The 144,179-nt window shown below is 43.7% G+C and overlaps 4 protein-coding genes across 4 annotated transcripts; 2 read left to right on the top strand and 2 right to left on the bottom strand.

The window, feature by feature from the left end:
• Positions 1 to 226: 226 nt before the first annotated feature.
• On the bottom strand, positions 227 to 32,757 carry LOC115144274 (serine/threonine-protein phosphatase 4 regulatory subunit 1-like). The gene is given in 21 exon segments (XM_029685181.2): positions 227 to 2,453; positions 3,904 to 4,045; positions 4,366 to 4,500; positions 6,497 to 6,617; positions 7,426 to 7,526; positions 7,871 to 8,032; positions 8,575 to 8,760; positions 9,614 to 9,694; positions 10,209 to 10,543; positions 11,203 to 11,410; positions 11,413 to 11,614; positions 14,505 to 14,629; positions 14,857 to 15,015; positions 16,677 to 16,742; positions 17,211 to 17,315; positions 25,307 to 25,453; positions 25,761 to 25,903; positions 26,176 to 26,282; positions 26,908 to 27,037; positions 29,038 to 29,082; positions 32,698 to 32,757. Coding segments are annotated over 21 exon segments (2,853 nt in total). The 5' UTR covers positions 32,705 to 32,757; the 3' UTR covers positions 227 to 2,307.
• A 1,531-nt stretch (positions 32,758 to 34,288) lies between these two features.
• Positions 34,289 to 49,892, top strand: rab22a (RAB22A, member RAS oncogene family). Its single transcript, XM_029685166.2, has 7 exons — positions 34,289 to 34,597; positions 35,106 to 35,185; positions 37,531 to 37,612; positions 44,024 to 44,095; positions 44,595 to 44,701; positions 46,670 to 46,779; positions 47,042 to 49,892. Exons 1-7 carry the CDS (start codon positions 34,562 to 34,564, stop codon positions 47,140 to 47,142), a joined length of 588 nt encoding a protein of 195 aa, XP_029541026.1. The 5' UTR covers positions 34,289 to 34,561; the 3' UTR covers positions 47,143 to 49,892.
• A 5,996-nt stretch (positions 49,893 to 55,888) lies between these two features.
• LOC115144256 (vesicle-associated membrane protein-associated protein B-like) lies at positions 55,889 to 92,501 on the top strand. Its single transcript, XM_029685154.2, has 6 exons — positions 55,889 to 56,183; positions 69,805 to 69,957; positions 82,743 to 82,846; positions 88,062 to 88,142; positions 90,555 to 90,737; positions 92,031 to 92,501. Exons 1-6 carry the CDS (start codon positions 56,126 to 56,128, stop codon positions 92,187 to 92,189), a joined length of 738 nt encoding a protein of 245 aa, XP_029541014.1. The 5' UTR covers positions 55,889 to 56,125; the 3' UTR covers positions 92,190 to 92,501.
• Positions 92,502 to 104,648: 12,147 nt separating this feature from the next.
• LOC115144247 (protein APCDD1-like) lies at positions 104,649 to 135,926 on the bottom strand. The gene is made up of 4 exons (XM_029685142.2): positions 135,447 to 135,926; positions 113,133 to 113,310; positions 108,151 to 108,670; positions 104,649 to 106,137 (listed from the first exon to the last, which is right to left on the bottom strand). The coding sequence occupies exons 1-4, from the start codon at positions 135,490 to 135,492 to the stop codon at positions 105,355 to 105,357; spliced, it is 1,527 nt and encodes a 508-aa protein (XP_029541002.1). The 5' UTR covers positions 135,493 to 135,926; the 3' UTR covers positions 104,649 to 105,354.
• Between the last annotated feature and the right edge of the window lie 8,253 nt (positions 135,927 to 144,179).

Below are 144,179 nucleotides of genomic sequence, written 5' to 3'. Positions count from 1 at the left end.
GCCAAATTCTCCAAAATGACGTTATGGTAGAGAAAATAACATTGAATTATCAGCTCTGGTGGACATTCCTGCATGGCAATCGCACACTCCCTCAAAACTTGAGACATCTGTGGCATTCTGTTGTGTGACTAAACTGGATTAATTATCTTGACAAAGGATAAAATGCTGAAACAGGGATGTAAACAAATGTGGACAAAATTTGAGAGAAATAAGCTTTTGGTGCGTATGACACATTTCTTGAATCTTTTATTTCAGCTCATAAATCATGAGACCAGCACTTTAAATGTTGCGTTTATATTTTTGTTCAGTGTAGTAGTCTGTCGGTAGTAATCGGAACATAGATTTTACTGATTATATTTCACCGCTTCACTTTACGTGTCAAACTTCAAGTATCGCAAAAAATACTTTTAAAGAAGCAACAATTCTTCTTCATGGAAAACTCACCTAGCTGAGTTTTATATTTATCAAACATTTGTGCTGCAGGTGTTTTGAACCTTTGTGACAATGATATGACACTCATTTGCACAATTCATTTGTTGGTTATACAAGGTAGTTTGGAGACAGGCTACACATGTCTTGATTTTTCTGATTTATATTATAAATTTAATTACAGAATACTAAAAATAACATTACATAAAAAATATTTTAAAGAAATTATTGAATGTTACAAAGGTTGTGAAATGCAAAGTTCGGATATAAAATCTTTGAAAAGAAAAAAAATACATTTCATAAAATGCATATATATTAACAGTTCTACCATAAAGAAAAACAAGATGGGGAAAATTGCTGACAGATGTGATGCGTTAGGTAGTCTACAGCAGTGAACATTTCCATAAGATGGAAGACAGACTTGAGATGCACGCCCCACCGCAATCAGTTTAGGATCTCAATGGTGGTCTAAAATGGGTTGCCCATGTGAACAGGTGAGGAAAAAAAAAGAGAGAAAAAAGACTACAAAAGTGACAGCTCTCATTATATCCACATTCATGTCTCTACAGAAAACCCTAAAACTGGCCTTGGATCCCCTGGCTATACAGGTTAAGCTATACAATGGAAGTTATTTATTCTCCAACATACTTATTTCACTACTAATGAGATTTACTAGTCAGAGCGTTTTGGAACACGAACCCAGGCCACACAACCATTCCTATACTGTACAATTGATTGTGGTCAGTGCAGTGGTCTGACTGAAAAGCCAAAATGGGATTAGAATCCACAATGTTGAAGTGGATTTACATTTTTAAAATTAATTTAACCTTTATTTAACTAGGCAAGTCAGTTAAGAACAAATTCTTATTTACAATGACGGACTACACGGTGGATAAGGGGGGAGTGCTTCACAGGTCTTTACCAAACTATCACTCTTTTTCTGCTTCTTTCTACAGGTTTTACAACAAACTCTGTCACTTTATCATAAGCCCTTGAGTCGTGAACACCCCAAATAACCCCAAAACACAATTGAAGGGCTGCATCCGATATGGCACCCTGTTCCCTATACAGTGCACTTTTTTGACCATAGCCCTATGGTCCCTGATCAAAAGTAGTGCACTATAAAGGGAATAGGCTGCCATTTGGGATGCAAAATTGACTGTCACCAGAGGTCCCGCTGACACCCAAGGTTTATTCAGGGGAGAGCAGCGTTACAGAATGTACAGATGCATTGTATATAGAAGAATCACAATTCTAGTGCGTCTATCTATACATTCCATTTCTATCTGTGACGTTCTAAAGCGCTGCAACTCATTCTATAAGCTAAACGCCCCTGTGGCGAAACTGGCCTGAGTTATGTCCAATCAGAGGTATTTCATTGGTCTCTGGGAGACTTGGATCACATTATTGACATAGTAAACAGACAGAGGGAAGATGCCATGAGTTCATTAACATATTTTGTTTCGTGCCAAGTGGTGCAGTTGTTCCTTCTCCTAAGCAGTAGTGGTTACGGAGGTCATTGAAGACAAGATGAAAAGAGAGAGAGAAACCGTGATGAAACCAGAGGACCTGAGAGAACCAGCTGGATACAGATGGGTTGAGGTGACTCGACGACGGGACGCGAGCCAAGCCATATGGTGGGTTGTTTTCCACCTGGAATCCGATGCCATTTTGCGGTGGCTGTTTTAGCTTAGCGAGGTGCGGTTTTCAGATCGTGTGTGTGTGTGTGTGTGTGTGTGTGTGAGACAGAGAAAGAGCACATGACTGATTCTATGCATGTTTATGTATCAGTGCCTTTATTTCCTGCAGGCGAGTGTTCTGGTCAGGTCTGATGCTGGTGATAGTTATTGGCTGTGTGTTGGAGCAGGCCGGAAGGTTCTAGATTAAAGCAGAAGTGTCCATAAGCACCATGTCGGGGTCCAGGCTGGCAAAGAAGCGTACGTCTCTGTCCTTGTCCGCCTGCAGGGTCATCACAGTCTCCTCCAGCTCTTCTAAGTAGGCACTGCCCGGCTCTTTGAAGTACGCTGCAAGTACAAGTCAAGTCACTATTTATTTAAAGTGCATTTTACATGGGTCACAACTATAGAAATATAATTACTAGAATGGGTGTCCCAATTCAAGTCAATGAGGCCCTAATGGGTGGACCGGTGGGCAGTACTTAACATAATTAAATATAAGAATGTAGGAAACTGGGGAAATATGGAGAACGATAGGGAACAATGAGGAATAGAGGGCAAAACATGAACAACAAAATGAAGGGAGAAAATAGTCCACAGAAGAGAGAGGGAAAACAATATTCTAAGTGGTATGCTCGTGTGGATATCAGAAACATACGGCACAACACATTTTGGGAGGATCAAACACAACAACATGCAACGAGAGAGAAAATCTGTTGGAACTGGGAAAGACTCACTAACAGGAAGTCACTCTGGGTAAGAGCTAAATGATTAACATGTAAATGTACCTGCAAGACCAGTCACCATTTATTATCATGTACTGTGCTTGACTTGCCTATTGCTATTGCTCTATTCAATATAATTAGTAGTTATGCTCTTCTTCTGCTATTTATTCATTTCATGTGTATTGCATCATACGTCTATTTCTGTTTCTATTTAAGCAATAAGGCACGAGGAGGTGTGGTATATGGCCAATATACCACGGCTAAGGACTGTTCTTAAGCATAACGCAACGCGGACTGACTGGACACAGACCTTAGCCGTGGTATATTGGCCATATACCACCACCCCCAGAGCTGCCTTATTGCTATTATAAACTGGTTACCATTGTAATTAGAACAATACAAATACATGTTTTGTCATATCCGTGGTATATGGTCTGATTACAGTACCACAGTTCAGCCAATCAGTATTCAGGGTTCGAACCACCCAGGTTATAATCTGTTTAAGAACATTCCCATACACATTATGTCAATCAAGCCCTCTGTTTGAACCACTTTGGAGGTTGCCTCATATCACTAACAGGAGATAGCTCACACCCCATTTTAACATGCTCCATGGCTTAGGACAAAAGGATGTTTTGGCTCAGCTCATTTGCTAAGAGGAAGAACTTTGCAGCTGTTTCTGATTAATAAACAATGTCATGCTGGTGGGTGGTAACATTTAAATAAAACCCAGCCCTGAAAATAAGAATTTGCACGTTATCTCATAGGAAAAGACATGGCATTGACACAGATTTCCGCAAATGTCCCACCTTGGATTTCCCACTTCAAGGACAAATAATTGACACTTTCACTAAAATGATGACCTATTGAGGTAAATCATTTACAATGAGTAAGCTCTGACCATCATCTTTCATCTCGAAAAAGTGGATTTCTGGTGTGGGCTTTTAAATGTGTGAGACATATTCCCTCTCTAAGACAAATTATGTTCTATTCCATTCTTGACTTTCTCAATAGCATAAAGCATCTCATGCATGAACCATATTCTTGGGTCGATAAGAGGGCCCAGTCTTTACCTTTCTCCATGACACTCTGCCGCAGTGCTTTGGCCACCAGCACGCGGACGTTGGCCACGGGGTCCAACGACAGGCTGAGGAGACTGGGGAGGAGGTGCTGGGCAAACTGGTCCATGGGCATACAGTCCTCCTCCACGATGGCCTGGGGAACACAGTGGAGAGTGAGTTAATAGAAAAACAGATTTAGATAGAAAGATAGATGACAGATGGTAAGCAGAGCCGTTAGTGTTCATTAGGGAATGCAACAGAAAATGTTTCAAAAATCAGTTTCCCTTCTGTTTGGTGCCTAATGAACATGACCAAGCAGTCAGGCATACAATTCTCACTTCCGCCTTCTTTCAGAATAGTTCTATGGCAAGCATGGCTGATGCAATTTCACACTAAACATTATTTTGAAGGCAGCAGCTATTGGGATTAGTGTTTGTAAGGATTTATTTTCAGAAATACTATGTGTGTCCTGACCTGGCAGATGAAGGCAAAGGCCTGGCGGCCCACCCATTTTGGACAGTGGCAGAAGAGGACGATGAGCTCATTGCTGAAGTTCAGGCCCAGCTCGTGGGCTCCACACGCATACATCTTCTGTAAGATCTCCACCACCTGGGACAGACAAGATGATATTTGATGACATTTCCACAATACGAGGTCGAAATAACAGTATGAAATTGTGTATGAGCCGTTTGAAGAAAATGCCTGGAATTTCAGCCTGTTAGGAAGGATGGATCTTTTGGCCCACATCATGACGTCACAATGTGATCTGATCATAATAAACCAATGACTGTTCATCTGGGTAATGGGGTTGGCTGGAGACCATCCTATCAGGGCTGTGTATGTAAATACAATACATGACCAAAAGTATGTGGACATCTGCTCGTCGAAAATCTTATTCCAAAATCATCAGCATTAATATGGCGTTGGTCCCACCTTTGCTGTTATAACAGCCTCCACTCTTCTGGGAAGGCTTTCCACTAGATGGTGGAACATTGTTGCGGAGACTTCATTGTCATGATGAAACAGGAAAAGGCCCCCAAACTGTTGTCACAAAATCATCTAGACATTCCTTGAATGTTGTAGCATTAAGATTTCCCTTCACTGGAACTAAGGGGCCAAGCCCAAACCATGAAAAACAGCCCCAGACCATTTTTTACAGTTGGTAATTACGCATTCGGGTACATAGCATTCTCCTGGCATCCGTCAAACCCAGATTAATCAGTTAGACTGCCAGATGGTGAAGCGTGATTCATCACTCCAAGGAACGCGTTTCCACTGTTCCAGAGTCCAATGGCGGCGAGCTTAACACCATTTCATCCAACGCTTGGCATTACGCATAGTGATCTCAGGCTTTTGTGCGGCTGCTCAGCCATGGAATCCCATTTCATGATGCTCCTTAAAGAACAGTTCTTGTGAGGGAAGTTGCTTCCAGAGGCAGTTTGGAACTCATTAGTGAATGTTGCGACTGAGGACAGATTATTACACGCTACAACACTCGGCGGTCCCGTTCTGTGAGCTTGTGTGGCCTACCACTTTGCGGCTGAGCCGTTGTTGCCACTAGAAGTTTCCATTCCACATAACAGCATTTACAGTTGATCGGGACAAACTGACTTGTAGGAAATGTGGCATCCTATGACGGTGCCACGTTGAAAGTCACTGAGCTCTTCAGTAAGGCCATTCTACTGCCAATGTTTGTCTATGGAGATTGCGTGGCTGTGTGCTCTATTTTACACCTGTCAGCAACAGGTGTGGCTGAAATAGCCGAATCCACTCATTTGAAGTGGTGTCCACATACTTTTGTCTATATAGTGTATGTGGGATGCTGGGCTGAAGGGAGTTGTAGTTTTCATGAAGCAAATATTCAAACTAGTTCAGCGCATAAACGTGGTAATTAAATACAATGACCACAATCCATTGCGCCTGTTCTTCCTGGCTCGGACAGAGCCCGCACAACAGACTGCATGAGAGTAATGTACACAACATGACGAGAGGGATAGAGACAGTACGCGAAGTAGCTCTACCCGATTGATAGTTATAGGAGCTGGATATAAGCAGTCTAGAAAGTATGCCGCGTCTTCTTTAAAGAACTAGTCAAATGATTTCGTCAGACACCTCTGCAGCATACTTAGGCAGCTACCAGCTAGCCACTAGCCTAGCTAAGTAGGATGACTAAAAGACTGTTGAGTATGGGAAGCACAGAGATACCGTTAGATGGTTGGCTGGCTGCTATTGCCTGAGCAGAGATGAGATGATCAAATGAAAACTAAGTAATATACACAACTGAAATATTTTGTTATTTCATAGTAGTTTCCTGTTTTTCTATTGATGTCTACCTAATGTGGACCTGACACAGACAATGGAATATTTTCAGCCATTTGTGAGGCAAACCATGTTTGGGTGCTTCCCATTCTTTAAGAAAGGCAGGTCACTGATGAGATGACTGTCACTTCCACAGAAGTTTGTCACAATACAGACATGCGCACACAAGCACACCTCATATCATTGAGGACAATATGAGTACTTGAGGCTGTCAAACAATAATAAAGAAAACATTGTTACATCATTTCACCCCCCAAACAAATTCAAGTGCAAATGGCATGCCTACCAGCTGGTAAGAGATCCACCGGACCTCTGACACTTTGTCTGAGCAGAGGGTCAGTGCTATTTGTCTGAGGTAGTTATACACATCATCGTGGCTGTACAACTCCATGATCAAGATCAGCTGCCTGTGGACACACACATGAAGACGTTCTGTTCAACACACACTGGCTCTTCAGGGGGGTCACCCTAAAAATAAAAATTTTCTTTCTCTGATATCTTCACTCCACAAAGAAGTCCAACAATACTTATATATGCATTGGGAGAGCAGAGTAAAACAAACCAAGAGGGCGACTGCTTTTGCGCCATGTTAACCTGAGTGACAGTCTGTTTGAGCCATCATGCCAAGTCCCTGTCACTCATTGTTGTGTTTGGCTTGATGGAGTAGACAAGAGCACAAACAGATACGGGGCCAGGACCTGAATCCACAAACTGTCTCAGAGTAGGAGTGCTGATATAGGATCTGTCCATATAATCTTATTACGATCTAAAAAAGGCTAAACTGATTCTAGATCAGCACTCCTACTCCGAGATACTGAGGATACGGGCCCAATGTTAGTGATTTACTGCCATATGCCGTCCTGCTCAGGAGCATCATTCATTGGCTGATCCACCCTGCTGACCTGGATGAAACCCTGTGATCATTGGAAGGCCCATCCAAGTGGAATACTAAAATTGTGCATGACATCACAGTCTGGTGGCAAGTGCGCCCTCTATTGGGAGAAATCTGGAGGCCTCGATCCTAGATGAATGAGAAAGACTAGCCCTGATCCAAATGAATGGGAGACTCACCCGGCCAGCTGGTATCTAAATGAATGGGAGACTCACTCGGCCAGCTGGTATCTAAATGAATGGGAGACTCACTCGGCCAGCTGGTATCTAAATGAATGGGAGACTCACTCGGCCAGCTGGTATCTAAATGAATGGGAGACTCACTCGGCCAGCTGGTATCTGAACCTCCAGTTGCGGCTGTTGTCCGTCACCATGAACTCCTGAAGCTGGTACAGGTACTCTCTCCGGTTCTCTGCATGGAGCAGCTGCCACAAGACAAGACAGAAGACAGAAAGCTTTAACACCACAGCAACAGATCCAAGTTATGGGTCGTTCCACCAAAAGAGTGCCTTTTGTATTGCTTTGATATTTTTGGTAGAAATTGTGCACCGATATTGAATTTTAAAAGCCTGTTCAATTAAAGTGCTATGCAATGTTTGGCCCGACAATGAGCAATGGAGTTGGTAAGAAGAGCACAAACAGATCTGGGACCAGGCTAGTAAAAGAGCACAGCAGGTGGACCAAACATTTGCATTTTAATGTGTAGCCTATGTAGATGGCCGATTTAGAATCGCTACACAGTTGCTCGTTACACGTATGGTGGTCTCACCTTGAGGAAGTCATAGAGGTGTTTGAGCACGCCGATGCGCACCTCGTCCAGGTCCTTAAGGAAGCCGTTGAAGATGGGCACCAGGTCGGCCGCCGTCAGCTGGTCCCCCAGGATCAGGGCCAGATCGTGGATGGAGAACGCCAGCGTCCGGCGCACTTTCCACTGTAGGGGTAATGAGTACAGCCAGGGGGTTAGCTTGGCTCGTCACAAAACAAAACGTTTCCATGTTAGAGAGAATTAGGAGGAGTATAGTCAACATGGCCGTTGTCAGGTCAGAGGTGGTAATTGAGAGTTTAGCCACTGCTACTTCAGCACACTCTCTCCTCTCGACCGCTGTCCCATCTAATTTGCCCAGAAATAAGCAAACATTTGAGGTAACTGAAGTTCCGTACAGCCTCAAAGTCAAAATGACAAGCTGTATTGCTTTTGGTTGCAAACTAACATGTCAATATTACGTCATGAGACCTGTGACCAAGCAGTCACTGGACTGGCCATTAGCATAGCAACATGCATAGGATTTCAAACACAAATGTAACGGTTGTTTTCTGACGTATCAATCTCCAGTGATGAGATGATGTCAATACATGGTGTGTTGTTCACTTTTCGTTCCAAACCAAACAAGCTCTTATCATTGAAGACCCCGACTTTTCTCTGTCGTGTTCTTGGGCACACAACGGAAAACTTTTGAATCCAAAAGCACCCACCTGTACGTCGGTGGCGAGGGTCTCGTACGTGTCCTTTAGGCAGTGCCAGTTCTGTCGGCCCAGGGTGAGGGCCACGCCAGGTAGGCTGAACGCACAGTGCTTGGCGATCTCAGTGTCCACCGTCTGGGCCTGCGCCGGGTCCGTCATGGAAAGATACTGGTCCAGCAGCTGCTGGGGAATCACATTCTGGAGGAGGGAGGCAAGAGTGGTTCAAACCTGTTACTATCATAGCCATGGCAGCAGCTCTCAGTAGAAGGGACAAGAGGAGCTGGTTTCCCCAGACACGGACGAAAGCCCGATTCACATTCAACAGCTGAGACGAGAATGGACTGCTTTACGTGTTCGTGATCTGAATGGTGTAGTTTCAGAACGTCCTATGTCGGATGCTGGAGTTTCCAAAATTCCACACGTCAAATCTTAGTGAAAGACTAGATGTGTCCGTTTAGCCAATACGATAACAGTGCGCTAACCTTCCGTGTTTAGCCAGCCAAGGTTACAGCCAGATATCCATTTCTGTGGGGCAAGCTGCAGTTAGCTAGCCTGGCTTGCTAATATTTCGTTGTCAAGTCACAAAGTGAGCTGGTGAGCTAGCCAGTGGCTGCATGTATTTCATGAAACTTGTTTGCTAAATACCTTGCTACAAGTAGCTAGCAACTTTGTAGCAAAATTTCAGCACTGTGCTCAACCTTTTGTATTTCAATTCCCCAGTCAGCTGTTTTACAACATAAAATCCAATTCTATCTTGTTTTGTCTCGTCTTTCCTTTTGTTGGCTGCTGGATCTGTATCAGGCTTAAGCCCCATCCAGGACTCAAATGCACCATCAATGGAGATATGCATTCTAGACCAGGACTAGACTGAATCTGGAACACTGGCCCTAGATCTTGTCAATCGCAATTCCTTGGACACTGGATCATTTGACTATTCTCAGACAAAACAAATTAAAGATGTACCTCAGACTTGACTGGAACATAAATGTCCCTCTATGTGCACAGTAAGGTTTATTAGAAATTCAGAGTTTGACAGAACTGACTAACTGACCTGGACCTTGGACTTCTCCTCACACACCTGGTTGAAAGCGGAGTCCTCTTTCCCCTCCAGGCTCTCCATCAGCTCCGGCTCCTGACCAACAACAGGAGTAGATACATAGACAAATATACCAGTCAGCTAACACAGACAAATATACCACTCAGCTAGCAGACAAATATACCAGTCTGAGGTCCGGACAACAGGACCACCGATTTGACACACTTAACTCTATCTGAGAAGTAGTTGGTGAACCAGGCGAGGCAGTCATTAGAGAAACCAAGGCTGTTGAGTCTGCCGATAAGAATACGGTGATTGACAGAGTAGAAAGCCTTGACCAGGTCAATGAAGACGGCTGCACAGTACTGTTTTTTAATCAATGGTAGTTATGATATCGTTTAGGACCTTGAGTGTGGCTGAGGTGCACCCGATACCAGCTCGGAAACCGGATTGCATAGCGGAGAAGGTACGGTGGGATTCAAGATGGTCGATGATCTGTTTGTTCACTAGGCTTTTGTGTCAAAGTTCAATATATTCTCATTAACAGTGTCAAAGTTTCATTTAGTCTCTCAGTGTCAAAAAGCAATTAATCAAAGTCATTTTGACTCACCACGCTGCTGTGGTCCGAGTCCTCCCGTACTAGGACAGGCGAGTTGGGGGGGGACTCATAAGGCTCTGGCTCCTTCTCAGTCTCAGCTTCTGCCTCTTTCTCTTTCTGTTCCTCTGTGGGTGCTGGGTCCTTGGCCTGCTGGGTTGGTGGCTCAGGTGTCTGTGTCTCCTCTGTGGTCACTCTGTTCTGGGAGGACCCATCTGGTTCTCCACCCTCTGGTGTCTGGCTCTCTGACTCGCCCTCCTCCTCAGACTGGCTCTCTGACTGACCCTCCTCCTCAGACTGGCTCTCCAGCTGGGCAGCCTTTAGGGCGGCTGAGAGCACCTGTACTTGGGCTGGGAGACACATGCGGAAAGACACACACACACACACACACACACACAGTTGTAATGTGACATAAAAAAGGTACCGGAGCTCCAAGTCTAGGACCAAAAAGCCCCTCAACAGCTTTTACCCCAAAGCCATAAGACTGCTGAACAATTAATAAAATCGCCACCAATTAATAAAAATGTTGTACTGATGCTACTCGCTGTTTATTATCTCTGCATAGTCACTACACCCCCACCTACATGTACAAATGACCTCAACTAACCTGTACCACCGCACACTGACTCGGTACCGGTGCCCCCTGTATATAGCCTCGTTGTTGTTTTTCTCATTGTGTACTTTTTCTTATTACTTTTTATTTTAGTCTACTTGGTAAATATTATCTTAACTCTTCTTGAACTGCACTGTTGGTTAAGGGCTTTCACAGTAAAGTCTACACTTGTTGTATACGGCACATGTGACAAATAAAGTTTGATTTGATTTGAATACACAGGTCACTCTCAAACTCCTAAATGTCCAGACTATTAAGTTCACTGTGTGTTAAATAATGTTGTGAAGGTTGGATGATATCCAGCGCATTGTGTCACCATAAAACACAACTTGTCCAAAACCAATTTCTTTACTTAATTGACAACCTTTGACAAGACATGTTTCCCTCAATCCTCACCTTGTACATCAGGGTCGTCCATGTGGGGCTGGAGGCAGTCCAATACCTTCTGGATCTGAGAGCAGGTGGCTGGATCCAGACTGGACACCACCACCTCCTCCTCCTTTTCTCCCTTCAGCATCTCCAGCTCCTGGCTGATATCCACTAACGGAGGCCTCCAGTAGAGGAAAGAGTTAAAATTCTGGTCTGTTTGTTCCGTCTCCTTTTTTTATTATTTGTGGGAGGAAGGTTGTTGTTGTTGCGCGCCTGGCCTTCGTGTTGGTTTTGGGGAGGAGTGTGTGTGGAGTCGCTGCCGCTGTTCCCCCTGGACATGGATTCTAGGGATGGGGTGGAGCGGCCATCTTGGTTAATGGGTGTGTGTGAGGGTCTCACTGTGGGGCCGTTGGAGGACTCTATGCAGAGGGGGGAATTGCTGCAACAGAGAGCCAACAAATATCAGAGAGCCCCATTATCTCCCTCTAACTATATCAACATCATTTATTCCAAATGCATTTGTTTTTAAATAATCACAACACAACTTTGTGACACAACACAACACACATTAATTCAAACCCATTTAACACTAGTGATTTTGACTGCTCATGAATTGTATTAATTTATTACTCCATTTCTTTTCTCATGCAGGCCTCTGTCCTCGACTTTTCCAAAATAAGTCTATATAACACACTGTCGTTGTTAGAATCTTAATATCAGGTACTGGAGTTACAACCAGTTGAATGAGGTAATGTCATTCATTGAATGGTTTTCCCCCATTGCTCCGCTCCTCCCAAACAGTAGGGCCTGCTCCGCTCCTCCTCCCAAACAGTAGGGCCTGCTCCGCTCCTCCTCCCAAACAGTAGGGCCTGCTCCGCTCCTCCTCCCAAACAGTAGGGCCTGCTCCGCTTCTCCTCCCAAACAGTAGGGCCTGCTCCGCTCCTCCTCCCAAACAGTAGGGCCTGCTCCGCTCCTCCTCCCAAACAGTAGGGCCTGCTCCGCTCCTCCTCCCAAACAGTAGGGCCTGCTCCGCTCCTCCTCCCAAACAGTAGGGCCTGCTCCGCTCCTCCTCCCAAACAGTAGGGCCTGCTCCGCTCCTCCTCCCAAACAGTAGGGCCTGCTCCGCTCCTCCTCCCAAACAGTAGGGCCTGCTCCGCTCCTCCTCCCAAACAGTAGGGCCTGCTCCGCTCCTCCTCCCAAACAGTAGGGCCTGCTCCGCTCCTCCTCCCAAACAGTAGGGCCTGCTCCGCTCCTCCTCCCAAACAGTAGGGCCTGCTCCGCTCCTCCTCCCAAACAGTAGGGCCTGCTCCGCTCCTCCTCCCAAACAGTAGGGCCTGCTCCGCTCCTCCTCCCAAACAGTAGGGCCTGCTCCGCTCCTCCTCCCAAACAGTAGGGCCTGCTCCGCTCCTCCTCCCAAACAGTAGGGCCTCCGCCTCCTCCTCCCAAACAGTAGGGCCTGCTCCGCTCCTCCTCCCAAACAGTAGGGCCTGCTCCGCTCCTCCTCCCAAACAGTAGGGCCTGCTCCGCTCCTCCTCCCAAACAGTAGGGCCTGCTCCGCTCCTCCCAAACAGTAGGGCCTGCTCCGCTCCTCCCAAACAGTAGGGCCTCCCAAACAGTAGGGCCTGCTCCTCCTCCCAAACAGTAGGGCCTGCTCCGCTCCTCCCAAACAGTAGGGCCTGCTTCGCTCCTCCCAAACAGTAGGGCCTGCTCCGCTCCTCCCAAACAGTAGGGCCTGCTCCGCTCCTCCCAAACAGTAGGGCCTGCTCCGCTCCTCCCAACAGTAGGGCCTGCTCCGCTCCTCCCAACAGTAGGGCCTGCTCCGCTCCTCCCAACAGTAGGGCCTGCTCCGCTCCTCCCAACAGTAGGGCCTGCTCCGCTCCTCCCAACAGTAGGGCCTGCTCCACTCTTCCCAACAGTAGGGCCTGCTCCACTCTTCCCAACAGTAGGGCCTGCTCCACTCTTCCCAACAGTAGGGCCTGCTCCACTCTTCCCAACAGTAGGGCCTGCTCCACTCTTCCCAACAGTAGGGCCTGCTCCACTCTTCCCAACAGTAGGGCCTGCTCCACTCTTCCCAACAGTAGGGCCTGCTCCACTCTTCCCAACAGTAGGGCCTGCTCCACTCTTCCCAACAGTAGGGCCTGCTCCACTCTTCCCAACAGTAGGGCCTGCTCCACTCTTCCCAACAGTAGGGCCTGCTCCACTCTTCCCAACAGTAGGTCCTGCTCCACTCCTCCCAACATTTGAAAGTGCAGTGCCCCGCTGATAATCACCCCGATAATGAAACTGAACCGAAACTAATTTCACAAATATAACAGGTGAAATAAATTAAGTGAAGTATGCTGGGGAGAAAGGGGGAGAATGGGCGAATTGGTGAGCGGCTGATGAGCGGTCTTATCGGTCTACTCTGGCCTACAGGGAATAGGCTAGACAGTGAGAGCGTGCGCAAATGTACTTGTTGAACTGCTTTCAATATCTGGAAAGATATCCACATGAGGCAGCAGGTGAGAGAGTGTGGGAGAATGTGGTGATGAGGCTTATGGAACCTTATGCTGGCAAAGGGGACGAATGTCACCATGGACAATTTCTTCACTTCACTGTCATTGGCAAATAAGTTGGCTTGTAAAGAAAACAAGTCTGGTCGCACCATGAACAAAATTCAGCACCTACACAGCCATGGTGGAGTACAACAGTGCTGAAAAATGTCAAGAAGATGGGAACAAAAAGAGAACCGTAGACTGTTACGCACTACAACCAAACAAAGGTATGACAAAGTGTCAAGCAAGTGAAAGTTACCAAAATTGTGTCAACTGTTAGGACAAGGAATAACAGCTGCTAAAACTCTCAACCATTGTTATTCTACCTTCCGGAATGCATATAAGGCCCTCCCCCTGCCCTCCATTCAGCAAATCGGACCACGATTCAATCTTGCTCCTCCCCTCCTATTAGCAGAAACTCAAACAGGAAGCACCTGGGGTGAGGACTATTCAACGCTGACCAATCGGAAATCACGCTTCAAGATTGTTTTGATCACTGGGATATGTTCAGTGTAGCTTCAGAATATAATAGACACATACGGTGAATTAATAACAGCTAAATGAAATCCAACTGATGCCATCGCTTGATGATATTAATTGACTGATGTCCTATCGACACTTACATTCATTATAACTATAATAAAATCACAACACTCAAAACTCTAAAGTGAAAACAAGAAAAGGCTATTGGTTCATTTTACTAGTATGGTACATTTCAAATAGTGTTTTTTTGGACCCAGAGTGGTGCGGTGACAATGTGTGTGTTTTGCTGTTGGTTTGTGTTTGTGTCCTAACCTGTCAGAGGGACACGTGGGGACCTCCAGCAGCGTGCCGTCCTCTTTGAAGTAGAGGCCCGTGCTGGAGGGGTTGGCAAAGGTGGAGATGAAGCGTCCCAAAGACTGGAAGGCAGCCTGGCGCACCTGGAGGGTCAAGAGAGCATGTCGACCACGCCATTAAATACAACAACGTAGTAACGCACAGAATAATAATATGCATCTCTATGATGTTCACCGTCAATCTATCATCACTGTTATTATTGTAATACGTGGTCATTCATGCGGAAAAACATCTCATACAAACAACACCAGAATAGAATTGATGTTTATACTGTGTGTGTATGTGGGTGTGTGTGTGCACAGTCTCTTACCCAGCGAGACTGGTCACTGATGAGGCTACTGAAAAGGGGGGACAGTTTAGTGCGTCGCACCTCAGGGGAGGTGGAGTTGGAGACGATCATGAAGCAGTCAGCGCACGCCTTCCGGATGCCCCACAGGCTGTCAGAGCACAGGTCAAAGAACTTGGACATCTGGGCAGTGACAGAAGATAATCATTACAAGGGATGTATTCATTAGTGGAGATCGTTGCAAACTGTAGCAAAACATTTTCCAATGAAAAACGAGAATATCTTATTAGACAAAGGTAGGTTGCACTTAAGGAAATCACAAATATCATGGATATATGGAGGATTAAATGTCCTGACCTAGTGAGATATACATGGTGGAGGCTCCATTAGGCTAGTCACGTTGACTACTTTCTTATGTCATTCTCGCTGGCACCAAAAGTTTGAAAAGTGTTGATACGGGACAGAATGCAGTAGGACCATAAAATAATTGGCATATACATACATTGCCTTGCGAAAGTATTCGGCCCCCTTGAACTTTGCAACCTTTTGCCACATTTCAGGCTTCAAACATAAAGATATAAAACTATTTTTTTGTGAAGAATCAACAACAAGTGGGACACAATCATGAAGTGGAACGACATTTATTGGATATTTCAAACTTTTTTAACAAATCAAAAACTGAAAAATTGGGCGTGCAAAATTATTCAGCCCCTTTACTTTCAGTGCAGCAAACTCTCTCCAGAAGTTCAGTGAGGATCTCTGAATGATCCAATGTTGACCTAAATGACTAATGATGATAAATACAATCCACCTGTGTGTAATCAAGTCTCCGTATAAATGCACCTGCACTGTGATAGTCTCAGAGGTCCGTTAAAAGCGCAGAGAGCATCATGAAGAACAAGGAACACACCAGGCAGGTCCGAGATACTGTTGTGAAGAAGTTTAAAGCCGGATTTGAAAAACAGCTTCTATCAAGGCCATCAGACTGTTAAACAGCCACCACTAACATTGAGTGGCTGCTGCCAACACACTGACTCAACTCCAGCCACTTTAATAATGGGAATTGATGGAAATTGATGTAAAATATATCACTAGCCACTTTAAACAATGCTACTTAATATAATGTTTACATACCCTACATTACTCATCTCATGTATATACTGTACTCGATACCATCTACTGCATCTTGCCTATGCCGTTCTGTACCATCACTCATTCATATATTTTTATGTACATATTCTTTATCCCTTTACACTTGTGTGTATAAGGTAGTAGTTTTGGAATTGTTAGGTTAGATTACTCGTTGGTTATTACTGCATTGTCGGAACTAGAAGCACAAGCATTTCGCTACACTCACATTAACATCTGCTAACCATGTGTATGTGACAAATGAATTTGATTTGATTATATTACTCTTACATAATGTCCACGTGGGCGAGGATATTGGAAACTTGTGACAGAGTGTGCAAAGCTGTCATCAAGGCAAAAGGTGGTTTCTTAGAAGAATCTCAAATATATTTAGATTTGTTTAACACTTTTTGGTTACTACAGGATTCCACATGTTATTTCATAGTTTTGATGTCTTCACTATTATTCTACAATGTAGAAAATAGTAAAAGTAAAGAAAAACCCTTGAATGAGTAGGTGTGTCCAAACTTTTGACTGGTACTGTGCTTCTACACCTGCATTACTTTCTGTTTGGGGTTTTAGGCTGGGATTCTGTACAGCACTCTGTGACATCAGCTGATGTAAGAAGGGCTTTATAAATACATTTGATTGATTGATTGATTGATACTGTATCTTTGAGTGTGATGATGAAATAAAGCAACATCCTAGTGACTCACCAGTAGTTTCTCTGTGGCATCCCGGCCCACAATGGAACAGAACTCTCCGAAATTGGCTGCACACACCTGAAGGAAAACAGTGTCAAAAACCTGTTAAAACTGGTTTGTTCATGCAGCTTTTTTGCTCACTCGTACGACTGGAGGAAAAAAACAACAACAAAAAATATACCCTTTATTCTAAAAAGTATGTACCCGTGTCGGCCTTATAGACTTAATACGGTTGGTTCTGAATAATAAGGGGCAACATTGGGACACACCAAGGCACATTACAGTCATTACAAGCTCAGGAAAATCTCCAAAATAAATACCACTCCCCAACTGGCACTAGGTTCCCAAGGGGATTACAATTCCAAACAGATAGTTTAGGCAGTCATACTGAATCACAAAACACACTGCATTCATTCAGTTTGTGAACATTTCGGAAGATTCAAGATGGGAAACACAATCCTTGAGCGACTACCATAAACAGTGTGTCATGTTTATTGTCAAAACTGCGCTCTAGTTGGATCCGGAGAACTGTGTGTTTGAGTTTACCTTGCGGACTTGGAAGAGCCTGGCGTCGCTGCACAGCTCACAGAAACGCTGCAACAGCTTCTCCACGGTCTCTTTGCTCAGCATGGTTACCAGCTTACACATGATCTACAGAGCAGGGAGAGAGGATCACAATCAATGGAATTCTAATGGAATCCACAGGGGCTCCAGAGTACAGATTTGGGATCAGCTTCCCCTCCCCCAATCTTAAAAAATGTTTGCTGGGGAAAATGCTAAACTGACCCAAGATCTGCGTCTAGGGGCACCCTTACACCTCCATATGGATCAGAGCACAAAGGAAGCACAGTGCTTGATTCTCAAACAGCACTGTTGGACTTGGTGGAGGATTCAGCTGGGCATTCCACACAGCCTTACCATTCCACAGCTAACTGTATTAGAGAAAGCATCATCAAGGTTACAAAAATAAACCCTTTTTATAAACACAGTACTGGTGGTAGTGACCTTGCATTTATGCTGACTTGTCTACCCACTGCAAATTCCTCTGAAGCTGCATCTCATATTGACTTCAATATTGTGGCTAGGGTCCACTAACAACCATCCTCATTCTTCCCATCCAGGGATCAGTCTTAGCCGATATCCTCATTTTTCCCATCCAGGGATCAGTCTTAGCCGATATCCTCATTTTTCCCATCCAGGGATCAGTCTTAGCCGATATCCTGATTATTCCCATCCAGGGATCAGTCTTAGCCGATATCCTTATTATTCCCATCCAGGGATCAGTCTTAGCCGATATCCTCATTCTTCCCATCCAGGGATCAGTCTTAGCCGATATCCTCATTCTTCCCATCCAGGGATCAGTCTTAGCCGATATCCTCATTCTTCCCATCCAGGGATCAGTCTTAGCCGATATCCTCATTCTTCCCATCCAGGGATCAGTCTTAGCCAATATCCTCATTCTTCCCATCCAGGGATCAGTCTTAGCCAATATCCTCATTCTTCCCATCCAGGGATCAGTCTTAGCCGATATCCTCATTCTTCCCATCCAGGGATCAGTCTTAGCCGATATCCTCATTCTTCCCATCCAGGGATCAGTCTTAGCCGATATGCTCATTCTTCCCATCCAGGGATCAGTCTTAGCCGATACCCTCATTCTTCCCATCCAGGGATCAGCCTTAGCCGATATCCTCATTCTTCCCATCCAGGGATCAGTCTTAGCCGATATCCTCATTCTTCCCATCCAGGGATCAGTCTTAGCCGATATCCTCATTCTTCCCATCCAGGGATCAGTCTTAGCCGATATCCTCATTATTCCCATCCAGGGAACAGTCTGAGCCGATATCATCTTTGTCTGACGTGTTTTTGGTAGAATGCCTCAGAACCACTACTCTTGCATCTGTGTCCTGTATGTCTTTGTGTTGTGCTTTCGGGAAGTATTTAGACCCCTTGCCTTTTCCCCCCACATTTTGTTACGTTACAGCTTTATTCTAAAAATGATTTTATTGTTTTTTTCCCTTATAAAATCAACACACAAGAGCAAAGCACTTTTTTTTTGCATATTTATTCAAAATAAAACCCATAAATATCACATTTACATAAGTATTCAGATCATTTACTAGGTACTTTGTTGAAGCACCTTTCGGAGTGATTCCAGCCTCAAAGTCTTCTGGGGTATGACGTGACAAGCTTGGCACACCTGTATGTGAGTTTTTGGTGGCCTTAACTTCATGTTGTATTGCAATTATAATATTGACAAAGTTCCAGTGAAACTTTCTGCTTTTCATCGGCAGGTTTTCTTGTCATGGTCCTTAATTTATAAACACAATTTTTCTCCACACAGATATTATATATGGAATAATGGGGATATATTGTATAAAAATACCTCTCTGTTTTTAGAATATTGGTTCAGAAATAATATCCTATTGGTGAGCCAACTGGTAAATGCAGAGGGTCTTTTACTCAGTTATAAAGAATTCTTATCACTTTACAAGGTCCCTGTAACACCTAAAGATTTTGCAATTGTTTTAGATGCCATTCCCTCAGGTGTTGCTATGTTATTCAGGAACATGTCAACACCTGACCCTCAGAGCCTACCTTCTATTGACCCTGTTGGCTCATCAGTAGGAAAGATTTGTTTCTCTTTTGGTCCATTCAACAACAGAGCGATACGATCCTTGTTTCAGCAGGATGTTGTATTTATACCTTATGTCATGCCTTATTGGAATGGATCTATTGATAATATCTGTTGGAAAAAAGTTTGGATGGTGCCACAAACATACCTACTTGTTAACAAAGTTAAGGAAGTTTCCTTTAAAATTATTCATAAATATTATCCTGCCAACCACTATATGAAGAAGTTTAAGGAAAACATCAACTCAAATTGCTCCTTTTGTAATGACCACCCAGAAACAGTTGTGCATCTTTTTTGGCACTGTATGCATGTAAGAAAACTGTGGCAAGACATCAGTTTTTTCCGGGTTGGAGCGAGCAGTCGCATACGCACTTCGGTCTGCAGGTAGTATAACTTTTCATTACATTTCATTATAGTACAACGGTTTGATTGGTCTAATCTTAGCAATTTCTTCTTAGCTAGCTACATAGCCGTCTTTGTATCAAAGATAATTGCGTAATTATCGTATTTCGTCGTCCTAACGTAGCCTACACTGCTATCTGCCCAGCAGCTAGCCAGCTAGCTAACGTCCACCGTCTACCGTATAGCAGCACTGTAGTAACTATTACCCTCAACTGAACGACTTGATTAGTGTAGTGTTAGCTAGCTATATAGTTGTCTTTGCTGTCTTCGTATCCAAGATAATTGTGTAGTTTAGAGTGTGTAGTTTTAGAGTGATTATCTTAATTTACCGAGGTTAGCTAGCCAGCTATTTGTCGTCCTTAACGTAGGAGACACTGCTAGCTAGCCAACAGCTAGCCAACGTCTACCGAATAGAACTTCCGCACTCAACAACCCGGTCGCATTCCGCTTCGCTCCACAGGTAGTATCACATTTTCATTTCATTTCATTACAGTACAACGGTTTGATTTGTTTGATCGTAGCTAGCTACATAGCTAGCTACATAGCCGTCTCTGTATCAAAGATAATTGTGTAGTCTAGAGTGATTTTCTAGGTTACCTAGCCAGCTATTGTCGTTCTTTTAACGCAACGTAACGTAATCAACACTGCTAGCTAGCCAGCTAGCCCCCGAATCAACAACGCAGCCACTGCCAGCTAGCCTACAAAGTCAACAACGCAGCCACTGCCAGCTAGCCTACTTCAGCAGTACTGTATCATTTTTTATCATTTTAGTCAATAAGATTCTTGCTACGTAAGCTCAACTTTCTGAACATTCGAGACGTGTAGTCCACTTGTCATTCCAATCTCCTTTGCATTAGCGTAGCCTCTTCTGTAGCCTGTCAACTATGTGTCTGTCTATCCCTGTTCTCTCCTCTCTGCACAGACCATACAAACGTTCCACACCGCGTGGCCGCGGCCACCCTAATCTGGTGGTCCCAGCGTGCACGACCCACGTGGAGTTCCAGGTCTCCGGTAGCCTCTGGAACTGCCGATCTGCGGCCAACAAGGCAGAGTTCATCTCAGCCTATGCCTCCCTCCAGTCCCTCGACTTCTTGGCACTGACGGAAACATGGATCACCACAGATAACACTGCTACTCCTACTGCTCGCTCTTCGTCCGCCCACGTGTTCTCGCACACCCCGAGAGCTTCTGGTCAGCGGGGTGGTGGCACCGGGATCCTCATCTCTCCCAAGTGGTCATTCTCTCTTTCTCCCCTTACCCATCTGTCTATCGCCTCCTTTGAATTCCATGCTGTCACAGTTACCAGCCCTTTCAAGCTTAACATCCTTATCATTTATCGCCCTCCAGGTTCCCTCGGAGAGTTCATCAATGAGCTTGATGCCTTGATAAGCTCCTTTCCTGAGGACGGCTCACCTCTCACAGTTCTGGGCGACTTTAACCTCCCCACGTCTACCTTTGACTCATTCCTCTCTGCCTCCTTCTTTCCACTCCTCTCCTCTTTTGACCTCTCCCTCTCACCTTCCCCCCCTACTCACAAGGCATGCAATACGCTCGACCTCATCTTTACTAGATGCTGTTCTTCCACTAACCTCATTGCAACTCCACTCCAAGTCTCCGACCACTACCTTGTATCCTTTTCCCCCTCGCTCTCATCCAACACTTCCCACACTGCCCCTACTCGGATGGTGTCGCGCCGTCCCAACCTTCGCTCTCTCTCCCCCGCTACTCTCTCCTCTTCCATCCTATCATCTCTTCCCTCTGCTCAAACCTTCTCCAACCTATCTCCTGATTCTGCCTCCTCAACCCTCCTCTCCTCCCTTTCTGCATCCTTTGACTCTCTATGTCCCCTATCCTCCAGGCCGGCTCGGTCCTCCCCTCCCGCTCCGTGGCTCGACGACTCATTGCGAGCTCACAGAACAGGGCTCCGGGCAGCCGAGCGGAAATGGAGGAAAACTCGCCTCCCTGCGGACCTGGCATCCTTTCACTCCCTCCTCTCTACATTTTCCTCTTCTGTCGCTGCTGCTAAAGCCACTTTCTACCACTCTAAATCCCAAGCATCTGCCTCTAACCCTAGGAAGCTCTTTGCCACCTTCTCCTCCCTCCTGAATCCTCCTCCCCTCCCCCCTCCTCCCTCTCTGCAGATGACTTCGTCAACCATTTTGAAAAGAAGGTCGACGACATCCGATCCTCGTTTGCTAAGTCAAACGACACCGCTGGTTCTGCTCACACTGCCCTACCCTGTGCTCTGACCTCTTTCTCCCCTCTCTCTCCAGATGAAATCTCGCGTCTTGTGACGGCCGGCCGCCCAACAACCTGCCCGCTTGACCCTATCCCCTCCTCTCTTCTCCAGACCATTTCCGGTGACCTTCTCCCTTACCTCACCTCGCTCATCAACTCATCCCTGACCGCTGGCTACGTCCCTTCCGTCTTCAAGAGAGCGAGAGTTGCACCCCTTCTGAAAAAACCTACACTCGATCCCTCCGATGTCAACAACTACAGACCAGTATCCCTTCTTTCTTTTCTCTCCAAAACTCTTGAACGTGCCGTCCTTGGCCAGCTCTCCCGCTATCTCTCTCAGAATGACCTTCTTGATCCAAATCAGTCAGGTTTCAAGACTAGTCATTCAACTGAGACTGCTCTTCTCTGTATCACGGAGGCGCTCCGCACTGCTAAAGCTAACTCTCTCTCCTCTGCTCTCATCCTTCTAGACCTATCGGCTGCCTTCGATACTGTGAACCATCAGATCCTCCTCTCCACCCTCTCCGAGTTGGGCATCTCCGGCGCGGCTCACGCTTGATTGCGTCCTACCTGACAGGTCGCTCCTACCAGGTGGCGTGGCGAGAATCCGTCTCCTCACCACGTGCTCTCACCACTGGTGTTCCCCAGGGCTCTGTTCTAGGCCCTCTCCTATTCTCGCTATACACCAAGTCACTTGGCTCTGTCATAACCTCACATGGTCTCTCCTATCATTGCTATGCAGACGACACACAATTAATCTTCTCCTTTCCCCCTTCTGATGACCAGGTGGCGAATCGCATCTCTGCATGTCTGGCAGACATATCAGTGTGGATGACGGATCACCACCTCAAGCTGAACTCGGCAAGACGGAGCTGCTCTTCCTCCCGGGAAGGACTGCCCGTTCCATGATCTCGCCATCACGGTTGACAACTCCACTGTGTCCTCCTCCCAGAGCGCTAAGAACCTTGGCGTGATCCTGGACAACACCCTGTCGTTCTCAACTAACATCAAGGCGGTGGCCCGTTCCTGTAGGTTCATGCTCTACAACATCCTCTGAGTACGACCCTGCCTCACACAGGAAGCGGCGCAGGTCCTAATCCAGGCACTTGTCATCTCCCGTCTGGATTACTGCAACTCGCTGTTGGCTGGGCTCCCTGCCTGTGCCATTAAACCCCTACAACTCATCCAGAACGCCGCAGCCCGTCTGGTGTTCAACCTTCCCAAGTTCTCTCACGTCACCCCGCTCCTCCGCTCTCTCCACTGGCTTCCAGTTGAAGCTCGCATCCGCTACAAGACCATGGTGCTTGCCTACGGAGCTGTGAGGGGAACGGCACCTCAGTACCTCCAGGCTCTGATCAGGCACCACACCCAAACAAGGGCACTGCGTTCATCCACCTCTGGCCTGCTCGCCTCCCTACCACTGAGGAAGTACAGTTCCCGCTCAGCCCAGTCAAAACTGTTCGCTGCTCTGGCCCCCCAATGGTGGAACAAACTCCCTCACGACGCCAGGACAGCGGAGTCAATCACCACCTTCCGGAGACACCTGAAACCCCACCTCTTTAAGGAATACCTAGGATAGGATAAAGTAATCCTTCTCACCCCCCTCTTAAAAGATTTAGATGCACTATTGTAAAGTGGCTGCTCCACTGGATGTCATAAGGTGAATGCACCAATTTGTAAGTCGCTCTGGATAAGAGCGTCTGCTAAATGACTTAAATGTAAATGTAATCAGTAGGTTTATAATTGAACACATTTATGAAGATTTTACACTATTGTGGAGAGATGTACTGTTTGGATTCTTTACATACAATAGAAGTAAGCGGAATCATTTTTATGTAATTAATTTCATTATTCTTTTGGCCAAATTTCATATACACAAATGTAAATTTACAAACAGAAAACCACATTTTCGTACCCTACAAAAAGAAATTGAACTGTATTTTAAGACGATTAAATGCTCTACTAACAAAAAAGCTGTTAGAATTGTAAGTATATGCATGTCCCTTAAGGTCCTTGTGTAATTGTAATGTGATATTGTACCCCCTAGCTCGATTGTCCATTGTTTGTAATCTATGTATGCTTGTGTTCCCTCATGTGCTTTGTATTGATTTGTTGTTAATAAAAAATAATAAAAAAATAATAATAATAAAATAAAAACCTGTATGTGAGTTTCTCCCATTGTTCTCTGCAGATCCTCTCAAGCTCTGTCATGTTGGATGGGGAGCGTCGCTGCACCACTATTTTCAGGTCTCTCCAGAGATGTTTGATGGGGTTAAAATCAGAGATCTGGCTGGGCCACTCAAAGACATTCAGAGACTTGTCCCAAAGCCACTCTTGCATTGTCTTGGCTGTGTGCTTAGGGTTGTTGTCCTGTTGGAAGGTGAACCTTCACCCCCAGTCTGAGGTCCTGGGTGCTCTGGAGCAGGTTTTCATCAAGGATCTCTCTGCACTTGGCTCCTTTCATCATTCCCTCGATTCTGACTAGTCTCCCAATCCCTACCACTGAAAAACATCCCCACAGCATGATGCTGCCACCACCATGCTTCACCGTAGAGATGGTGCCAGGTTTCCTCCAGACATGCCGCATGGCATTCAGGACAAAGAGTTGAATCTTGGTTTTGTTAGACCAGAGAATCTTGTTTCTCATAGTCTGAGGGTCCTTTAGGCAAACTCCAAGCGGGCTGCCATGTGCCTTTTACTGAGGAGTGGCTTCGGTCTGGCCACTCTACCATAAAGGTCTGATTGTTGGAGTGCTGCAGAGATGGTTGTCCTTCTGGAAGTTTCTCCAATCTCCACAGAGGAACTCTGGAGCTCTGTCAGTGACCATCGGGTTCTTGGTCACCTCCCTGACCAAGGCCCTTCTTCCCCAATTGCTCAGTTTGGTCAGCTCTAGGAAGAGTCTTGGTAGTTCCAAACTTCTTCCATTTAACAATGATAGAGGCCATTTTGTTCCCGGGGACCTTCAATGCTGCAGGTATTTTTTGGTACCCTTCCCCAGATTTGTGCATCGATACAATCCTGCCTCGGAGCTCTACGGACACTTGTTTTGACCTCATGGCTTGGTTTTTGCTCTGACATCCACGGTCAACTGTGGGACCTTATATAGACAGGTGTGTGCCTTTCCAAATCATGTACAATCAGTTTAATTTACCACATGTGGACTCACAGTTGTTGAAACATCTCAAGGATGATCAATAGCAAAGGGTCTGAATACTTATATAAATAAGGTATCGGTTTTCATTTTGTCATTATGGGGTATTGTGTGTAGATTGATGAGGCTTTAAAAAAAAAATCAATTTTAGAATAAGGCTGAAACGTAACTAAATGTGAGCTTGAATCATCAATAAACCCAAAGCCAAAGTCATATTACCGCGACGGCCTCTATCTTGTAGTCGTCGTCGCTGCTGGGCTCGGTGAGGTCCAGTAGAACAGGACACACCTTGGTCTCCATGTCGCCTTTGCAGATGAGGCCCTGCTCTAACAGCACCAACAGGGCCGCCTGACTGGTCTTCCTCACCTGGGGAAAAATACCATCTCTGTAAGTACTGACGGCTTTACTTCAAAATATGCTATACAATATATATTGTTCACTTAGCCTGGAAATGCACACTGATTGTGCGCTGCACGTGTTCTGTTCAGTTCACTATGGTAGCCTTTTTTCCTAGAATTTGTTTAATGTATTACGAGCTCGTTGAATTTCCAATAACAATTAACATTTACAATTCATAGACACAAATGACAAGCAAGGGGTGTCAGTAATCACAATTGCTTAAGATAATGTCACGGTTTTGTTGTGGTCTGTTGGGAGTCCTATGTGTTCCTACCTGGTTATTGGGGTCTGTGAGATAATGAACCACGATGGGCACCAGATATCTGGAGAAGGCTGCTGGGAAGTTGGGCTGGCTCTCGTGTAGGAACATTGCGATGTTGGGCACCTGCTCCATCAGCTCAGCGCGCACTGTGGGCTCTGAGGGCACACACAAAGAGGACACAGACACACACATAGGGAGATGGTCACAAACATGCGTACAAAAAAAGTTCTAACAAAACAATACATTTTTATTTGGGGTTAATTGCATGTAAAAGTTAGTCAATTGATTTATTCAATTTTACTCCAGTGGACCGTTAACCTTCCATGTCCAATTCAAGTGACAGGAATTAAAATGGAATTGACCCCAACGTCACAAACAATTGACAGATGTCAAATAATATGAGACAGATAAAAACAACAACATCTACCTCCATCTTCAGACATTCGGGCAACTGTCTCCATGACACTGATAAAGTCATTCTCATTGTCACTGAACTCTCGAAGCACATCAAGCAACCCACGTGCCACGATCTGCCTAGAAAGCAACACAAGCCCCAAGTTAGTGCCTGTGCCAAGATCTAGCCCAAGTAGCACAACACAGCGCTACCGGCCCGTAGCTGATGAGAAAATTACACACATGCACTTGGAAATCACCCCAATGAGGACTTGTACTCAACAAGCAGAGCATGAAAAATTCATTCCCATGAGTGGAGTTCAACTGGGGGCAATGGATGTGTTTGGAGAGGTGATGTGCATGCTAACGTCTTTAAAACCACTGAGGGCATCAGGCAGGCTTTTATCGTTGATTGAGCAGAAAGCAAGAAGAGACCAAATCAGAAACACCAAGGTCAAACTATGCCCGTCATAACAATCGTGGCGCCTCGTGAGTTCATGTCTTGAAGCACAGGGTGAAAAGACCTGGTAGTATGGAATGCCCAGCCTACACTCAGCCCATTCACTGATGCCCGACATCTGTTATATTACAGCCATGCCATGGCATGAGCCCAGGTTTGGTGAATTCACAGGAACTTTTAAATCCAATGTGTACTGTGGTCATTACATTGCAAAAACAAATGGCAGTCATCATGAGCATCACATTATGTCTAAACTTTTGCTTCCCTGTGCCGTGTTTGCAAGTGCATCATAATTTCCGTTCCTACCTGTTGAAGACATTTTCGCTGAAAGCGTATTTCTCTAGTCTCCCCAAGGGGGTGAGATTGTCCTGCCCTGCATCCAGAAAAGCTGTGATCCGAATCCCGTCGCACTCTGATCCGTAGTCATCAAACCCAACTATCCGGGAAAGAAAAGAAAAAAATCACAACTTCACAAACATGTTTGGTTCACGCTAAAGTGAGTGTGTGGAGAAAAAGGTACGGTGCAGTCAGGAAAGTGACTTTTTCCACTTTTGTTACGTTTCAGTCTTATTCTAAAATTGATTCAATAAAATGTTTTTCTCATCAATCTACACACAATACCCCATAACGACAAAGCAAAAACAGGTTTTTAGAATTGTTTTGCAAATGTATGAAATCTTATTTGCATATGTATTCAGACCCTTTGCAAGGAGACTCGAAATTAAGCTCAGGTACGTCCTGTTTTCATTGATCATCCTTGAGATGATTCTACAACTTCATTGGAGTCCACCTGTGGTAAATTCAATTGATTGGACATGATTTGGAAAGGTACACCCTGTCTATATAAAAGGTCCCACAGTTGATAGAGCATGTCAGAGCAAAAATTCTGCAACATTGAAGGTCCCCAAGAACACATCAGCCTCCATCATTCTTAAATGGAAGAGAACCACCAAGACTCTTCCTAGAGCTGGCCACCCGGCCAAACGGAGCAATCTGGGGAGAAGGGCCTTGGTCAGGAAGGTGACCAAGAACCCGATGGTCACTCTGACAGAGCTCCAGAGTTCCTCTGTGGAGATTGGAAAACCTTCCAGAAGGACAACCATCTCTGCAGCCCTCAGTGAAAGGCACATGACAGCCCGCTTGGAGTTTGCCAAAAGGCACCTAATTGACTCTCAGACCATGAGAAACAAGATTCTCTGGTCTGATGAAACCTAGATTGAAGTCTTTGGCCTGAATGCAAAGCGTCACGTCTGGAGGAAACCTGGCTCAGACTGGGGCAAAGGTTCACCTTCCAACAGGACAACGACCCTAATGACACAGCCAAGACAACGCAGGAGTGGCTTCGGGACAAGTCTCTTAATGTCTTTGAGTGGTCCAGCCAGAACCCAGATTTGAACCCGATCAAAGATCTCTGGAGAGACCTGAAAATAGCTGTGCAGCGACGCTCCCCATCCAACCTGACAGAGCATGTGAGGATCTGCAGTGAAAAATGGGAGAAACCACCAAATACAGGTATGCCAAGCTTGTAGCATCATAACCAAGAAGAATCTCAGCTGTAATCGCTGTCTAATGTGCTTTAACAAAATATTGAGCAAATGATCTAAATACTTATGTAAATGTGATATTTCCAGGTTATTTTTTTATACATTTGCAAAAAAATCCTATAAAACAGTTTTTGCTTCATCATTATGGGGTTTTGTGTGTTGATTGATGACATACATTTAATTTAAAAAACAATTTTAGAAAAAGGCTGTAATGTAACAACATGTGGAAAAAGTCAAGGGGTCTGAAAACTTTCCGAATGCACTGCAAGTAAGCACTTTCACCCGGACAAGGAACCACTGCTGTCAGATTAGGCTCAGTGTTAGAATTATAATGTTGATATAAGTGCGCTTTGGGTTAACCCTGGCGCAAGTAGTAAGACACCACATTTAACCTCAATATACATAGTAAGCAAAGTGAAAAAGTGACAGCTATTGCACTGCCTGTTTCAGTTACAAAATGAGTAGCCTATGACAAGAGGGATAGATGGATATTGGTAATAATAGCTTGCCTGACACAAAGTTAGGGGGTAGCCTAGCGATAAAGAGCGTTGGGCCAGTAACCGAAAGGTCGCTGGTTTGAATCCCCGAGCTGACTAAGTGAAGAAAACAATGTTGATGTGCCCTTGAGCAAGGCACTTACCCGTAATTGTTCCTGTAAGTGGCTGTGGATAACAGCATCTGCTAAATGACTACAATGTCAATGTAAAATGTAACAGCCTTACATTTCATGTGGACCAAGACGGTCAACCAGAAACTACAGGCTTCCCTCACCACACTTTGGAAGGTGTCAGTAAAATCCTGCATTGTATGTGCCTCGGTAAATCTTTCTACATGAACTTCACAAGAATTCAACATGGCATTTGAAACATATTGGTGAGGGGGAAATACTCACAGTCATCCAAATCATCTTGGCCATCTTCAAAATATAAAGACAGACCTGCAAAATGGAATGGCGATGAGGACAGATTTTTACAAAAATAAAATCATTAATACCTTCAGCCAAATGCTAGCTATACGACGACCTGGAGATTAGCAAATACATCAACTGTTACTATGTTACGTAAGAGAGAAAAGGGGCAAGCTAGCAAAAAAATTGCAGTCATTCAATCTTGTCTGTAACAGTTGACATAATGGGAATATTCAGAGTACAACGCATTTCTCATCCTTGGATTGAGGTATGTTTTCCACGCCGTATCGTACACCAGCTCTGCAGTGCCTTAATCCTTAAGAGTGTAAGTCAGAATAAATAGAAAAATAAAAAATAGATTAAAACAACAACCGTTGGTAAGTCATTTGTGATGTCACACTGAGTATGTTGAGATGATGGCCATACCAAGGATCATTTTGCTATTTGAAAAAATATATACAGTACCAGTCAAAAGTTTGGACACACCTATTCATTCAAGGGTTTTTCTTTATTTTTAACATTTTCTACATTGTAGAATAATAGTGAAGACGTTGTAGAATCACCGAGCTGACAAGGTACAAATCTGTCATTCTGCCCCTGAATAGGCAATTAAACCACTGTTCCTAGGTCGTCATTGAAAATAAGAATTTGTTCTAGTTAAATAAAAGGTAAAAAAAAAACAAAAAAAAAACATCACAACTATGAAATATGTTTTTCAACAGGACAAAGACCCAACACACCTCCAGGCTGTGTAAGGGCTACATGACCAAGAAGGAGAGTGATGGAGTGCTGCATCAGATGACCTTGCCTCCATAATCACCCACCCTCAAACCAATTGAGATGGTTTGGGATGAGTTGGACCACAGAGTGAAGGAAAAGCAGCCAACAAGTGCTCAGCATGTGTGAGAACTCCTTCAAGACTGTTGGAAAAGCATTCCAGGTGAAGCTGGTTGAGAGATTGCCAAGAGTGTGCAAAGCAGTCATCAAGGCAAAGGGTGGCTACTTGGAAGAAGGTTCTTGGAGTTTGCCAAAAGGCACCTAAAGGACTCTCAGCCCATGAGAAACAAGATTCTCTGGTCTAATGAAACCAAGATTGAACTCTTTAGCAAGAATGCCAAGCTTCACGTCTGGAGGACACCTGGCACCATCTCTACGGTGAAGCATGGTGTTGGAAGCATCATGCAGTGGGGATGTTTTTCAGTGGCAGGGACTGGGAGACTAGTCAGTATCGAGGGAAAGATGAACAGATTAAAGTACAGAGAGATCCTCGATGAAAACCTGCTCCAGAGTGCTCCGGACCTCAGACTGGGGCGGAAGTTTACCTTCCAACAGGACAACGACCCTAAGCACACAGCCAATACAATGCAGGAGTGGCTTTGGGACAAGTCTCTGAATGTCTGAGTGGCCCAGCCAGAGCCCAGACTTGAACCCGATCGAACATCTCTGAAGAGACTTGAAAATATCTGTGCAGCAACGCTCCCCATTCAACCTGACAGAGCTTGAAAGGATCTGCAGAGAAGAATGGGATAAACAGATGTGCCATGCATGTAGCATCATACCCAAGAAGACTTGAGGCTGTAATCACTCCCAAAGCTGCTTCAACAAAGTACTGAGTAAAGGGTCTGAATCCTTATGTACGTCATTATTATTTTTTTATACATTTCTAAAACCCTGGTTTTACTTTCCGAAAGCACTGTACTTATATAATTTTTAAAAAACTGGTACCCAGCTACATTCAGACTGGTCTTGTGAGTGTCCTGGAGCTAAACAACCAATATGTACACTACCTTTCAAAAGTTTGGGGTCACTTAGAAATGTCATTGTTTTTGAAAAAATCTAATTGATCAGAAATACAGTGTAGACATTGTTAATGTTGTAAATGACTATTGTAGCTGGAAACGGCAACAACAACAAAATTATGTAATATCTACAAGAGGCCCATTATCAGCAACCATCACTCCTGTTTTCCAATGGCATGTTGTGTTAACTAACCCAAGTTTATAATTTTAAAGGGCTAATTGATCATTAGAAAACCATTTAGCAATTATGTTAGCACAGCTGAAAACGGTTGTTCTGATTAAAGAAGCAATACAACTGGCCTTCTTTAGACTAGTTGAGTATCTGGAGCATCAGCATTTGTGAGTTCGATTACAGGCTCAAAATGGCCAGAAACAAAGACCTTTGATCTGAAACTCGTTAGTCTATTCTTGTTCTGGCCTGTGTGTCATAGGATGTCAAATCTGAAAACAATTGAACCCTACGTCACAGCCACCGAGTTCCCTGCAATCCTTACATCGTAACTCAGCAGTAGAGACTGGTTTCATCACTGTAGCACATTCAGAGTTTGATTTATAGCCATTTGTCTAAAATAATTCCGATTTTAAACAAGATTAATATAAGATTAAAGGTGAGTTCCTAATGAGTTTGGGAAGCCAAACTATAGCTCTGTGAGATGTTCACAGTGATGGGGGCAGATGTTTTGAACAAGAGACACCTTTAGAAAATATGCAAATTTTCTCTAACACTAAGCATACAAATATGTATTTTACAGTTAAGGTAAAATCTTAGTAATTGTATAATCTGATTAAACAATATTTAGAAAGCATAAGTAATTCCAAGCCGTATTCATACAGTTTTGTTGAATTGGAAATACAAAATATTTCATGGTTTCATAATTATCATATTTGTACTGTGTACTTGAGCTTGTATCCTCAAGTGACTACATGTCAGCAATTGTATAACTATAAATAATTACATTTGAGATTACATTTAACTGTTTTTAATACAACCTCACATTTGTTTTGAGCCAACTTCGCTGTCGGACAGAGAGGGGCACCTGGATCACAGCTGGGAGGCAGCCAGGTTCCAAATCATATGCAAGGGGGTGATTAATCGGACCCCTCAATACACACAGGAATGCTGTCTGACCCTAGTACAGCTGTAAACAAGCGGTTCGGATCTGCTGGCTAGTGGGGCATTTAGCCTAATCCAGTGGTAACAAGTAAAACCAAGAGAACAGTGGCCAGCCAATGTTAATAAAACACAGAACTGGGAATTGTTCATCCAACTCAAAAACAAACCTTTCCCATAACAATTTAATGTATGCTGTTTCAGCCAATGAAAATAACTAACATCAGCCACGGACCTAATTTGCGCTAGTATTGGAAAGTTATACACGGTTGCCAAATCACAAGGTAGCTTGCTTGCTGCATACCATTGTTTTAAGATGGATTTGGAATGCCAAGATATCGATGTAAAGGCTAGCAAACTAGCTAGCAAGATACAGTAGTTTAGGCATGAAAGCAAGTCGACCTGACATATTTAACTAACATTACATTTTAAATTGACCTAACACACAATACATTATAGCTACAACCCATAACTAGAAACATGTGCAGTGTTTGTGTTGTCAACAGGCAGATATAAACACTAGAACTGGCTAGCTAAGATATCCCTTTCGCTTGAAAACACAGCTTGCTGCCCATGTAACGATAGCTAGCTATCCTTATTGCTTGAAAACACACAATACATCTAGAAATTGTGTCAATGTAGGCTACTTTTCACAAGACACCCTAAACAGTATTTGGACAAACACGATTTCGTTAAAGTTTCGAATAAACGTTATTATCATAGCTAGCCACATACCTGCCATCTTGATTATATGCTCGGTGATCGATTGTTTGGGCTGTCACCATAGAGAATGATAGAGGCCTCTAGTGGCCAGAAGACTATCGTAGCAGGGGCAATGCTAGCGAGGGCTTCCACCATTTTAACAAAGACAGTATAGCTGCAGTCCAAACAACAATTTTGTATCTCCTCTGCCCTCACACTACCCACTTTGATTGCCATCTTAAGTGACGGTCCAATTCACTAACGTTATCCCCTCACCCTCGTGGGAGCGAGTGAAGAACGTTGATCACTTGTGGGGTTGATATGACCCACAATTCAATGCAAATTGTAGTCACGAGTCATACTCTGGAGGCCACACAGTGTGGAAATGAATCAACACGGCTGCATTTTCGGCATGTCAGACAAAATTATGACACTAGCTTGCTAATTTTTTTTATATGACATAGATTTTTGCGTTGGCTTAGTCTGGTAGTGAGAAGCCTATAAACCGTAGCTAGCTTCATAAACATATTTTGGGGAATTCTGAAATGTATTGGAATAAATTACCAAACTATAAAACTAGCTAGCCAGCTATGAGTAACTGTAGCTAGCTACTTGACAGGAGTGCTAACTAGCTAGGTACATTAATAGCTTTAGGTTGGTTGTTTTTAAGCTCAATTTCAAGATTTCCACCAAGGATGTTGCCTCTCCGATCATCACTCTCCCTCGCTTGGGCAAGGGACATTTAAGGTACTTTTTTAAATTAATTGTTTTACTTTCATTTAACTCGGAGAGTCAGTTAAGAATAAATTCTTATTTACAATGACTGCCTGCCGGGGAACAGTGGGTTACCTGCCTTGTTCAGGGGCAGAACATTTTTTTTTTTTTACCTTGTCAGCTCTGGGATTTGATTGAACAGCCTTTCAATTACTGGCCCAACGCTCTAACCACTAGGCTACCTGCCGCCCCGGGTGTGACGATGTCAAATGTTATTTAAGGGTTTAGGGCCGAGGACTGTCTACTTTGAATTTGGACTGCAGCTTTTGAAGATAGGCTAAAACTACTTCTCCAATAGAAATCCCCAATCACACTTGTAGGCAATGGCATAGCAATATTGGCTTGTTAACAGTGCGCAGGCTGTCAAATCAAAGTCACTCCTTCGATACAAAGTAATTTCACAAGGTTGGAGTAATAAGCCGTTCAACTACTTAAGACATTGGCCAAATCTAGGTTTTGGCAATACATTATAAGAAAATTAACAACTAAGGTATCATTTTTCACTTCTCAAACCCCAGCCTTGTCTGTTTGGCAAGCGTTTCTGGAAATATCGCGATGTTGCGCCTCTGGGTTTAGAAACTCCACAGCTGGCCATTTTGTCACAGATACGAAGACGAGTCACCTATCTATCTCTATGGCTTTTACAATCAACGAAGCCAATACTACTTCCTGAAAGTACTTCCTGATTTTGTTTTTCAAGTTTAAAATAATAATAATGTAAACAATAATGTAGTTAAATATGTAGGAGATATACGTTGGTATTATTAAAACGAACATAAAGAAAGCGTGTGGGCTACATACATTTCTAAACTAAAAATAACTACGGAGTGTCACGTGACACGACATTGGACGGTATTTCAAGATGGAGTCTGCGCCTTATTTTGTAGCTTTCCACCTACAGTAATCATAATATGGCAAATTAAATCAGTGATTTTTAAAGTTCTGAGTTTGAGAAGTTCATTTTTTCTTTGCTTCTCGTCAATCTGTTTGGGATTTGAATATAGGTATTTGATGAAAAGAGAGGTTATTTGCAAAAAATCTTGTCAACTGAAACATCTAGCTAGGTAGCGATCGGTTAAGTGGTTGGAATGTTCATAAACGTTCTATTAATTCGGAGATCGATATGACGTTGAGAGAGTTAAAGGTTTGCCTTCTTGGGGTAAGACAATCTGATTTGTATTCATCTAACTATCTGTTCATTCAGATTGCAGTATGTCAAGTGACAGACGCCACAGCAATGCTACTAAACGTTTTGTGCACCGCACTACCTAATATGTAGCTGGCTGAACTCTCCTCCATGGCGAAGTAAGTTTCTGATGAACTCTACCAACGGAGTGGGGCAGAGACCAGTTCGTCAAACTCCCTTAACCGTGGAGTTTAGTCAGTTAGCTAATATTTAAATGACATTACACTATTTTACTCATCAGTAGTAGATTAGTCGTCCAGACTAATGTTGATAAACATTACATGTGTATGTATTGCACAAGTGTTGCGAAATATTTGCATCATAGCAGTAGGAATATTTCTTCTTCTTGAACCAATGGGGTATTCTCTTCACATAATGATGTTATCCTGACGATGAGTTAATGGTCTGTGTGGTCTTGGCAGTAACCGAGTATGGATGAATTCTAACATTCACTAAACTCCTTTCCCTTGTGATTCTTCAGGACACTGGGGTTGGAAAGTCAAGCATTGTTTGGAGGTTTGTGGAGGACAACTTTGACCCTAACATTAATCCAACTATTGGGTAAGTGTTATAGACCTTCACCCACTAAATATTCTGGAAAGATGATTTCCTATCCTACAAGGTCCAACTGTAATTTGACTTACTCCTTCAAACCCAACCGCTCCGGAAACAATACATACATACAGTACATACACAGGTTTTGAAGAGGTGGGGGGGGGGGGGCTGCCACACTGGGTGCCCAGTGAGCTGTTACACTGGGTGCCCAGTGAGCTGTTACACTGGGTGCCCAGTGAGCTGTTACACTGGGTGCCCAGTGAGCTGTTACACTGGGTGCCCAGTGAGCTGTTGTGGGAAGTTAAGTGCAATGGCATGTAGGATTTGATTCCAGCAACCCTCCGGTTGCCAGCTCACTTCCTGACAGATTTTTCCTGCGGATCCGGGATTTGAACTGGCAACCCTCCGGTTGCTGGCTCGCATCTCTAACCTGCCCCTTAATGTACTGTACTGCCTGCCAATGCATTGAGTAATACATTTAGAAAAATGCATGCACATATTGGGATTTACTGGGAGTGATGTCATCCCAGTCTAATTCATTTATAGCCTGGCCCCAGATCTGTTTCTGCGATCATGTCAACTCATGACAGTGAGAGGCAAGGAGTTGACATGATCGCACAAACAGATCTGGGACCAGGCTAATCATTTTATCACAAGCTAATCAATGTATCACTTCTGTAATTATTTTTGTAATGTGGTAAAAGGGTGAGCCTTATTGTACACTCAACAAAAAATATAAACGCAACAATTTCAACGATCTTACTGATTTACAGTTCATAAGGAAATCATTCAATTGAAATAAATAAATCAAGGCCCTAATCTATGGATTACACATGACTGGGAATACTCATATGCATCTGTTAGTCACAGATACCTTTAAAAAAAGATAGGGGTGTGGATCAGAAAACCAGTCAGTATCTGGTGTGACCATCGTTTACCTCATGACACATCTCCTTCGCATAGAGTTTATCAGGCTGTTGATTTTGTCCTGTGGAATGTTGTCCCACTCTTCTTCAATGGATGTGCGAAGTTGCTGGATATTGGTGGGAACTGGAACACTGTCAAACACTTCGATCCAGAGCATCCCAAACATGTTCAATGGGTGACGTGTCTGGTGAGTATACAGGCCATGGAAGACCTGGGACATTTACAGCTTCCAGGAATTGTGTACAGATCCTTGCCACATGGGGCTGTGTATTATCATGCGAAACATGAGGTGATGACGGCGGATGAATTGCACGACAATGGGCCTCAGGATCGCATCACGGTATCTCTGTGCATTCAAATTGCCATCGATAAAATGCAATTGTGTTCGTTGCTCATAGCTTACGCCTGCCCATACCATAACCCCACCGCCAACCATACCTCTTGCCCACACAACGCTATACATGCTGTCTGCCCCATATATAGTTGAAACCAGGATTCATCCTTGAAGAGCACAGTTCTCCAGCGTGCCCACTAAAGTTGGTTACGACGCTGAACTGCAGTCAGGTCATGACCTTGGTGAGGATGATGAGCACACAGATGAGCTTCCCTGAGACGGTTTCTGACAGTTTGTGCAGAAATTATTACATTGTGCAGTCCCACAGTTTCATCAGTTGTCCGGGTGACTGGTCTCCGATGACTCCGCAGGTGAAGAAGCCGGATGTGGAGGTCCTGAGCTGTCGTGGTTACACGTGGTCTGCGGTTATGAGGCTGGCAGGACGTACTGCCAAATAATTTAAAATTATGTCGGAGGTGACTTATGGTAGAGAAATGAACATTACATTCTCTGGCAACATCTCTGGTGGACATTCCTGCAGTCAGCATGCCAATTGCACACTCAACTTGAGACATGTGGCATTGTGTTGTATGGTGCACTTGTGTAATTATCATGCTGTTTAATCAGCTTCTTGATATACCACACTGGTCAGGTGGATGGATTATCTTGACAAACAAGAAATGCTCACTAACAGGGATGTAAACAAATTTGTGCAATACATTTGTGAGAAATAAGCTTCTTGTGCATATGTACAATTTTATTTCAGCTCATGAAATATGGCATCAACACTTTACATGTTGCATTTTATATTTTTGTTCAGTGTCATAAACTAGTTGTTCCCAACTCCAGTCCCCGAGTACCCCCAACAGTACACATTTTGAATGTAGCCCCGGACAAGAACTACTGATTCAACTTGTCAACTTATCATCACGCCCTCTTGAGTTGAATCAGGTACTGTATATTTGTCTGGGGCTACAACATGTGCTGTTGGGGGAAGTCAAGGACTGGAGTTGGGAAACACTGTATTAAACCATGTTAACATTATTTTGAAATGTGACTCGCATTGTATGGTTGTATTTTTGTTTTCCAGGGCATCCTTCATGACAAAGACGGTGCAGTATCAAAATGAGCTTCACAAATTTCTCATCTGGGACACTGCAGGGCAAGAGAGAGTTAGTAATCTTCTATCTTTTACAATATATTTTTCTCCAGATGAAGTGGTCCCTGTTAGATATAGGCCTTGTTTGAATAAAAATGCATCCTTCATTCCTCACTTCATTGAGGTAGCTTAATTACTGATCTCACATGATATGTAAAATCAACATATTGGAAGTATCGCTCTCACTGACCTATCCAATCAGATAAGAGATTACATCAAGAAAGAAAGGAAGGAAGGAAAGAAAGAACACCACATTTCTAAGGAATTTGACCAGGGCCATAGAGGTCTATGTTAGGGCTCCCGAGTGGCACATCGGTGCAATAGGCAACACAGTCCCTGATTCGAATCCAGGCTGAATCACATCCGGCCGTGATTGGGAGTCGCATAGGGCAGCGCACAATCGGCCCAGCGTCGTCCGGGGTAGGCCATCATTGTAAATAAGAATCTGTTATTAACTGACTTGCCTAGTTAAATAAAAAATATATATATGTTGAAGGCACATACTCCAAGTGCAGTATGTCATTGTACCTGATAGGGGGCGATATTTAGCTTACATTTAGCTGCCCCCACCAAAACATCAGCTTCTCTTTCCTCTCTCACTCTCTACCACAGCAAAGTTTCACTTTCAGCTATTAGTGAAAGGGGGGGGACATTGATACTGTTTCATATTTCAATATTGTTTTTGGAGGGTATTATATAGATATTTTGACTCCAGATTTGTAAAGTTGCGTTTTGTCGACTAGCGCTAGTCGACTGTACCTGTGCCAAAACTCTGGTATTTTTCATCCTCGAGCTTGTTCTCCATCTTCTTTTTAAATAGTAAGCCGCTACCATATTTTTCTGTACTTTTTATTTTCATGACTGATCAAAACTAATTTTCTCATGGCTCTCTCTTGTCCCTCTGCAGCAGACATATAATGAGCTATATGTTTGGAACATCAAAACGCAATATCGAGTTGCAATACATATCATATCGACACCGAAGTATCAAGATAATACAGGATCGTGAGGTCCCTGGCAATTCCCATCTCTATCATCTATGTGTACTGTGTCATTGGAGCGCACTCCGCATTATGCTAAATCATGCTTCCATGTGCATCGTCCTTTGAACAGTCAAGACGAGTGGCTCATCAGCAGTCATAACGTGTGAGGCGAAAGTCTAGGGGCCACTCGCAACATGATCTGCTGTGATGTTAAATCTGGAATGCCTTGTAGCCCACACAGACGGACGACTGAAATAGATTATCTTTCAAAAGATGCACCACATGAGTAATATAACACTGTGTAGAAATGTATATTAGTGTACATGTATGATACAACAACTCCTTTGAATACAGTTCTGAAACCAGGTTAATATACAACAACTCTGTTGAATACAGTTCTGAAACCAGGTTGATATACAACAACTCTGTTGAATACAGATCTGAAACCAGGTTAATATACAACAACTAGTCTGGCTCCGGATGGGTTTGTGCCATATAGCCAACTTTTTATGGTCGTTATCGTAACAAACATGACGTTTGGCATACCTGTTTACGGTGGTGAGATAATGGTTTGTTCCTCTGTGTTGTGTTCTAGAGAGGGGTGGTGAGATAATGGTCTGTTCCTCTGTGTTGTGTTCTAGAGAGGGGTGGTGACATAATGGTCTGTTCCTCTGTGTTGTCTTCTAGAGAGGGGTGGTGAGATAATGGTCTGTTCTAGACGTCGACCAATTTAATCGGAATAGCCGATTTAAATAGGGCCAATTTCAGGTTTTCCTAACAATCGGAAATCGGTATTTTTGGACACAGATTTGGCCGAATTATTTATTTACACCTTTACACCTTTTATTTATCCTTTATTTAACTAGGCAAGTCAGTTAAGAACACATTCTTATTTTCAATGACTGCTTAGGAACAGTGGGTTAACTGCCTTGTTCAGGGGCAGAATGACAGATTTTTACCTTGTCAGCTCGGGGATTCAATCTTGCAACCTTACAGTTAACTATTCCAATGCTCTAACCACCTGATTACATTGCACTCCACAAGTTTATCTAGCGTGTCCTGCGTTGCATATAATCGATGCGGTGCGTATTCGTGTTAAAGGACTGTCTTGCTCCAATGTGTACCTAACCATAAACATCAATGCCTTTCTTAAAATCAATACACAAGTATATATTTTTTAACCTGCATGTTTAGTGAATATGGCCTGCTAACCCGGCTCGTTGCGAACTCTGAAGACTATTTCTTCCTAACAAAGACAGCCAACTTCGCCAAACGGGGGATGATTTTAAAAAAGCACTATTGTTGCACGACTATACCTAACCATAAACATCAATGCCTTTCTTAAAATCTATACACAGTAGTATATATTTTTAAAAAGGCATATTTTGCTAAAAGAAATCCAGGTTAGCAGGCAATATTAACCAGGTGAAATTGTGTCACTTCTCTTGCGTTCATTGCATGCAGTCTCTGTATATGCAACAGTTTGGGCCACCTAATTTGCCAGAATTTTACGTAATTATGACATAACATTGAAGGTTGTGCAATGTAACAGGAATATTTAGATGCCACCCGTTAGATAAAATACGTAACGGTTCGGTATTTCACTGAAAGAATAAACGTCTTGTTTTCGAGATGATAGTTTCTGGATTCGACCATATTAATGACCTGGCTCGTATTTCTGTGTGTTATTATGTTATAATGAAGTCTATGATTTGATAGAGCAGTCTGACTGAGCGATGGTAGGCACCAGCAGGCTCGTAAGCATTCATTCAAACAGCACTTTAGTGGGTTTTTCCAGCAGCTTGTCGCTGTGCTTCAAGCATTGAGCTGTTTATGATTTCAAGTTTATGACATCAACTCCCGAGATTAGGCTGGTGTAACGATGTGATGTGAAATGGCTAGCTAGCGGGGTGCGCGCTAATAGCGTTTCAAACGTCACTCGCTCTGAGACTTGAAGTGGTTGTTCCCCTTGCCCTGCAAGGGCTGCCGCGGCTTTTGTGGAGCGATGGGTAACGCTGCTTCGAGGGTGGCTGTTGTCGATGTGTTCCTGTTTCGAGCCCAGGTAGGGGCGAGGAGAAGGACGGAAGCTATACTGTTACACTGGCAATACTAAAGTGACTATTGGATGTTGTTATAGGCAAAGGTATATGAAATACAAGTCGTATAGAGAGAAATTGTCCTATAATTCCTATAATAACTACGACCTAAAACTTCTTACCTGGGAATATTGAAGACTCCTGTTAAAAGGAACCACCAGCTTTCATATGTTCTCATGTTCTGAGCAAGGAACTTAAATGTTAGCTTTTTTACATGGCACATATTGCACTTTTACTTTCTTCTCCAACACTTTGTTTTTGCATTATTTAAACCAAATTGAACATGTTTCATTTTATTTGAGGCTAAATTGATTTTATTGATGTATTATATTAAGTTAAAATAAGTGTTCAGTATTGTTGTAATTGTCATTATTACAAATACATTTTTTTAAATCGGCCGATTTAATCGGTAGCGGGTTTTTTGGGCCTCCAATAATCGGTATCTGCGTTGAAAAATCATAATCGGCCGACCTCTAGTCTGTTCCTCTGTGTTGTGTTCTGGAGAGGGGTGGCGAGATAATGGTCTGTTCCTCTGTGTTGTGTTCTGGAGAGGGGTGGCGAGATAATGGTCTGTTCCTCTGTGTTGTGTTCTAAAGAGGGGTGGTGAGATAAAACAGGGTTTTTTCTTCTGTTCTTTGAGCTTGTCTGAGGGCTTGGCCTGAAACAACGCTTACATTTGATTTTCCCTTAAGATAAGACACTTTCTCTGCCTGCTCCCTAGTTCCAATTGATCCACAGCCACTCTCCCTGCCAGCTCTCCTGCTCTCTCTCTGCATAGGTATATTCAGGGTAGTGGTGAAGCCCACACCATATTGCTGAGACGTTCAGATCTACTCAGAGGGTAGAGCCAAAAGGAAGGGATTTGGGACTCTCTCGCACACACTCACTCAGTCTCTCCCAGTGTTCCACGGCTGTGAGCGAGAAGATGAGAACATTTCTGGCCTGCTTCGCTGTTGTCTTCCTTCATTGTAAATCTGCAGCTGCCTTGTTTTGATGCTGATCGCCTCTGGAGAAGTTGTGGTCATCAGAACCAGTTTGTGTAAATAACAGTATTGGAGTTCGGTTGAGAGATTTAGTAGAAGCCGGTGGAATGAGAGAGAGCTGTGATTAGAGCTGTAATGATGCACCCTCTGATGGCCTGACGGGTGCATCATCTTACCTGTGCTTGTCAACACCCCTGTCCAGAGACCTCCCATCTCACCCTGCTGCTGCACAGAGAAGAAGCTGGGTCTCCCCTTTTCTCATGCATGGACGGGCACCTTTCATTGGGTGCCAGGCTCATAATTTCAGTAATTCATCCACACACGTTTAGCAAAATAAGGGCCGCTTTTTTTATTTGAATTTTTACAGCTCTGGTGTGGCCGGATGTCTGGGCCCGTATCAACAAAGCCTCTCGAAGTAGGAAGTTTCACCTTTTTCTATCATAATGAAATAACATTATATGGACAGGTTGGGACCTGATCCTAGATCAGCACTCCTACTTTGAGATGCGTTGTGGATTCTAGCCCTCACTGTGAAAATGCTCTCTGGATACACTTTGGAAGGGGACCACACAAGACTGGCTGTACTGCGTCTAGCTACACATCGCTAGCCAGTCAGACAGGCAGCATCCCTTTCCGCCATCTGCCAAGTATCCCAAGTTGGACTCCCTCCGGTAGTCTCGGGGCCAGTAACAACTATAATTGCAAGGAATGTGTGCTTTTCCTGAGGTAACCGTGTCATTCCAAGCTGGGATAGTTTATTCCTTTTTATCGTAAAGGAAAATGAGAATTGGCCCAGGTCGTGCCAAGTCAATGTTTGACTGGGATCACTCCTGTTTGTTTTAAAGCTAATCTCTTTATTTCATTAGCTAATAGATTACATGCCTATTATTCCTTTCATGGTTAAATATGCTAATTATGTTAGAATATTTGTGTGGTAGATTATCCTAAGATGTAGAAGGATCTAGCCTAAATGGTAGCCTAACTTATGACAGGTGTGTTACCTTCCACTTGTTTTTTTGTTTTTCTTCATACAGTAGATGGTCTGAATACCATTCATTGTTACTTCTCAGTATACGTGATAACAATCATATCAAATCAAACATATGCTGCATGCCTTTTCAACAATATCAAAATACTTGTGTTCACATAATTTGAAAGAGTGAGTCTGAAATTGATTGTGAATGAAGATACTTTTCTGCAGGTAATTTCAGGCTGTAGCCTGCACATTTTAGAGATATTGGATTTGTTATTTGGACAAGAATGCTTAGGTTCGCATTTGGTAACAGCAGCTAGGTAAATGAAACCAAAGTATGGATCGCTGTCTCTCCTCGTCCAATAGTTAGGTGAACTATCCTTAAGCTTGACAACAGGTTTAAAAACAGTCATCGCAGAGACCTTTTGCATTTACCCATCCAGTGGAAGGAAAGGTCTGAAATATGCATTTGATTTAGAGTTCTATGAACACAGGCATATGCTAATTGCGTTGGCATTTTCAAGCCAGGACTCATAAGCTTTTGGAAAATATTATACCAGAAGAAATGGAGAACTGGCAAACATCAGGCAACCCCCCCCAACAATGGAATGGGGAACGCTGTAAACTCAGCTTGTTTTTATTATGCAGGGATTTGTGATCTGCTGGGTGAAGACCAAATGTATAGTTCTCCATTAATATGAAATGGCTAACTGCCTTTGACACATTGTGCTCCTCTTTATCCTGATGCTTACCACATGTGAGCCCTCGATGGAAAGGCTTGTCATACTTCCCATGTAACGAAAGCCACTTGGCATATAGGCTTGGAACAGAATTCCTTTTGGGGTTTTCAAAAAGGTCCATCGTTTCTCTTTTTGAGTTGGATGTTTTATCTCGTAACACGTTCAGGTAAAACGGAAAGTGAAGTAAGTTACGTAACGGTGACGAAATGTAACCGTATACGGCTTAATAAAGATTGGGTAGTTTGACTGTGTAATATTTTGGAAACGGGCGGTAGAACGGATTGCAATGCTATTTTGGTAGCCTTTGATTTTCTCATGGATGTCCTAAATCAACAATTACGAGCGATCTAGATACACAATCCTTGAAGATGAGCCAAAAATGTCTGTGACTGTTTCTTTAAAGCATAGCATCTCTTAGGATAAGTCATGTACTGTTACTTTAATTATGATCTACACTACCACAAATGCATACATGGCCCCTTGACCTCACTATAACAGTGCAACCGGTTTGGCTGTAGATAAATCCCTGTTGAAAGCTTTAGAAAACCAACTATCTTCTCTGTCCAGAGGGACAGCCTCTTTATCTGAAGAATGGTTGCAGTCCATTACTCACCGTGCTCTTTCTCCACTTCTCTCTGCTTTCCCATAGTTCCGTGCGTTGGCGCCAATGTACTACAGAGGCTCTGCGGCAGCCATCATTGTTTATGACATCACTAAAGAGGTAAAGTTTTCCCTCTGGTAACATGCTGTGATATAACATTTGTTTAGTTGTTGTTTTTTTCCTCAAATGTTTAAAAGGACACTGTACCACTCTTTTCCTGTGATGTAATTTTGCTAAATTATATATTTTTTACCACAGAAAAAAAATCTCTAAATAGATTGACCTTTTGCAAAACACAGGTATCCATGCACAGAATTCTGCTGTCAACTGTAGGCAACTATGGGGGCCCACTGGTCACTGAGTCCAATGTAGGCATGTTCAGTAAACATCTGATACTGGCCACTCACATTCCATGTGGAGAGAGGCACACCCATTTGTCTGCATATCATGTTTACATCGCCTATGTTTTTCATGAATGTTTAAACCACATACTCCCACACAGTCATGCGTTGCATAACATTTTCTCAAACTCTGACATCTTACAATATAAGATGTTTACTAGGCCTATATACTGTATACTATAAAGTTAGTAAGAATGGCTCGAACCGTTGTTTCTCAGGACTCGTTCCAGACGTTAAAGAACTGGGTGAAGGAGCTTCGTCAACACGGCCCGCCCAACATCGTGGTAGCCATCGCTGGCAACAAGTGTGACCTATCCGATGCCAGGTAAATAAATCCCTCATGTCCCCCCAGGAAGACAAGGTTGCGTTCCAAATGGCACCATATTCCATATATAGTGCACTACTTTGGACCAGGGTCCTGGTCAAAAGTAGTGCACTATATAGGGAATAGGGTGTCATTTGGGACACAGACACTGGTTTATTGTTACAAATCAGCAGCATGGCTTCCATACTCTCATTTTACCAGACGAATCGCTGAATTATTGACACGAGATTTGGTTGTGCTACATTTTCTAATGAAAGTTAAAGGACTCATTCCACGCTTTGTTTGTGCAAGGGACGTCATCGGCCGAGCCAAGCGTGTATCTTGAAACTTTCGGCTCCAACAATTTGAACGTACCGAGGAACGGTAACAAGCTGGAGATACACTTCTCCCAGTTTATCTAATGTCACTCAAACATGCTGGCTTTAGATGAGAGGACTTTAACTACTAGAGTAGCTTAATTTGCACTGAAGCAATGGAGAGAACTGATGCTTGAAAATCGATGACATTTTTTCCCATCTACCATCCATTAGTATTAGTCTTAATTGACAATCTAAGCAGTTGTTAGACATGACTGTACATGGAAATGTTATACAGCACAGGTCTGGTTGAAAAAGAGAAACATGGATATGCTATTGTTTGCAGTCGGGAGTGGACTCGGGAGCATACGATGCTTGTTCGCCTCCATGTAGTCCACTGTAATAAGATGAGCATTAGCTGGATTGAATGACAGAACAGTAGCACTGGGGGAAGAAGTCTAGCAGAGATGAGCACTGTGATACTGGTGGGGTGGTGCCACCTTGGGTCCCATTCTCTGTTCATCTCCCTGTTGGGTTCGTCTCATGTTTGAAGGGGTGTGTCCTCGTGCCTCCTCTTTCTCATCTGCACTGATGTGAAACAACTGGACAGGCTGACGTGAATTCTTGGCTCATGTCTCCCCAGTATTGAGCTGCACCCATAAAAATCCCCATTTAAAAGCTTTCTGTTTAAGCTAGAGATATTTGTTTTTGCATTGGATGTATCTCAAGAGTGTGCAAAGCTGTCAAGGCATTGGGTGGCTATTTTGAAGAATCTCAAATATAAAATATATTTAGATTTGTTTAACACTTATGTTGGTTACTACATGAATCCATATGTGTTATTTCATAGTTTTGATGTCTACAATGTAGAAAATAGTAAAAAATAAAGAAAAACCCTTGAATGAGTAGATGTGTCCAAACTTTTGACTGGTACTGTATATCAAACCTTTTTTAATGTACTCAGAGGACCTTTATTAGCATATGGAGACTGTTTAGTGCCAAGAAAATAAGGGGTTAAATGCATGTAAAAATGTTTTAAATGTTTCCTGGTCTTTCTTATATCTCTCAGATAAGGGACAGAGACTTCAGAACAAACTTCCATTTGATTTTTTGGGGGACTATCTGTTGTTCCATGTAGTGAATCTGTTATTCAATGCATTCGTATGGGCTAATAGCAGTAAGGACTATCTGTTATTCAATGCGTTCATATGGGCTAATAGCAGTAAGGACTATCTGTTATTCAATGTGTTTCTATGGGCTAATAGCAGTATGGACTATCTGTTATTCAATGTGTTTCTATGGGCTAATAGCAGTAAGGCCTATCTGTTATTCAATGTGTTTCTATGGGCTAATAGCAGTAAGGCCTATCTGTTATTCAATGTGTTTCTATGGGCTAATAGCAGTAAGGCCTATCTGTTATTCAATGCGTTCGTATGGGCTAATAGCAGTAAGGACTATCTGTTATTCAATGCGTTCGAATGGGCTAATAGCAGCAAGACACAAACAAATATTTTGTATATATTTTTTTCGATACTTCGAGTGGTCTTAAAATACTAAATCAAATAGCTAAATGATCCTTGGTATGATCTTCTTAAAACAATTGCACATAGCTTAGTAGAACCCCCTTCCCCGTCTGTTACTGGTTAAGACTTGAACACACCCGTCTTTATAGGGAGGTCTCGGAGAAGGATGCCAAGGACTACGCTGACTCCATCCACGCCATCTTTGTGGAGACCAGCGCCAAGAACGCCATTAACATCAATGAGGTCTTTATAGAGATAAGTAAGTGTGTTTTTTTTGTGTTTTTTTTTCACTAGCTTTTGGAGGCATCCAATCTTTTAGGCCAAATATATGCTTTATGGTATACCATGTTTATTACTAGTGGTGTACAATGGCTGAAATTGTCTGTTGTTATTGTCTGTTTATTTAAGTGTACCAAGCAATATTGTGTGAGCTTTTGCTGATGTTCCTATTTTAACCAATGGTTTCTGGGTGTAACTTTGTTTTTTTTTGTCCCTCTTGCACATTTTGTTCCCGCCTGCAGGTCAACGGATCCCTGTCCTAGATGCAGGGGGAGGGGCTGCAGGGAATGGCTTCAAACTGCGCCGGCGGCCCTCAGAGACCCGAACCCGGACCTGCTGCTGATGCTGCCAGTGATTCCTGACCGTAGTCCCCACATTGACCCTTGACCCCTGACCCTTCTCTGCTTGCAGCCTCCATAATCCCCCCCTAACCACAGACCTGCGTCACAGAGACCTGGGAGCTGTAAATTCCACTCCTCCATCAGGAAACCCTGATTACTACCGCCATTGCGTCCTGCGTCTAATGCTACACTGTAAAGAGAGAGCAGCCGAGCAAATTACAGTTCACTGGGATATATGACCATATCTCATCGTTCTATGCGGCTAACTTTGGCTCAGTTATTGTGAAGCTGTAGTCTTGTGTTGTTAATGCCTATCCGGAGCCCAAAAGGTTCAAATGAAGTCCACAGCCTTTAAAGGCGCTGTATTTGTCGTGCAGCATTTACAGTGATATGACCTCTGCAGAAGTCAGGGCATTTTATTATTCTTGCTCTTAACCAAGCAGCACAGAGCTGTTGTGAAGGAAGTTGTCAAGGTAGTGAGTTTGTGTTTATGCAGGACCTCCCGCCCACTCCTACCGTCAACCAATCATGTCACTGCGGAGTTATACGGAGCACTCTGTATTGTTACAAAATCTGAGATGCGCACAGCGATGTGGTGTGGAGCTGAATTGAGTCACACCATCCTTACGGTGAATCCGACTACATTTTTGGATTAAGCATAAATTGGATCTCAGTATTTAGCCTTTAGGTTCGCCAAGTAGGTCTATGGCAGCTATCCTTTAGGATCGCCAAGTAGGTCTATGGCAGCTATCCTTTAGGATCGCCAAGTAGGTCTATGGCAGCTATCCTTTAGGATCGCCAAGTAGGTCTATGGCAGCTGTCCTTTAGGATCGCCAAGTAGGTCTATGGCAGCTGTCCTTTAGGATCGCCAAGTAGGTCTATGGCAGCTGTCCTTTAGGATCGCCAAGTAGGTCTATGGCAGCTGTCCTTTAGGATCGCCAAGTAGGTCTATGGCAGCTGTCCTTTAGGTTCGCCAAGTAGGTCTATGGCAGCTGTCCTTTAGGATCGCCAAGTAGGTCTATGGCAGCTATCCTTTAGGATCGCCAAGTAGGTCTATGGCAGCTATCCTTTAGGTTCGCCAAGTAGGTCTATGGCAGCTATCCTTTAGGATCGCCAAGTAGGTCTATGGCAGCTATCCTTTAGGATCGCCAAGTAGGTATATGGCAGCTATCCTTTAGGATCGCCAAGTAGGTATATGGCAGCTATCCTTTAGGATCGCCAAGTAGGTCTATGGCAGCTATCCTTTAGGATCGCCAAGTAGGTCTATGGCAGCTATCCTTTAGGTTCGCCAGGTAGGTCTATGGCAGCTATCCTTTAGGATCGCCAGGTAGGTCTATGGCAGCTATCCTTTAGGATCGCCAGGTAGGTCTATGGCAGCTATCCTTTAGGATCGCCAGGTAGGTCTATGGCAGCTATCCTTTAGGATCGCCAGGTAGGTCTATGGCAGCTATCCTTTAGGTTCGCCAGGTAGGTCTATGGCAGCTATCCTTTAGGTTCGCCAGGTAGGTCTATGGCAGCTATCCTTTAGGATCGCCAGGTAGGTCTATGGCAGCTATCCTTTAGGATCGCCAGGTAGGTCTATGGCAGCTATCCTTTAGGATCGCCAAGTAGGTCTATGGCAGCTATCCTTTAGGATCGCCAAGTAGGTCCATGGCAGTCTCACCCCCCTCCTTGCTGTGTTCACTTCATCCTCCCGTTTTCCAGATCTGTGGCTCGTCCAAGCCTATGGCACCAGATTCCTATGTGGCTCTGGTCAAAAGTAGTGCACCTTATACAGCGACTGTACAAAACATTAAGAACACCTTCCTAATATTGAGTTGTCAGCCTCGTTTCGTTGGGGCATGGACTCTACAAGGCGTCGGAAGCGTTTCACAGGGATGCTGGCCCATGTTGACTTCAATGCTTCCCACAGTTGTGTCAAGTTGGCTGGATGTCCTTTGGGTGGTGGACAGTTATTGATACACACGGGAAACTGTTGAGCGTGAAAAACCCAGCAATGTTGCAGTTCTTGACACAAACCGGTGCGCCTGGTACCTACTACCATACCCTGTTCAAGCCACTTCAATCTTTTCTCTTGCCCATTCACCCTCTGAATGGCACACCACAGGATGTTGGTGGCACCTTAATTTAAGAAGAACAGGCTCATGGTAATAACTGGAGCGGAGTCAGTGGAATGGTATCATGTACATTAAACACATGGTCTCCAGGTCTTTGATGCCATTCCATTAGCTCCATTCCAGACATTATTATGAGCCATTTTCCCCTCAGCAGCCTCTACTGTGGCACACATAGACAATCCATGTCTCAAGGCTTAAAAGTCCTTCTTTAACCTGTCTGCTTCCCTTCATCTACACTGATTGAAGTGGATTTAACAGGTGACATCAATAAGGGATAACTTGGTCATTCTCTGTCATGGAAAGAGTAGGTATTCCTAATGATTTGTCCACTCTACACGAATGTTCTATTTGTTAAATTGTGCTAGTGTAAAAGAAGTCATTGTTGGATTTTATTTTTCTTCCCAAATTTAAGAAGAAACATCCCCAACTCTAACTCTTGTGAACCAGGTAGATAAGTCAGGTGCATGATGGGAAGTATAGTTGTGTAGTCTGTTACATTTTAAGGACCTTCACACAGTGCTTTGCGGCACAGGGCCAAGGCAGGTGTTTGCCAAACTGCTTGATCCCTAATGGGGGTAATGTGGGTAACATTTTCCCTCCAAAGTGTCAAGGCTAAAGCAGTCACTGAGAGACACAACGATATTGATGAGCACTGAAATTGTAATGGAGAAACAATATGACAGAAAAAGCTTCTGTCATATTGTTTCTCCATTACAATTTCAGTGCTCATCAATATCGTTGTGTCTCTCAGTGACTGCTTTAGCCTTGACACTTTGGAGGGAAAATGTGTTTGATAAAGGGGATTTTAACTTGGCTGGTTGATGGTTACCACCGAAAAGGAGTCATTTTATTGCTCTCTTCTACATTGAGGCCTCGTCTCTTAGAGGGCCAGGCTGTTTGAGTGCTGACAAGACTGGCAGTCAGCAAGTGTGCGGTTATAACTGCTAACGTTTTCCACTTTAATAGTTGGGGCGGGAGGGTGGCCTAGTGGTTAGAGCGTTGGACTAGTAACCGGAAGGTTGCAAGTTCAAACCCCCCGAGCTGACAAATCTGTCGTTCTGCCCCTGAACAGGCAGTTAACCCACTGTTCCTAGGCCGTCATTGAAAATAAGAATTTGTTCTTTATCTGACTTGCCTAGTTAAATAAAGGTAAAACATTTTTATTTTTTTATTTAGCCAATCGCTGAAATTCTGTAAATGAATTTCCCTGGAGTGCTTGGAGTATACTGCCAGCCCTTTTACAGTGTTCATTGCGTTTCAATGTTTTTGAAATGGCATTTGAACTGTTTGTGTTAGTTGGCAACCCCCGTCCGTCTGCGATCTCTCACTTTTTTTTTGTTATGACCGTTTTACAGGAGAGTGATTTTGTGAGGTCCTGCCAATTCTTTAATTGTCCCATAAAATTTAAAGAAAAATCATCGTTCTTTTCTCATTCCTTTACAGAATAAGCACTGGCTCGCACATCCAACATAGTTTTACTACCTGGCCAGAGATAAAAAAGGACCATATCTGGAAACTGGACTTGTTCTAAGAAGAACAAGTCGACAGTCTTTAGATCTTTCTAAAGAAAAGGTTTCCCGCAGAGAACCAGGCACAGCTTTCCATTGACATGCTGACCCGCTGATGAACCGTGCACTCTTTTCAATTCCAAATGATGTGCTCTACTCCGGGGACCTGTTTCATTCGTTCCCCTTGCTCCTTCTTTCTGCTGCTGGCTGCCTTCACTACGCTGTGAAGCAAGCAATTAAGGAAAGCTTGAATGTGGTGTGCATCTGGAACACCTTGTCCAAAAATACAAAGAGAAGCGATGAAGGAACACTGAGCAATGTGTTCACTCTGTCTTAAATTGCTCCTTTGTGTAGTACAGTAATGTAAAGTCTCACATTTTAGTTCCTGACCTATTGCCATTTGATAGGCAATTTAGGGATAATGCCTAGCATAGAGTGATCCATGTAGTTGTTCCCCTTTTGATTTTCTCCTAGTGTCTTTCTCTCTTGCCGAAAACACGTGAATGGGCCACATTTAACACCAGTTGAGGACTGGCCAGCCTGCCTCTAGCTGAGGACTGGCCAGCCTGCCTCTAGCTGAGGACTGGCCAGCCTGCCTCCTAGCTGTGGACTGGCCAGCCTGCCTCTAGCTGAGGACTGGCCAGCCTGCCTCTAGCTGAGGACTGGCCAGCCTGCCTCTAGCTGAGGACTGGCCAGCCTGCCTCTAGCTGAGGACTGGCCAGCCTGCCTGCCTCCTAGCTGAGGACTGGCCAGCCTGCCTCCTAGCTGTGGACTGGCCAGCCTGCCTCCTAGCTGTGGACTGGCCAGCCTGCCTCCTAGCTGTGGACTGGCCAGCCTGCCTCCTAGCTGTGGACTGGCCAGCCTGCCTCTAGCTGAGGACTGGCCAGCCTGCCTCTAGCTGTGGACTGGCCAGCCTGCCTCTAGCTGAGGACTGGCCAGCCTGCCTCTAGCTGAGGACTGGCCAGCCTGCCTCCTAGCTGTGGACTGGCCAGCCTGCCGTCTGAATTGTCTGTCCTTTATCGTAATGTGTGCATTTGTTCACTTCCTTTCATTGATTTAAAGGAAACGACTGGTTTAAGAAATATGATGGAAAAACTCTCTGTATTCAGTGGACACCAATCTAACCCAATGCTTTTAAATGAGCGGGGAGGAGTACACAATTGCACACTGTTTAAGGGATAGGAGGGATAATTGTGTTTCAGGGTGGGTCTCTTGAGGTGAAGTTGTCTTAAAGAGTATTTTGTCCTTTCCATTATAATCAGTGTTGATGGGAAGGTGTGTTAATAGCAGGGTTGACTGTAATGTTCTTCAGGATAAAACATTTTTTGACAACCATGTCAGTGCAATAATTGTCTTTATGGCAAGGGTTACTAAAATGTGACAAGAATTTTTAGGTATTGAGAAGATCTAGGTTCAAGTTTTATTGTCACATGCACAAGTACAGTGAAATGCTTGACTTGCACGCTCTACCAAACAGTGCAGTAATCAATATCAAAATAGTATAACTCATTTTTTGTGTGTGTGTATATACTGAACAAAAAATATAAACGCAACGATTTTACTGAGTTGCAGTTCATAAGGAAATCAGTCAATTGAAATAAATGTATTAGGCCCTAATCTATGGATTTCACATAACTGCTTAGCGACACAGCCATGGGTGAGCTTGGGAGGGCATAGACCCACCCACTTGGGAACCAGGTCCAGCCAATCGGAATGAGTTTTTCTTTTTCCCCACAAAAGTGCTGTATTGCAGACAGCAATACTCCTCAGTCGATCCCACACGGGAAGAAGCCGGATGTGGAGTACCTGGGCTGACGTGATAACACGTGGTCTGTGGTTGAGGCCGGTTGGACGTACTGCCAAATTCTCTAAAATGGAGGCGGCATATGGTACTGAAATTAACATTAAATTCTCTGGCAACAGCTCTGGTGTATATCCCCGCAGTCAGCATGCCAATTGCAAGCTCCCTCAATTTGAGACATCTGTGGCATTGTGTTTTGACAAAACTGCACATTTTAGTGGCCTTTTGTCCCCAGAACAAGTTGCACTTGTGTAATGATAATGCTGTTTAATCAGCTTCTTGATATGCACACCTGTCAGGTGGATGGATTATTTTAGTAAATGAGAAATGCTCACTAACCGGAATGTAGACAAATTTCTGCACAAAATTTGAGATACACACTAAAAGTTTATATGGAAAATCTGGGATCTTTTATTTCAGCCCATGAAACATGGGACCAACACTTTACATGTTACGTTTATATTTTTGTTCAGTGTAATTAAGAAACCACATGGCCAGGGGCTGATGAGTCTGTTTGTCTGAGCCTTGATACACCAGTATCTTCTACTCAGTCACCGCCTGGCATGTATGTCCTGGATGGCTGGGAGCTCACCCACAATGATGAGGTGGAACTGTCCGTACCACCCTCTGTGGGGCCTTCCGGTCGAGGGCGTTGTAGTTGCTATATCAGACAGTGGTACCACCAGTCAGGATGTTCTCGTTGGTGTAGCTGTAAAAGTTCCTAAGGATCTGATGGGCCATGCCAAATCATTTCCGCCTCCAGAGGGAGAAGAGGCACTGCCGTGCCTTCTTTACGACTATGCTGTTGTATGAAGACAATGATAAGTCTTCAGTGATGTAGACACAGAGGAACTTGAAGCTCTTGACCCTCTTCACTGCAGCCCCGTTGGAGGGATTCCAAGATCAGCTCATTGGTCTTGCTGACATTTAGGGAGAGGTTGTTGTGCTGACCTCTTCCCTGTAGGGTTTCCCAAATGCGGTCCTCGGGACCCCAAGGGGTGCAAGTTTAGTTTTTTGCCCTAGCACTGCATAGCTGATTAGTTGATTATTTTAATAATCAAGTTTTGATCATTTCAATCAGCTGTGTAGTGTTAGGGAAAAAACAGAATGTACACCCCTTGGGGTCTTGAGGACCGAGTTTGGGAAGCGCTGCTGTAGGCTGTCTCATCGTCATTGGTGATCAGGCAGACCACCGTCGTGTCGTTACCAAACTTGATGATGGAGTTGGAGGCGAACTATGAGTACAGGAGGGGGCTAAGCACACACAGTTTGGGGGGCCCCTGTGTTGAGGGTCAGCTTGTTGACTGTGTTGTTGCCTACCCTCACCACCTGATGTCGGTCTGTCAGGAAGTCCAGGATCCAGTTGCATAGGGAGGTGTTCAGTCCCAGGGTCCTGAGCTTGGTGACGAGCTATAATATGCTTACATGTTACTTTTAGTGATTGATTAAGTTTTGAGCTTCTGATCATCAATTATTCAAAAGGCCTTTAAAAATACAATGTTTTTATGGTTGTGGCGTTTTTAAGTGTTCCTCAATGATTTCCACTTGAAATGATATCGTAGTTAGCCAGGACAGTGCATTTATTAAAAAGGGAAATGTATTTCTGGTACTTTACAACTGCACTTTCAGATGAAATATTTGTGTACCTTACCTTTTTAGGTATATTATTACTGATTTATTTTGCTGACATTTTTCTGCAGCAAACTTATCTGAAAAAATATTAACCAGACAAGTTCCAATACGTCTTGTACTGTTTGTTTGAGTAAATCATTTTCTTTTTTTTTCATAGCCTTTGTAATGGCATTGCATCATATGCCTTTTGTATTCCAGCAATCATTATTTTACAGTATGACTTTTTATTTTGCTCTCTATCTTTGTAGAAGATGAGGCAGCTTCTTCTCTGTGACATTTTAAAATGTAATTTCAATAACACACATCACAATTGCATTGCTCACATTTGTTCGAATGCTTAACAGTTGGAAATGTAGATATTTGTAACATAAATAACAGTGTAATGTCTAGGTGTACTCATTTATGTCTGGTGTGTGAAAAGATAAAGTTACTGAATTTGACATATTTGGCATTGGAGTGCTAAGGGCCTATCATAGAAAGACAACCAGTTGCATAAATAATTTTTTGGGAAAAATACCAACAGTCTTAGGCTGGTCCTGAGAGATTTTGCAGCAACACATTATGTGAATTGTCTTATTCGATGTAGATGCCACCAAACATGCACACAAATCAATGACTATTTTAAAAATCAATGACTATTTAGCCTGTAAGATTGAATATAATGTATGTTACATTGTCGGAGATGCTAGACCAGGCATAGATCTACACATGTATAGTAACTCCACCACTACTTTGTCATATTTAGCTTTCATACTTGTCATAATGACTGTAAACAATAACCAAAAAAAAAAGTCTGAAACATGTTAGCATTGTTTTGTTGAATGTCTAAAAGGGAATTGTCAAGCAGTTTACTAATAAATAAAAACATATTGAAGGAATTTGTGTGTGAGTGGGATACTGTCTGCTGGGCTGGGCTGTGAATACCTCTGGTCCAGGGTGTTGGTGCACATTCCTCTTCTAAGTTAAGAGGTACAGGTACGACCTGGACCAGAGGTACCTTGGAGGCTGTGTGCTTATGTGAGTCAGGGAGATAAAGTGGTGTTATGTAATTGGTCCTCTTGCGCCACTGGCAGTTAGCCTTTTGGTTATTTATATATATATATATATATATGTGTGTATATATATATTTAATACATGACTCTTCAGGCATGTGTATCACTGGGATAGGATTCCATGCTGCACTTTGAATAGTGCTGAGGATGCTGAACGTTCACCTGACAACCTCTCAACACACCAACACGGGTCAATCAGGTTAGTTATTTCAAGTAAACCTGTGTGTCACATTTATGTTATAAAGGGACATTGTGAAGGGTGATACATGAATAGGTGCACCATAGGGCTGTGTATTGGGACTGGCACTTTTCCCACTTTTGCAGATATGGTTTACAGAAACATAAATGTATATCCTTTTATTGGGTAAATACTTTATCAAAGTGATTTTTTAAATTGTTGTCAATTTGCACTTGTCTGAAACTATACAGGATTAACAGGAATGCCATTATAGGTCGTTAGAAATGCATGATGTATGGCATTAATTATAAGCGGCCATAACACTGTGATAACATGATACATAAGAAGGTCCTGAGAAAGATTGATGACCATGAGACACCTGTCCCTCCCTCCCAGGCTTAGGTGTCCCAACTCCCAAGCTTTGCCCGGACTCCGTCTCGCATCACCTCTTCACTCCTCGTTGAGTGGCTATGCAGGGGCTGTGACGTTGCACAAAGCCTCTCTCTCACTCCTTTCTTGCTGCATCACAACCGCCGCTAGTAGCTCCCTGGCTATTTGCACTGACCGGGGGACAGGATAATCGCATAGCTAATTAGCATAATACTAACTCTAACGATAACACTAGCTAACATCACCACAACAGGAGTAATCTACGGAAACGGTTTACATTGAGCTATCCCCTTGGAACCGCTGGGTCATGGCCAGACAAGATCAGGTCCTGCTCTTGGAGCCACAGCACGAACTGAAATTCCGAGGTAAGATACTACTGAGGAGGGGAGGGCCCAACTCTGAAGGGAGGGGGGGAGCCATTTTTGTGAGTGGGGTAGTTAGTAACAGGCCCATTTAATAAGGAGGGGGCACACCATATGCCCATTAATTTGTAAAATAACAGTGAGCTAGGGAGGAGAATAATTTCAAACGACTGGTTGGCAGCGTACACAGCCTTTCCTGAACATTAACCAGTGCTTGCTAGCTAGCTAGCTATTCCTGCAGCTCCCTGACAAGTCTTTACTGCTAATAATGTCGAGTTGACCTTCTAGTAAGGTAACTAGTTAGCTGGTAGCTAGCCTAGTAACATCAGTTAGTGCATTACGTTTCAGGTGCATTGTGCAATATCGTTCCAGTAATTTAGGCGAGTCAGTCTGTTTATTATTGTGCCAGCTGTGTTTCAAGCACAATGTCAAAATACAATTACTGGTTGAATCGCAGCTATTATCGTTCATGCCCGACGACAATCATGTCAGTGTAATTTATGAGTTATCAATGAATAGCAGCTGATTGTCCCAACATGCATGTTGAAAGCATCATAGCTAACGTTAACTAATTTGTCTAGTTTGCTAGTTACTGTAATTAGCTAGCGGTTAGTCTAACCGCTAGCAAGATGGAACTGGGCATGAAATACTAGCTAACGTTAGCTATATTGCTATCTGGCGGTTCTTCTCATCAATTGGCAAGTGTTGTTCATGACCAGGTGTGGAAATCAGCAATATGGGTCAGGATACCATATGGACACTTTGTACTGGGCATCCTAAGAATTACAATGTGTCCAGTTAGTTAAATATTAATTTATTGACTCCACTCAATAGGCAACGTTCCCTGAAGCATTATCACAATGTGACTCTAGGCCATTTTTGAGATACAAAATAACAAATATCCTTTCATCAGTGTTTGTTGAATTATATATATAGGGTCTTTCCACAGTAATTTGAGATGCCCTATTGCCTTGTCAAGCCAATATAATCCATTGCTTAAAGGTGCAATGGATTATAATTCTAGTACCTCGCCGAATTTCAGTTTGTGACAAAACAAGCAACATATAGTGTAGAGAATCATTGTACCATATAAACCGCTGTGAAATATATTTTCAATAACCAAAAATATTGTATTTTCAGCTGTTCTAAAGCTGGTTTACAAAAATGAAAGTAAGCGATGCAAAAACTAAACTTAAGGGAAACATAAATAGAGCATAAAGAAAAGATCTACCACTTCTTAGACTTGCTTTCAATGAGAATGACAGATCTTTAACTCACATTTTATGTGAATTTGATTGGGTCCCAGAAAAAGTTAAAGCAGCTTTAAACTGCACTGCTTGTTGTGAAGGTAGCCATTTTGTTTGTCTTGGCTCATTGCAAACAAACTGAGCCCACTAATTGATAACTAGGAGAAATAGGTTTACCTCAAGGAAATCCCAAGCCACACAGACCAGTACAGGGGTTCCCAATCTGGGGTTTATGGGCTCCTGGAGATCCGCATGGGGCTTTCAGGTTATTCAGCAAAGTGACAGAAATAACTAAAATGTCAAGACTTCTGTTAGGTAAAATCACAATCAGGTATAAGCCTGATATTGTTATTTACGGGGCCTCAACATGAACAAGTTGGGGAACCCAGTGCTAGCATGCCTACAAAGTCATTGTCAATATAGAGCAGGAATGGGCAACTGGTGGCCCTTTTTGTAGGTCCGTGGATCAATTTCCCTCAAAATGTATATTATTTGTATTTTTCAAGGGGAGATATTCTACTAGAATAGGTGCAATTCTGAAATGTGGTTCTGCATCAGCACTTTTTCTCTCATTATGTTATCTCCTTATGAGATGAGTAATGCAACTTATGTAAACATTTATTCAAGTGGCATTATTAAAGTGACTAGTGATCCATTTATTAAAGTGGCCAGTGATTTCAAGTCTGTATGTAGGCAGCAGCCTCTCTGTGTTAGTGATGGCTGTTAAACAGTCTGATGGCCTTGAGATAGAAGCCGTTTTTCAGTCTCTCGGTACCAGCTTTGATGCACCTGTACTGACCTCACCTTTTGGGTGGTAACAGGGTGAACAGGCAGTGTCTCGGGTGGTGGTTGTCCTTGAAGATCTTTTTGGCTTTCCTGTGACATCGGGTGCTGTAGGTGTCCTGGAGGGCAGGTAGTTTGCCCCGGGTGATGCGTTGTGCAGGAGGGTCTTGCGGTTGTGGGCGGTGCAGTTGCATCAACAAAGCAGAGTGGGTGGACACCCTACACTATGTTACCATGAAATTATGGCCGTTTCGAGAACATTGCAACACATCTGAGCTAAACTATTGAAGCAGTTTTGAATGTCTATTAGTAGTGATGTTGTACTAATAGCCAAGTCGGGAGTAGTCGGAGGTTTGTAAACCAGTCATTTTCCATTGTTTGGTAACACCTAAATTACTAATTAAAGTCTTTGACTGGACAGATAATCAAATCACCTAACCTCTTAGACTAAAATTGCCCATTGAAAGGCAGGCCTGTGTTGACAACAAATCCAGCTGTGTTCCTTTCGGGTTCTTTATTAATCTCCTTATTCTTTATTAGTATCAATTTGGAACCGCACACTCAAGGTACACAGTCTTGCTCTTTCTCAATAACAAACCTTTCAGACGACACAACAGCATTAAATATTTTCTTCAGAACTCTCTTTTTGTGACTATTTTTTTTCTGCCAGTTGGAAAGCTGTTGTAGATAAGGTATAGGCTACAGTAGTTAGCTGCATGAGTCGTTTCATTGAACGATGTTTCACTAGTTGTGAGGGTTTAAAATTCGCCTCTTGTCTTGGCTCAGTGTGTGAAGGGAAGTGTCAGTTGCTATGGACATTTGCGAGCTGAAACCTTATCTTAGTCTATGTGCTAATTCACACTACGAGGCAGCTCACTTCCACATTTCCATCCACAATGCACCTTTGTTTCCCTCAAACACAAGGGTTTCCTCTACACCAGCTAGTAGGGCTGGGAATTGCCAGGGACCTCACAATACGATATTGTCACAATACTTAAGTGCCAATATGATATGTATTGCGATTCTCACGATTCTATATGTATTGCAATTCAATACTGCGATTTGATATCCCAAACATACAGTGGGGCAAAAAATTATTTAGTCAGCCACCAATTGTGCAAGTTCTCCCACTTAAAAAGATGAGAGAGGCCTGTAATTTTCGTCATAGGTACACTTCAACTATGACAGACAAAATTAGGGAAAAAATCCAGAAAATCACATTGTAGGATTTTTTATTTATTTATTTGCAAATTATGATGGAAAATAAGTATTTGGTCAATAACAAAAGTTTATCTCAATACTTATACTGTTATATACCCATTGTTGGCAATGACAGAGGTCAAACGTTTTCTGTAAGTCTTCACAAGGTTTTCACACACTGTTGCTGGTATTTTGGCCCATTCCTCCATGCAGATCTCCTCTAGAGTAGTGATGTTTTGGAGCTGTTGCTGGGCAACACGGACTTTCAACTCCCTCCAAAGATTTTCTATGGGGTTGAGATCTGGAGACTGGCTAGGCCACTCCAGGACCTTGAAATGCTTCTTACGAAGCCACTCCTTCGTTGCCCGGGCGGTGTGTTTGGATCATTGTCATGCTGAAAGACCCAGCCACGTTTCATCTTCAATGCCCTTGCTGATGGAAGGAGGTTTTCACTCAAAATCTCACGATACATGGCCCCATTCATTCTTTCCTTTACACGGATCAGTCGTCCTGGTCCCTTTGCAGAAAAACAGCCCCAAAGCATGATGTTTCCACCCCCATGCTTCACAGTAGGTATGGTGTTCTTTGGATGCAACTCAGCATTATTTGTCCTCCAAACACGACGAGTTGAGTTTTTACCAAAAAGTTATATCTTGGTTTCATCTGACCATATGACATTCTCCCAATCTTCTTCTGGATCATACAAATGCTCTCTAGCAAACTTTAGACGGGCCTGGACATGTACTGGCTTAAGCAGGGGGACACGTCTGGCACTGCAGGATTTGAGTCCCTGGTGGTGTAGTGTGTTACTGGTGGTAGGCTTTGTTACTTTGGTCCCAGCTATCTGCAGGTTACTAGGTCCCCCGTGGTTCTGGGATTTTTGCTCACCGTTCTTGTGATCATTTTGACCCCACGGGGTGAGATCTTGCGTGGAGCCCCAGATCGAGGGAGATTACCAGTGGTCTTGTATGTCTTCCATTTCCTAATAATTGCTCCCACAGTTGATTTCTTCAAACCAAGCTGCTTACCTATTGCAGATTCAGTCTTCCCAGCCTGGTGCAGGTCTACAATTTTGTTTCTGGTGTCCTTTGACAGCTCTTTGGTCTTGGCCATAGTGGAGTTTGGAGTGTGACTGTTCGAGGTTGTGGACAGGTGTCTTTTATACTGATAACAAGTTCAAAATCAAATCAAATCAAATCAAATTTATTTGTCACATACACATGGTTAGCAGATGTTAATGCGAGTGTAGCGAAATGCTTGTGCTTCTAGTTCCGACAATGCAGTGATAACCAACAAGTAATCTAACTAACAATTCCAAAACTACTGTCTTATACACAGTGTAAGGGGATAAGGAATATGTACATAAGGATATATGAATGAGTGATGGTACAGAGCAGCATACAGTAGATGGTATCGAGTACAGTATATACATATGAGATGAGTATGTAGACAAAGTAAACAAAGTGGCATAGTTAAAGTGGCTAGTGACATAAGAATGCAGTCGATGATCTAGAGTACAGTATATACATATGCATATGAGATGAATAGTGTAAGTAACATTATATAAGGTAGCATTGTTTAAAGTGGCTAGTGATATATTTACATCATTTCCCATCAATTCCCATTATTAAAGTGGCTGGAGTTGGGTCAGTGTCAATGACAGTGTGTTGGCAGCAGCCACTCAATGTTAGTGATTGCTGTTTAACAGTCTGATGGCCTTGAGATAGAAGCTGTTTTTCAGTCTCTCGGTCCCAGCTTTGATGCACCTGTACTGACCTCGCCTTCTGGATGATAGCGGGGTGAACAGGCAGTGGTTTGGGTGGTTGATGTCCTTGATGATCTTTATGGCCTTCCTGTAACATCGGGTGGTGTAGGTGTCCTGGAGGGCAGGTAGTTTGCCCCCGGTGATGCGTTGTGCAGACCTCACTACCCTCTGGAGAGCCTTACGGTTGAGGGCGGAGCAGTTGCCGTACCAGGCGGTGATACAGCCCGCCAGGATGCTCTCGATTGTGCATCTGTAGAAGTTTGTGAGTGCTTTTGGTGACAAGCCGAATTTCTTCAGCCTCCTGAGGTTGAAGAGGCGCTGCTGCGCCTTCTTCACGACGCTGTCAGTGTGAGTGGACCAATTCAGTTTGTCTGTGATGTGTATGCCGAGGAACTTAAAACTTGCTACCCTCTCCACTACTGATCCATCGATGTGGATAGGGGGGTGTTCCCTCTGCTGTTTCCTGAAGTCCACAATCATCTCCTTAGTTTTGTTGACGTTGAGTGTGAGGTTATTTTCCTGACACCACACTCCGAGGGCCCTCACCTCCTCCCTGTAGGCCGTCTCGTCGTTGTTGGTAATCAAGCCTACCACTGTTGTGTCGTCCGCAAACTTGATGATTGAGTTGGAGGCGTGCATGGCCACGCAGTCGTGGGTGAACAGGGAGTACAGGAGAGGGCTCAGAACGCACCCTTGTGGGGCCCCCGTGTTGAGGATCAGCGGGGAGGAGATGTTGTTGCCTACCCTCACCACCTGTGGGCGTTTAAACAGGTGCCATTAATACAGGTAACGAGTGGAGGACAGAGGAGCCTCTTAAAGAAGAAGTTACAGGTCTGTGAGAGCCAGAAATCTTGCTTGTTTGTAGGTGACCAAATACTTATTTTCCACCATAATTTGCAAATAAATAAATTAAAAATCCTACAATGTGATTTTCTGGAGAGAAAAAATGCTCATTTTGAAGTGTACCTATGATGAAAATTACAGGCCTCTCTCATCTTTTTAAGTGGGAGAACATGCACAATTGGTGGCTGACTAAATACTTTTTTGCCCCACTGTATTTGCTCACCATATGTCTACTGCAGAGGGTCAAGAGAGAGCCATGAGAACACACGTTTTGATCAGTCATGGAAATAAAAGTGCCGAAAACAAATTATCTTACTATTTATTTATTTTTGGGATGGAGAACTGAAGGAAAATAGTTTTGTTTCAGGTACAGCTGACTAGCACAAAAAATATATATTGCGGCAGGCCTATATCGTCCAAAAACATGTCCCAATATGTAACTGTATACATTTTTTTTACCCTCATCATTAAAGCAAGTAAGATGGTGTGTTTTATTTTGGTAGGCTGATATGGAAACTCTCAGATTTGTATTCTTTAATTTGCCCTCGATTCTCCCATGTTCTTTATTTTAGTGCAAAGTGTACACTTAGATCCTGTGGAATTTTTTAATGCCAGTTTGTAAATCCAGTACATCTGTATGTTGCTCAATGTCAAGTGGCCTAGCCCTCTCCTTCCTATCAAACTATTTTCACAAAGCCAACGTTGTAGCTGACCTGAGTCATTCTGTTGAGGCTACTGTTTTGTTGTCTGGTTAGTGAGCTCACCCGCTTAATGCAACCCGCATGATTACAAGTTGTGAAACAAAAGTAGTTTCATGTTGAGCAAGTCCACAACAGAGATGTGGATCTTCAGATGACTCTTCAGTGAAACAATTGGGGTGGTTTATTATCATTTAGAAATGACACTGGTATGTGTTGGGGCGGCAGCGTAGCCTAGTGGTTAGAGCGTTGGACTAGTAACCAAAGGTTCGAATCCCTGATCTGACAAGGTCCATCCTGGTAGTGAAGAAACCTAGGCTTATGAGTGTCTTAACAATGTGTCCGAAGATGTAGGCCGTTTCCCAAAACACCACGGCACGCAGAGAACGTTGGCTAAGTGCGTCAGCAAGACGAAGGCGCTGAATGTGGACCACAGGAAACGGATTCACATCGACGGGCTGTAGTGGAGTGGATAGAGAGCTTCAAGTGTCTGTGTCCACATCACTAAGGATCTATCATGGTCCACACACACCCTCGGGAGGCTGAAAAGATTTGGCATGGGCCCTCAGATCCTCAAAAAGTTATACAGGTGCACTATTGATAGCATCTTGACTAGCTGAGGGTAGTACATACCAGGCGGTGTCAGAGGAAGGCCCTAAAAAGTGCTGAAGACTTCAGCCACCCAAGTCATAGAGGGTGGTACCGATAGTCCGGGTAGCTGTTTGGTTAACTTTTTAACCACCTACATTGACAATTTTTGTACTAACTTTTTAAACTCGTCACAAACGTTGCTGCTACTGTTTATCACCTGTCCTGTTGCCTAGTTACTTCATTCCTAGTTGCATGTACGTACAGTGCCTTTAGAAAGTATTCATAACATTTTGTTGTGTTAGAGCCTGAATTCAAAATGTAGGGTACCATTATTTAATTCAATGTTAATAAATTAAATTAAAAGTCCAAACCCTATGTCTTTACCATAAATGGTTCACAATACTATTCACTCAGATAATTTAGCATGATTAAAGTGAATAGAATTTCGTTATGGCCACAGTAAAGTGGTTGCTGCTTAATAGAACTATCACTGCTCCACGGGCAGAATGGCGCTAGCTTTGAATGTCAACTGACAAGCTAGCTAGTGGCTGCAGGTTCCTGTGTGAGAACATGGGGTTTTTCTAAATTAATACATCCGCAGAATACAAAACAAAATTGGGTCTATATATTTATTAATTTACAAAGCTAACAGACTGTCTTCGGGGAAGATATACATTGAAACTCAATCTGTTCCCTTTATAATGCCATGGAAACACCCCCTCAACGTTGATTGACTGGGGTTAGAGGAATAGAAAGCCACAGATTTGCTGATTTAAAAATCACGAGGCCATCAAGTTTTTGAATCGTCCAAACTGTGGAAACAGCTCCCAAGTGTTACCACCTCCCAACGGCGAAAAATGGAAGATACAACCAAGAGTTTGTGCGGTTTAAACTAGCAACGGTCACAACAAACTAACGTTCTTATTTAATCAACGCTGTTAACTTCTTCTCTCTTCCGAGAGCTGGCCGCCCCGCCAAACTGAACAATCGGAGAAGGGCCTTGGTCAGAGAGGTGACCAAGAACCCGATGGTCATTCTGACTGAGCTCCAGAGTTCCTCTGTTTACAAAAAACTGTTTTTGCTTTATCATTATGGGGTATTGTGTGTAGAATGATGAGGGTGGAAAAAAACAACATTTTAATACATTTTAGAATAAGGCTGTAATGTAACAATGTGGAAAAGGTCAAGGGGTCTGAATATGCAAACATTCCAGTATTGGCGAAATAGATTTCAATTGATTAAACATTAAATTGATTTCATTATGATTGAAATATATGGGCCCATGTAGCCTATATCTTTTAATGCAGTCATCTCAGTTTTATTTTATTAAAGCATATGTTTATCCTTCACTTATTTATAACAATTGCAAAGACTTTGGCAACTTTGTATTTGTAGTCAACTTCATTCTGAAGAAGTCACAGAGACGATAAGATCTTAATTTTACATTTAGCTGAGATCTTTAATGAATAAAGTGATGCGGAAGGGCAAACAAGCATCTTACAACGCACTTAGCTGTTCTATGAGTGGTCTGAGGCAGTTGGTAAATAACGAGCGCTTTCAAGTGCAACTTCAGTAACAATGGCTTTTGGGAAACCGCTTGGAGATGTAACGATGCTTCTAATGATGAACTTAGCCTTAAAGATGCTTTTGGGAAACCAGGCCATGGTTGGTTGCAGGGACTTGAGGCTAGTAGTGTTCCTTCCATTCCCCTGGTGCCTCATGTCTTCTTGTTCTTCAAGGACAGCCATTAGCCTACCTTGACTAGACAATTAGAGATTATTAGAAGCAAATTGTAGGTAATTGGAGCCCTCAGTGATTCAAGGTATTCCACACAGTTTTGACCAAATGAAATAAACCTGTAAAAATATAGGCCTTTACGGCCCTCCCGAGTGGCGCTGCGGTCTAAGCACGCAGTGCTTGAGGCGTCACTACAGACCCGGGTTCGATCCCAGGCTGTGTCACAGCCGGCCGTGACCGGGAGATCCATGAGGTGGCACACAATTGGTCCAGCATCGTCCGGGTTAGGGGAGGGTTTGGCTGGCCAGGATGTCCCATCGTGCTCAAGCGACACCTTGTGGTGGGTCTGGGCGTCTGCAGTACTGTACAGTCTGCAGTACAGTATTTCCTCTGACACATTGGTGCAGCTGGCTTCCAGGTTATGCGAGCAGTGTGTCAAGAAGCAGTGCGGCTAGGCGGGGTCCTGTTTCAGAGGACGCTCTCAACCTTCGCCTCACCCGAGTCTGTACGGGAGTTGCAGCGATGGGACAAGACTGTAACTACCAATTTGGGAATCACGAAATTGGGGAGAAAAAGGGTTTAAAGTAAAATATATATAAATTTCAAAAACGTATACAAATATATTTGCACCACACCTGGTTGGTTGACCCTCACAGCCAGCTACGTCCTTCCCAATTCTCCTCCCCCAACCAGTAGTTTCCTATTTCCTCCAAACCCTGCTTTCCTTTAGATAGGTCTTCTAGGCCCAGGCTGTTGTATACGTTTAGGCTTCTTTTCTTATTGATAGGCCTAATAGGTTAAAAATACCAAATTATTGTCCCTGTGGCACTGAAGTCATTTATTTCCAGTTCCTCTAGAACAGGGTTTCTTAAACTTGGTCCTTGGGACCCCAAGTGGTGCACGTTTTGGTTTTTGCACTAGTACTACACATCTGATTCAAACAATAAATGAATCATCAAGCTTTGATCATTTGAATCAGCTGTGTAGTCTTTGGGCAAAAAACAAAAGGTTCACCCCTTGGGGTCACTGAGGACCGAGTTTGGGAAACGCTGCTCTAAGAAGGTCTATGCCTATGCCTTCTCCTCTTAGATGTTTTGTGAGCTGAACCTAGTAGGCTAAACTATACGTTTAATCTAGGCTGTCAGTTTAAAGGCCACTTTTTTTATAGTTCTGTAGAACGAGAGCCATTAGTGACAGTAATACTGGTAGCCAATCCTTTCTTTGAAGTGAAAGAAAACCTGCCCTCATATTAAGCCCACTCTGGTGTTTTAAAATAAAAAATGTTTAACAAACACTTGATTCACTACAACCGAGCAATTAATGGAACTGCACCTGGATATAGGGCCCAACGATATATGCTTTCATCTCATCTTCTAAATGGCATGTTATTATTATATTATTATATTTCTAAATTAGCCATGGCCTTAATTGCATCAGCTGCTCTACTTATTCAAAATGAGTAATAACAGCTAGTTTTCCCCTGACCACTCCCAAATTGCTATTTGCTGAGAAGCTATTTGTTTCTTTTTTTTACCATTTTAATTAAAAACAATCACAATAAGGTACTCAATTGTTACCCAGAAACTTGATTGAAATTTGATATTGAGATAGCAATGGACCTTTTAATAAAATCTTTTAATAAAACCATTTTTTTTTAACCTTTATTTAACTAGGCAAGTCAGTTAAGAACAAATTCTTATTTTCAATGACGGCCTAGGAACAGTGGATTAACTGCCTGTTCAGGGGCAGAACGACAGATTTGTACCTTGTCAGCTCGGGGGTTTGAACTTGCAACCTTCCGGTTACTAGTCCAACGCTCTAACCACTGGAACTCGCAAAAAAAAAATAACCTGTCATCTTCATATGTGTTGTAGCGTAGTCTGTTGTTACATCATTTGAGGTGTTTGTGTTGTGCCTGCCATCAATTGAGACACAGCATACTCTTGAATACAGGGTGGGTGTCATGTGAGTAAAATATTTGTTTAAACTTTCAAACGGTACCACAAAGATGGTTGGAGATCCACACATCAGAGAATATTGATTTAAGTGGGATTATCCAGTGTTATAAATTAGACTGTTAATCCTCCATAAGAACCCTATTGAAATAATAAATATAGATAATGGAATAGATATTCCCATTCAATTTGACATTCGACCGTGGATGGACCAACGGCCATGTTTCTCGTAGTAATTGTAAGTTAAAGTTTCAATTAAATGTATATGTCAATGGTGTACCAGCTAAATTGCAGTGGTCTGAAAGGATAGGCCCATTCTATGAATTATATATGATTGAAATGACAGCCACCCTGTATTCAGGAGAATGCTGTGTCTCAACCGATGGCTGGCACAACACAAACACCTAAGATGATATGAAAGAGTCTAAGCTACAGTACAACATATGTGAAAATTAGAAAAATCTAAGTTTACGCCTTTTTAGATCATTAACATTAAAGGTTAAAAAATGACTTTTTATTATTCTTTTTTTTTCAAGAAATCACAGAATAGTTTGACAACCCTGTTTGTAAGCTATAAAATTATATCAAATTCAACCGTTTGTCTCTTTCAGTGATGACGACATGGTGGGGTATGCAAAATGGGTCAACTTTGAGAACCTCCTGAGTGTTTTGGCATTCATGTCCAAAAAGTCCCTTTCTAACCACTTCTACCATGGGAAAAACATGTATGGAAGGTTTCATTCACATAAAAAATGGTGCAGTCAAAGGGATTTAAATCAGATGGAACGACCCCAGACTGAGGTTAGTAGAGGCAACTGTATTTTGGTTCAGGCTATAACCAAGTCTGGGGTTCTATTTTGGTGTTGGCACCTGACCTAATGTCTTTTGTGGGTCATTAACTAATACAGTTCATAGATGTCCCCACTCAAAAGCATAGCTCAAATGTAGGCCTCCTAAACCTTGGATTAGTATTCAGACTTGTTGTCCTTAGGATGTGTTCCTCTATGTTACGTAATGTGCATCGCCTTAAGCCTGATTTTTGTATTGTAACTTCCCTCTCTTTCTTCAAACCATTTCCTCATTCTGAAATGGCGATCCGGCACATGACAGACCTCCGCACATGCCTTTTGATGTGCTGATTCAGTAACATTCATTTGATTAGCTCACCATGTTTTCTCTACGTTTTGCACAGCTCTCACATGCATTAGTCTGTCTGCTTGTGGCAATTTTGTACACTCTCTTTCTTTCAGCGTTACCGACCATCAATCCCAGTGTTATGGAATGTGATAGCATTGTGATTGGAACCCCAGGTGATATAGAATGTGATAGCCTTGTGATTGGAATCCCAGGTGATATAGAATGTGATAGCCTTGTGATTGGAACCCCAGGTGATATAGAATGTGATAGCCTTGTGATTGGAACCCCAGGTGATATAGAATGTGATAGCTTTGTGATTGGAACCCCAGGGGGTATGGAATGGGATAGCCTGGAGATTGGAACCACAGGGGGTATGGAATGTGATAGCCTGGAGATTGGAACCACAGGGGGTATGGAATGTGATAGCCTGGAGATTGGAACCACAGGGGGTATGGAATGTGATAGCCTGGTGATTGGAACCACAGGGGGTATTGAATGTGATAGCCTGGTGATTGGAACCCCAGGTGATATAGAATGTGATAGCCTTGTGATTGGAACCCCAGGGGGTATGGAATGGGATAGCCTGGAGATTGGAACCACAGGGGGTATGGAATGTGATAGCCTGGTGATTGGAACCCAGGGGTATGGAAGGGAACCACAGGGGGTATTGAATGTGATGGAACCACTTGTGATTGGATTGGAACCCCAGGTGATATAGAATGTGATAGCCTTGTGATTGGAACCCCAGGGGGTATGGAATGGGATAGCCTGGAGATTGGAACCACAGGGGGTATGGAATGTGATAGCCTGGTGATTGGAACCCCAGGGGGTATTGAATGTAATAGCCTGGTGATTGGAACCCCAGGGGGTATTGAATGTGATAGCCTTGTGATTGGAACCCCAGGGGGTATGGAATGGGATAGCCTGGAGATTGGAACCACAGGGGGTATGGAATGTGATAGCCTGGTGATTGGAACCCCAGGGGGTATTGAATGTGATAGCCTTGTGATTGGAACCACAGGGGGTATGGAATGTGATAGCCTGGTGATTGGAACCCCAGGGGGTATGGAATAGGATAGTCTGGTGATTGGAACCCCAGGTGTCTGTAACCCTGCCTGGCGGTCTTCAGCATAGGTTTTAAAAGTAGACTAACTGATTTGTCGCTAAGCCCGTCTCTCATTGTCTCAAAGCAAGTAGTTGTGAATCATGACCCCTTTGGGAAAATCCAGATTTGTATTGTGTTGTTGTTCATTTCTTTAATCAGGAAGTTGCCCAACTGTGTACAATGATGTCATTATTGAATCTAACTTTTTAAAGGGCCAATCGGCAATTGAAACAATAACAAAGTCCATCCCTTCCTCTGGTAAACAGCTTATATTTTGGGTTCTGATGACAGTGTATCTATGCTCATGAGGCATTAATTACTATGTTATTTTCTTCAAGAATCAATGGGTACATCATTAATTTAAGTCCAAACATTTATGTAGCAACTGCAGATTGTCCCTTTTAGGCCCACCTCTGTAAAGCCTGTTGTCTGTGAAGTCACCTATTGTCGGTCTAAATCCCAGTATATATTTAGGTTTGATTAAAAAATAATAAGAAGAAAAAGATGGAGGCTCCAGCTTCTCTAACCCTTTTCCTTTTTGGGACCTTGTTCTCCCTCTACAGGTCCCTTCTCGGATGTGGTCAACACCACCCTAAAGCTCGCCAACCCTACAGACAGGAATGTGTGCTTCAAAGTCAAGACGACGGCCCCACGCCGTTACTGCGTCCGGCCGAACAGCGGCGTCCTCGACGCCGGCACCTCAATCAACGTCTCAGGTAGGCCTAAGTATCATATTGTGTATCTCATCGCAAAAATCCAGAAACTTTCCCAATGTTCCCAGGTTTTTCAGAAATCCTTGTTGGAGGAATTGAGTGTGGATTGCAGTCTCTCCTTCTCCGTAGACTGTTTTCAATGTAAGGAAACAAATATGCACCTTAGAGACTGCTGCCCCATGAGCACTGGTCACTTTAATAATGTTTACAGTGTATTTGGAATCTATTCATTCCCCTCTCTCCACATTTTGTTACGTTGCAGCCTTATTCTAAAATGTATTAAATAAAAAAATCCTCAATCTACACACCATACCCCATAATGACAAAGTGAAAACAGGTTTTGCAAATGTATTTTAAAAAATTTAACTGATACCTTATTTATATAAGTATTCAGACCCTTTGCGATGAGACTTGAAATGTAGCTGTTTCCATTTATCATCCTTGAGATGTTTCTACAATTTGATTGGACTCCACATGTGGTAAATTCAATTGATTGGACATGATTTGAAAAGGCACACACCTGTCTATATAAGGTTCCACAGTTGAAAGTGCATGTCAGAGCAAAAACCATGAGGTCGAAGGAATTGTCCGTAGAGCTCCAAGACAGGATTGTGTCGAGGCACAGATCTGGGGAAGGGTAACAAAACATTTCAGCAGCATTGAAGGTCCCGACGAACACAGTGGCCTTCATCATTCTTAAATGGAAGAAGTTTGGATCCACCAAGACTCTTCCTAAAGCTCCCCGCCCAGTAAAACTGAGCAATTGGGGAAGAAGGGCCTTGACCAAGAACCCGATGGTCACTCTGACAGCTCCAGCGTTCCTCTGTGGAGAGAAACTTCCAGGAGGACAACCACCTCTGCAGCACTCCATCAATCGGGCCTTAATGGTAGAGTGGCCAGACGGAAGCCACTGCTCAGTAAAACGCACATGACAGCCCGCTGCCAAAAGGCACCTAAAGGACTGACCATGAGAAACAGGATTCTTTAGTCTGATGAAACCAAGATTGAACTCTTTGGCCTGAATGCCAAGTGTCACATCTGGAAGAAACATGGCACCGTCCCTACAGTGAAGCAGGGTGGTGGCAGCATCATGCTGTGGGAATGTTTTTCAGTGGCAGGGACTGGGAGACTAGTCAGGATCAAGGGAAAGATGAACGGAGCAAAGTACAGAGAGATCCTTGTTGAAAACCTGCTCCAGAGCCCTCAAGACATCAGACTGGGGTGAAGGTTCACCTTCCAACAGGACAATGATCCTAAGTACACAGTCAAGACAATGCAGGAGTGGCTTCGGGACAAGTCTCTGAATGTCCTTGAGTGGCCCAGCCAGAGCCCAGACTTGAACCCGATCAAACATCTCTGGAGAGACCTGAAAATAGCTTTGCAGCAACGCTCCCCATCCAACCTGACCGAGCTTGAGAAGATCTGCAGAGGAGAATGGGAGAAATTCCCCAAATACAGGCATGCCAAGCTTGTAGCGTCATACCCAAGAAGACTTGAGGCTATAATCGCTGCTTCAACAAAGTACTGAGTAACATGCTGACCAGACCAGACACGCAAAATAAATATAGAAATCCATGTAATTCAATTATTGCACCCACACTGCTCGCGCGCACCAACGAGCATCTGCATTGCCAAGGGCTAAAATAGAACTCCTTTGTATTTCTGACGCAGATCGCGATGCAAGTCCTGCCTCTCCCATCTCCTCATTGGTTTATAGAAACAGGTACCCACGTGACATCTCCTCATTGGTTATACCAATGTTGGTGATTGAAAGATGAAATGTTTTGCCGGTTGTCGTGGTAATACTATGAAAGTGTAGATGCCAATCACCTTATAAGTTCAAAGATGAAAAAGCCTGGAAGAGGAGAGATTTTGTTTATTTTTATTTTACCTTTATTTTACTAGGCAAGTCAGTTAAGAACAAATTCTTATTTTCAATGACGGCCTAGGAACAGTGGGTTAACTGCCTGTTCAGGGGCAGAACGACAGATTTGTACCTTGTCAGCTCGGGGATTCGAACTTGCAACCTTTCGGTTACTAGTCCAATGCTCTAACCACTAGGCTACCCTGCCGCCCCCAAGATGACTTGAAACGATTCGGTTGGCCATTTTATGCATGGATTAATTGTCAGTGTAGAGGACCTTGCGCATTTCAGGTAAAATAACAACTCAATGTTTATATCCCAGGACAAATTAGCTAGCCACAGCAAGCTAGCTAAATAGTACAAATTAGCTAGAAAGTGAAAGCTAACTAGCTAAATTGCAATACATGTTTAATGCTTTTCGACCTGTCCCCAAATTAATGTAATTGGTTCAGAGTTTGTTTTGATATTTTAACCTGCGTGATCGCGTTTGGTGTAGGGGGACAAAATACATGTATGCACGATAGCACACGATGGCGCACGTGTGCAGCCGGTTTGGGTTCCGTGTAAAGGGTCTGAATACTTATGTAAATGTGATATTCCACTTTATTTACTTTTTTTGCAAAACATTTAAAAAATCTGTTTTTGCTTTGTCACTATGGGGTATTATGTGTAGATTGGTGATGAAAATAAACTATATAGTCCATTTTAGAATAAGGCTGTAATGTAACAAAATATGGAAAAGGTCCAGGAGTCTGAATACTTTCCGAATGAACTGTTCATACCGTTTTACACACTTCATATGTATATACTGTACAGTCATGGCCAAACGTTTTGAGAATGACACAAATAATAATTTTCAAAGTCTGCTGCCTCAGTTTGTATGATGGCAATTTGCATATACTCCAGAATGTTATGAAGAGTGATCAGATTAATTGCAATTCATTGCAAAATCCCTCTTTGCCATGCAAATGAACTGAGTCCCAAAAAACATTTCCATTGCATTTCAGCCCTGCCACAAAAGGACCAGCTGACATCATGTCAGTGATTCTCTCGTTAACACAGGTGTGACTGTTGACGAGGACAAGGCTGGAGATCACACTGTCATGCTGATTGAGTTCGAATAACAGACTGGAAGCTTCAAAAGCAGGATGGTGCTTGGAATCATTGTTCTTCCTCTGTCAATCATGGTTACCTGCAAGGAAACACGTGCCGTCATCATTGCTTTGCACAAAAAGGGCTTCACAGGCAAGGATATTGCTGCCAGTAAGATTGCACCTAAATCAACCATTCATCGGATCATCAAGAACTTCAAGGAGAGCGGTTCAATTGTTGTGAAGAAGGCTTCAGGGTGCCCAAGAAAGTTGATTCAGCTGCGGGATCGGGGCGCCACCAGTACAGAGCTTGCTCAAGAATGGCAGCAGGCAGGTGTGAGTCCATCTGCGCACACAGTGAGGCGAAGATTTTTGGAGGATGGCCTGGTGTCAAGAAAGGCAGCAAAGAAGCCGTTTCTCTCTAGGAAAAACATCAGGGACTGACTGATATTCTGAAAAAGGTACAGGAATTGCACTGCTGAGGACTGTAGTTAAGTCATTTTCTCTGATGAATCCCCTTTCTGATTGTTTGGGACATCCGGAAAAAAGTTTGTCCTGAGAAGACAAGGTGAGCGCTGCCATCAGTCCTGTGTCATGCCAACAGTAAAGCATCCTGAGACCATTCATGTGTGGGGTTGCTTCTCAACCAAGGGAGTGGGCTCACTCACCTTTTCCAGCATGATGGAGCACCTTGCCATAAGATGAAAAATGATAACTAAGTGGCTAGGGGAACAAAACATCTATATTTTGGGTCCATGGCCAGGAAACTCCCCAGACCTTAATCCCATTGAGAACTTGTGGTCAATCCTCAAGAGATGGGTGGACAAACAAAAACCCACAAATTCTGACAAACTCCAAGCATTGATTATGCAAGAATGGGCTGCCATCAGTCAGGATGTGGCCCAGAAGTTCATTGACAGCATGCCAGGGTGGATTGCAGAGGTCCTGAAAAAGAAGGGTTAACACTGCAAATATTGCCTCTTTGCATCAACTTCATGCAATTGTCAATAAAATCGTTTGACACTTAAGAAATGCTTGTAATTGTACTTCAGTATTCCATAGTAACATCTGACAAAAGTATCTAAAGACACTGAGGCAGCAGACTTTGTGAAAATTAATATTTGTGTCATTCTCAAAACCTTTGGCCACGACTGTATTCTAGTCCCGCATAATCCTATATAACTACTGCTGTACAAACCTTTTCTAGTCATATACTGTCTATACTCACCATCATATACACTGAACAAAAATATAAACGCAACCTGTAAAGTGTTTGTCCCATTTTCATGAGCTGAAATAAATTATCCCAGAAATGTTCCATACACACAAAAAGCCTATTTCTCTCAGATGTTGTGCACAAATTTGATTACATCCTGGTTAGTGAGCAGTTCTCCTTTGCCAAGATAATCCATCCGCCTGACAGGTGTGGCATATCAATAAGCTGATTAAACAGCATGATCATTACAGAGGTGCACCTTGTGCTGGGGACAATAAATGGCCACTCTAAAATATACGGTATTGTCACACAACACAATACCACAGATATCTCAAGTTTTGAGGAAGTGTGCAATTGGCATGCTGACTGAAATAATGTCCACCAGAGCTGTTGCCAGATAATTTAATATTAATTTATCTACCAAAAACCACCTCCAATGTCATTTTAGAGAATTTGGCAGTACGTCCAACCGGCCTCACAACCGCAGACCACATCTGGGCGAGCGGTTTGCTGATGTCAACGTTGTAAACATGGTGGGGTTATGGTATTTTCAGGCATAAGCTACAGATAACGAGCACAATTGCATTTTATCTATGGCAATTTGAATGCACAAAGATTCCTTGCTGAGATCCTGAGGCCCAATGTCGTTACATTCATTATATTTTTGTTCAGTATGCAGTGCACGTCAAAAGTTTGGGAACACCTACTCATTCAAGAGTTTATATTTATTGATACTATTTTCTACATTGTAATCTAATAGTGAAGACATCAAAACTATGAAATAACACATATGGAATCATGTAGTAACCAAAAAAGTTTTAAACAAATCAAAATAGATTTTAGATTCTTCAAAGTAGCCATCCTTGCACTGATGACATCTTTGAACACTCTTGGCATTCTCTCAACCAGCTTCACTTGGAAGGCTTTTCCAACAGTCTTGACAGAGTAATTCCCACACATGCTGAGCACTTGTTGGCTGCTTTTCCTTCACTCTGCGGTCCAACTCATCCCAAACCATCTCAATTGGGTTGAGGTCGGGTGATTGTGGAGGTCAGGTCATCTGATGTAGCACTTCTTCACTCTCCTTCTTGGTCAAATAGCCATTACACAGCCTGGAGATTGTTGTCTGGAGATTGTTGAAAAACAAATGAAAGTCCCACTTAGCGCAAACCAGATGGGATGGCGTATCGCTGCAGAATGCTGTGGTAGCCATGCTGGTTATTCAAGGTTGTGCCTTGAATTCTAAATAAATCACAGACAGTTTCACTAGCAAAGCACCATCACACCTCCTCCATGCTTCACGGTGGGAACTACACATGCAGAGATCATCCATTCACCTACTCTGCGTCTCACAAAGACAGCGGTTGGAACCAAAAATCTCAAATTTGGACTCATCAGACCAAAGGACAGATTTCCACCGGTCTAATGTACTTTGAAACACGAGCAATATCTTTTTTAAATTTTTATTTATTTCACTTTTATTTAACCAGGTAGGTCAGTTAAGAACAAGTTCTCATTTACAACTGCACCTGGCCAAGATGAAGCAAAGCAGTGGGACACAAACAACACAGTTACACATGGGATAAATAAACACAGTCAATAACACAATAGAAAAATATATATACAGTGTGTGCAAATGTAGTAAGATCAGGGAGGTAAGGCAATAAATAGGACATAGTGGCAAAATATTTACAATTTAGCAATTAAACACTCGTCTGATAGATGTGCAGAATATGAATGTGCAAGTAGAGATACTGGGGTGCAAAGGAGCAAAGAAATAAATAACAATATGGGGATGTGATAGTTGGGTGGGCTATTTACAGATGGGCTGTGTACATGTGCAATGATTGGTAAGCTGCTCTGACAGCTGGTGCTAAAATTTTGTGAGGGAGATATAAGACTCCAGCTTTAGTGGTTTTTGCAATTTGTTCCAGTCAACGGCAGCAGAGAACTGGAAGGAAAGGCAGCCAAAGGAGGAGTTGGCTCTGTGGATGACCTGTGGCATATACCTGCTACGGGTGGGTGCTGCTATGTTGACCAGTGAGCTGAGATGAGATATGGAGCTTTACCTAGCAAAGATTTATAGATGACCTGGAGCCAGTGGGTTTGGCGACGAACATGAAGTGAGGGCCAGCCAATGAGAGCATACAGGTCGCAGTGGTGGGTAGGAAATGGGGCTTTGGTGACAAAACGGATGGCACTGGGATAGACTACATCCAATTTGCTGAGTACAGTGTTGGAGGCTATTTTGTAAATGACATCGCCGAAGTCAAGGATCGGTAGGATAGTCAGTTTTACGGGGGTATGTTTGACAGCATGAATGAATGATAATTTGTTGCGAAATAGGAAGCCGGGAATTAATTTTGGATTGGAGATGCTTAATGTGAGTCTGGAAGGAGAGTTTACAGTCTAGCCAGACACTTAGAATATGTGGGCAACTACAAATACCTAAGTAAGAACCGTCCAGAGTAGTGATGCTAGGCGGGCTGGTGCAGGCAGCGATCGGTTGAAGAACATGCATTTAGTTTTACTTGCATTTAAGAGCAGTTGGCGGCCACGGAAGAAGCTCGTTTGGAGGTTTGTTAACACAGTGTCCAAAGAAGGGCCAGAATTATACAGAATGGTGTCGTCTGCGTAGAGGTGGATTATAGAATCACCAGCAGCAAGAGCGACAGCATTGATGTATACAGAGAAAGGAGTCGGCCCGAAAATTTAACCCTGTGGCACCCCCATAGACTGCCACAGGTCCGGACAACAGGCCCCACTGAACTCTGAGAAGTAGTTGGTGAACCAGGTGAGGCAGTCATTTGTGAGATACCAAGGCTGTTGAGTCTGCTGATAAGAATGGGGTGATTGACAGAGTCGAAAGCCTTGGCCAGGTTGATGAAGACGGCTGCACAGTATTGTCTTTTATCGATGGTAGTTATGATATCGTTTAGGACCTTGAGCGTGGCTGAGTTACACCCATGACCAGCTCGGAAACCAGATTGCATAGCGGAGAAGGTACGGTGGGATTCAAAATGGTCAGGGATCTGTTTGTTAATTTGGCTTTCGAAGACTTTAGAAAGGCAGGGTAGGATAGATATAGGTCTGTAACAGTTTGCGTCTGGAGTGTCTCCCTCATTAATGAGAGGGATGACCGCGGCAGCTTTCCAATCTTTAGGGATCTCAGACGATACGAAAGAGAGTTTGAACAGGCTAGTAATAGGGGTTGCAACAATTGTGGCGGATAATTTTAGAAAGAGAGGGTCCAGATTGTCTAGCCCAGCTGATTTGTAGGGGTCCAGATTGTCTAGCCCAGCTGATTTGTAGGGGTCCAGATTTTGTAGCTCTTTCAGAACATCAGCTATCTAGATTTGGGTGAAGGAGAAATGGGGGAAGCTTGGGCAAGTTGCTGTGGGGGGTGCAGAGCTGTTGACCGGGTAGGGGTAGCCAGGTAGAGAGCATGGCCATCCATAGAAAAATGCTTATGAAAATTCTTGATTATCGTGTTATCAGTGTTTCCTAGCCTCAGTGCAGTGGGCAGCTGGGAGAAGGTGCTCTTATTCTCCATGGACTTTAGTGTCCCAGAACCTTTTGGAGTTTGTGCTACAGGATGGTGTCCTTTAGCAAGGGATTGGGAAAGGGGGATACTTAGTAGTGGTTTCTTTGTGGCAATTCGACCATGAAGGCCTGATTCACACAGTCTCCTGAACAGTTGATGTTGAGATGTGTCTGTTACTTGAACTCTTTGAAGCATTTATTTGGGCTGCAATTTCTGATGCTGCTAATGAACTAATCCTCTGCAGCAGAAAAACTCTGGGGGTCTTCCTTTCCTGTGGCGGTCCTCATGAGAGCCACTTTATCATAGCGCTTGATGGTTTTTGTGGCTGCACTTGAAGAAACCTTCAAAGTTCTTGACATTTTTCAGACTGACTGACCTTCATGTCTTTAAAGTAATGAAGCACTGTCGTTTCTCTTTGCTTATTTGAGCTGTTCTTGCCATAATATGGACTTGGTATTTTACCAAATAGGGCCATCTTCTGTATACCACCCCTACCTTGTCACAACACAACTGATTGTCTCAAACGCATTAAGAAGGAAAGAAATTCCGCAAATTCACTTTTAACAAGGCACACATGTTAATTGAAATGCATACCAGGTGACTACCTCATGAGGCTGGTTGAGAGAATGCAAAGAGTGTGCAAAGCTGTCATCAAAGCAAATGGTGGCTACTTTGAAGAATCTCAAATGTAAATATATTTTGATTTGTTTAACAATTTGTTTGGTTACTACATGATTCAATATGTGTTATTTCATCTATTTGATGTCTTCACTATTATTCTACAATGTAGAAAATAATAAAAATACAGAAAAACCCTTGAATGAGTAGGTGTGTCCAAACTTTTCACTGGTACTGTGTAACTTTAAACCTTTTCAACAGAAGTCTGTCTAAGTAATGAAACTTCCTTACAGAATTGCATGCAAGTTATTCAAAAAATTGGGTTTGAATGTTGTTATAAGTGTGCTGGCGCATTCAAACAATATTAAAATGAAAGGTACTTGCCATTTTAACCATTGTCCATGTAACAGACCATTTACATTTTTGGGGCAAGTGACCACGACCTTTGGGAAAGTAAAACATTAACTGGACTTGCCTGATGGGCAAGTGCCTTTAAGAGCTTAATGGCAACCCCTGCAGTAATATACATTCTCTTCACCACATCAAGCCCACTAATAACAGGCAGTTAACCCACTGTTCCTAGGCCGTCATTGAAAATAAGAGTTTGTTCTTAACTGACTTGCCTAGTTAAGTAAAGGTTAAAAAATAAATAAACAGCTAGACAGTAGGAGAGCATAGCAAAACGACGGATAGAGAAATGCTTTTGGGCAGATTGTGACAGCGAGGCAATATAACCCATTTTCAATGTGGTCCTCCGGACCACCTCGGTGAAGACCAAAATTGTGACATCCCTGCACCTCTTAGAATCAAATCATTGGAGAAATAGTGTGTACATGAGGTATTTATGTAAAGTAGTATTTTGTCAAATCAGTTGAGAAGTCCAGGCAGTTCTGCAGAATAGTATGCAGACCGTATGCTTTCTGTTGGCTTGAGATGGGGTTCTCTCTCTGCCCCCCTTGGACCAACAGCTGTGTTCTCACCCCAGGACTGCTCTTTGAGGGAGACAGGACCTGGCTAGTGTTTCCTGAGTCCACTAACATGGCTATTTGCTGCCACCAGCTCCATTTTCACTGGCTGGATTCAGTTTCAGGCCACACTTCGAGTCACCAAGGGAATCTGTAGTGGGCGACAAAGAACCCCGGCTTCAGACAGCCACAGCCCTTCTCCTCCAACAGAGTCTTTTCTCTCTAATTGTAAACAGATTAGCACAAAAGGCAATGTGGAAATTCACTTTGCCTAGACCGAAAGGGAACACTTTGCCAAAGTATATCTAAAATCCCTAATGTGTCATTTGCAGGCTCAGTTGGAGACACACACTGCTTTTAAAGCTTAGGTTAACCCCCACAAAACGTTATATGTTAAACGCACACCACAGAGATGCTCAACTTGATTGGTATTGTGCTGCTGTTTTATGATAAAATATTAGTGATTGTGGGATCGATACAGTTTCATATTGTAACATGGTTTCAGCACTTTTTATTTCCAACTCATTTTCTGTTTTCTCATGTCTCTCTATTGCCCCTTTGCAACAGACATATAGTGAGCAATATGTTTGTACCATCAAATCGCAATACAATCGCAGTATCGAATCGCAATACACATAGAATCGTGAGAATCGCAATACATATCGTATCGGCACCTAAGTATCGTGCTAATATCGTATCGTGAGGTCCCTGGCAATTCCCAGCCCTAGAAACTATAGAGCTCTCGAAAGCACCGAGAGGGGCCTTGTGTCAACAAATTGAAGGACTTTTAAGCCCTCAAGACATTTCAACATTCTATAGAAAAAGCTTAGGCAATTCCTTTCTTTATGGCTGGCCAATGTTTTGCCAACTTTTTCCTCAGGACACATTATTGGTCCACATTATTGTTGTGAGAGATCCAATCTCCCGATCAAGATGTAGATCAGTATTTAGAGTGATGAAGTTGCTTAATGAATCATCTCACTCCATTTGGATGGGACATTACTTAAAGGAAGAAATATCCACAACTCTAATGCTCACCAGCGGTTCATTGAGATGGTGTGTCTCAAGAAACCACTAAGGAACATTACAGAGTTTTGGATATTTCTTCTTGAACTGCATATGAATTATTGCTATACAGTACAAATGGAAATTCAATCAATTTCTCAACTCTTGAAACTACACAATCCTTAGCTAAGCTAACAATATAATTTCTGCACAATACTTCTTCCACTTAGGGGACCCCTTTTTAGTTTAAGGGAACTTTCAGAGGCAAAAGTGCTATACAGTGGGGCAAAATGTGATTTTCTGGAGAGAAAAAAATCTCATTTTGTCTGTCATAGTTGAAGTGTACCTATGATGAAAATTACAGGCCTCTCGTCTTTTTAAGTGGGAGAACTTGCACAATTGGTGGCTGACTAAATACTTTTTTGCCCCACTGTATATACTAATCTCTGCTGGAATGCTGGAAGTAGCCTATAGGTCTAACCATACAATCCTATCACTATAGCTTTCAGAGTGCTTGGGGCCCTTTCGCTCAGTCTATCTCTATAGCTTTCAGTGTGCTTGAGGCCCTTTTCTCTGTCTCTCACTATAGCTTTCAGAGTGCTTGGGGCCCTTGTTCTCTCAGTCTATCACTATAGCTTTCAGAGTGCTTGGGGCCCTTGTTCTCTCAGTCTATCACTATAGCTTTCAGAGTGCTTGGGGCCCTTGTTCTCTCAGTTGTAGCTTGTGGTATTTAGCAGTAGTCATGGCCTCCCTCGGTCTTTCCTTTGTGAATGGATCCACTAGCAGACTTTGAGGTTGATATGGATAATAATTCCATAGTTTAGTCCCCAGGGACCCAATCATTTAAGCACTCCCAACTCTCCCTCTTCTAATAGCTCTATTTAATCAACAACCAGTAAGGAAAAACAAGCAAATAATTTTCTGTTTTACTACAATTAACTTCTCTGAATATTAGGAACGTTATCCCGCATATGAAGGTGTCCATAATATATCACAGGATAAAAAGGAGCTGTCAGGACTGGTTTAGTTATGTCATTCAAAGCGTGTGAGTTTTGAAAAATATTTTTTGACAAATTTGGGACTTATTTTAGGTTATTTAATGACCCTCCAAGAACGTACATGTTTTCCTTCCCTTTGGACCCAGGGTGGATGGCTGCGCAAATTGGGTCTGACTGCAACAGGATGTCAATCTGTTTCAGCCGTCTGTTTTTGGTTTGCAATATTGAACTTGCTTGATTGCCGTAATGGCATACAAGAACACTTGTGAAGTTTTTTGTACTCCGGAGAGAATTGGCATGTGCCATATACGAGAGCCGTCCTAGTTCGCCACATCTGAGAGCGCTAGCACTGGCTTTGAAATGAAGAGGTCATTTGTTTTGAATGAAAGTTAGCCATAGCTCCCCCGAAATCACTCCCACAGTCGGTATTGATGTTAAACGCGCAGCCCCTTTGAGTCCAAACGCGCTCCTCTTAAAACAGTAATGAAGATGAGGAAAAAGATTACCCATCAATACCCATTTTATTCTCTGCCAGAGCAGTTGAGACACCAACATAAGAAAGTGATCATTGTAAATCATTTGAACAGCTTGAAAATACATTTTGGTCATTGGAATGACATCAAATAACACTTGATTGGATGATGTGAAGAGACGATGGGTAAAATCATTTTCAGACACACCTGTTTTTTATTAGGGCAATTTGTAATGTTAAAGTGAAAAACATTGAAGCTGTTCGAAAAATTGCCATCAGTGAGGAGTTATGTAGATCCGTCAATGTTTTGCAGTCATGGTAACATGAATATATCACATCCCCAAATGGCACCCCATTCCCTTTATTATAGTGCACTACTTTTGACCAGAGCCTTTATGCCCTATAACAGGAATAGGGTACCACATCGTTTATCGTTTGAATACTTGTTAATAAATCTCCTTCAAATCAGAGTACTTCAACTGAAACACAGAATTAGGAGAATGTGCTGACAAAAGCACGCATTTTATTGAAGTTGAAGGTAGTTTCGCGAGTGATTGCTAACTAGCGTTAGCGCAATGAATAGGAGTTTGTGGAAGTCTGATCCCATGGACTACCAGCCATTACGCTAACGCAAGTTAGCAACTTCAATCAAACTGCACGCAGAGACATCCAATTAACAAAATCTCGCACTATCCCTATAACGCTCATTGACTTTGAACATCCACATTTTCAACAGTCATATTCTTTTCACCCACCAGACAACTTTGCTATTGTCTGGTAAGGGATCGGATCATATACAAGCACCACTCCGCTATAGAGACGCTCTGCTGTCCCAAAGCTCATAGACCTAGGGCAAACAATAGCAAAACATTTTGAAATGCAAAACGAAAATCAGGGTTTCTTAATGGACAGGTCCAAGCAGGCCCCTCCTCTTTCAGGTTTCTTCAGTTTTGTGCCTAAGGAACACAATTCTGTATGTATATTTATGTTTCTTTCTGCTGTGCCCTTCTCCCAGTGATGCTGCAGCCTTTCGACTACGACCCCAACGAGAAAAGCAAACACAAGTTCATGGTGCAGTCCATGCTGGCCCCACCTGAAATGACAGACATGGAGGGAGTGGTGAGTGTGTCCTGTCACCGTCCAGTCACTCACTCACTCTCTCACTCACACACACACACACACACATACGCATACTATAGAAGAAATTGCACCAATATGGAAATCTGGGCCGTTAATTATAGCATAGATATTTTTACCTGAACACATCTGCTGATATGACTAGTATATTGTACATACAGTGCCTTGCGAAAGTATTCGGCCCCCTTGAACAATACCAACATGACAAATATATTGTGCATTTCTAACAATGATTTGACAATACCAATATGACTGATATCCCCACGTCTCAAGTTGACCACCATCATTCCTGTTTCCAAGAACTCTTAAGGCTTCATGCCAAAATGACTACCACCCTGCAGCACTCACATCTGTAATCATGAAGTGCTTTGAAAGGCCGGTCATGGCACACATCAACTACATTATCCCAGACACGCTAGACACACTCCAATTTGCATACCGCCCCATCAGAACCATAGACAATGCAATCTGAATTGCTCTCCACACTGCCCTCTCCCACCTGGACAAGAGGAATACCTGTGAGAATGCTGTTCCTCGACTACAGCTCAGCGTTCAGCACCATAGTGCCCTCTAAGCTTGTCACCAAGCTCAGGACCCTGGGACTGACAGGCCGGTAGGCAACAACACATCCGTCACGCTGACCCTCAACACAGGGGCCCTCCAGGGGTGGGTGCTTAGTCCCCTCCTGTATTTCCTGTTTACCCACGACTGCGTGGCTAAGCACGACTCCAACACCATCATCAAGTTTGCTGACGACACAACGGTGTTGGGATCACCAACAGCGATGAGACAGCCTACAGGGAGGAGGTCAGAGAACTGGCAGCATGGTGCCAGGACAACAACCTCTCACTCAACGTCAGCAAGACAAAGGCACAGACGTCAATTCAACGTCTATTCCACGTTGGTTCAACATATTTTAATTGAAATGACGTGGGGAAAAAACATTGATTCAACCAGTGTGTGCCCAGTGGGGAGCTGATCGTGAACGTCAGGAAATAGGGGTGGGTGCACATCCACATCAACTGGGCCGCAGTGAAGAGGGTCAAGAGCTTCAAGTTCCTCTGTGTCCACATCACTGAGGACTCTCACACCGGTACAGTCGTAAAGAAGGCACGTCAACCCCCTTTTTCTCCCTCAGGAGGCTGAAATTATTTGACACAGACCCTCAGATCCTGCTGCGCCATCGAGAGCATCCTGACTGGTTGTAATCACTGTCTGGTATGGCAACTGCACCGCCCTCGACCAGAGGGCCCTATAGAGGGTGGTAGGACGGCCCAGCCCATTACTGGGGGTGAGCCGCCAGCCATCCAGGACATACACACCAGGCGGTATCTGAGAAAGGCACGAGAAATTGCCAAAGTCTCCAGCCCCCCGACATGGACTGTTCTCCATGCTCCCGTCCGGCAGGCGCAACCAGTGCATCAAGGCTCAGACAAATAGACACCAAAATAGACTCCTAAACAGCTTCAATCCCCTGACCATAAGAGTGTTAAATGGCTAACAACTACTGCTCCCTCTCCACACTGACTCTCCACACGGACTCTCCCACAGATAATCCAAACTGACTCTCCCACAGACTCTCCACACTGACTCTGTGCCCATCTACCCACTCATACACAACCTACACTGCTGCTAAAATGATTATTGATTAGATGTATTACTCCATTACGCTGCTGTCCATTGATTGCCATTACCAATTCCATTACCGATAGTATTGATCTATTTATTCTGCTACTGGTCACTAGTACTCCTGTTTACATGTATACACTACCAGTCAAACGTTTTAAAACACCTACTCATTCAAGGGTTTTTCTTAATTTTTACTATTTTCTACATTGTATAACAATAGTGAAGACATCAAAACTATGAAATAGCACATATGGAATCATGTAGTAACCAAAAAAGTGTTAAACAAATCCAAATATATTTTATATTTCATATTCTTCAAATAGCCACCATTTGCCTTGATGACAGCTTTGCACACGCTTGGCATTCTCTCAACCAGCTTCATGAGGAAGTCACTTGGAATGCATTTCAATTCAAAGTGAATTTGTGGAATTTGTTTCTTTCTTAATGCATTGGAGCCAATCAGTTGTGTTGTGACAAGGTAGGGGTGGTATACAGAAGATACCCCTATTTGGTAAAAGACCAAGTTCGTATTTTGGCAAGAACAGCTCAAATAAGCAAAGAGAACACTTTTTTAACACTTTTTGGGGGGATATTACATGATTCCATATGTGTTATTTCATAGTTTTGATGTCTTCACTATTATCCTATAATGTAGAAAATAGTAAAAAATAAAGAATGACCCATCAGTAGGTGTCCTAAAACTTCTGACTGCTAGTGTATATTACCACTAGTATATTACCATACGTATTTATATATTCCTTCTACCAGTCACTTTTCAGCCATGTTTACATGTACATATATATATATATATATATATATATATATATATATATATATATATATATACACAGTGGGGCAAAGTATTTAGTCAGCCACCAATTGTGCAAGTTCTCCCACTTAAAAAGATGAGAGAGGCCTGTAATTTTCATCATAGGTACGCTTCAGACAAAATGAGAAAGAAAATCCAGAAAATCACATTGTAGGATTTTTAATGCACTTATTTGCAAATTATGGTGGAAAATAATTATTTGGTCAATAACAAAAGTTTATCTCAATACTTTGTTAAATACCCTTTGTTGGCAATGACAGAGGTCAAACGTTTTCTGTAAGTCTTCACACACTGTTGCTGGTATTTTGGCCCATTCCTCCATGCAGATCTCCTCTCGAGCAGTGATGTTTTGGGGCTGTTGCTGGGCAACACAGACTTTCAACTCCCTCCAAAGATTTTCTATGGGGTTGAGATCTGGAGACTGGCTAGGCCACTCCAGGACCTTGAAATGCTTCTTACAAAGCCACTCCTTCGTTGCCCGGGCGGTGTGTTTGGGATCATTGTCATGCTGAAAGACCCAGCCACGTTTCATCTTCAATGCCCTTGCTGATGGAGGGAGGTTTTCCCTCAAAATCTCACGATACATGGCCCCATTCATTCTTTCCTTTACACGGATCAGTCGTCCTGGTCCCTTTGCAGAAAAACAGCCCCAAAGCATGATGTTTCCACCCTCATCTGACCATATGACATTCTCCCAATCTTCTTCTGGGTCATCCAAATGCTCTCTAGCAAACTTCAGACGGGCCTGGACATGTACTGGCTTAAGCAGGAGGACACGTCTGGCACTGCAGGATTTGAGTCCCTGGCAGCGTAGTGTGTTACTGATGGTAGGCTTTGTTACTTTGGTCCCAGCTCTCTGCAGGTCATTCACTAGGTTCCCCCCGTGTGGTTCTGGGATTTTTGCTCACCGTTCTTGTGATCATTTTGACCCCACGGGGTGAGATCTTGCGTGGAGCCCCAGATCGAGGGAGATTACCAGTGGTCTTGTATGTCTTCCATTTCCTAATAATTGCTCCAACAGTTGATTTCTTCAAACCAAGCTGCTTACCTATTGCAGATTCAGTCTTCCCAGCCTGGTGCAAGTCTACAATTTTGTTTCTGGTGTCATTTGACAGCTCTTTGGTCTTGGCCATAGTGGAGTTTGGAGTGTGACTGTTCGAGGTTGTGGACAGGTGTCTTTTATACTGATAACAAGTTCAAACAGGTGCCATTAATACAGGTAACGAGTGGAGGACAGAGGAGCCTCTTAAAGAAGAAGTTACAGGTCTGTGAGAGCCAGAAATCTTGCTTGTTTGTAGGTGACCAAATACTTATTTTCCACCATTATTTGCAAATAAATTCATTAAAAATCCTACAATGTGATTTTCTGGATTTCTTTTCTCATTTTGTCTGTCATAGTTGAAGTGTACCTATGATGAAAATTACAGGACTCTCTCATCTTTTTAAGCGGGAGAACATGCACAATTGGTGGCTGACTAAATACTTTTTTGCCCCACTGTGTGTGTGTGTGTGTGTGTGTGTGTGTGTGTGTGTGTGTGTGTGTGTGTGTGTGTGTGTGTGTGTGTGTGTGTATATATATATACATACACACACACACACATAATTTGCAATATATATATATATTTTTTTCTATTTATTATTATCATCACTGCATTGTTGGAAAGAGGTCTCAAGGTAAGAATGTCACTGTACTGTTTTACACCTGTTCTATCCTGTGCACATGGCAAATAAACTTTGGAACTTAAATCCATAAATCAGTCTAGGCCAAGGGTCACACACCCTGAGGAAGATGATGAGGACAAAGAACCTGGGCTAGGCCCACAGCTTGATTGAGGACCAACAAGCCGTACAAACATTTGTTCCACTGTCACTGCTTTCTGTTTCTCTCTCTTTCTGTTTCTCTCACTTTCTGCTTCTCTCTCTTTCTGTTTCTCTCTCTTTCTGCTTCTCTCTCTTTCTGCTTCTCTCTCTTTCTGCTTCTCTCTCTTTCTGCTTCTCTCTCTTGGTTTCGTTTGCGTCCGGAAGTAGGCCTAAGTGATCTCTTGTGTGCTTTCCCTGCAGTGACAGGACTCTTGAGAATTTGGTTTGCTATTACAATTGAGACACACACACAGGAACACACACTTGGGATAGGTGAGAAATAGGTTTGGGCGGTATACCGTTTTCTGGGGTATTTTTAAAATACCCACGGGATGATTTTCAATACCTTTACAACTATTTTCAGTTTTTTATTTAATTGTCATATTTATTTCGATTTTTTAAGTAAATATCTGTGAGTAGCATTTTCTTGTTACATGTGTAAGTTTATGAGCTGGGTTGTCTGTCCTGTATAAAATGTTTGCATGTGCTCATTAGCAATTCTCTAACAATCCCCAGTGTAATTCTTATATGTACGCGTTAGCATTGCTAACCTTTGGATTACAGAGACTCAGTGGGGTCTTTTGCGTTTTTTTAAATAGCAACCTTATGTTCAGTGCCTGTAATACCGCATACTCCGGGATGACACAAGGACAGTATGAAAATATGGATACCGCCCAAACCTAGTGAAAAACAAAACACTGCCGAGTCTGAAGCCTCTTGATTGTGACAGAACAGAAAGGTTTGATAAACACTTCAAACAAGTGGAGGAGGAAGACAATGGGGGAACAAATCTCACTGCCGGTAAATCACTGTCCAGTTTGCTTTCCCCGGTCTTGGGCTCACAATTGTTGGCTGTGGTCTCTCCCTCTCTCTCTGCAGTGGAAGGAGGCAAAGCCAGAAGAGCTGATGGACTCCAAACTGAGGTGTGTCTTTGAGCTGCCGGCGGAGAATGAGAAAACGGTGGGTTCATAGAGACTTATTACTTCTCTCTTGCAATATTTATATAGTTGCCCTCCCCAAAAAAATTGACAGCCTACTATAAAATACATAATTCAACTACTAAGCTGTATTGTATGCTCAAATAAATGGGGAATTTATATTATTTTATACTAATACAATTTGTCAGAGAAATTGAGTCATTTTTTAATTTTCTTTTAAGGTAGGGGTCAAAATGATGTTTTCAATACCTCAACCTTTGCGAGGATAACAGCACTGAGCCTTTTTCTGAAATGTTTTATTAGTTGTAGAACATATTGGGAGGGGGATCTTAACCATTCCAGACCCTCTGTGTGTATGGACTGCCCTCTCCAATACAAAACTACCGGGGGGGTTTGGAACCAACTTTTTATTTAGTTTTCAGGAGAGGGGTTATTGGTACAGGTGTAACATTCAAAGTCATAATCATTCAGATATGTTCATAATTCACACACACACAAAAACACTCAGAGAAATGTATACAAAGATAACCCTGACACATTCTCCCCCTGTCTCCTTCCACCCGGAAACCATGTTTCCCACCCCGCCTAGCCGACCTCCCCGACCCGATGAAAGCATGCCACCCATCCCACCCAGCAACCGCGGTTGCTTGTCAGTCCCCCCTCCCACCCATCCATCTCCTGAGACTCCCCCCATAACATCCAGAGATTCTAATAGTAACTGTATCCTCTGGTTAAATGGGAGAGAGAGTGAGAACCAATATTTTGTCAGTAATAATTTTGAAATTAATTTTGTACCTTTGTCCCAGAATCATTTAACTGCATGGCACTCCCACATCATATGACAGAATGTGCCTTACTGATTTAGGGGACATAGTGAACAATCGGGAGTTGGGGATCATTTCAGCCTTAAATATTTAATTGCCGTTAAATACAGTCTGTGAACAAACTTAAAATGTAAAGTACCATTAAAAAGTTTGGACTATGTTGTAGAATAATAGTGAAGACGTCAAAACTATGAAATAACACAAATGGAATCATGAAGTAACCTAAAAAGTGTTTTAAAAATCTAAATATATTTTAGAAGTAGCCACCCTTTGCCTTGATGACAGCGTTGCACACTCTTGCCGTTCTCTCAACCAGATTTTTTTCAACTGCATATTTACCATCTTCTGTCATCTTCTGTCATCTTCCCTCTTCCTTGTTTTTCTCACACACACGTATTTTTCTTTCCCTGTCGCTCCGTCTCATCCGTTACACGTCTCTAAAACTCAAGTGATTTAGTGGAGAAAATCCCTGTGGAAAAAATCCCTGTCATCAGGAGTCGAGGCAGAGCTCCCCTTGTCATGCCATAACCCCAGCCATAACCCCAGCCATAACCATAGCCCCAGCCATAACCCCAGCCATAACCATAGCCCCAGCCATAGCCCCAGCCATAACCCCAGCCATAGCCCCAGCCATAGCCCCAGCCATAACCATAGCCCCAGCCATAACCATAGCCCCAGCCATAACCATAACCCCAGCCATAACCATAACCCCAGCCTTAGCCCCAGCCATAACCATAGCCCCAGCCATCACCATAGCCCCAGCCATAACCATAGCCCCAGCCATAGCCCCAGCCATAACCATAACCCCAGCCTTAGCCCCAGCCATAACCATAGCCCCAGCCATCACCATAGCCCCAGCCATAACCATAGCCCCAGCCATAGCCCCAGCCATAACCATAGCCCCAGCCTTAGCCATAGCTCCAGTCGTAACCATAGCCCCAGTCGTAACCATAGCCCCAGTTGTAACCATAGCCCCAGCCTTAGCCATAGCCCCAGTCGTAACCATAGCCCCAGTCGTAACCATAGCCCCAGTTGTAACCATAGCCCCAGCCTTAGCCATAGCCCCAGTCGTAACCATAGCCCCAGCCGTAACCATAGTTCCCTGGGCCACACTCTCACTTTTCACACAGTTTATTATTGTTGCAATTACTCTGCAAAGCACACACAGATGGTAGAAGATGACTTCCCCCGGGATGAGCAGAAAATATGAGCCCCATAAACAAAGCCACAGGAAAATGGGCCGTTGTTGTTTTTGTTAATTATGATCAGCGAGATATATGGCTGGAAGCAACAGCATCGTTGTGCCACGTAGTTGGGAGTGAAAATGGAAACCAGCTTTTGCGTCTCTTTTTGGAAGTATTGGGAATGGGGGAGTGTGTGTGTGTGCGTGCGTGCGCGTGTTTGACTGCACTTGCCTGCCTCTCTCTTAGTGTACGACATGACTGCAATCACTACCAGCCAGGCCTGCAGCAGAACAAGTTACCAACATTCACTTTCTCCATATTGATTCCTTATTGTGACATTACCTTTGAGGTATGTTTCTGCATATGTACCAAGATGTTGAAATAAACCTAAGCCCTCTCTCCCTCTTCCCGCCTCTTCACCCACAGCACCAAGACCCGGATGCCAACAAGATGATGTCGTCCAACCTGCTCAAGTCAGAGTCCTCCACACTGTCTATGAAATCCATGAGCTCCACCCTGGACGACGGCGAGGTCAAGAAGGTCATGGAGGAGTGTAAGAGGTTGCAGACGGAGGCACAGCGGCTACGGGAAGAGAACAAGCAGATCAGGGTGAGAACCAAGGAGACGTCTGGGACTCAATCAATGGCTATACACTGAGTGGACAAAACATTAAGAACGGTGCTCTTTCCATGGCATAGCCTGACCAGGTGATCTATGATCCCTTGTTGATGTCACTTGTTAAATCCACTTCAAGCAGTGTAGATGAAAGGGAGGAGACGGGTTAAAGAAGGATTTTTAAGCCTTGAGCAACTGAGACATGGATTGTGTATGTGTACCATTCAGAGGGTGAATGGGCAAGGCAAAAGATTGAAGTGCCTTTGAACGGGGTATGGCAGTACAGTAGGGACCAGGCGTACCGGTTTGTTTCAAGAACTGCAACGCTGCTGGGTTTTTCACGCTCAACAGTTTCCCTGTGTGTGTCAAGAATGGTTCACCACCCAAAGGATATTCATTATCCAGCCAACTTAACACAACTGTGGGAAGCATTGGAGTCAACATGGGCCAACATCCCTGTGGAACACTTTCAACACCTTGTAGTGTCCATATCCTGTCGATTTGAGGCTGTTCTTAAGGCAAAAGGGAGTGCAACTGAAGGTGTCCCTAATGTTTTATACATTTTAAATTTAAAAAATGGATGTAGCAGCCCCAGATTTCCCCTTTTAAAGAGCAGCACGCCACCCGCTGGCCTGCCACCTCCCCTTTAAGTAGTGCCAGAGGCGGAATTGCTTTTGGCCACTCCCATCCCTGGATCCAGATAACACTAACAGAGCCCGCCCACCCGCTGTTGGGAAATGAAGTGTGTTAAAAGCTGGCGCCTGGTGGAGTCCTGAGGGGGTTTAGATGATTTACACATCCCCTTTGAATGAATGGACGACATTACCTATCTTTGACTGAATAAATGACATTACCTATCTTTGACTGAATAAATGACATTACCTATCTTTGACTGAATAAATGACATTACCTATCTTTGACTGAATAAATGACATTACCTATCTTTGACTGAATAAATGACATTACCTATCTTTGACTGAATAAATGACATTACCTATCTTTGACTGAATAAATGACATTACCTATCTTTGACTGAGGGATGTGGATAATACTGATGGTAATTTTTCCCCCTCTTTCTCTATTTCACCATATCTATCCATCTCCCCCTCATTCTCTTTTTCCTTTCCTCTAATATCTATCCCCCTCTCTTTCTCCTCTCTCCATATCTATCCCTCTCCCCTCTATCCCCCTCTTTTCTCTCTTTCTCTATCTCTTCACTCTCTCTCTCTGTTCCTATTTCATCTTTCTCCTTCTCTCACTCTCTTTTGGTTTCACCACCCCATCCAGGAAGACGATGGCCTGCGGATGAGGAAGAGCAATGTGTTGTCCTCCTCCCAGCACTCCTCCCACTCCATGGTGAAGGAGGAGGGGCTGAGCCTGCGCACAGTGGCCCTCATCGTGCTCTTCTTCGTGGTCGGAGTCATCATCGGCAAGTTGGTCTTGTAAGAGCAAGCGGCAAGCGAGAGACGGCCAACCGCATGCTTTCGGGGGATTGAAACAAACGGATTTGGGATTTTTTTTTATTCAGAAATGCCATATCAATGGGGTAGTTTTGAATCGTTCATTTATGTACAAATAAAAAAAGATACAAATCAAAAGTCCATGTTATGAACAAACCAACGAGAGAAAAAACAACAACAACTTGTTACAAGATCTCTTTAATCATAACATAATCATTCTGGCCTACGCCACAGATACAGTAGGAGGGAGTAAAATGCAGATCATTGATAGTCACTGAAGTGAAAGTGAAACACCGTGGGGGGCTTGCGATTGAGTCAGTTTGCGTTGTGTGAATGAATGTTTTCACGGATTGTCATTTATTTTCACAAGTGGCCACAGGCCGTAGGCATACTCTGTGTAGTGAATCCATAGTAACCCTGGATTTAAGTAATACCAGGTGAGCAGCACTCTTTATGTCTCACCTCCTTTACAACATGATTGACAGGGAGGCTTCAGGAAGTAGATGGGATTATGCACAGGGCTACTGTCAACCAAACTGACTCTTCCAATCAGAGGCTTTGTATAGACCGTCTCCTCTGTGATTGGGGAACATCCTTAATCGACACAACAACCCCCTCCTCCATCTCCCCATTCTGTTTTTCCAAGCTAGAACATTTCCCTCCTTTTGATCATAAATACCTGAGTTGGCAGTATATTCTTGATTGCATGCATCCACTAAAGAGCATTGCATTTTTTGGGACATTTTACATTTAATTGAATTGCTTTCATCATTGTGATGTTTCTTTTCAGCCTTAGATTTTCTCAACTCAACCTTCAGATTTTTTTTTCCCCCTTTCACTTTTTTTTTTCATTTTCTTTTCTTTTTTGTGATAAAGTTTTTTTGGTTTTTAGGGTTTGAGGTATTATTAAAAAGTGTATGCAGCTAAATGAACTCCGGATGGGTTGGGACTGAGTCACTGAATAGCCTACTTACTTTGTGACTGTTATTAGCAAGTTATTCTGGAAGGAAAGAAGGGAGAGAGGGAATGAGGAAAGGTACTTGTAGAAGTGAGTTTTGTTGAGGTTTTGTCGGTTTTCTTTTTTCTTCTCCAAGCTGTACATTTGTTGATCTGTCAGGCAGAACTGTCATTTAAATGGTTTATGCAGTCCGTTCACCATGCTGTGACTGTCCACGTAACTCTTAAAGAACATTTCTCCAACTGTATGGTCATGGTCATTGGCTTCATTCACCCCACTACGGTCAGCATCGATAGTTTTGGATCCTTGTCTGTTTCTTTCACCGTTATAGTTATCACTGCACTCATGTTCATTTTAATGCACTATATTCTCAAGAATGTTTTTTTCCCAGTATCTATCAATGTAACTGTTTTGTTAGCTGACGTGTCTCTGCATTTAACTCACAAGAAAACTAAAACATACTAAACTATATCCTGAAGGGACCATTCTGCCTTTTGTGTTTGTCCCTACTGTTTTTGATTGCTTTGTCCTTAATGGGATTCATGTCAAAAATGCAATACACTCAATTTCTTTCATCTCACTGTCGCAGATTATGGATAACAAAAAATAACTTGCCGATGGAAGTATGAATTTGAGGAAAGAGCGAGGGAGAGAGTAACCTACTGTATCTACGTGTGACTGAGCATACCCTCCTGTATCTACGTGTGACTGAGAGTAACCTACTGTATCTACGTGTGACTGAGCGTAACCTCCTGTATCTACGTGTGACTGAGCATAACCACCTGTATCTACGTGTGACTGAGCATAACCACCTGTATCTACGTGTGATTGAGCATAACCACCTGTATCTACGTGTGACTGAGCATACCCTCCTGTATCTACGTGTGACTGAGCATAACCACCTGTATCTACGTGTGACTGAGAGTAACCTACTGTATCTACGTGTGACTGAGCGTAACCTACTGTATCTACGTGTGACTGAGCATAACCTCCTGTATCTACGTGTGACTGAGCGTAACCACCTGTATCTACGTGTGACTGAGAGTAACCTACTGTATCTACGTGTGACTGAGCGTAACCACCTGTATCTACGTGTGACTGAGCGTAACCACCTGTATCTACGTGTGACTGAGCGTAACCTACTGTATCTACGTGTGACTGAGCATAACCACCTGTATCTACGTGTGACTGAGCATAACCTACTGTATCTACGTGTGACTGAGCGTAACCTCCTGTATCTACGTGTGACTGAGCATAACCACCTGTATCTACGTGTGACTGAGCGTAACCTACTGTATCTACGTGTGACTGAGCGTAACCACCTGTATCTACGTGTGACTGAGCGTAACCTCCTGTATCTACGTGTGACTGAGCATAACCACCTGTATCTACGTGTGACTGAGCGTAACCTACTGTATCTACGTGTGACTGAGCGTAACCTCCTGTATCTACGCGTGACTGAGCGTAACCTACTGTATCTACGTGTGACTGAGCGTAACCTACTGTATCTACGTGTGACTGAGCGTAACCTCCTGTATCTACGTGTGACTGAGCATAACCACCTATATCTACGTGTGACTGAGCGTACCCTCCTGTATCTACGTGTGACTGAGCGTAACCTACTGTATCTACGTGTGACTGAGCGTAACCTACTGTATCTACGTGTGACTGAGCGTAACCTCCTGTATCTACGTGTGACTGAGCATAACCACCTCTATCTACGTGTGACTGAGCGTAACCTACTGTATCTACGTGTGACTGAGCGTAACCTACTGTATCTACGTGTGACTGAGCGTAACCTACTGTATCTACGTGTGACTGAGCGTAACCTACTGTATCTACGTGTGACTGAGAGTAACCTACTGTATCTACGTGTGACTCAGCGTAACCTACTTTATGACTGAGCGTAACCTACTGTATCTACGTGTGACTGAGCGTAACCTACTGTATCTACGTGTGACTGAGAGTAACCTACTGTATCTACGTGTGACTGAGCATAACCTCCTGTATCTACGTGGGACTGAGCGTAGCCTACTGTATCTACGTGTGACTGAGCGTAACCTACTGTATCTACGTGTGACTGAGCATAACCTACTGTATCTACGTGTGACTGAGCATAACCTCCTGTATCTACGTGGGACTGAGCGTAGCCTACTGTATCTACGTGTGACTGAGAGTAACCTACTGTATCTACGTGTGACTGAGCGTAACCTCCTGTATCTACGTGGGACTGAGCGTAGCCTACTGTATCTACGTGTGACTGAGCGTAACCTACTGTATCTACGTGTGACTGAGCATAACCTACTGTATCTACGTGTGACTGAGCATAACCACCTGTATCTACGTGTGACTGAGAGTAACCTACTGTATCTATGTGGGACTGAGCGTAACCTACTGTATCTACTTGTGTGAAGCATGACTGCTTAGAGGGAGGGCAGAACAGGTCTGAGCTGAGCTACTCTGTACCAATGGTTGTGAAAACACTACAATTGACCTGTCTACCATCGTGCTCCATGTAAGCAGTCGGCAACTGTTTTGTATGTATATAAATAAGTCTAAGAAAAATTCCTATTCCTAGTCAAGTAGTCAGTCTATGGTGTTAAACCTTGATGGACTATGTAGCATCTTAATAATTTAAATGAATAAAGACCCTACCTAATTCTGTGTGAAGTAATTTCCTCTTTGTTCAACAAACCGGTCCGGAAAACAATTCAATTTTTCATCCTCTGACTGAGAAAGCCGACAGCCGGTTTCATCTACTTTACAAAGTGTCAAGCTGTAAAAAGCTCATCACAGTGTCCAAGCTCATCACCGTGTCCAAGCTCATCACCGTGTCCAAGCTCATCACAGTGTCCAAGCTCATCACCGTGTCCAAGCTCATCACCGTGTCCAAGCTCATCAGTGTCCAAGCTCATCACCGTGTCCAAGCTCATCACAGTGTCCAAGCTCATCACCGTGTCCAAGCTCATCACCGTGTCCAAGCTCATCACAGTGTCCAAGCTCATCACCGTGTCCAAGCTCATCACAGTGTCCAAGCTCATCACAGTGTCCAAACTCATCACCGTGTCCAAGCTCATCACCGTGTCCAAGCTCATCACCGTGTCCAAGCTCATCCGTGTCCAAGCTCATCGTGTCAAGCTCATCACCGTGTCCAAGCTCATCACCGTGTCCAAGCTCATGTCCAAGCTCATCACCGTGTCCAAGCTCATCACCGTGTCCAAGCTCATCACCGTGTCCAAGCTCATCACAGTGTCCAAGCTCATCACCGTGTCCAAGCTCATCACCGTCACCCAAGCTCATCACCGTGTCCAAGCTCATCACCGTGTCCAAGCTCATCACCGTGTCCAAGCTCATCACCGTGTCCAAGCTCATCACCGTGTCCAAGCTCATCACCGTGTCCAAGCTCATCACCGTGTCCAAGCTCATCACCGTGTCCAAGCTCATCACCGTGTCCAAGCTCATCACCGTGTCCAAGCTCATCACCGTGTCCAAGCTCATCACCGTGTCCAAGCTCATCACCGTGTCCGAGGGAAGAGGGACTTAGTTGGATGTCACTACTTTCACGTCTAGATTAAATAATGGAGAGGGAAATTAGCATTCCCCTCACAGCCAATACATCTCCACTGACATCTGCTGCTACATTAGCTATAGATGGTTTGCTTTATTTGGCTGTGGCTCTTGCAATGTTTTTTTTTTTATGTTGAAAACGATGTTTCCTTCTGGTAATTGGCTTTCAATGTGTCGTGGTGTTAAATGAGAAGTTGTTTTATTCATGTTATTGTATCTTTAACACCCTGTAAAGGTTCTGTCAGCACTTCAGGTTTTGGTTTGACCTCCTGGGGTGCACCTGAAGTCAGTAGGAACTGTGGTGTTTAAGTTGGTGGGGCATAGATACTGTACACCTAGAGGCACTGTTGTGGAAATGACCCCCATATTCATTTACATTTTTCGATTCAGCTAGGGAATTGTCATTTCCAAGAAAAATAGCAATGGAATGTTCTCAAAACTGTGATAATGATAATCGACCCTATTCGACACACCTAAAAACGGGTCAACTCAGAAATACCCTATGCATTGACACCGTGTGTTGACGTGTGCCAATTTTCCATCGGGAATGTTTATATACACTTAAGGAAGGAGGAATTTACACCAGAAGACTTGTCATAGAGATTTATGAGGAAATGGATGGTTTCCAATCATTCTCTTCACAGACCTATAGTCTGGTGGATGAAACTCTACAGATGTTTTTTACTCCACAGTGACCACAGGAAAACCACATTAGATGTTACGTGTTTGAGTTTTGGCCCTTGACTGGATTGGTTCCAATTGTGTCTGTAGTGTACATACAAGGCCTTCAGAAAGTATTCATACACCTTGACCTATTTTACATTTTGTTGTGTTACAAACTCAATTCAAAATAGTCCATATATATATATATTTTTTTATCTCTCACCCATCTACACACAATACGTGTGACTGAGCATAACCTACTGTATTATTGACAAAGTCAAAACATTGGAATTTTTTGCAAATGTATTGAAAATGAAGTGGAGAAATATCTCATTTACATAAGTATTTACACCCCTTTGCTATGACACTCCAAATTGAGCTCAGGTGTTTCCAATTCCCTTTGATCATCCTGGATGTTGCTACAACGTGATTGGAGACCACCTGTTGCCAATTCAATTGTTTGGACATGATTTAAAGAAACACACCTGTCTATATAAGGTCCCTACAGTTGGTGTGCACGTTCGAGCAGAAACTATACCATGAAGTACAATAAACTTTCTGTAGATTGCTGAGAATTGTGTTGAGGCATGTATATGGGGATGGTTATAAAAAAAATTCTAGAGTGTGGAAATTGTAAAAATATGGAACTACCGAGACTACCTAGAGCTTGCGTCCGACCAAATTGAGCAACCGGGAAAGAAGGATAATGGTCAGGGTGGTGACCAAGAACCCAATGACCACTCTGACAGAACTTCCTTGGCCGAGAACCTGCCTGGTGGACAACAGTCTCTACAGCACTTCACCAATCTGGGCTTTATGGGAGAGTGACCAGACGGAAGACACTCCTGAGAAAAAGGTACATGACAGCACGCCTGGAGTTTGCAAAAAGGCACATGGACGATTCGGAGCATAAGGCAAAAGACTGTGGTCTGATAAGACAAAAGGGTAGCTCTTTGGCCTAAATACAAAGCGCCATGTTTGTAGGAAACCAGGCACAGCTCATCACCCATGTAACACAATCCCTACCGTGAAGCATGTTGGTGGCAGCATCATGCTATGGGGATGCTTTTCAGCAGCAGGAACTGGGAGACAAGTAAAGATAGAGGGACCAATGAATGGAGCCAAAAATAGGCAAATCCTTGATGAGAACCTGCTTCAAAGTGTAAATAACCTTAGACTGTGGTGACAATTTTGCCTTCCTACAGGACAATGACCCAAACCATACAGCCAAAGCAATGCTGAGATGGCTTCAGAATAAGAATGTGAAAGTCTTTGAGTGGCCCGGCCAAAGCCCAGACTTGAATCCAATTGAAAATCTGTGTAAGGACTTGAAGATTGCTGTTCACCACCACTCCCATCTAATTTAATCTACAGGGAAGAACGGAAGAAATCCCCAAATCCAGATGTGCAAAGCTGATACAGATGTACCCAAGACAATGCAAAGCTGTACTCGCTGCCAAAGGTACTTCTATAAAGCATTGATTCGGGTATTTTAATATTTATGTAAATTAGATATTTCTGTATTTAATTTGAGATAAATGTGCAAACATTTCTAAAAACATGTTTTTACTTTGTCATTATGGGTTATTGGTGAAAAAATAAATATTGAATCAAATTAGAATTCAGGCTGTAACACAAGAAAATGTGTAATAAGTCAAGGGGTATGAATACTTTCTGAAGGCACTAGCTATTTGAATGCCGGCAGACTCTGACAAAGTGAGTTCCAGAAAGTGCCTGTCTATGGCTACGTTGCCTTTTAGGCCTGAATTAATTCAATCCTAAATTAGGTTGTGCTGATGTTTGAACCCATATCAGCAAATGTCACTCTACGTAGCTAGCTGACTCAATTTATATTCAAATCAATGTCTGTCACAGGAGAGATTGTGCAGATGTAACTGTCCTCCTAGAAACAGAATCCAATGTAGGATGAGACATTGTGAAGGTGTCACAGGTCAGGACTGTATTCACTTGTGCTCCAGTTTAAATGTTGTCCTCCCCCTTTTGATTGAGGGTTGTGACTTTAATCCAACAACTGTCAAGTCAAATCAAATTTGATTGGTCACATACACGTGTTTAGCAGATGTTATTGCGGGTGTAGCGAAATGCTTGTGCTTCCAGCTCCGACAGTGCAGTAATATCTAACAATTACACAACATATACACAATAGACAGAAATCTAGTAAAGGAATGGAATTAAGAATATAAAAATATATGGATGAGCAATGTCAGAGTGGCATAGAATAAGATACAGTAGAATAGTATAGGATGCAGTATATACATATGAGTTGGGTAATGCAAGATATGTAAACATTATTAAAGTGACTAGTGTTCCATTTATTAAAGTGGCCAGTGATTTCAAGTCTATGTATATAGGCAGCCGCCTCTAATGTGCTAGTGTCTAGCTCAATCACCTCTTTATTTTAATGAATCTGGTACTCATTGAGGTATTTTCAATAAAACTGAGGTCTGGCTGAGTTTCCAAGTTTAAAAAAATCAAATAAAACATTAACTGTCCAAGTGCACTACATTAAACTATGCATCAAGCACACTTATTCACCATCAAATAAGCTTCTTGGTGTTAACTGTATGCCATAATTAGTATTGGCAATGTGCGGACCATTGTTTGTAACTTGTTCAAGTACATGGGGAAAACAATCCACCTTCCTGCTTCTAACAGTTTGAGCAACAAGTAACAAGCAAACAGCGTATGTTTAGATTTTATTTGTTGTCCTTTGCAGACATAAGTTTAAACCCAAACATTTTTAATGGCCCTCAAAAGCCAGAAATATTTGTCTGACGAGGAAGCCGATTGCATGCAACCCATTTCAACCTGTAAATATGCAAAGACCATGTTACAATTTTGATACATGGGACCATTACTGTCTAAATAGGATTTGAAAGCAGGGGTATGCCAGATCTGTTGGAGTCATGACAACTAGCACACATTGCATCTTTTTTAGGGGGAGAGAGAACAATAACTGCTGAAGCTTTTCCAGTAACATTGTGATGGCTCTTCGAAGCAGATGTTGTGATTTAGAGCGTCGCCAATAGAAACAGTAGCTGTTTTATGGTACCTTCAATCCACAAAATGTTTATCTTGTTTCTCAATGGGAGACAACATAACTGGCTGTTGGGGGTGGGACCTAATAGGTTGGTTCAAAGTAACTTAATGTAACCATTTTTCCAGATTAACATTAGGTCATGATATACAGGCCCTTGTTCCTGGCAGCTGATGAGGCACCAGTACAGTACCCATAATGCAGCAGATCTGTGGTCGTACACAGCACGTCATTTGTTTCGACAAGGAAAGAAGTTAACATTTTATAATAGCGATGCATTCTCAGAGCCAGAGAAGCTGACGTGCAGCTGATGTTTTTAACTCATATGCGCACAAAAAATAATGGGATTTTCTTAACAGCTTGAAATGAGAGCAAAAGTGTGAGAGAGGAAGTCTATCGAAGTCATGGGTACAAACAGTGTTGTAAAGTTTTTCAGCAGTTTGGCTTTGTGGCGAGGGTTAATGTGTGGGCTCTGCTGCGTATGAAGGGGTAAAGGCGGCCATCCATATCCATACGATGAGGTGAGATGCTCCAAAAACTATTTCAGCACGTTGGCCCTTGTCCATTTTCTCTGTAGTCTACAGTCGTGGCATCTGTAGTCTACAGTCGATGGCAGCCCATTCTTGCATAATCAATGCTTGGAGTTTGTCGAATTTGTGGGTTTTTGTTTGTCCACCCACTTCTTGAGGATTGACCACAAGTTCTCAATGGGATTAAGGTCTGGGGAGTTTCCTGGCCATGGACCCAAAATATTGATGTTTTGTTCCGCGAGCCACTTAGCTATCACTTTGGCCTTATGGCAAAGTGCTCCATCGTGCTGGAAAAGGCATTGTTCGTCACCTAACTGTTCCTGGATGTTTGGGAGAAGTTGCTCCCGAAGGATGTGTTGGTACCATTCTTTATTCATGGCTGTGTTCTTAGGCAAAATTGTGAGGGAGCCCACTCCCTTGGCTGAGAAGCAACCCCACACATGAATGGTCTCAGGATGCTTTACTGTTGGCATGACACAGGACTGATGGTAGCGCTCACCTTGTCTTCTCCGGACAAGCTTTTTTCCGGATGCCCCAAACAATCGATTCATCAGAGAAAATGACTTAACTCCAGTGCTCAGCAGTCCAATCCCTGTACCTTTTGCAGAATATCAGTCTGTCCCTGATGTTTTTCCTGGAGAGAAGTGGCTTCTTTGCTTCCCTTCTTGACACCAGGCCATCCTCCAAAAGCCTTCGCCTCACTGTGCATGCAGATGCACTCACACCTGCCTGCTGCCATTCCTGAGCAAGCTCTGTACTGGTGGCGGCCTGATCCCGCAGCTGAATCAACTTTAGGAGACGGTCCTGGCGCTTGCTGGACATTCTTGGGCGCCCTGAAACATTCTTCACAACAATTGAACCGCTCTCCTTGAAGTTCTTGATGATCCGATAAATGGTTGATTTAGGTGCAATATCCTTGCCTGTGAAGCCCTTTTTGTGCAAAGCAATGATGACGGCACGTGTTTCCTTGCAGGTAACCATGTTTGACAGAGGAAGAACAATGATTCCAAGCACCACCCTCCTTTTGAAGCTTCCAGTCTGTTATTCGAACTCAATCAGTATGACAGAGTGATCTCCAGCCTTGTCCTCGTCAACACTCACACCTGTGTTAACGAGAGAATCACTGACATGATGTCAGTTGGTCCTTTTGTGTCAGGGCTGAAATGCAGTTCAAATGTTTTTAGGGGATTCAGTTCATTTGCATGGCAAAGAGGGGACGTTGCAATGAATTGCAATTCATCTGATCACTCTTCATAACATTCTGGAGTATATGCAAATTTCCATCATACAAACTGAGGCAGCAGACTTTGTGAAACATAGTATTTGTGTCATTCTCAAAGCTTTTGGCCACGACTGTACATTATAAAGACTGGATCAAGTGTTCTCTCACAGGGCATTAGTAAGACAAACCCACCGAAATGTCTGAGGTTTGGAAACCCTGTTTCGCTGAAAGGAAACCTTTCTCAGCATGTTTGGCTTGCCTTCTTTCTAGTTATTTTACGGAGCATTCTTTTCCTGCACGAAGTATGACACTTTTCGGAGACCCCACTTCAGAATCCAGACTTTCCCACAGTTGGTGAAGCTCTCCAGATAATTGAATGTCTGAGCACATATTTAGATTAGCATTGTGCATCAGGTACAATGGCACTACAATGGTTTGGTTCTGATTTTGCTAACAGAACTCACTGGCTAAACATTCGTCCAAAGTCAACTGCTCAACGAACAACCCATTCAATTAACTCCGCAGCCAAATTGGCACGCAACAACGCATGTCCCTGGAAGGAGTCGCTTTCACCAAATAGGGAGCAGTAAAAAGCACTTTTATAATTTATTTTTAACGGATGCCTTTAACGAGCCACTGGCTTGATTGCAAACAGGTTACCCTGTAATTCGCCCTTGCCTGACGCTCAGGTTTTATGGCGCGCAACAGAAACCGCAAACAGACTATAAAATGTGGTCGTTCCCCAGCCTTCCTCAGTCATCACTGCTCTCCTCCTAGCCATCCTGGAACATAACCATGGTGGATCAATGTGTTGTTATTGGCCCAATTGTGTAACATGGATTTAGGAGGCTTTGGAGTCCATTAAATGACAATCCTGCACATTAGTGTTCTGATAAATGCCAGTCATTTTCCGTCTTTTTTTCTCTCCCTCTTGGTTTTTCGTTAGATTTTCAATCCAAGCCTGGAGTACACTTGCTCAAACCCGAACGATGACCTCATGGGTCTAGCAGCCACCATCACTATTATGAGAGGAGTTAATCTGAACAGTATGTTGCCTTTGAAAGTGACTCATATGGATCTTCTCCTCTTGGGCTTTTTATGACTGCACCACCGAAGCCCAGCTTCAATCTTTCGTCCGTTCTTTCACAGAACAACCTCAGTCTTTTCCTATTTTATTACGCCAATGCAGACTTAAAAATAATAGAAATGGTCAACTACCAATCCAAAATGATAATCTTCACTGTAACATGCTGACCAGATCGCTCGCGTGCAGGTGAAGAAGCCGCATGTGGAGTTCCTGGGCTGGAGTGGCTACACGGGGTCTGTGGTTCTGAGGCCAGTTGGGCATACTGCCATATTCTCTCAAATTGAATGATGAATATTAAATTCTCTGGCAACTGCTCTGATGGACATTCCTGCAGTCAGCGTGCCAATTGCACACTCCCTCAAAACTTGAGACATCTGTGGCATTGTGTTGTGTGACAAAACTGCACATTTTAGAGTGGCCTTTTATAGGTGTACCTGTGTAATGATCATGCTTTTTAAATCAGCTTCTTGATATGTCGAACCTGTCAGAGAGATGGATTATCTTGACAAAGGAGAAATACTCACTAAAGGGGACCAAAACAAATTTGTGCACAACATTTGAGTGAAATAAACTTTTTGTGCCTATGGAAAATTTCTGGTACGTTTTATTTCAGCTCATGAAACAAGGGACCAACACTTTACATGTTGTGTTTATATTTTTGTTCAGTTTAAGTCATCATACATTTGTAATGCTTATAATTGTTTATAAAGGTTTACAAATAATGAAATACTTAATTGTTTATACATGATTTATTGTTAATTCATGACAGTTATTATAGTGTTACCCAAGTTTCCTGTCTATTACAAATGATCTTCTAGCTAAAAAATGATCTACAATATTTCAAAATCGCAATAATTATAATTTTGCTGAGTAGGGTACATTGTGTTACAGGCTGGCTATAACATGCATCCAACCAGATATTACTCTGTGTTTTACTCAGGGAGTTATGCTCCAAAAATTGGAGCTGGATAGCAATGCTTCATGTGTGAGCCATATGCCAGTTAGTTCTCACATTGCAGCACTCATGTCCAGCATCTTGGCTTTCAAACTTGGACCATTGTTTGGAAAGCCTGTTAGATTGAAGAATCCAGCATTTACCTTAGTACTGAAGTGACTATTTTGCCTTAAGGATGAGTATTTCACACTCAGTTCTTAAATATTCTTAATTATTCTTATGATTCATTATTATTCATGTCAAAATCATTATTCATTTTACAGCCAATTATAGAATAATGATAGAAATTATTTCTCAAGCAGCTGGTTAGTAAATCAAGATGATATATTTTGTGAAGATATACAAAAGATGAGAAAGAAGCAGGACAGACTGTACATAACATATAAAAACACACAGACAATGCAATAATTGCAGCATATCTTCCCTTTTAATATAACAATTAATTTAACAATGACAATAAGTATGGTTTGTAGGATAGCATTGTAAACTAGTGTCCAATAGGTGTACTTGTCAGCTGGGGGTTTCCTCCAATCGAAAATGAACACATTAGATTAGGACCTGTTGATGTGACACATTTACGTTTCCTCTTTGGTATCCAGTTCCTGATTTAAACAATCTGAAGTCCATTTGAATGTCGGTTGCTTGTGCATTGAATTTATTGGTCAGTATTGTCCTTTGTTTTGTTTGAAAATATACTGCCTTATGTCATTTGAAGGGAAAATAAATCTTTAGAGAAAGGAGCTCTTATGGGCCTTAAGCATTTGCCAAAAGGCATCTCTGGTTTAAAAGAAAACAGAGTGATACACATACTGTATATAATATGATAGATATGCAACTTGTATACACAGTCAGTGTATGTACAGTTTTCTTGTACGTATTGTTCACTGGAATACCATTCAAATGACAGTTGTTGACACTTGTTGAATGTTCGTCAGTTTCCTTTTACACAATGTCAAGGGCATCAACACTGCTGTTGTCATTGTCGTATGATTGACTTGTTCAGGTTGCTGAACATAGAGTACCATCCTTTACAAATCATTCTCTCCTGAAAAGCCATCTTTTATTTGGTCTGCCGTTATCTTGATATTGAGGAGGAGAACATGGTTCTTCCTCATACACTGTGAACAGATCCTCCATCGTACCAAAGCAACAGTAAAGAGACCAGCACTAGGACAAAGCTTGGTTGCCATGGTAGGTTCTTGGCTCCACTAGCTGCTAGCTTGAGCTGGTTGGTGTGGTGATACGACGTGGGGGTGTCCTCCTCGCCACAATGCACCATGGGGGCCTGGTAAGACGTGGGCCTCTTCTGGGGACGGTCGGGGCTGGAGCCATCCGTCGGCCTCTCCCCTATGAACAGCAGAGGGCGCCGTCTATAGTCCATCTCCGTCTTGAACAGCTCGTACTCCTTGTGTGGCAGCTTGATTCCCAAGACGGTACACCCATCCGTGGGGGTCACGTCTTGCTCCACCCCCACCTCCCAGCCCCCCACCTTCCCGCAGCTTCCTGGTCGGGTCTCGTTGAGCACCCTGGCTGTGGCCCCCTCAAGGATGGTGACACTGACCCGGGTCACCTTGAAGACAAACTCGGTGCCTCCCGCCACTTTGGCCGAGGGGTCTCCCTGAGCATAGTGGCCCGAGGCCTGCAGGGTGAAGGTCGGCTGGCTGCAGGAGGGGTCCGAGTAGTGGTGGTAGAAGCCTTCCCAGGAGTGCTCATCTGGGCGGAAGGTGAAGTCTCGGGTGAGGAAGAGGACGGCAGGCCGGGCTTCACAGCGTTGGCTCACCCAGCGGCCATGCAGAGATGGAGGGGCCGACGCAAGAACATGGGGCAACACCGGGGGGCGTTGTTCTGAGGCCCGGAAGACCAGGGCGCACGCCGGGCAGGGGTGGATGTGGTGCTGGTGGAAATAGATATGGAATAGTAATGGTTAGGATTATACAATATAACTGTCATCCAAAATGGCACGCTACTTAATATGAAGCCATGTATTGACCAGACCTACTAAATACTGTAGTATGAAGCCATGTATTGACCAGACATACTAAATAGTATGCTCGTTTGGATATTGGGACACAGTCTTATGCTTGAGTTAGTTAGTTTATCACCATGGAAGGCATTCAGCATCAGATGAAGAATGGATGGACAGTCATGGCCAAAAGTTTTGAGAATGACACAAATATTACTTTTCACAAAGTTTGCTGCTTCAGTGTCTTTAGAAATTTTTGTCAGGTGTTAATATGGAATACTGAAGTATAATTACAAGTGTCAAGGGCTTTTATTGACAATTACATGAAGTTGATGCAAAGAGTCAATATTTGCAGTGTTGATCCGTCTTTTTCAAGACCTCTGCAATCCGCCCTGGCATGCTGTCAAAAAACTTCTGGGCCACATCCTGACTGATGGCAGCCCTTTCTTGCATAATCAATGCTTGGAGTTTGTCAGAATTTGTGGGGTTTTGTTTGTCCACCCGCCTCTTGAGGATTGACCATAAGTTCTCAATGGGATTAAGGTCTGGGGAGTTTCCTGGCCATGGACCCAAAATATTGATGTTTTGTTCCCCGATCACTTTGGCCTTATGGCAAGGTACTCCATCATGCTGGAAAGGCATTGTTCGTCACCAAACTGTTCGTCACCAAACTGTTCCTGGATGGTTGGAAGAAGTTGCTCTCAGAGGATGTGTTGGTACCATTCTTTATTCATGGTTGTGTTCTTCGGCAAAATTGTGAGTGAGCCCTGAGAAGCAACCCCACACATGAATGGTCTCAGGATGCTTTACTGTTGGCATGACACAGGACTGATGGTAGCGCTCACCTTGTCTTCTCCGGACAAGCTTTTTTCTGGATGCCCCAAACAATCAGAAAGGGGATTCATCAAAGAAAATGACTTTACCCCAGTCCTCAGCAGTCCAATTCCTGTACCTTTTGCAGAATATCAGTGTGTCCCTATTTTTTTCCTGGAGAAAAGTGGCTTCTTTGCTGCCCTTCTTGACACCAGGCCATCCTCCAAAAGTCTTCACCTCACTGTGTGTGCAGATGCACTCACACCTGCCTGCGGCCATTCCTGAGCAAGCTCTGTACTGGTGGTGCCCCGATCCCGCAGCTGAATCAACTTTAGGAGACGGTCCTGGCGCTTGCTGATCTTTCTTGAAGCCTTCTTCACAACAGTTGAACCGCTCTCCTTGAAGTTCTTGATGACCCGATAAATGGTTGATTTAGGTGCAATCTTACTGGCACCAATATCCTTGCCTGTGAAGCCCGTTTTGTGAAAAGCAATAATGACGGCACGTGTTTCCTTGCAGGTAACCATGATTGACAGAGGAAGAACAATGATTCCAAGCACCACCCTCCTTTTGAAGCTTCCAGTCTGTTATTCGATCTCAATCAGCATGACAGTGTGATCTCCAGCCTTGTCCTCGTCAACACTCACACCTGTGTTAACGAGAGAATCACTGACATGATGTCAGCTGGTCCTTTTGTGGCAGGGCTGAAATTCAGTGGAATTGTATTTTGGGGACTCAGTTCATTTGCATGGCAAAGAGGGACTTTGCAATTAATTGCAATTCATCTGATCACTCTTCATAACATTCTGGAGTATATGCAAATTTCCACCATACAAACTGAGGCAGCAGACTTTGTGAAAATTAATATTTGTGTCATTCTCAAAACTTTTGTCCACGACTGCACATGTACAGGATAGTTACTTTTTAAAAATGTATTTGGGGGGTGGTCAGCTTTAATATTACAGATAGATTGTAGATTCCATCAATGTAATTGTCTGCATCATTTCCAATTCCCCATATATTTTTTTGTAAACAGTATATATAAATATATTTTCCTTTATTATTATTCCCTAACCCTACCACCCCCTCCCCTAACTGTACAGTATCTTAATGGAGTGTTCATATTTTCACCATAGCGTTCTGCAATGGTTGCTGGTAACCCGTTGGTCGATAGTACGTCCTCTTTGTCCAGTCCGTGTGCACGTCCCCAAAGAAGAGCTCCTGAACCAGACCTCCATGGGGCTTATGCTGGGTCTCCACTCTCACCAAGCCCAGTTCCATCATCGAGAACCCCAGGGCACCCAGACAGGCCCTCCCTGCCTGGGCGTTATACAGCTCATACAGGTGCCCGGGCACCATGCCGCCCAGGGTGAGGCCCACACACACAGAGGGTAGACGGGCGGCCGGCCTGTGCATGGCACCTTGGCTGTGGATGACGATGCCCACTTTGTGAAGGTGGTGCTCTGTCTCGGTGGCACCCCGGGTGATCCAGGACGCCTGGCGTAGACGGAGCTTGCCCCGTACCACCAGAGAGTAGGTGGGCTCCTCGCACCCGCTGTCAGTGTAATAGTGCTGCAGTGCCTTGAACAGGTGGCTCGGGTAGAAGGTGTAGGACCGGGTCAGAAACTCAGGACCAGGCCGAACTTCACATCTACACAGGATGAAGAGATTGAAATAAAATTATTGAATGAAACGATGGATGTACTGTATGGGTGAATAAAATGATGGCTGGGTGGATGGATGGATGAATGAATTACCAAAATGATGGATGAATGAATGACTAAAAAGATAGATGGATGGATACATGATTGATATATCAATTCACTATATGGAATTGTTGCGCAAACAATGATGTCTGAATCACCTGGGAGGACACCAAGACTGAGCAGCACCTTCACAAATCCAAAGAAAGCCTATAGAAGAGCTTCCCTATTTATCATTACATTTGGTTAACCAGGACATGTTACATGACTTGAAGCCAGTGTTGGGGAGTAGTGGACTACATGTAGTTCAACTAGTAATTTAAAATTTTGCAGTAGCTTGGTGGTACTTGAACTAAATTCAACTCTAGGTAGTGTTTTCAGTAGTTAATTACTGTTTTACCATGTAGTGGTTTAGATAACTACTGGAACTACACATTACTGTTTTACCATGTAGCGGTGTCGCTAACCACTGAAACTACACACTACTGTTTTACCATGTAGTGGTGTAGCTAACTACTGAAACTACACACTCCTGTTTTACCAGGTAGTGGTGTAGCTAACTACTGAAACTACACACTCCTGTTTTATCATGTAGCGATGTAGCTAACCACTGAAACTACACACTACTGTTTTACCATGTAGCGGTGTAGCTAACTACTGGAACTACACATGACTTTTTTTGCAAAAAGAAGAGAAAATATGGGTGACGTAGGAAAGAATTTCCTTTCTTTTTCAGCATCAGACCTGCCTAATTCTCACTTGAAACAAATGTTTTGTATTTAATATGCCTAATTACACCTTCTGTTAATAACATCTGTCTCCAGAGTGATGTGTTCTTGCAATTTGTAGTCTATACGGAAGTCCAGAGAGGACATATGAATAAAATAAATAGTTCCCTCATTATGTCGAGATCACGACTTGTCTATCTTATGAGATGTTTTGTCGAGATCACAAAATAATTTTCTCGTTATCAAACGATAATCAAAAGTAGCATGCATTATCCATTAATTTATTAGGGCGCCCTGTGTCCCAGGCTCTGTGCTGCCACCAAAACTACAGCCAATCGCATGCAAGGAACAACGCAGCTAACTTGGCTACAGGCAGAAACTAAAACAAGAGGCTCCCACGCTGAGGTCTGTCCAACGCTGGTCAGACCAAGCTGACTCCACACTCCAAGACTGCTTCCATCACGTGGACTGGGACATGTTTCGTATTGCGTCAGATGGAAATATTGACGAATACGCTGATTCGGTGTGCGAGTTCATTAGAACGTGCGTCGAAGATGTCGTTCCCATAGCAACGATAAAAACATTCCCAAACCAGAAACCGTGGATTGATGGCAGCATTCGCGTGAAACTGAAAGCGCGAACCACTGCTTTTAATCAGGGCAAGGTGTCTGGTAATATGTCCGAATATAAACAATGCAGCTATTCCCTCCGCAAGGCTATTAAACAAGCTAAGCGTCAGTACAGAGACAAAGTGGAATCTCAATTCAATGGCTCAGACACAAGAGGCATGTGGCAGGGTCTACAGTCAATCACGGACTACAAGAAGAAACCCAGCCCAGTCACGGACCAGGATGTCTTGCTCCCAGGCAGACTAAATCACTTTTTGCCCGCTTTGAGGACAATACAGTGCCACTGACACGGCCTGCAACGAAAACATGCGGTCTCTCCTTCACTGCAGCCGAGGTGAGTAAGACATTTAAACGTGTTAACCCTCGCAAGGCTGCAGGCCCAGACGGCATCCCCAGCCGCGCCCTCAGAGCATGCGCAGACCAGCTGGCCGGTGTGTTTACGGACATATTCAATCAATCCCTATACCAGTCTGCTGTTCCCACATGCTTCAAGAGGGCCACCATTGTTCCTGTTCCCAAGAAAGCTAAGGTAACTGAGCTAAACGACTACCGCCCGTAGCACTCACTTCCGTCATCATGAAGTGCTTTGAGAGACTAGTCAAGGACCATATCACCTCCACCCTACCTGACACCCTAGACCCACTCCAATTTGCTTACCGCCCAAATAGGTCCACAGACGATGCAATCTCAACCACACTGCACACTGCCCTAACCCACCTGGACAAGAGGAATACCTATGTGAGAATGCTGTTCATCGACTACAGCTCGGCATTCAATACCATAGTACCCTCCAAGCTCGTCATCAAGCTCGAGACCCTGGGTCTCGACCCCGCCCTGTGCAACTGGGTACTGACTTCCTGACGGGCCGCCCACAGGTGGTGAGGGTAGGCAACAACATCTCCTCCCGCTGATCCTCAACACGGGGCCCCACAAGGGTGCGTTCTGAGCCCTCTCCTGTACTCCCTGTTCACCCACGACTGCGTGGCCATGCACGCCTCCAACTCAATCATCAAGTTTGCGGACGACACAACAGTGGTAGGCTTGATTACCAACAACGACGAGACGGCCTACAGGGAGGAGGTGAGGGCCCTCGGAGTGTGGTGTCAGGAAAATAACCTCACACTCAACGTCAACAAAACTAAGGAGATGATTGTGGACTTCAGGAAACAGCAGAGGGAACACCCCTATCCACATCGATGGATCAGTAGTGGAGAGGGTAGCAAGTTTTAAGTTCCTCGGCATACACATCACAGACAAACTGAATTGGTCCACTCACACTGACAGCGTCGTGAAGAAGGCGCAGCAGCGCCTCTTCAACCTCAGGAGGCTGAAGAAATTCGGCTTGTCACCAAAAGCACTCACAAACTTCTACAGATGCACAATCGAGAGCATCCTGGCGGGCTGTATCACCGCCTGGTACGGCAACTGCTCCGCCTCAACCGTAAGGCTCTCCAGAGGGTAGTGAGGTCTGCACAACGCATCACCGGGGGCAAACTACCTGCCCTCCAGGACACCTACACCACCCGATGTTACAGGAAGGCCATAAAGATCATCAAGGACATCAACCACCCAAACCACTGCCTGTTCACCCCGCTATCATCCAGAAGGCGAGGTCAGTACAGGTGCATCAAAGCTGGGACCGAGAGACTGAAAAACAGCTTCTATCTCAAGGCCATCAGACTGTTAAACAGCAATCACTAACATTGAGTGGCTGCTGCCAACACACTGTCATTGACACTGACCCAACTCCAGCCACTTTAATAATGGGAATTGATGGGAAATGATGTAAATATATCACTAGCCACTTTAAACAATGCTACCTTATATAATGTTACTTACCCTACATTATTCATCTCATATGCATATGTATATACTGTACTCTAGATCATCGACTGCATTCTTATGTCACTAGCCACTTTAACTATGCCACTTTGTTTACTTTGTCTACATACTCATCTCATATCTATATACTGTACTCGATACCATCTACTGTATGCTGCTCTGTACCATCACTCATTCATATATCCTTATGTACATTTTCCTTATCCCCTTACACTGTGTATAAGACAGTAGTTTTGGAATTGTTAGTTAGATTACTTGTTGGTTATCACTGCATTGTCGGAACTAGAAGCACAAGCATTTCGCTACACTCGCATTAACATCTGCTAACCATGTGTATGTGACAAATAAAATTTGATTTGATTTTTTAGTCTTGTGAGCTAGCAGGTTAGCTAGGTGGTGTTGTTAGCTAGCTGACTACTGTAGCTAGCTAGCTTGTTATCTATGCTTGTTGTTAGCTTGCATAACTGATATGTGTATAATTTAAATGTATATATTTAAATGTATATATTTAAATGTACAGAGTGGATGAGCTATATTTAAATATTAAATATTATCCATAAAATATTTTAAGTGTCCCTTACAATTATACACATACCAGTTATGCAAGCTAACAACAAGCATAGATAACAAGCTAACAAGACCTAGCTAACTATCTAGCTCGCTCACTCGCAAGACTAGCCAAGTGGTCTTGTGGGTGGCACACAGGTGGGAGACAGGGTTGCCTGTCAGCCATCGTTCAGGGCTTAAATGCCCACCAACTCTTAGCTCAAGGTAAAAGACATTTAGCATGCTAACATTCTCTACTTATAAACTGATAATGAACTCCAACTAGCATGATGTTAGAATGAAATGTATCATCCCATAGTCGTGATCATGAGATAAATAAGTTGTGATCTCGACATAAAGCAGGATTTTTATATTAATTTCCTGTCTGGACTTCTGTAAGTCTATGACATTTCTAATTTAGATATGATAATGTATCACCAAGTAGTTTGGATGTAGTGAACTACTTTTTTAAAGTAACTTTAGTTAAGTAGATTATATATTTCTTAAGGGTAGCTTAAAGTTTAGCTTAACTTCTTCCAGTGTGAAGGAATTGGTAGCTTGATAAACTATGTTTTCAGAGTAGCTTCCTCAACACTGTCTGAACCTGATATTTTAGAAAAAAGTGAATATTCAGAGCATTTCTTTGAACAATGCAGAGAACTTGCCTGGTTGACACCCAGTTGCCCTCCAGTTTTGGGGGAATGTCGGCTGTGATTCTGACGCCATCCTGCAAGTGGCGATACTGACACTGTGGCTCCCATTCCAGGCTGGTTGTATGGTTGGAGGAAAATCCTAAGGGGGCTGTGGGTACCTCCCATAGCTTGCTCCCTGACACAAGCACAGCTAGAACCAAGAAAACAAGAACACTCCCGGTTATCACTACTTCAATAATTCAGATCTCAAACATAACATCAACGATCCACCGAGTACTGTTCATTACACGAAACAGAAACACAAAATGATATGCTTGGCAGATGATCATCAACCTCATCCATCACAAATCGGGGGTGACACACAGAACAATTAATAGCCAATGGAAATGATTCACTCCCTGAGTTTTTCAGGTCAGGGCCGGACTGGCCATCTGGCATTTCGTGCAAATGCCAGATTGGCTGGTACATTTTCAGCCCATTCGGCCCATCTAACTTGGCTTATAAAGTAGGCCAATAGGAAAACACAGTCGGTGTGTTGGAAATGCCAATTTCTGGTTCTTGTCCGCCCCTGTTTCAGCTGCGAACACGATTCGGGTTGACTGGAAGCAGTTTAAGGATTCACATTTCTGTAATTTTCCATGTAATGATATGTGATGTGCTCCATTATAGGCCATATATTGATTTGAATCAGACCCTGGCCACATGCACCAAGATGATAGCTTCTAGGGTTAGCTTGTCACCTCAATCAGCCAACAGCTGGCCTCTAACTCCAACTTACACACACACACACACACACACACACATATCCCCCAAACTACAAGATGTGTGTGTGTGTGTGTGTGTGTGTGTGATATGGAACTACATCCAATGGCTGCAACTAAGGAGATTAAATTAGATGAATTAGGCCCTTCTTTTACACTTTTTAATTACTTTCCCAATGTTGATATAATCGTAGCTCAACCGAGAACAGCAAACACAAACATTAGCATGGTGCATTGATTCATACCAAAAGCAATACATTTTTCTCTAATTTATCAGCATAAGGGATCTGACGCATGCACATCTGCAATCTCTATCTTTCTGTTGACTGCTACTGTATACACACATATTGTTATGTACTTGTTTATGTGTATAGACTGGCTTTGATGGGGCAAGGCCCACATCCATTTACTTTCAGCAGAGACCAAGACAACCGTGCCCTAGTAGATTTTTGATTGAACCCAAATGCCTCGAGTGTGAGGAGATGGACCGGGATCCAGCAGGAGGATGGCTATTTGATAGAGAGAGACACTATGGCTCCGGTTTCAATCTCCCCAGTTAAATGTTGAAACAGCAAGGGGACGAGTCTCCACAGACACCCATTTGTTCTCCCTCCCTCACCCACCCTGCTCTCCCTTACCCACCCTGTTCTCCCTCACCCACCCTGTTCTCCCTCACCCCCCTGCTCTCCCTCACCCACCCTGTTCTCCCTCACCCACCCTCCTCTCCCTCACGCACCCTGCTCTCCCTCACCCCCTGCTCTCCCTCACCCACCCTGCTCTCCCTCACCCCCTGCTCTCCTCACCCCCTGCTCTCCCTCACCCACCCTGCTCTCCCTCACCCACCCTGCTCTCCCTCACCCACCCTGCTCTCCATCACCCACCCTGCTCTCCCTCCCCCACCCTGCTCTCCCTCACCCACCCTGCTCTCCCTCACCCCCTGCTCTCCCTCACCCACCCTGCTCTCCATCACCAACCCTGTTCTCCTCACCCACCCTGCTCTCCATCACCCACCCTGCTCTCCCTCACCCCCTCCTCTCCCTCACCCACCCTGCTCTCGATCACCCACCCTGCTCTCCCTCACCCACCCTGCTCTCCCTAACCCCCTGCTCTCCCTCACCCACCCTGCTCTCCCTCCCCACCCTGCTCTCCCTCCCTCCCCCACCCTGCTCTCCCTCCCCTCCCCCACCCTGCTCTCCCTCACCCACCCTGCTCTCCCCCCACCCTGCACTCCCTCCCCCACCCTGCACTTCCTCCCCACCCTGCTCTTCCTCCCCCACCCTGCTCTTCCTCCCCCACCCTGCTCTTCCTCACCCACCCTGCTCTCCTCCCCCCACCCTGCTCTTCCTCACCCACCCTGCTCTTCCTCACCCACCCTGCTCTTCCTCCCCACCCTGCTCTCCCTCCTCCCCCACCCTGCTCTTCCTCACCCACCCTGCTCTCCCTCCCCCACCCTGCTCTTCCTCCCCACCCTGCTCTCCCTCCCCCACCCTGCTCTTCCTCACCCACCCTGCTCTCCCTCCCCCACCCTGCTCTCCCTCCCCACCCTGCTCTCCCTCCCCACCCTGCTCTTCCTCCCCCACCCTGCTCTCCCTCCCCCACCCTGCTCTTCCCTCACCCACCCTGCTCTCCCTCCCCCACCCTGCTCTTCCTCCCCCACCCTGCTCTCCCTCCCCACCCTGCTCTCCCTCACCCACCCTGCTCTCCCTCCCCACCCTGCTCTTCCCTCACCCTGCTCTCCCCACCCTGCTCTCCCTCCCCACCCTGCTCTTCCTCACCCACCCTGCTCTCCCTCCCCCACCCTGCTCTTCCTCACCCACCCTGCTCTCCTCCCCCACCCTGCTCTCCCTCACCCTGCCTCCTCCTGCTCTCCCTCCCCCACCCTGCTCTTCCTCACCCACCCTGCTCACCCACCCCTCCCCCACCCTGCTCTTCCTCCCCCACCCTGCTCTCCCTCACCCACCCTGCTCTTCTTGCTCCTCACCCACCCTGCTCTCCCTCCCCCACCCTGCTCTCCCTCCCCCACCCTGCTCTCCCTCCCCCACCCTGCTCTCCCTCCCCCCACCCTGCTCTTCCTCACCCACCCTGCTCTTCCCTCACCCACCCTGCTCTCCTCCCCCACCCTGCTCTCCCCCACCCCCTCCCCCACCCTCTCTCCCTCCCCCACCCTGCTCTCCCTCCCCACCCTGCTCCTCTCCCTCCCCCACCCTGCTCTCCTCCCCACCCTGCTCTCCCTCCCCCACCCTGCTCTTCCTCACCCACCCTGCTCTCCCTCCCCCCACCCTGCTCTTCCTCACCCACCCTGCTCTTCCTCACCCACCCTGCTCTTCCTCACCCACCCTGCTCTCCCTCCCCACCCTGCTCTCCCTCCCCCACCCTGCTCTCCCTCCCCCACCCTGCTCTCCCCACCCTGCTCCCTCCCTCCCCCACCCTGCTCTCCCTCCCACCCTGCTCTCCCTCACCCACCCCCTGCTCTTCCTCACCCACCCTGCTCTCCTCCCCCACCCTGCTCTCCCTCCCCCACCCTGCTCTCCTCCCCCACCCTGCTCTTCCTCACCCACCCTGCTCTTCCTCACCCACCCTGCTCTCCCTCACCCACCCTGCTCTCCCTCCCCACCCTGCTCTCCCTCCCCACCCTGCTCTCTTCCTCCCCCACCCTGCTCTTCCTCACCCACCCTGCTCTCCCTCCCCACCCTGCTCTCCCTCCCCCACCCTGCTCTCCTCACCCACCCTGCTCTCCTCCCCACCCTGCTCTCCCTCACCCACCCTGCTCTCCTCCCCCACCCTGCTCTCCCTCACCCACCCTGCTCTCCCTCCCCACCCTGCTCTCCTCACCCACCCTGCTCTCCCTCCCCCACCCTGCTCTCCCTCCCCCACCCTGCTCTCCCTCCCCACCCTGCTCTCCCTCACCCACCCTGCTCTCCCTCACCCACCCTGCTCTCCCTCCCCCACCCTGCTCTCCTCACCCACCCTGCTCTCCCTCCCCCACCCTGCTCTCCCTCCCCACCCTGCTCCCCCACCCTCCCTCCCCCACCCTGCTCTCCCTCCCCCACCCTGCTCTCCCTCACCCACCCTGCTCTCCCTCCCCCACCCTGCTCTCCCTCCCCCACCCTGCTCTCCCTCCCCACCCTGCTCTCCCTCCCCCACCCTGCTCTCCCTCCCCACCCTGCTCTCCCTCCCCACCCTGCTCTCCCTCCCCCACCCTGCTCTCCCTCCCCACCCTGCTCTTCTCACCCACCCCTCCCCCACCCCCCACCCTGCTCTCCCTCACCCACCCTGCTCTCCTCCCCCACCCTGCTTCCTCCCCACCCTCCCCCACCCTGCTCTTCCTCACCCACCCTGCTCTCACCCACCCTCCTCCTCACCCACCCTGCTCTCCCTCCCCCACCCTGCTCCTCCCTCCCCCACCCTGCTCTCCCTCCCCCACCCTGCTCTCCCTCCCCTCCACCCTGCTCTCCTCCCCCACCCTGCTCTCCCCACCCTGCTCTCCCTCCCCCACCCTGCTGCCTTCCTCACCCACCCTGCTCTCCCTCCCCCACCCTGCTCTCCTCACCCACCCTGCTCTCCTCCCCCACCCTGCTCTCCCTCCCCACCCTGCTCTCCCTCCCCCACCCTGCTCTTCCTCACCCACCCTGCTCTCCCTCACCCACCCTGCTCTCCCTCCCCCACCCTGCTCTCCACCCACCCTGCCTCACCCACCCTGCTCCCTCCCCCACCCTGCTCTCCCTCACCCACCCTGCTCTCCTCCCCCACCCTGCTCTCCCTCCCCCACCCTGCTCTCCCTCCCCCACCCTGCTCTCCCTCCCCACCCTGCTCTTCCTCACCCACCCTGCTCTCCCTCCCCCACCCTGCTCTTCCTCACCCACCCTGCTCTCCCTCCCCACCCTGCTCTCCCTCCCCACCCTGCTCTCCCCCACCCTCCCCCTCCCCCACCCTGCTCTCCCTCCCCCACCCTGCTCTTCCTCACCCACCCTGCTCTCCTCCCCCACCCTGCTCTCCCTCACCCACCCTGCTCTCCCTCCCCCACCCTGCTCTCCCTCCCCCACCCTGCTCTCCCTCCCCCACCCTGCTCTCTCCTCCCCACCCTGCTCTCCCTCCCCACCCTGCTCTTCCTCACCCACCCTGCTCTCCCTCCCCCCCCCACCCTGCTCTCCCTCCCCCACCCTGCTCTCCCTCCCCCACCCTGCTCTCCCTCACCCACCCTGCTCTCCCTCCCCCACCCTGCTCTCCCCTCACCCACCCTGCTCTTCCTCTCTTTCTTCTTCTATGTCTCCTTTTTGTCTGTGTTTTTATTTCCGTTGCTTAGACCTTCTCTCTGTCTCTCTCTCTCTGTCTCTCTCTGTCTCTCTCTCTCTCTCTCTCTGTCTTTTTCTCTCTCTCTCTGTCTCTCTCTCTCTGTCTCTCTCTCTCTCTCTCTCTCTCTCTCTGTCTCTCTCTCTGTCTCTCTGTCTCTCTCTCTGTCTCTCTCTCTGTCTCTCTGTCTCTCTGTCTCTCTCTCTCTCTCTCTCTCTCTCTCTCTCTTTCGCTCTGTCTCTCTGTCTCTCTCTCTCTCTCTCTGTCTTTTTTCTCTCTCTCTCTGTCTCTCTCTCTCTCTCTGTCTCTCTCTCTGTCTCTCTGTCTCTCTCTCTCTCTCTGTCTTTTTTCTCTCTCTCTCTGTCTCTCTCTCTCTCTCTCTGTCTCTCTCTCTCTGTCTCTCTGTCTCTCTCTCTGTCTCTCTGTCTCTCTCTCTCTCTCTCTCTCTCTCTGTCTCTCTGTCTCTCTGTCTCTCTCTCTCTCTCTCTCTCTCTCTCTCTCTCTCTTTCTTTCGCTCTGTCTCTCTGTCTCTCTCTCTCTCTCTCTGTCTTTTCTCTCTCTCTCTCTCTCTCTTTCGCTCTGTCTCTCTCTCTCTCTCTCTCTCTCTCTCTCTCTCTCTCTGTCTTTTTCTCTCTCTCTCTTTCTCTCTCGCTCTCGCTCTCGGTCTCTCTCTCTCTCTCTGTCTCCCTCTCTCTCTCTATCTCTTTCTCTGTCTCCCTCTCTCGCTGTCTCCCTCTCTATCACTTTCTCTGTCTCCCTCTCTCTCTGTCTCCCTCTCTCTCTCTGTCTTTACCTCTTTCTCTGTCCCTGTGTTGTGTCTGTTCTCCCTCCATTACAAAGCACATATCGATTTTAATCAGACCCTGGCCACATGCACCTAGGCGATAGCTTCTAGGGTTGGCTTGTCACTTCAATCAGTCAGTCTCTGTGTCTTCAATCAGCCCATCTCTGTCTTCAATCAGCCTGTCTCTTAGTCTGTCCCCTCAGGACCGGGGGTTGGTGGGCTTCGTCATGACCCTGTGGACAGCTTTACGGATGTTATCTGGGTCGGCTCCGGGAAGCTCGTCCCCCGTCCCATGTTTGTCTCTGATACAGCTCACTTTGCTCCCCGAACTTCTGCTGTTTGCGAGGGGACGTCACCAGTTGAGGCCGAGGTTGAAGTGGGAGTTGGTTGTGGAAGTGTCAATGTGAAGGCTCTGGCTCGAAAGCATCTGGTTAAATTACATTGCCCTCATGTATAGCTCATCAAGGGTTTAGGGGGACGAGGAGAGAGGGCCGCCCAAGTCGCCCCAAGGCATCCTACTAGATTTTTCGTCTACTTCTTAAAGTCAGCCTGGGTATGTTTGTTCTTTAGATGTTGGAATGGTTTCTGCGTGCCGTTGCAGCTGCCTTATAAGCACTGTCTGACACTCACTCAGATACTCTCTCTACTCAGCACCATGTTCTGTTTGGGTGGTTTGTGGAGGCACTACCCAGATTTGTCTAGAGGCACTTTTTAAAATTGAGATTAAAGTAAATTTGTTAATATACAAAATAATTGTCCAAACCAGAAAAACATGTTTGCAATTTTCCCAAAGATGTATTTATTTATTCTCTGTGTCTCTGTTATTGGTTAAGCGTCACCGTCAAACTGACGCATTTTGTTCCCGAGAGAGGGATTTGCTGAAATACGAATCATGATTAATTAATTTGTTCCTCTTTGGTCATTTGACAGGTCTGTTTCACATTAGTAGAGAAAATGTGAAATGCCAAACAGTTACTCACCAAACTCCAATGAATGCACAAGCCTTATGTGATATGACTATGAAGAGTCTTTTAGGGTGCGATATTTGGGCCGTTTTGCCAGAGTTTTCTATGGAGTTGTCATTCCGTTTCTCTCCTTCCATGGATCTCAGGCCAATGGGACATATGGTTGCAGTTAACAAAAGTGTATCATAGCTTGACTTTAGACTTAGTGTTACAAGGCAACCTAGTAGTTTTCCGTAATCTATTGTTAGAGTAATTCTATAATTACCACTGATTATTCACCTGTGGCCATTTTGTTATTCAATCAGCAACCCTACCACCTGGTTTTCAATGAAGGAATGGGGACAAATGTAACCACTTTTCATTTGGAGCTATGGATGCAAGGACTCATAGTCCATGAGATGAACATTAAAGTAATAAACATGTTTTGAAACTATACATCGTTTGTTCACAACATACTTTGGGTTATGATCTGAGACTATTGGACTTCTAATGTCATGAGGTATGTAGAACTCATATTCCTTAGGAATTTATGGCTATATAGAATTAACTTATAAATCCCAAAAAATAGATGTACCAATCCCAGATTTTCCCTTTAGTTGAAACAGCTGTACATAATGCAGATTGTACCTTAAAGGGCCAATCTGCAATTGCTACATTCATTATTATACTTTTAAATGTATGATATACCCATTGATTCTTGAAGAATATAACTTATAGATGCCTCATTAGTGTAGTTCAACTGTCGTACCTCATCATCACCCAAAATACAAGCTCGTTTTACTCCTTTGTTAGTAAACATTGTAATTGTAAACAAACCATGCATAGCCTCAAAACATGGTTAAAACTATCATTTAGATTCAGGATGTTCACTCTTTGTATCCAAAGCTCTGAGGTCCATGAATTTGAGAATGGTTACATTTATGCAGCCTCATCCAATTGCTGTAATTTCTGGCTGACCACCAGAGTAAGGTCGCTCAGACGTTGCATGCATCAACCAATGGTTGCATGCCACGTCATTGACTGTGTCATCGACTGACAGATTGCTATAACATATGCTGTGGTTAGATGATACTTAAAGCTGCAATATGTCACTTTTTTGGGGTGAACCAACCAAATTCACATAGAAATGTGAGTTATAGATCAGTCATTCTCATTGAAAGCAAGTCTAAGAGTTCTATGCTTCCCGTTCTTAAGTTTCATTTTTGCATCTTTTACTTTTGGTTTTGTACACCAGCTTCAAACAGCGGAAAATACAATATTTGTAGTTATGGAAAATATATTTCACAGCGGTTCAGATGGTACAGTGATTCTCTACACTATGACTGCCTGTTTTGTCACGTAAACTGAAATTAGACAAACTATTCGAATTTTAGCAACCAGGAAATATGGTGGAGAGATTTCTGCACATTCCACCTTTAAAATACCTATCTGGGCATTGTAAGATCTGGCATGCGTCAGCAACACCTGGGAAGAGGGACCAAAGACTTGCCTACAAAAGACTTGTACACAGTCCTGTCTGTAACCTATGGAGGGTGCCACTGTACTGCCGCTAAGCCTCTGCTCATCAATGGCCTCACCTGCAGTGTGACCCGTATGTGGTCACAGTTAGACCCACCAGGGGGCAGTGCAGTGAATCGTGTGTGGTCTAACCCCCAGGATGCATCCCAAATTACATCCTATTCCCTTTATTTGAACAGGGCTCATTAGTCAAAAGTAGTGCAGTTTAAAAGGAAGAGGGCTCAATTTGGGACACCGGCCCGGCCATACCACTGCCATCCGGACAGACATGTATGTCTGAACCCTGGCCAAAGTCATCTACCTGCCTGGATATTCCATCGCAGGATCATTCACACACACACCGCAGACATTGATTTATAGAAGGGATGCCATTTATGATGGACCTCCGGGCTCCTATTTGTTTGTTTGTGTTTGTGATTAGGGTTTGGCAGCTCGCGCTCCTCCACCTCATGTCTCCTGCACTGCTGGAGGAAAAGAGCCTCTCCATATCATGTCTCCTTTAAATCAAATCAAATTGTATTCGGCGCATACTTAGTAAACAACAGGTGTGGCCTAATAGTGAAATGATTACACCATATTCCTTCCCAACAATGCAGAGAGAAAGACTATAGATAAATAATGGAAAAGTAAAACACGTCATATTAAAAGTATAATTTCCACTGAGCAAAAATCATTTTTTGTGTACCTCTCTATTTGGAACTGTCCAATGCAATGCACACACGAGGATCCAACCAGTCAGTAAGCCAACCAGTCAGTCAGCTAATCAGCCAGTCAGTCCGCCAATCAGCCAGCCAGCCAGTCAGCTAATCAGCCAGTCGGTCAGTCAGCTAATCAGCCAGCCAGTCAGCCAGTCAGGTAATCAGCCAGCCAGCCAGTCAGCTAATCAGCCAGTCAGTCAGCTAATCAACCAGCCAGCCAGTCAGCTAATCAGCCAGTCAGCCAGTCGGTCAGTCAGCTAATCAGCCAGCCAGTCAGCCAGTCAGCTAATCAGCCAGCCAGTCAGTCAGCTAATCAGCCAGCCAGTCAGTCAGCTAATCAGCCAGCCAGTCAGTCAGTCAGCTAATCAGCCAGCCAGTCAGTCAGTCAGCTAATCAGCCAGCCAGTCAGCTAATCAGCCAGCCAACCAGTCAGTCAATCAATCATTAAGCCTGCCAGACCGTCAGACTCGACTGCGTCCCAGAGCCTGTGGCTACCGTTCTGTAGTTTGCCTCTCTCTCTTCTTCTCTCTCTTCTTCTCTCACTGCTCCAATGCTTGATGACAAAACCCTGAATGACTCCATACACTGCTACATGGCTATTGTGTGGAGCGAACACATGCCATGCCCATCTCCTCCTGGTTAGCTCTCCCTTGATGAAAAAGCCATGTTTATGCCTCATGTCTTTTGGATGGATTTCAGATTCTTTCTTTTTTCTCTCTTGCTTTCGTGGTTTCTTTTATTTTTTTGCGTGTGTGTCCAGGCCTGATGAGGTGCAGTTGGTCAGAAGGAGAAGAAGGAAAGCTTCTTCATCTGGTGTAATGAGCCTCCCAGTTTCCTGATTACTGGGAGGAGTGTGTGTGTGTGTGTGTGTGTGTGTGTGTGTGTGTGTGTGTGTGTGTGTGTGTGTGTGTGTGTGTGTGTGTGTACCATCATTTAAAAAAAAAAATTAAATATACTTTTAGATAAAGGACAATGGATATGAGATATATAAATGGATGTGAGATATATAAAAAATAATGTATTTTAAAATTAATAATATTTGATACATTTTAAATACATTCCAACATATCTTACTGAATGCATTTCGAATGTATATATACCACAATATACAGTACCAGTCAGAAGTTTGGACACATACTCATTTAAGGGTTTTTCTTTATTTGTACTATTATATACACATTGTAGAATAATAGTGAAGACATGAAAACTATGGAATAACACATATGGAATCATGTAGTAACCAAAAAAGTGTTAAACAATTCAAAGTATATTTTATATTTGAGATTCTTCAACGTAGCCACCCTTTGCCTTGACAACAGCTTTGCACACTCTTGGCATTCTCTCAACCAGCTTCATGAGGTAGTCACTTGGAATGCATTTCAATTAGGTGTGCCTTGTTAAAGGTTAATTTGTGGAATCTCTTTCCTTCTTAATGCATTTGAGACAATTAGTTGTGTTGTGACAAGGTAGGGGTGGCATACAGAAGATAGCCCTATTTGGTAAAATACCAAGTCCTTATTATGACAAGAACATCTCAAATAAGCACAGAGAAATGATAGTCCATCATTACTTTGAGACATGAAGGTCAGTCATTCTGGAAAATTTCAAGAACTTTGAAAGTTTCTTCAAGTGCCGTCGCAAAAACCATCAAGCACTATAATGAAACTGTCTCTCATGAGGACCGCCACAGGACAAAAGACCCAGTGTTACCGCTGCTGCAGTAAGTGTCCAAACTTTTGACTGGCACTGTACAGTATGCTAAATGCATCTGAATATGTATGTACACCCTGTTCACTTCTACAGACAGTGAGTCAGGTGGCTGTGGCTTGCTGTATAAAGCAGGCAGAGTTTGAGTTTATTTTTTATTTTTACAGGGACAGTGCACATTAATCAACGTTTCAGTAAAAGTACCGGTTTTAGCCAGCCGGCTAATTTTCAACCACAGTCCCTGGGCAGGTTATTAAAATCAATTACAATAACAATACAGACAAACAATGAGCAGTGAGCACATGCAGAGCAACATAGGACAAGCAAGACACACCATGCAGACAGAGAAACATAGGACAAGCAAGACACACCATGCAGACAGAGAAACATAGGACAAGCAACACATAGCATGCAGACAGAGCAACATAGGACAAGCAAAACATAGCATGCAGACAGAGAAACATAGGACAAGCAACACATAGCATGCAGACAGAGAAACATAGGACAAGCAACACATAGCATGCAGACAGAGAAACATAGGACAAGCAACACATAGCATGCAGACAGAGCAACATAGGACAAGCAACACATAGAATGCAGACAGAGAAACATAGGACAAGCAACACATAGCATGCAGACAGAGAAACATAGGACAACAACACATAGCATGCAGACAGAGAAACAGCACAAAAGTAACAAAACAAAATACATAAAAGCAACAAAGTGTTTCCACACAAGCTACAGACAACATATAACATGGAAAGAGACAACACACAGCTAGGGATTATGTTCACAAGTCTGATTGGCCTTTGTCCATGTCTTCATGTTTTTTTGTGAAGGTGGTGCAGTTGTGTGTGTCTAATGGCAGTGTGTTCCAGACATGGGAAGCTCTCACAGAGAAAGCAGATTGACTAAAGGTGCTTTTCCTTAAGGGAACTATACAGTCACATCTCATGGAAGACCTTGTGGATCTGCTGCCATACAGTATGTTTGGATTTTCTCTTTAACAAAAGTACTGAGTGGAGGGGGAGCCAGGCCATTTAGAATTTTGAATCTTGCACAAGATTTTTCCATCTCAGGAGCTCATGTTTTCTGACGATGTAACAGTAATGATGGCTATTGGGCTTCCTATCAAGAACTTTGCGAGCCTGCTTGTAGACAGACTGAATGTTTTTTTTTCATGTTGTACAGCAAGCTTAGGCCCAACTAGTCAAGCAGTATGTTAAGTGGTGGAGTACCATAGATTTGAAGTACAGTTTTGCTACCTCTATAGTCAAAGAATTTCGTATGAATCGGAAATGAGCTAGGTTGAAGCATTAGCTAGGTTGAAGCATTAGCTAGGTTGAAGCATTAACTAGGTTGAAGCATTAGTTAGGTTGAAGCATTAGTTAGGTTGAAGAATTATCTAGGTTGAAGCATTAGCTAGGTTGAAGCATTAGCTAGGTTGACGCATTGAAGCATTCAGTTGCTGTTCAATTAAACATTAGAATGGACAAAACAAGTGACCTAGGCGACTTTGAGCATGGTATACTGATGGCAGAGTCAGGATTTGCCCTAAGCCTGGTGTTAACGGTACAGGCTTCTGGCAGTGGTGTAATGGTGTGGGGAATGTTTACCCGGCACACATCAGGTCACTTGATACCAAGTGAGCAACGTTTCCATGCCCCCCCAAAATTCTGTCTGTTCTGGAGGCAAAGGGGTGTCCGGCCCGGTAGTAGATGGATGTACCTTATAAACTAACCACTGAGAAGAAAACAATTATAGGATGCATGCTTCGGTGTGTGTGGGCGTCCTTCAGCGTGTGAGTGGTACAGTGCCGATACAATCTGTCCTGCAGGTTGAGTTGGCTCCGGTCCCATCGAGCACAGCTGCTTTTTCAGAGACTGTGCTGTGTTGGCTTCCACAGCAAGGATCGGGGATATGGAGTGCTTTCAGAAAGTATTCATACCCCTTGGCTTATTCCACATTGTGTTGTGTTACAGCCTGAATTCAAAATGGATTAAATAGATTTATTTTCTCACCCATCTACACACAATACCCGATAATGGCAAAGTGAAAACATGTTTGTAGATTTTTCATTTACATAAGTATCCACACCCCTTTGCTATGACATTCCAAATTGAGCTCAGGTGTTTCCAATTTCTTTGCAAGAGATTTTGTTTAGGCAGAATGCATCGGAGTATGATTCTATTGCATTGACATGCACGACTCAGCCCGCATTCTACACAGACTGGTGCGGCATAAACAATTAGAGCTGCAGTAGGCTTATATGCAAATATACCATTGCCATATATGGATCAGTGCCATTTACTTTGAACTGGACTGTGCTTACAGCATGAGCGGTAGTGAGTAGATGCACTTGTTTTGAGATCAAAGCGAGAGCTGCTTGTAAGCCACATGTGCACATTTAGTTAATATCCTTTGCTACAGTAGTTAGTGAGCCCTGTTATAGATAATTTGTGGTCAGCAATAGGGGAGTGATTTCTTCCTACAAGAGCACAAAATGTGTACATTTCTAAACATCTTTGAAAAGCGAGTCAGGTAAATAGTTTTTGTCTTAAAGGAGTAGTGTTGTATTTTGAGACAGGCTTTAATAAGCTAAGAGGTCAATAGGCAGAGGATAGGATAATTTGTCTGATTCTCTGTAATAATGGTATGGGAATAATAATGTATTTTATTTTGTAAAGTTGTTTCTTGCATTAAACAACACAACAACATTTTTAGTCATGTCCTTGTCTGATAAACAGGTTAATGTCAAGCCTTGCATATTTTTTTCAAAAGTCTCATGGAATGTAGGCTTACATTGAACACCACACATTGGCAGCTATTGTAGGCTGAATGATAGAACAGCTATTTCCATGTTAAGATGTTATGGGATGCATTTTCTCCATTGATTTTGATGGTAGGCCACTCTGGTAGGCCTACATTATGACCAAATAGCCTCAGTAGCCTACTTGGCCACTGTTAAAATGTTACAGTGGGGCAAAAAAGTATTTAGTCAGCCACCAATTGTGCAAGTTCTCCCACTTCAAAAGATGAGAGAGGCCTGTAATTTTCATCATAGGCACACTATGACAGACAAAATGAGAAAAAAATCCAGAAAATCACATTGTAGGATTTTTTATGAATTTATTTGCAAATTATGGTGGAAAATAAGCATTTGGTCAACAACAAAAGTTTATCTCAATACTTTGTTATATACCCTTTGTTGGCAATGACAGAGGTCAAACGTTTTCTGTAAATCTTCACAAGGTTTTCACACACTGTTGCTGGTATTTTGGCCCATTCCTCCATGCAGATCTCCTCTAGAGCAGTGATGTTTTGGGGTTGTTGCTGGGCAACACGGACTTTCAACTCCCTCCAAAGATTTTCTATGGGGTTGAGATCTGGAGACTGGCTAGGCCACTCCAGGACCTTGAAATGCTTCTTACCAAGCCACTCCTTCGTTGCCCGGGCGGTGTGTTTGGGATCATTGTCATGCTGAAAGACCCAGCCACGTTTCATCTTCAATGCCCTTGCTGATGGAAGGTGGTTTTCCCTCAAAATCTCACGATACATGGCCCCATTCATTCTTTCCTTTACACGGATCAGTCGTCCTGGTCCCTTTGCAGAAAAACAGCCCCAAAGCATGATGTTTCCACCCCCATGCTTCACAGTAGGTATGGTGTTCTTTGGATGCAACTCAGCAATCTTTGTCCTCCAAACACGACGAGTTGAGTTTTTACTAAAAAGTTATATTTTGGCTTCATCTGACCATATGCCATTCTCCCAATCTTCTTCTGGATCATCCAAATGCTCTCTAGCAAACTTCAGACGGGTCTGGACATGTACTAGCTTAAGCAGGGGGACACGTCTGGCACTGCAGGATTTGAGTCCCTGGCGGCGTAGTGTATTACTGATGGTAGGCTTTGTTGCTTTGGTCCCAGCTCTCTGCAGGTCATTCACTAGGTCCCCCCGTGTGGTTCTGGGATGTTTGCTCACCGTTCTTGTGATAATTTTGACCCCACGGGGTGAGATCTTGCGTGGAGCCCCAGATCGAGGGAGATTATCAGTGGTCTTGTATGTCTTCCATTTCCTAATAATTGGTCCCACAGTTGATTTCTTCAAACCAAGCCGCTTACCTATTGCAGATTCAGTCTTCCCAACCTGGTGCAGGTCTACAATTTTGTTTCTGGTGTCCTTTGACAGCTCTTTGGTCTTGGCCATAGTGGAGTTTGGAGTGTGACTGTTTGAGGTTGTGGACAGGTGTATTTTATACTGATAATAAGTTCAAACAGGTGCCATTAATACAGGTAACGAGTGGAGGACAGAGGAGCCCCTTAAAGAAGAAGTTACAGGTCTGTGAGAGCCAGAAACCTTTCTTGTTTGTAGGCGACCAAATACTTATTTTCCACCATAATTTGCAAATAAATTCATTAAAAATCCTACAATGTGATTTGCTGGATTTTTTTTCTCTCATTTTGTCTGTCATAGATGACGTGTACCTATGATGAAAATTACAGGCCTCTCTCATCTTTTTAAGTGGGAGAACTTGCACAATTGGTGGCTGACTAAATACTTTTTCCCCCCACTGTAACTTAAAGCAGGTACAGCATCAGTGTTCACATTAAACGCGGGCTGGAAGTTGCACAGAATTTTCACAACGTTCAAGTTTAGCAGACCTGAAATTTGCTCCGTGCCCATTGTCAGGGAAGTGACCAAGAACCCAATGACCACTCTGACATAACTACAGAGTTCATTGGCTGAGATGGAAGAACCTGCCAGAAGGACAACAGTCTCTACAGCACTTCACCAATCTGGGCTTTATGGGAGAGTGGCCAGACGGAGGCCATTCCTAAGATAAAGGCAGATGACAGCAGAGTTTGCAAAAAGGCACATGAAAGACTCTGAGAGCATAAGACAAAAGGTTCTGTGGTCTGATGAGCCAACAATTTAACTATTTTTCCTGAATCCAAAGAGCTACGTCTGGAGAATACCAGGCACAGCTCATCAACCATCTAACACCATCCCTACCGTGAAGCATGGTGGTGGCAGCATCATGCTATGGGGATGCTTTCAGCGGCAGGAACTGGGAGACTGGTAAGGATAGAGGGACCAATGAATGGAGCCAATTATAGGCAAATCCTTAATGAGAACCTGCTTCAGAGTGCAATCGACCTTAGACTGGGGCAAAGATTCACGTACCAACAGGACAATGATCCAAAGCAACGCTGGAATGGCTTCAGAACAAGAATGTGAAAGTCTTCGAGTGGCCCAGCCAAAGCCCAGACTTGAATCCCATTGAAAATCTGTGGAAATACTTCTAGATTGCTGTTCATCGCCACTCCCCATCTAACTTAAACTGGTACCAGGCTACCTTCAAACTAGTCTTGTGAGGCTTGTGGGTATCCTAGTGACATGTACGTGTTCGTGAGAAACTCACCTTTCCACAGAGGTGTCATCTTAGTGTGTAACCCAAACTGTTCAGACTCTACAGACAGAACTTGGCAGATCGGCTGTGCCAACTTCAGATGAGTTCCATGACAGTTGTGGGGTTTTTAGAGCATGGGGAACACCCTCGTTTTCGGGAGAGTCTCATCTTTCCATAGAGGGATCATAGGGTGCGGCAGGGTTAGAGCGTTGGACTAGTAACCGGAAGGTTGCGAGTTCAAACCCCCGAGCTGACAAGGTACAAATCTGTCGTTCTGCCCCTGAACAGGCAGTTAACCCACTGTTCCTAAGCCGTCATTGAAAATAAGAATTTGTTCTTGCCTGGTTAAATAAAGGTAAAATAAATAAAAATAAATAAATAATAGTACACCAAACCATTCTGACGCTACAGATGTTTTCGTGAGAAGACCGATTTACAGGATGTATCATGGTCTTACAAACACTGCTCTAGCTCTGGTACCTTTCACCGCAGATGCGGAAGGGCGACATTGTCAGATGCCGTGGATTGAGAAGCAGACCTTGCAAAAAAACACATTTCGAGCTTAAACTGACGGATTTTTGATGGGGATTTTTTTAGTTTACTAATGAGATTTCCACGTGGGCGTGGACATTGACTCTAGGGGGTTTTAGCAGAGCTTGAGAAAATCTTCAAGGAGGAATGGGAGAAAATCCCCAAATCCAGATGTGCAAAGCTGATACAGACATACCCAAGACGACTCAAAGCTGTAATCACCACCAAAGGAATACTTATGTAAATTATATTTATCCCAACAACAATTCTAAGGACATGTTTTTACTTTGTCATTATGTGGTATTGTGTGTAGTTGGTTGAGAAAAAAAATCAGTTTAATCCATTTTGAATTCAGGCTGTAACACAACACAGTGTGGATTAAGTCAAGGGGTATGAATACTTATCCGAAGGCACTGTAATAGCAGCAACACTTTTAGAGAGAGAAGTATCTCTAGGGCCTCCCGAGTTGCACAGCGGTCTAAGGCACTGCATCACAGGCTGTGTCACAACCGGCCGTGACCGGGTGTCCCATAAGGCGGCCCAGCATTATCCAGGTTAGCAGAAGGTTTGGCCGGGTGGGGGGGGCTTTATTTGGCTCATCACGCTCTAGCGACTCTAGCGCCTGCAAGCTGACAGCGGTCATCAGTTGAACAGTGTTTCCTCCGACACATTGGTGCGGCTGGCTTCAGGGTTAAGCGGGCAGGTGTTAAGGATCGCGGCTTGGTGGCTCATGTTTCGGGGGTGGCATGACTTGACCTTTGCCTCTCCCAAGCCCGTTGTGGAGTTGCAGCAATGAGACAAGATCGTCATCACGAAATTGGGGAGGAAAGAAAAGTATCTCACCACCATGTACTGAAGGTGAAAACATATCCTCAGGTCTCCTCATAGACTTCCGAGTGGTGCAACGGTCTAAGGCACTGTATCTCAGTAGAAGAGGAGTCACTACAGTCCCTATAGTCCCTGTATCACATCAGGCCGTGATTGAGGGTCCCAAATGGCGGCGCACAATTGGCCCAGAGTCGTCCGGGTTTGGCCGGGGTAGGCCGTCATTGTAAAGAAGTATTGGTTCTTAACTGACTTGCCTAGTTAAATAAAGGTTGAATTTAAAAAAAATGTTTTAAATAGGGACAAGGCTTCGAATATTTCCACCATGTATTGATTTATGCATAAATTCAGCAGGACACCACACCGATAAAAATATATCATGTGGAACAAACACGCCTCTCTGACATGTAGAATCAGGAAACAATGTCAGCTCTATTCATTACATTTCTATCTCCCTTTCCCAGGCGCTGATTTCATAATATAACAGCCTAATCAAATGTCTGGTATAACATTTTATTGTATCACATTTTGTATCACATATTGTATCAGATGTATAAAGAGGTTTTTACTTCCTTATTTATTTATGTATTTCCTTCATTTAACAAGTTAAGTTATTGAAAATACACTGATGTCCTTTACAATGATGTCCCAATTATATATGGACACCTTCTGGTCAAAATACGTGCCTTATAAAGTAAATAGGTTCTCATTTGGGACGTAGAAAAGTGTCAATGTACCAACGATCTTGTCTCTCCTCATGCTGTTAAATTCTCCTCTCTCTACAGCAGCATCAGCCATTCACATTCCCAAAGACATCCTCAGTATCAGCCATTCACATTCCCAAAGACATCCTCAGTATCAGCTATTCACATTCCCAAAGACATCCTCAGTATCAGCCATTCACATTCCCAAAGACATCCTCAGTATCAGCCATTCACATTCCCAAAGACATCCTCAGCATCAGCTATTCACATTCCCAAAGACATCCTCAGCATCAGCTATTCACATTCCCAAAGACATCCTCAGCATCAGCTATTCACATTCCCAAAGACATCCTCAATATCAGCCATTCACATTCCAAAAGACATCCTCAGCATCAGCTATTCACATTCCCAAAGACATCCTCAATATCAGCCATTCACATTCCAAAAGACATCCTCAGCATCAGCTATTCACATTCCAAAAGACATCCTCAGCATCAGCCATTCATCCTCAATATCAGGTATTTCTTCCCAAAGACATCCTCAGGATCAGCTATTTTCCCAAAGACATTTCAGCCATTCACATTCCCCATCTCAGCATCAGTCTCCCCATCCTCAGCATCAGTCTCCCAAAGACATCCTCTTCACATTCCCAAAGTCAATATCAGCCCCCATCATCAGTCTCCCCTCGTGACATCTCAGCATCCCATTCCCAAAGAGTCTCCCATCAGCCATTCATAGGGTATTTCTCACGGGGGGCCCCTGGATTTGTTCTCGAGTCTCCCCCTAGAGTCTCCCCTCAAGTCTCCCCCTCGTGTCTCCCCCCTTGAGTCTCCCCTCTCGAGTCTCCCCCCTAGAGTCTCTCCCCTAGAGTCTCCCCCCTCAAGTCTCCCCTCGTGTCTCCCCCTTGAGTCTCCCCCTCAGAGTCTCCACCTCGTGTCTCCCCCTTGAGTCTCCCCTCTCGAGTCTCCACCCCCTTGAGTCTCCCCTAAGTCTCCCCCTCAAGTCTCCCCTCGTGTCTCCCCTTGAGTCTCCCCCTCAAGTCTCCCCTCGTGTCTCCCCCTTGAGTCTCCCTCTCGAGTCTGTCTCCCCCTAGAGTCTCCCCCTCAAGTCTCCCCTCAAGTCTCCCCTAGAGTCTCCCCCTTAAGTCCCCCTCGTGTCTCCCCCTTGAGTCTCCGCTATCAAATCTCCCCTCTCGAGTCATATCGCCCCCCATTGTTGTCTTTTCATAAAAGTTCAACTTGACCTAATCCAGTGGCCCTGTTGATTTCGTCATGGGATGAAGGGGTTCTTCCACTAGGACATGCCAGTTCCTTTGTGGTTCACTCTGGCTCCCATTAACCTAACACCACACTGCACATTCCTCTCACCAAACTCTACCAATATCCACCCACAGACATTCCTCTCACCAAACACTACCAACATTCACCCACAGACATTCCTCTGAGCTGATTAGTGGGTTGGTTTCATCTTAAAGGAATAGTTCACTTGTAAAAATGTTTGACTTTCTTTTCAACCCTCGCTGTTTTGGTTTGGTGAAATTCTTACAGTCGCTGGGTAGTGTCATATCTCAAACATTTGTCTCATATGATCTGATTTTTAAAAATCACATACAATATTCTATTTGACTCTATTTAGCCTCATTCAAACACAGTGTTTCTCAGCCATATCTCACCAATACGATACAGGAGGAGGGGAGAGGGGTACAACTAATAAAGAGGTAAGGTCATTCGGTGTTACGTAAATAGGCCAAGTATTGACATTGTTGCTGTGTTGTTGCAAGAATTAAGATAGGTAGAGTTGCCCAAAAGTCTGGATCAATATGGAAGATTCTTGGAAGAGTCTTAAGTCATTCCTTAGGCTATTGTCTGTCTGGAAACCCTTTTCAGGAAGTAGTCTTGTATTGTTTGCCTGACAAAGTTCATCAACAGAATTAAGTTCTTGCAATAGGCACAATTTGTGCCTAGCCACTCCCCCCAATTTTATTTTTTTACCATCATTCCAAAAGGTTAAGGAATTGACACAAAAATCACACGATCAATATAGGATAGGAATCTGTATAAAGCACACAATTAAAAATTCAATGTTGGTATTTAGATAACCATATATGTCCAACCACTAATGAAAGTTAATAGAAGTTTCTTGAATACCATCTTTGATCCACAAACAATGATGAATGGGTTGCTCATGACAAAAATCCTCTGGGGTTGTGGCTAAGTGCCCGTGGCGTGTGTCTGGGGCAAGGGACTCAAATGCTCCTGTCTCCCCTACTTGAAAAACAGCTCTTCAAATACCATTCTATTTGCCCCAAGCAGCAGGGTGTAGGCTATTATGGTGATTATGAGTGGGCAGATGCCTTCCACTGTCTCCTGGCTTGTCATCTTAACCCGCCCTAACGGGCAAAATGCTTAGCTTCCCCAAGGAGGAAAATCAACTCTAAACGCTATCCTGAGGTAGGGTCAGTTAATGGTAGTGTCCTGTTATTCCAGCTATTACCATAATGGCAACATTAGTTCCAGGGCCACGCTTCCCTGCTCCTGGGGAACCATTGTTTGGGCGCACCAAGGCTTTTTCAAGGGGTCCTAGGCTAACTATGCCAGTTTGTCTCTCCGGAGAGAGAATGAGAGCCTTTTGAAATCATACTAGTCTAATTTAAATTTCACCTGTGACATACCCAAATCTGTAGCTCAGGACCTGAAGCAAATATACGCATATTCTTGATAACATTTGTAAGGAAACACTTTTAAGTTTGTGGAAATGTGAAATTAATCTTGGAGAATATAACTCATTAGATCTGGTAAAAGATAATACAAAGACAAAAAAATGTACCATCATCTTTGAAATGCAAGAGAAAGGCCATAATGTACTATTCCAGGTTAGGCGCAATTTAGATTTTGGCCACTAGATGGCAGCAGTGTACAGATTTTTCTGTTTATGAACCCTTGCATTTCTGTTCACCGATCCTGTGGGAGTGGGAGGCCCCAGTGCACAACTGAGCATGAGGACAAGAGGCCAGCATCCAGGAGTCGCCTCTTCACTGTTGACATTGAGACTGGTGTTTTGTGGGTATTATTTAATGAACCTGCCAGTTGAGTACTTGTGAGGCGTCTGTTTCTCAAACTAGACACTGTAATGTACTTGTCCTCTTGCTCTCCCACTCCTCTTTCTATTCTGGTTAGAGCCAGTTTGCACTGTTCTGTGAAGGGAGTAGTACACAGCATTGTACCAGATTTTCAGTTTCTTGGCAATCTCTCGCGTGGAATAGCCATCATTTCTCAGAACTGACGAATAGACTGACGAATAGACTGACGAGTTTCAGAAGAACTTTCTTTGTTTCTGGCCATTTTGAACCTGTAATCGAACCCACAAATGCTGATGCTCCATGTACTCAACTAGTCTAAAAAGGGCTGGTTTTACAGTTTTCAGCTGTGCTAACATAATTGCAAAAGGATTTTCCAATGATCAATTAGCCTTTTAAAATTATAAACTTGGATTAGCTAACACAACGTGACATTGGAGTGATGGTTGCTGAGAATTGGCCTCTGTACACCTATGTAGATATTCCATAAAAAATTAGCTATTTCCAGCTACAATAGACATTTACAACATAAACAATGTCTACTGTATTTCTGATCAATTTGATGTTATTTTAATGGACAAAAATATTGCTTTTCTTTCCAAAACAATGACATTTAATACATGCAGCCTATAAAATCCACTTCTGAAAATATTACATTTGAGTGACAATTCACCATAATTTACATCATGAATATAAATCAACTATTAAAATTGAATCATAATGAAAACAGTATGAGGCTTCAGCTTCATCAGGCTCGGCTGTTAAAGATGTTACTGTCCAGATGCAAAGTGAGTGGACAAAGACTGTTGTGTCCCTGGGTGTCGAGGTCAACCAGAGGACACAGACAGACAGACAGACAGACAGACAGACAGACAGACAGACAGACAGACAGACAGACAGACAGACAGACAGACAGACAGACAGACAGACAGACAGACAGACAGACAGACAGACAGACAGACAGACAGACAGACAGACAGACAGACAGACAGACAGACAGACAGGTCAAAAGAGAGATGGACAGACAGACGGACAGAGACAGCAGGCGTGAACTCACCTTGCCACAGTACCCTCAACAGGTGACTGAAACGTCCTCCTGACATGATCCCGCTCACACATACACACTCTCACACACTTAGAAAAAAAATCTCAAAGTCCACTGTGGTCCAGAACAAGCAGCCACTTCAATATGTGCTGGTCATTTAGGACATCACCATGCCAATGATTGAGAGGGGAAAGTCCAATAATCCAATTTGAACAGGGGTCCTTTACAGATCAGATGGTGAGGGTTGGTTTCCTCTTCTAGTTCAGCTTGTGTCTCCCATGGTATGAAATTCAGTCCACTCAGTCAGAATCATCTGCTTGATACAACCTTCTCACACTACTAAACTCAGCGTGCAAGGGTAGAGAAGAGGGTTCTTCTCTTTCGCGCACTCTCTCTCTCTCCCTCCCTCGGATGTCTAACTTGCTCCTGGGCTGCACTCTGTTTGCGTGCTGTGTGTGGCTGTGTGTGGCTGTGTGTGTGGCTGTGTGTGCTCCCGTCTGACTGTTGATTTGAGCAGAGAAGAGGGAGGGAGGGAGAGAGGGAGGGAGAGAGAGAGAGAGAGAGAGAGAGAGAGAGAGAGAGAGAGAGAGAGAGAGAGAGAGAGAGAGAAGGAGGAGGAGGAGGAGGGGACTTCTCCAACTGAAGCCTCAGGGGAGTTTTCAGAGTAAGGTGCAAAAGGGCAGAGCAAAGCAAGAGCTACACGGCTACAGTACAACAAGTGAGAAACACTCAAAGGCCCAACACATCTATGAGGTGGAAGTGTCTTCATGCCTGAGAGAATTCCTCTGTTTGAAGAGGTTTTTTTTGTTGCCATTTCCCTTAAATAATTTTGCCTCTAATTTGTGGTAGCTACATAGCAACACTATACACCCCCCCCAAATCACACTTTACTGCTGAGACATACGCACACGGACACACACACGGACACACAGACACACACAGGGACACACAGACACAGACCCTCCACGCTGTTTAATACTCTGACGTGTGGTCAAGCAGCGAAGTTGACATTGCTGACCACTGCGGAGGCAAAGTGGGGGTTTCAAAGGGGGCTGCCGGGGTGTTGTTGGCAAGGGTTCTGGGATCAGGAGGCAGACTGGGGTAGATATGTAATAGATGTGGACAGATCCCAGATCAGCCAGTTGGTTCCCTGAGGAGAGTTCTGCCTCGGGTGTGTGGAGCTTTGATCCACACTGGAATTTTAATACGTGCACACACACACACACTAATGAACAAACATATGCATACACAAGCACACACAAATAAATAAATACTATTGAACATATCATACATACTGTGTCCATTTTCTCCCTCCCTCCCTCCCTCCCTCCCTCCCTCCCTCCCTCCCTCCCTCCCTCCCTCATTAATGTACTAGCTGTGTCCACTTTATTAAGATACTGTATCAAATCAGATCCTTCAAAAAGCCTAGACGTGTCTCCAAGCCCCAACATGTGCTTACAGCGCCCCCATAGGGCTCAGTCTGTCTCTCCACCCATCAGCACGCAAGGAGGGTCCTCTATCTCCCCTCTCATCTCTCATCTCTCCTCCTGGCTGCATCTTTAAGCCCACTCTGCTTCCAGTCCGATAGCCCCAATCGTTCAGCTGTCTCTTCTTTGTGCTATCTCTCTTGATCTGAGCTGTCCGTGTGTCTGTCTCTCGCCATCTGACCTGTCTGCGTGTCTGTCTCTCGCCATCTGAGCTGTCCGTGTGTCTGTCTCTATACAGTATACATCTCAATCTACATCTCAACACATCTCACCACATTGTATTATTCAAACAGGCAATATAACGAGGTCCGGCATTATGGGTGGACCTCCATGCGCTCCGTCACTGGCCCAGCCTTAATCTCCTGAAATACACACACACTGAGGAGGACAAGGGGGACTAAGTATGATGTTTGATATGAAGCTGAATTCTATCTAGTCATAATGATTTAGTCCTAAAACACATGTTTCCTAATGGGGCAGATTGAGTCCCTATGCCCTGTTTTCCCACCACTCCATTCCAGGCTCTAGACAAACATTGCGTTGTTTGTGGCCCCATTCCATACGTATACACCAATGCCAAACTAGCCCCCTGCACACCAATTGGCATTCCAGAGGTTGGCATGTGCGCCAGCTGCAGATTCACACCGTACATGAGGGGGGGAAAAGTTAGCGGGTCCATTTCACACATTCCCTTGGTCATTGACTGTCACACTTTGACACACACACAGACACATGAGCGAACACCGTTTCTGGAGGTGATACTTAGATACACTGCTACAGATGTAGGATCTTAATTTGAGTCAGTTTGCTACAGCAGGAAAATAATCCTGCTGCAACAGGAAATGTGAATTATTACGTGGATTATAATTAAAATATATTTTTGTGTTTTTGATGCATTTTTCGTCAGGGAAAATCAAGTCTGAAATTTCTAACTTGAAAACTTTCAATACACAACAGGTATTACAATACCTGCAGGAAAGTTATCCTGCAACAGGGTGATCAAATTAAAATCCTCCATCTGGAACTGGATTCCACAGGACCTCCATCTGTCCCCAATCTTACCCCACACACACACACACACACACACACACACACACACACACACACACACACACACACACACACACACACACACACACACACACACACACACACACACACACACACACACACACACACACACACACACGCATGCATGGACACACACATTCTGACTGCCAACACTTAAATTGGCTTAGGGAAATTTGGCAAGCGAAGCTGTGATATCGCTGTGATGAAGAATAAGCCAGAGAAAAGTGTGAAATAGGTTCTTCAAGTGTGTTCCAGAGAGAGTGTCAGCCTGAAAATAGTGATAGATAGTCAAGAGTTGAGATGAGCAACAGCTGATAGACATACACTACCGTTCAAAAATAATTAGCTTTTCTTTCAAAAACAAGCAAATGTCTAAGTGACCACAAACTTTTGAACGGTAGTGTATTTACACAATATTTATGTGACGTCACTCAAATAACACAACATTTTTTCTGCCCTGATATTTGTTAACTTCTAAGCTAACACATGGAATTGTTTTAAGATGTCATACCATGGATCATTTAGCTATTTGATTTAGAATTTTAGGATCCATGTAAGTCTAAAAAATATATATTTAAAAAATTGATAAAAATATGAACATTTGATAAAATATTGAATTTGGCCTTTACTACTGTGCCCATAGAAACACATTGTTTTGCCATTTATGAATGTGTTATTCTGACAGTCAACAAATAAATCATAAGGACTAAGGTTTTGAAGTGTCTTTCCTATATCTAGGAGATATAATAAAGATCAGGGTTTTGAAGTGTCTGTCCTATATCTAGGAGATATAATAAAGATCAGGGTTTTGAAGTGTCTGTCCTATATCTAGGAGATATAATAATCAAAGTGTCTGTCCTATATCTAGGAGATATAATAAAGGGTTTTGAAGTGTCTGTCCTATATCTAGGAGATATAATAAAGATCAGGGTTTTGAAGTGTCTGTCCTATATCTAGAGATATAATAAAGATAGGGTTTTAATAAAGATCAGGGTTTTGAAGTGTCTGTCCTATATCTAGGAGATATAATAAAGCTCAGGGTTTTGAAGTGTCTGTCCTATATCTAGGAGATATAATAAAGATCAGGGTTTTGAAGTGTCTGTCCTATATCTAGGAGATATAATAAAGATCAGGGTTTTGAAGTGTCTGTCCTATATCTAGGAGATATAATAAAGATCAGGGTTTTGAAGTGTCTGTCCTATATCTAGGAGATATAATAAAGATCAGGGTTTTGAAGTGTCTGTCCTATATCTAGGAGATATAATAAAGATCAGGGTTTTGAAGTGTCTGTCCTATATCTAGGAGATATAATAAAGATCAGGGTTTTGAAGTGTCTGTCCTATATCTAGGAGATATAATAAAGATCAGGGTTTTGAAGTGTCTGTCCTATATCTAGAGATATAATAAAGATCAGGGTTTTGAAGTGTCTGTCCTATATCTAGGAGATATAATAAAGATCAGGGTTTTGAAGTGTCTGTCCTATATCTAGGAGATATAATAAAGATCAGGGTTTTGAAGTGTCTGTCCTATATCTAGGAGATATAATAAAGTCAGGGTTTTGAAGTGTCTGTCCTATATCTAGGAGATATAATAAAGATCAGGGTTTTGAAGTGTCTGTCCTATATCTAGGAGATATAGGGTTTTGAAGTGTCTGTCCTAATAAAGCTCAGGGTTTTGAAGTGTCTGTCCTATATCTAGGAGATATAATAAAGCTCAGGGTTTTCAGGGTTTTGAGGGTTTTGAGAGTGTCTGTCCTATATCTAGGAGATATAATAAAGATCAGGGTTTTGAAGTGTCTGTCCTATATCTAGGAGATATAATAAAGATCAGGGTTTTGAAGTGTCTGTCCTATATCTAGGAGATATAATAAAGATCAGGGTTTTGAAGTGTCTGTCCTATATCTAGGAGATATAATAAAAAGTCCTATATCTAGGAGATATAATAAAGCTCAGGGTTTTGAAGTGTCTGTCCTATATCTAGGAGATATAATAAAGATCAGGGTTTTGAAGTGTCTGTCCTATATCTAGGAGATATAATAAATCAGGGTTTTGAAGTGTCTGGAGATATAATAAAGATCAGGGTTTTGAAGTGTCTGTCCTATATCTAGGAGATATAATAAAGATCAGGGTTTTGAAGTGTCTGTCCTATATCTAGGAGATATAATAAAGATCAGGGTTTTGAAGTGTCTGTCCTATATCTAGGAGATATAATAAAGATCAGGGTTTTGAAGTGTCTGTCCTATATCTAGGAGATATAATAAAGATCAGGGTTTTGAAGTGTCTGTCCTATATCTAGGAGATATAATAAAGCTCAGGGTTTTGAAGTGTCTGTCCTATATCTAGGAGATAATAAAATAAAGTCCTATATCAGATATAATAAAGGTAATAAAGCTCAGGGTTTTGAAGTGTCTGTCCTATATCTAGGAGATATAATAAGATCAGGGTTTTGAAGTGGTCCTATATCTGATATAATAAAGCTGTGGGTTTTGAAGTGTCTGTCCTATAAGATATAATAAAGATCAGGGTTTTGAAGTGTCTGTCCTATATCTAGGAGATATAATAAAGATCAGGGTTTTGAAGTGTCTGTCCTATATCTAGGAGATATAATAAATCAAAGATCTAGGAGATATAATAAAGCTCAGGGTTTTGAAGTGTCTGTCCTATATCTAGGAGATATAATAAAGCTCAGGGTTTTGAAGTGTCTGTCCTATATCTAGGAGATATAATAAAGATCAGGGTTTTGAAGTGTCTGTCCTATATCTAGGAGATATATAATAAAGTCCTAGGAGATATAATAAAGGGTTTTGAAGTGTCTGTCCTATATCTAGGAGATATAATAAAGATCAGGGTTTTGAAGTGTCTGTCCTATATCTAGGAGATATAATAAAGCTCAGGGTTTTGAAGTGTCTGTCCTATATCTAGGAGATATAATAAAGATCAGGGTTTTTTAAAGATCAGGGTTTTGAAGTGTCTGTCTATATCTAGGAGATATATCTAGGGTTTTGAAGTGTCTGATATATAATAAAGCTCAGGGTTTTGAAGTGTCTGCTCAGGGTTTTGAAGTGTCTGTCCTATATCTAGGAGATATAATAAAGATCAGGGTTTTGAAGTGTCTGTCCTATATCTAGGAGATATAATAAAGATCAGGGTTTTGAAGTGTCTGTCCTATAAGAGATATAATAAAGATCAGGGTTTTGAAGTGTGTCCTATATCTGATATAATCCTATATATCTAGGAGATATAATAAAGATCAGGGTTTTGAAGTGTCTGTCCTATATCTAGGAGATATAATAAAGATCAGGGTTTTGAAGTGTCTGTCCTATATCTAGGAGATATAATAAAGTGTCTGTCCTATATCTAGGAGATATAATAAAGCTCAGGGTTTTGAAGTGTCTGTCCTATATCTAGGAGATATAATAAAGATCAGGGTTTTGAAGTGTCTGTCCTATATCTAAAGATCAGTTTTGAGATATAATAAAGATCAGGGTTTTGAAGTGTCTGTCCTATATCTAGGAGATATAATAAAGATCAGGTTTTGAAGTGTCTGTCCTTATCTAGGAGATATAATAAAGATCAGGGTTTTGAAGTGTCTGTCCTATATCTAGGAGATATAATAAAGATCAGGGTTTTGAAGTGTCTGTCCTATATCTAGGAGATATAATAAAGCTCAGGGTTTTGAAGTGTCTGTCCTATATCTAGGAGATATAATAAAGCTCAGGGTTTTGAAGTGTCTGTCCTATATCTAGAGATATAATATCTAGTGTCTGGAGATATAATAAAGATCAGGGTTTTGAAGTGTCTGTCCTATATCTAGGAGATATAATAAAGATCAGGGTTTTGAAGTGTCTGTCCTATATCTAGGAGATATAATAAAGATCAGGGTTTTGAAGTGTCTGTCCTATATCTAGGAGATATAATAAAGATCAGGGTTTTGAAGTGTCTGTCCTATATCTAGAGGTTTTGAAGTGTCTGTCCTATATCTAGGAGATATAATAAATAGGGTTTTAATAAAGCTCAGGGTTTTGAAGTGTCTGTCCTATATCTAGGAGATATAATAAAGCTCAGGGTTTTGAAGTGTCTGTCCTATATCTAGGAGATATAATAAAGATCAGGGTTTTGAAGTGTCTGTCCTATATCTAGAGATATAATAAAGATATAATAAAGATATAATAAATCAGGGTTTTGATATAATAAAAGTGTCTGTCCTATATCTAGGAGATATAATAAATAGGGTTTTAATAAAGATATAATAAATCAGGGTTTTGAAGTGTCCTATATCTAGGAGATATAATAAAGATCAGGGTTTTGAATATCTAGGAGATATAATAAAGATCAGGGTTTTGAAGTGTCTGTCCTATATCTAGGAGATATAATAAAGATCAGGGTTTTGAAGTGTCTGTCCTATATCTAGGAGATATAATAAAGCTCAGGGTTTTGAAGTGTCTGTCCTATATCTAGGAGATATAATAAAGATCAGGGTTTTGAAGTGTCTGTCCTATATCTAGGAGATATAATAAAGATCAGGGTTTTGAAGTGTCTGTCCTATATCTAGGAGATATAATAAAGATCAGGGTTTTGAAGTGTCTGTCCTATATCTAGGAGATATAATAAAGATCAGGGTTTTGAAGTGTCTGTCCTATATCTAGGAGATATAATAAAGTCCTATATCTAGGAGATATAATAAAGATCAGGGTTTTGAAGTGTCTGTCCTATATCTAGGAGATATAATAAAGCTCAGGGTTTTGAAGTGTCTGTCCTATATCTAGGAGATATAATAAAGATCAGGGTTTTGAAGTGTCTGTCCTATATCTAGGAGATATAATAAAGTCCTATATCTAGGAGATATAATAAAGGGTTTTGAAGTGTCTGTCCTATATCTAGGAGATATAATAAAGATCAGGGTTTTGAAGTGTCTGTCCTATATCTAGGATATAATAAAGATATAATAAAGATAAAGATCAGGGTTTTGAAGTGTCTAGGAGATATAATAAAGATCAGGGTTTTGAAGTGTCTAAAGATCAGGGTTTTGAAGTGTCTGTCCTATATCTAGGAGATATAATAAAGATCAGGGTTTTGAAGTGTCTGTCCTATATCTAGGAGATATAATAAAGATCAGGGTTTTGAAGTGTCTGTCCTATATCTAGGAGATATAATCTCAGGGTTTTGAGATATCTAATAAAAGCTCAGGGTTTTGAAGTGTCTGTCCTATATCTAGGAGATATAATAAAGCTCAGGGTTTTGAAGTGTCTGTCCTATATCTAGGAGATATAATAAAGATCAGGGTTTTGAAGTGTCTGTCCTATATCTAGGAGATATAATAAAGATCAGGGTTTTGAAGTGTCTGTCCTATATCTAGGAGATATAATAAAGCTCATAAAATATTTTAGTTTTTGTCTGTCCTATATCTAGGAGATATAATAAATAGGGTTTTACCTATATCACAGGGTTTTAGTGTTTTTTCTAGGAGATATAATAAAACAGGGTTTTGAAGTGTCTGTCCTATATCTAGGAGATATAATCCATTCTTCCATATTTTTTTTACCGGTAGCGGTTACCTTCAGATTGGGGCGGCAGGGTAGCCTAGTGGTTAGAGCGTTGGACTAGTAACCGGAAGGTTGACAAGCTGACAAGGTACAAATCTGTCGTTCTGCCCCTGAACAGGCAGTTAACCCACTGTTCCTAGGCTGTCATTGAAAATAAGAATTTGTTCTTAACTGACTTGCCTAGTTAAATAAAATTAAAAGATGAGTCCTGTGACACTTTTGGGTTGTAGAGCAAAACGGAGAACACTTTGGAAAGGAATCTTGCCTTTCCAAAGTGGCGTAATATTAGTTTGCAACACAAATGGTTCAGAATGTCTCATGGTCTGACACACACCGCTGTAGCTCTGCCACCTTCCACCGTTTAAGTGCGGATGTGGTGGATTGAGACGCAGCTCATGCTATATCTCTATCTTAAACTGATGGATTTTGACAGCCAGGAGTCTTCAGGCCAGGTAGTCCTGAGGCATGATCCTAGGGCTCAGGTCCTACGGGAGAGGGAGGAGAGAGAGAGAGAGAGAAAGACAGGAGAATTAGAGGGAACATACTTAAGATCACACAGGACACCAGAAAAGCACAGCCAGATAAGCACAGCCCCCACACCACTAGAGGGATATCAACAGAACCAACTTACTACCCTGAGACAGG

This window comes from Oncorhynchus nerka, linkage group LG2, assembly GCF_034236695.1.
Source record: "Oncorhynchus nerka isolate Pitt River linkage group LG2, Oner_Uvic_2.0, whole genome shotgun sequence".
Classification (NCBI taxonomy): domain Eukaryota; kingdom Metazoa; phylum Chordata; class Actinopteri; order Salmoniformes; family Salmonidae; genus Oncorhynchus; species Oncorhynchus nerka.
Note: the sequence above shows the minus strand (reverse complement) of the source record. Positions and strands in the feature narration are given on the sequence as shown.

What these genes read in the sequence shown, in the direction of transcription:
- rab22a (XM_029685166.2), top strand. Translation starts at nt 34,562, where the DNA reads ATGACGTTGAGAGAGTTAAAGGTTTGCCTTCTTGGG. An exon ending in TAAAGGTTTGCCTTCTTGGG is followed by an intron (nt 34,598 to 35,105) that starts GTAAGACAATCT and finishes GTGATTCTTCAG; the next exon opens with GACACTGGGGTTGGAAAGTC. An exon ending in TTTATGACATCACTAAAGAG is followed by an intron (nt 44,096 to 44,594) that starts GTAAAGTTTTCC and finishes GTTGTTTCTCAG; the next exon opens with GACTCGTTCCAGACGTTAAA.
- LOC115144256 (XM_029685154.2), top strand. Translation starts at nt 56,126, where the DNA reads ATGGCCAGACAAGATCAGGTCCTGCTCTTGGAGCCACAGCACGAACTG. An exon ending in GCACGAACTGAAATTCCGAG is followed by an intron (nt 56,184 to 69,804) that starts GTAAGATACTAC and finishes CTCCCTCTACAG; the next exon opens with GTCCCTTCTCGGATGTGGTC. An exon ending in AAGAGAACAAGCAGATCAGG is followed by an intron (nt 90,738 to 92,030) that starts GTGAGAACCAAG and finishes CACCCCATCCAG; the next exon opens with GAAGACGATGGCCTGCGGAT.
- LOC115144247 (XM_029685142.2), bottom strand. Translation starts at nt 135,492, where the DNA reads ATGTCAGGAGGACGTTTCAGTCACCTGTTGAGGGTACTGTGGCAAG. An exon ending in GTTGAGGGTACTGTGGCAAG is followed by an intron (nt 113,311 to 135,446) that starts GTGAGTTCACGC and finishes TCTTGGTTCTAG; the next exon opens with CTGTGCTTGTGTCAGGGAGC. An exon ending in GGCAACTGGGTGTCAACCAG is followed by an intron (nt 108,671 to 113,132) that starts GCAAGTTCTCTG and finishes CATCCTGTGTAG; the next exon opens with ATGTGAAGTTCGGCCTGGTC.